We start from the raw sequence: 144,179 nt of genomic DNA, 5'->3' as shown, positions 1-144,179 counted from the left end.
ATATATTTCTTTCTGATAGACCTAGAGTAGTTCTTTGATCTAGGATGTTTTTGCTTATAGATGTACGAAAAGAATCACATGCAAAATTGCAGCTTAACACCGAGATTTAATGTGCACACAGGAAAAGAAGAAGGAAACACATAAAAGGCACAAAAAGAAGACACCAAGGCTTGATAACGGAGTTCATCCAATTCGGAATACGTCTCCAGGCCCAGCTCAACAATGGGGAGGCCTTTATATTAAATGGCATGAAAGAAGAGAATTATAATCATCAACTGTATACAAGAGGCTTATACCTCCAATCTGAAAGATGGTTGTGAGATGGATGCCTCAGATGGAGAAGTGGGCAGCATCAAAGCATCCATGGCACTGAAAGGGGCTGAAAACATCTGAAACTTGTCCCAAAACAGACAAAATGCACTCTCGGCCTCCTGCCAATCGAAACAGTGTGCTGCCAAATGCCTCCTCCCATGCTCTTTCCATCTATCGTGTTTTTATAATGGGTTTTTGGACAGAATCCCATTTAAATCGGGGTTGTCTGGTTCATAATGGAGGTTGGTGGCATGGAAGGATTGATGGGTGTAACCGCCTTTTAAAATTGCCTCTTATCGTTGAAACGAACAATACCCGAAAATCCCGAAAAACACTAAAACTCGACCAAAATCTTCAAGCCCCGAACTTCAAAAATCATGAAATTGGGCTTATATTCTTGTCGGGTCCGGGCCCGATATCACAATCGGTGTATCGTTGTCTCTAAGGTCTTGTAACCGAGGAAATGCCGATTGTCGATCGCCGATATTGGCATCAGCCAATCGCACGGCATCCCACTCATATATCGCCCTTGTGTCCCGATAACGATCCCGCCGATCGTTTTATCGCCGATTGCTCTGCCTGCGCCGATACCGCCAACATATATGTGTAGATGGCCTTCCTCCGACCTGATTGCCCTCTGATCCACCGATCTGATTTAATCGGAGATCGTTGATTGGGGGTTCCACTGTGCCTTTCTTAAATCTGCCTCCATGAATCCTCCGATTGCGATTTTGCCTTTAAGGCTTAAAACCCATTTTTAAAGGAAAATCCTCATTTTATTAAGGAACACAACATCCTTCTTTTAGTGATAACTTCATCATCCGAACTCGGATTGAAGTGTTGTTCGCACCGTTGGAATCAGGATGACGAGATCTATGCCCTGGTCTTGAGTTGACTTCATTCTGAGCACTTTGATTCTAAGCTTTTCCATGCCATTGTATCTGAAGATCCACCTGGATCAATCCTCCCCATTGAGGAGCTTTTGGACTGCCAAAAGCTTTTCATTAGTCAATTGGAAAGTGATGGAATTGTTCCCTCACTTTCTCTTTCTCCATCCACCTGGCCTTGTTGGGGTGCATTCCCTTGAAACCAACTCGAAGGTATTTTGCATCTCCTCGCTGTGAAGTCCTGGTTCTTTTGTCGAGGATGATGTCTTCGGGCAACTCATTGAGATATTCTGGTGAAAAATCATCAACTGTAGGAATTGTGCCCACCTCATCAGTGTCCATGATCAAAGGTGGTTCATACAGCTTCAGTTTCTCCAAATTCACTACTGAGTACATTTTCATATATACCGATAAGTCAAGACGAAAGGCATTGTTCCCAATCTTCTTCAAAATGGTGAATGGTTCATACCGGATTGGTCACAACTTCTTTCCTTCTCCCTTCATCTTGTCTTTGCTAATGTGGAACCACACTTTGTCACCTACTTGGAATTAATGATTGACTCGGTGTTTATCATGTCGAGCCTTGTAACGGGCTTGACTTTTCTCCAACTGCTCTTGCACTGCTTGGTGAATCAATTGGATTTGTTGAATGAACTGCTAAGCTTTGTCCCTATCATTACATCCACTGGAGCCATCTTCCCTTCCAAAGACCATATCAAAAGGGTCCTTTGGTAGGTAACCAAAACATGTCTCGAATGGTGAACGTTGCGTAGATGAATGCACTGCTCGGTTGTAGGAATGTTGTACATAGGGGAGATGTTCATCCCACAACTTGGGATGTTTCCCACAATAGCCTCGTAACAAGTGTACCATGGTACAATTAACAACCTCTGTCTGTCCGTTATTCTACGGGTGAAATGTCGTGCTTCTTTTCAATTTGATGTCCATCATCCTCCAAAAGCTAGTCCAAAACTCTCCAATAAAGAGAAAGTCCCAATCTGACACAATTGATGTGGGTAATCCAAAGTGGACCCAAACATGCTGAAAGAAAAGAGAAGCAGTCTGCTCTGCAGTAATCTGCTTTTTACAAGGCATAAGAATACACATCTTGCTAAAACGGTCAACGACGACATACAAATAGTCATGACCCTTCCTAGACAAAGGTAAACCTCCTACAAAGTCCATTGACACACTTTCCCAAGGACGACTCAGAATAGGGAGTGGTGTGTAGAGCCCAAGTTTTCTATTAGAGGGCTTTGAAACAGAACACATCACACAACCCTTTACATAGCGAGTCATAATGTTTTTCATATGAGGCCAAAAAAAAAATCTTTGTACATGACATAAAGTCTTTTCGACACCAAAGTGTCCAGACACAAGAGAGGTGTGGGCCTCTCAAATTACATGTACTCTTTCCCCTGCGGGAATACACAATTTACCAAGGTGATACAACAATTTCCCCTGCAAGTGATAATTGTCAACCTGTGAACCATGGGTTAGTTTTGCATAAACCTCCTTAAAGTCATCATCGTTAGCATATTGTTCAGCATAACTCTCAAAAGATAATGAAGCATTATGCAAAATAACAGAAGCAGAAATAGGAGGGTGAGATAGCATATCGGCCACTTTATTGCTAGTGCCCTTCTTATACTTTATTACTAGATGAAACTGTTGAAGAAAGCCCATCCACCTGAAATGACGAGATTGCTGCAACTTGGTTTGTGACTGAAGGTACTGCAAGGGCTGATGATCTATATGAATGATGGTTTCCTTGCCGATCAGGTAGTGTTTCCACTTTTTCACACTCTGCACCAAGGCATAAAGTTCCTTGTCATAGGTGGGATAGTTTATCACAGCTTGAGAAAACTTCTCAGAATGGTAACAAATTGGCTTCTTTTGTTGCATCAATACAACTCCCATGGCATAACTGTTGGCATCGGTTTCGATCTCAAATGGTTGTTGGAGATCAGGTAAGGATAAGACTGGTGCGGTGCTGATCTTTTCCTTCAATGTCTCGAAGGACTTATATTGTCTTCCTCCCCATTGGAAGACCTGTTTCACACTTGTCAATGTGTGCAAAGGTGCTGCAATAATAGAGAAATTAGCAATAAATCTCCTCCAATACTCGATTGCACTTAGAAAGCTACAGACCTCAGTTACACTAGTAGGCTTAGGCCAATTTACAATTGCTTCAACTTTATAGGGATTGATTTTTAACTAACCATGACCAACAAAATGACCTAGGTAACCCAAAGAGGTTTTCCCGAACTCACACTTTAACAATTTTACAAATAGTTTTTCCTTTTTCAGCACATCAAGCACTTTCTTTACATGACACACATGTTCATACCAACTCTTACTAAAGACAAGTATATCATCTAAATATACAAGAACAAAATCATCAATGAAAGGCTGAAATATATCATTCATAACCCGAATAAAGGTGGTTGGAGCGTTACAAATCCCGAATGGCATCACCATCCATTCGAATAGCCCTTGCTTGGTCTTGAAGGCGGTTTTCCACACGTCTTGCTCCGCAATTCTGACCTGGTGATAGCCACTATGCAAATCCAACTTTGTGAAATAAACAACACTTTTTAATTGGTCTAACAAATCATCTATGCATGGGAGGGGATAGCAATTTTTCACCGTTATCTTGTTGAGTGCGCGGTAATCCATGCACATCCTCTAGCTACCGTCTTTCTTTGGCACTAAAACAATCGGCGAACCACACAGAGAGGTGCTCGGCTTGATGACGCCTTGATCCAGCAATTCCTGCACTTGTCTTTTGATTTCTTCCATCTCAATCGTTGACATCCTGTACATGCCAATATTTGGTAAAGGGGAATCATGTTGTAGATGGATTTCATGTTGGGTTTCCCTCTTTGAAGGTAAACCCTTCGGTTCATGAAACAACTCGTCATAATTAAAAATCAATTCAACCAATTCCTGTTTATGCTCTCGATCGCAACCCTGGAACGCATCAGCGAATTCTGCCTCTTTTTCCCTTACAACCATAAGCATGCATCCTTTACTGGAATTCACCAGCCTTTTCATTTGCCCAGCGCTTACAAGGCTGGCGTTAATTTTATTTTGATGAGCCCTCACTATATATTCTATCCCATCCTTAGTGATTTGATATTTGTTCTCATGACGGAAAAAGACTGCCTTTCTATCATACTGGTTTGGGCTCCCCAACACCATGCCACAAATATCCAATGGTATTACATCCAACTCTACTTCATCTACTAGCTTAGACGCAATCACAAATTTGACCTTGCACTATTGGGTTACATTCAATTTCTCTTTATCATGCATCTATCCCAGCAGGTAAGGTTTCGGGTGTGGTTTTGTCTCTAAGCCAAGCTTCTTTACCAGGGATTCTGCAATTAAGTTTGCTTGGGACCTAGTATCAAATAGAGTTTCAACTTTGGTATGATTTATTACAACTCTGATATGAAATAATTCAATTCTTTTTCGGTCATTCGAAAGGGAATCATCTACAGAACTGGTGCCTTCATGCGATTTAGAATTAACAGGAGGTGTAAAAGTACCTTTTGTTCCTGTTGTTGTGACTAGCGCTTCATCTCCTGAATCCGATCCAAGGTCTTGTTGTGCCGCTGCCACTGTTTTCTGCTTCCCTTTTCCTCCATACTTCTTTGGATGCTTTTCTAGGTGTTGATTCCAACAATGATCGTCATCTTGGCCTTCCCTCTTGCAGTGATTGCAATAAGACCGCTCTCCTTCTTTGGTTGCTGCTGTTTTCTTCTCCTTCCCTTTCTATTTCGCTTTGGATTTGCCATTGGGAGGTTTGAACGGTGGCTTTCTGGACTGATCATCTCTTTCGTTCTTGCCCCTATTCTCAATATGAATTGCTTTTACACTAGCTGTGTCAATAGTTGTTGGTTCAAACAACAATAATGAATGTCTAATATAACTATGCAGTGAGCTAATATACTTAGTCACAACTTCAGGTGTGTCAAGTGCTATACTCAGATTCAGTGCTTGCTTCCTAAATTATTCTGTAAAACTCTGAACATCCTGCCCTTTGCCTTGCCTTAAATACTGCCAATTCATCAAGGCTTTTTGCTTGTAACCTAGGGGATAAAATTGTTCCTTTAACGCAGAAGTGAAATCAGGCCATGAGTAAAAGAGCTTACCCGCATTCTTACTGCTCTGCAATTTGCTCTCCCACCAAACGAGAGTGGTACCGCTCAACCGTAGAGAGGCCAGCTGGATCTTTGCCTCGTCCTCCACGATCTGTTGAATCCTGCAGTAGACCTCAATTTGCCTGATACAATTATTAAGCTTTTCTGCGTTACTTTCACCATTAAACATAGGCAGATCAAATTTAACATCTAATTTAAAGAAAGGTTTCTTAGATGCATCCTTTGAATTTCTACGATTATGGTGGTGAGAGGAAGAAGAACCTTTACTCCCAGAAGGAGAAAGAGGGGGCTCTTCTCCACCATTCCCATGTGTTGAACCTTGTCCTTCTGGGTTTCTCTCTTCTGCTTTCTCCAGCCTTAAAACCAACTGACTGATATTCTTTGCCATTGAATAGAAAGTCTTTCTGAAATTACTCTCCTCTTCAATATGAGCTTCATCCTCAGCCATGTTTCTTCTCTTAGGTGCATGCCCTGCCTCTGGATCGAAATGTTCTAGTTTCCCTTCGCCTCTTTGAAGCCTATTTCTTGTTAGCATGCAAACATGCAATTCACATCTAAAAAGCCTTACTCTGATACCACTTGATCCAGGATGTTTTCGCTTATAGACGTATGAAAAGAATCACATGCAAAATTGCAGCTTAACACCAAGATTTAATGTGCACATAGGAAAAGAAGAAGGAAACACATAAAAGGCACAAAAAGAAGACACCAAGGCTTGATAACGGAGTTCGTCCAATTCAAACTACGTCTCCATGCCCAACTCAACAATGGGGAGGCCTTTATATTAAATGGCATGAAAGAAGAGAATTACAATCATCAACTGTATACAAGAGGCTTATACCTCCAATCTGAAAGATGGCTGTGAGATGGATGCCTCAGATGGAGAAGTGGGCAGCATCAAAGCGTCTGTGGCGCTGAAAGGGGCTGACAACATCTGAAACTTGTCCCAAAACAGACAAAATGCACTCTCGACTCTTGCCAATTGAAACAGTGTGCTGCCAAATGCCTCCTCCCGTGCTCTTTCCATTATCGTGTTTTTATAATGGGTTTTTGGACAGAATCCCATTTAAATCAGGGTTGTCTGGTTCACAATGGAGGTCGATGGCATGGAAGGATCGGTGGGTGTAACCGCCTCTTAAAATGGCCTCTTATCGTTGAAACGAACAATACCCAAAAATCCCGAAAAACACTAAAATTCGACCAAAATCTTCAAGCCCCGGACTCCAAAAATCATTAAAATGGGCTTATATTCTTATCGGGTTCGGGCCCGATATCGCAATCGGCGTATCGCTGTCTCTAAGGTCCTGTAACCACGGAAATGTTGACCGTTGATATTCGATCACCGATATCGGCGTCGCCCGATCGCATCGACATCCCGCTCATATATCGCCCCTGTGTCCCGATAACGATCCCGTCGATCGCTCCGCCTGTGCCGATACCACCGACATATATGTGCAAATGGCCTTCCTCTGACCCGATTGCCCTCTGATTCGCCGATCTGATTTAATCGGAGATCGGCGGTCGGGGGTTCCACTACGCCTTTCTTAAATCCGCCTCCATGAATCCTTCGATTGCGATTTTGCCTTTAAGGCTTAAAACCCATTTTTAAAGGAAAATCCTCATTTTCTTAAGGAACATAGCATCCTTCTTTTAGCGATAACTTCATCATCCAGACTCGGATTGAAGTGACGTGCGCGCCGTTGGAATCAAGATGGCGAGATCTATGCCTTGGTCTTGAGTTGACTTCATTCTAAGCACTTTGATTCTAAGCTTTTCCATGCCATTGTATCTGAAGATCCACTTGGATCATTCTTGATTTCTTTCTTGATGCCCTCATACTCCATTTATAATGCCTAAACCACTTCTAAAATGCACATATTTGGTTTTTAATTGTTGTATATTTTGAGAAGCATATGTATGAGTTTTTATCATTGTATGTGGGTCTGTGGCCTAATTGTGTAGATTTAGAAGCACATGTTTGAAAAAGACGTTGTTTAAATATTGGGATATGTATTTAATTCATCACCTTAGCATAGAAAAGAACCTTTATAACTCTACAATTTCATAAAGATATATAACTTTAAATATAATAAGTATAAGAACATTATTGTTGAATAAAAAATAATGTATACATGAGTCAATGGAATAGTAAGTATAAGTACATGGTTAGATCTTGCACTTTAGTTCATTGGTATTTAATGGGAACTTTGGTCCTCTTCTCTATGTTTTAGTCCTATCAATGAATCTATGATTTAATTGAGACTTGAAATAAAGGATGATGCCACTTGTAATTAGCTAGTTTAATTGAACATGACCATATTTACTTAGATAATATTTAACTACTAAATTTTTATAGTAAAAAATATATAAAATATAATTTAACTCAATTAAAATAAAATTTAGTATAATATGCTTTTTTCAATGAGAAATAACTTTATATTCCATATGAGGAATATAAATTACAAGGATCCAAGTCATTACAATAACTTTTAATGTTTCTTCTTGTTTTCTCTCAATCTACATCGTATCCATCTATATAGACAGTGAATATAAAAATGTTAATTATCTTCTAACAAGGTCCTCATGTTGATCTTTGTTGAAGTTACATACTTATTTGAATGTCAAACTTTGTTGCAGTTGTAGAATTGTTTGATTATGAAACAACTCTCTTGGGACTCATACCTTTCTTTTAGATGGAGGTGGAGTAGTTATTGAACATTTGCTTGATACCTTCATACTCCATTTATATACTTAAATCATTTCTAAGAGGCATATATTTGATTTTTTATTGTTGTATGTTTTGAGAAACATACTTACAAAATTTTATTGTTGCATGTGGGTTTGCCGACCAATTTTGTAAATTTGAAAACAGGTGTTTGGAAAAAAGGTCTTCTTAACCCTTAGGTCATCGATTTAGTTAATAACCTTGGTATAGAAAAACAACCTTTCTCTCTACAATTCCATAAAAGATATATATCATTTAAAACTTTAAATATAACGAGTATAAGAATCTTATTGTTGAATCAAATTTATGGTATACATGAGCCAACGAGATAGTGTGTATAGATAGTGTGTATAATAATATTAATATATCTTGTGCTTTAGTTCATTTATGTTTAGTAGAAACTTTTGTTCTTTAGTCTTCCCTCCAATAAAAGATGATACACACCTTGATTTACTCATGCCATTTGTGAAATACAATGTTGTTTACTCATTTTTAGGTTCGTCGCTTAACAAGAAAACTCAAAACCGTTACAAGAATGCTCATTGTATCTCGTTGAAAAAATAACAATCATTTATCTTAACTACTCAAAATAAACTTCATCAACAATTTAATTTATTATAAACATATTTATAAATATAATATTAATAAAAATTCTTATAAATATAATATAAATAAAAAATTCCATAATTTTCAAATTCTGCTTAAATTTTTTTTTACATTCTACTTAAAATTCCATACAAATCAATGTGATCCCCGATATAATTGGACTATAATCCCATTTTCTTTTCTAACAACTTTAAGTGGAGACGAGTGTCACATGACAACATATATGGTTGGTGGCGATTTAAATGCTGGACTTTTCAAAAATGTTTCCACGGAGATTTAATTTTGAAAAAAATGAAAAAATAAAAACTTATTACGTGATATTTAGGCCGATAGGCCTTCCTTTGGAACAGACTCTTTCGTCGTTCCTTTGTCTCCCGTGCTGACACGTGGCCTTATGCTCCACCATAAATGATGTACCGCCAGGTGATTGTGCTTGATATCCGGGTTGTAGACTGATCAATTACCCTTGCATTTTTCACCCAGCAGCCGCCCTTTCTTTGCGAGAATGTAGGTAACCGTCTTCGCTGAAAGATAGCTTGCCTTGAAGTTCTTCGGCCGTGAAATGCTCTTCGTGGAAAGATCGGCTTCGGATCCCTTTTCTGTGGACGCGGCTTACAAATTTTCCCGGGAAAGGTAGAATTTCGTTGAAATCTGGGTTCTCTGGCTTGTATCTTTAGAACTGGTGGAATCGGCGTTAATTTATGCTATGGAAATTGATTGTAATGGGAATTACTGGTGTTTGCAGCATTGAGTTCGTGGTTAATCCTTTTATCGGAGTTTCGAGGTTTCGTGTAAACGATCGGGTTTGAGTATCTTCGTTTGTTGTGTTCCGGGTACTGCTGAAAGCCTGTGGGGTTTCTTGCCGGGTAAGTTATTTTGGTCAGAGATCGTGCTATATATTTCCTTGAACCCGCTTTGGACAGTTCGAAGCTGAGGAAATTCACCAAGATGCACAATCGGAAAAATGAAATGGCCTGTTTAAAGAAAGAGGATGCAGAATCCAGGCAGTCGGAGGGTTCGTCCTCTGAGTCGCAAGGTTCAGAGGCAAGCCGAAGGGGAAATAGCGTGGAAATTACAAACGAACAGACAATTTTCAAGATCGGCCAGATTTCAGAAAGTTCTTGCAGCGGCCTGCCGCAAATTCATCCCCACGCTGTCAATGTTTCTGTTTCCTGCACCACAAGTGTTTTGGACGAACGGAATTGCTCTGTCGTGGATTGCATTCCTTCCAGGAGTGTTACACATTTGACGTCTCTCATTGATTTGTCTGGTTCGTCAGCTTGCAGTGCTAATTATGTGCGGGGAGGCCGCTTATTGGGTAAAGCCACGGCCGTTGCTCTGCAAGTCCCGGCTTCCCCGCTGCACGAACCATCGGCAGTTGGAGCCTCAGTGGTTCATGTCGCTACGACGTCTCGTTCCTTCTTTCCGCCTCTAGGAAATGCAGAATCAAGGTTACCAGATGGAGGATTCAGTAGCTGCACTGTTACTTCCTCTGTTGTAGAATGCAGAATGCCCGCGGAGCCCAGATTAGAACTTGGCAGCGGGCATGATGGTGGGAATGGTGGCGCCGAGGTGCAGCCTAGTAATGAAAGAGGGCATCATATTAGTATTGCACGAAGGCTCACTGAAGTGTTGCAGGGCACAGGAGATGGGGATTTGTTGCTTCAACAAACTGAAAGGGAAAATGGAATGTTGCAGTGGCTTCAAGCTTTAGATTTACAAGTAATGGGGGCATGCCGTGCAGATGAGAGGCTGAGGCCAATGTTACAACTTAATGTTTCCTGCTCCGGTGCTGATGATCGTCTTCTAGCTCAGCTTAGTCAGGCAAGAGCCATTTCCCCCCTATTCAGTTACGATTAGGTTCAGAAGAAGTCCTATTAGAATTTTATTAGTTCTAAAAAAATACTCAAATTGTATGTAGTTTAATGTACTTTAACATGATGTTGCAGCATTTCAAGGCACGAGAGCTTGGGATGCTTGCTCGTTGCCTGTGCGTTCCACTTGTTTCAATCCGTGTGGGAAAAGTAATTAAACAAGGCAGCCTATTGTGCCCAACTTCGACGAGGTATGTTTCTTTTGTTCAGTTCAGTTTTACTTCTATTCGAAAGTAGTAAATATTCGAGGATTATAGAAATGTGTTGGTACCTTTTTTTTTCTTAACCTTTTTTCCCTTTTATTTTACATGAAATTCTTTGGGAAAAGTCTTAGGCTGATCAGATTCTTGTATTAAGTATACTTTTAGAAAGTGACAGAACACCTTGAAAGAGGCAGATATGGTTTTTAATGTGTTGATTATGCCCACTAAAAGTACTCAAGTGCTCCACTGGAATTCTCTCGGTGGCAAATTGGTCTCCCAGCTGGTGTGACTGCAGATTGGCCGTTTCTGCTTCCTGCCTGGATTCGGCTGTTGTGTTTTTGACACAGACTATTTGAAGAACATTGTGCGTAAGAAAATGCCTTCTATATTCACATGATTCTGGTGTCATTTCTATTTTCTGAAATGGTGCAGTCTTCTTCTTCAGATCACCACTTTAGTAATATGTATACATTTTCATTAAACTGTTGCTAACCAGGATCCTTTTTTTCCATATCGAGGGATGTTTAGCCAAAAGTGAGCTATACCCACAAAAGTATCTATTCTGGTTGGCATTTCAAGAAATCTATAGCTTAGCAATGCTTGTAGGTGGAAGCTAAAAGTTGGATGTAATGTTTGATTAGTAGAACTTAACTGCATAAATTAAATGTCCAGGTTCTTCTCATCAGGTAATTAGTAATGGTGTAACTATCTTGTAGTGTAGGAAAAAAGTGGCATTATAAAGAGTTTGTTAATGTAGAATTTCATCTAGCTATGGAAGGCTGGTGTATTTCCAGAGGAGTAAAATCTTAGAAGTTTCTGTAGGTTTACAGTGCAGCAAACCTGAGGGAAGACTTGCAAAGTAGAGACCAAACATGCAAGTATGTTAAGCCATATTGCATGCCAGTTTTCAATAGGTAAAAATTATATTTCACCGTAAGATGGATAAAATTAATGTCCTGAGAAAGTAATTGATAATCTGGATAATATTAAACATTGAGGCTGTGACATCTCCTTGCTAATATTCCTTATCACAAATAAATTGTAATTAATAGAAGGGTTGAGAGAAAGGGACACAGATTCTAGTGCTTGAGGGAGATTGCTTGAGGAAGGGGTTGTTTTAAATAACAGTCCTGGTTGGCTTGAGTGGTTTTAAATGGGTAGACTCTGCAATAAATTCAACTGAAAAGAAGAGGATACGCCCAAGTGTTCTTTAAACTTCAACTATAAGAAACAAAGGGACAAAAATATTGAACACAACATGGGCTGTGTTGTCCAAGGCGTTTGACCTGCATGGGCCTAGGAAAAAGGAAGATGGTTGATTTGTTGGGGAAGGAACGAAACAAGTTGAAGAGGGTAGAGAAGATAGGAGGGCATATGCTAAGCAGGGAAGAAAACACACTTGAACTCTCATCGGCATGCACAGTGGAAAGAAACAATGGTGAGCATTGGAGAAATTCCTCCAAGGGTTGGAGGTATTAAGAGAGGATTCACTTTCACACATATGCAGAGTAAGAGAGTTACATAGGGTTAAGTTGAAACGATTTTAAGTAGTTTCAATATCAACACATGAACTTCGAGTTTCACTGATTTCAATTCTCTTGCCTACTACATGAGTTCTTGAATGGTGTCTTCTTGCGTAAACATTGGATGCATGAATGCTAAGCCTACAAGCATGAGTAAGATATATATTCATAATCCTTTCTGATACATTTTTTATATTCACAGCTTCAACTGCTATCCTAGAGGATAACATCCCCAGAATGTTCTTCAGCCATCCTTCCGAGTCTATACTTAACTCAATAGCTTCAACATTACCAAAACATCCTGCACGGAGAAGCTGAAACCTTCATATATTGTTCTTGGCAAAAATTAATTTCACATAACAAAGTTTCACATATACTTGCTTGCTATTACATTTAGTTTCATATGATTTTATAAACGTTTGGAATCGTTAATTTATTTCGAATATTCAAACAAAATCGTCAAACATATTCATTGTCACTTACAATGTTTCTTTTTGGACGACAACAGGCATGAATACATGCTACCTACGAAGGTTGTACGAGTGTTGCGAAGAAATTCAAACAACAAAACTTACGCTTCAAGATATGCAGACAAGGATCCTGCCACAACAATCAATGCCACTTTACCGTTTGCGCCCAGCCATCAAGTTGTTAAAAAAAATAAGGCAAATATGGCACCACAATAAACACTCACTGGTGTTGCCGATGCTATGGCCCATCATGCATATATGATTAGCTGCACATGCTCAAACACATCTCTACATAATAGAATGCTTTTATTGTACATATGTTTAGAAGCCAACAAATACTTTCATTGTATATATGTTTAGTTATATCTTTCCAAACACATCTCCATGTCTAGAGTGACTTGTCCCTGTCGACTTCAAGATCTTCAGATTATTACGGAAGTTGAGCATTTTAGCTCTGGACCAAACTCTTTTGTTTTGTTCTCGTTCTGTCAAGATCTATTTATGCAAATCATGGAATTACAGAGTTTTGTATGACTGTGAATGTAATCAGTAAATTGGTTGGGCATTCTCTTTTCCTTGTAGTATACATATATGAACTTTGGTATTTTATGGCTAAACATTTGGCTTGAAATAGTTCTGCAACCATCTCTTGCATGTTCGGCATGTAAATAATTCCATTTCTGAAATCACAAATGAATCTTGTCCGTGCAACAAATATGCATACAGTTTTTAGACAACAATGCCATTTCTTCCTCATCATGTTGACAATCCATTTTTCTCATAGATTTAATAGAGTCTTCTTATGTGTTCTATATGTTTTTAGGAAGATATTCTGCAGACATGAAATATCTGTATAATCAATTTCTAAATGAATTAATGAAATTTAATTCAGAAAACTGTTATATGATGTTTTCTCAGCTTCTCTAGCCCGAGTCTGTGAATGTCGAAGAGCATCCAATAAGTCTGACTTCCTGGTATAATCAGCTTCCAGATATTCTGTTTCTCCATCGGAGCTGGTTAACCTGCGATTGTATCTGCCAAACAACAATGACTAGCTTGACCCACCAAGAAAATAAGAATAAATTACCAATACCCAGATTTATTAGCAAGAAGCCTTTGTCAATGACACCTTCATGTTATGGTTATCACTATATCTTTAATGCAGGGTTCTCCATGTATTGCATGTTTATAAACTCTCTAAGACTCAAAAGGAACTGAAAATTGTATGGCAACCCAGAATATTTAAAAAAGTGGACATTGAATGGATGTGCCAATATAGTTTGCCAATTTATCATGGACTGTTGTTCACGTTCTGTGAAAGAGATTTTTTGTAAATATACATATTAGCTTTTGCAAAGAACAAGAATTACAAAGACAAAAATGCCCCTGCTTATCAAGTATATTTTACGGATGATTTATGGGCAACTTCTGATTCGGTGGCTTCTGAAGTTGAGGGTGAATGGCCATAAAGTAACAAGGAGTTCAAGCCCTTCTCTTCTTGATATGGAGATTTGAACCTGCCAACAGAAGTTGAAAAAACTGCATCTTTGGATTTAGACATGTCCATCTCTTTAAATTTGTCACTGCTTTTAAAAGGTGCACTCCCGTGCCAGATCACAATTTTGCAAGCTCCCTTTGATCAGCTCTACACCACCTAATTCCACCCTTCTCATAAGATTTTGCATTTGTACAGTTCAGATAGTGGTTTATGGAACCTTCAAGCCCAGTACCATCCATCAACTTATCCATTGTCCATGCCTGATCTTGACAACCATCAACAGCTGAAGCTGTATGATCTTTACTTCCATTCACTTTCTTGACTTTGTTAAAGGCAGAGTTTTCCTCATTTACCCGTGGGCAGCATGTATCATTTTTGCTTTGTCCACATGTTTGTCCATTGGAACAATTACTCAAATCTGAGTCTGTACATGCAGGTAATTGAGCTTCAGTGATGCTCAATTTCCTATTGTACAAAGAGTCACAACCAAAATTGATCTTCCCTTGAAAGTCAGGCTGAAATTGTAACCACCATTTCTCATCCAGTGACAGGCTTGGATTCATCTTGATCCAACTAGCTCTGTAATCAAATATTGCACCAACGGGAAATTATATTTGAAAGCAAATGGGTTCTGAACCACCAACTATAATCTATCTGCAATAGTGCAAAGCATATCAAAGAAAAGAATTCCATTGAAGGTCACTCTCCCTCTCTCTCTCTATATATAGTTCAATGGGTTGGTGCCAGTATTGCCAGGACATTATTAGTACTCCAACAGACTGTTGAAGTCCCAAGTTTGATTCCCACAAAGTCAGGCATGCTTAGAATGGGGAAAAGTGTCTGGGAGTATCGTAGCGATTTATTTCCGATGATGTGTGTACGTGTGCAAATAATAGAAATAAAACAAAGAATTATAACACATAAAATGTGCAAGAATACACCATAGATCATACATAGTGCATTAAGATCCAACTATTGATAGTTTGAAAATAATTGACAAATGACAACATATGGGGACATTAACCATTGGCCACATCAGTTGGACACACAGGGCATGTACCCTACTCATGATATGTGCCCCAGGATTGACTATTACTCAGGGCTCAAGTGTTTAAGTGCTTAACATATATTCATGGATTGACTATTACTCAGGGCTCAAGTGTTTAAGTGCTTAACATATATTCATGGACTGAAAAGTAAAATATATTTCTCATTTTATCATCTGAGATATCGATCACCTTAGGAATCCAGATTAGGCAATTGTGTTTTTCATTGACAAAGGATGAGACAAAATTTTTAATCATAGATGACGCATGCATTTGTTTCTCACATGAAAAAAAACAAAATGTCATATTGCCCATCAAAGACAAAGAAGGTAGCATACCTTCTTCACAAAATGATATTAAGGGGAAGCGATCCACTATTTTAGTAGTTTATGTAAGGCCAGAGAAGGACTTTGTTTTTATTGCCAGAAAGAGTTTATAGATTTATTTTTTTCCATGGTAAATGCAGAGGAGAATGCACACTTGGAGAGGACAATAACTGAATAGGAGGTGTTGGGCACTCTGAAATCGATGACAAAGGAGAAGAGTCCATGACCAAGTGGTTGCTTGACGGAGCTCTTCTTACATTTTCAAGACATTATGTTAAGGGAGCTCATAGAATTGGTAGAGGAATCTAGGTCAAAATGCAAAATATCAGGGGTGACCAATGTTATGTTCGTAGCACTCATCCCAAATACTGAGAAGCCCTCTACCTTTTTTGACTTTCGACTCATATCATTATGTAACACAATCTACAAAATGATTTCTAAAATCATTGCCAGCAGGCTCAAAGCAACTCTATCAAGGCATGTGACTCTAGAACAATTTGGCTTTTTTGGACAACTGACGGATACATGATGTGGCTACAATCACTCGAGTGTATCCACATTTCATATCTTTTCAATTGGAGGCAAGCATCATGAAGATGCTACAGGGCTCAAACATGGATGCAGAACAGAAACAAGAACATATAATAGGAGGAATGCGGTTCCTTAGTATATACCTTTGTGGAAATGTGCATGTCCCAGTACCTGTCATCACAAAATCCATCAAGGAAGATTTGCATGAGTGCAATGCATTCTCCAGTCTCACACAATTTCAAGCCTCAATTTGTATATCATGTTAACCCATGAAGGGAAGATTTTCGAAAATGTATAATGTCAAGCATATTAATCACAGTCAAATATCTTGAATCTACCAGAACCAAAACGTCTTTTATATTCATATAAACTGGAACAGTAAAATTTGCAGAAGACAGAGTGGCTATAAAGGAAACTTAGTATGCATACCCTTAGCTATGCAAATAATTTTTTCTATAACTGTTTGTAATGCAATTTATCCGAGATCTATATGCATCCTCTGCCCTGAAATCCCTCACAATTCATTTTGTCACCATTTCATATGGCTATCTTGCACTGGAACTATTCGCAGGGTATTTTGCGTATGCTCTATATGCATATATTTCAATGAAACTGATCTTATGCAGTTTGTCTGTGCCTCTGGTTCTGTTGTATACTTTTCCCCTATGACGTGTCTCATAGATTTGCTCTAAGTTTTAATTATGTCTTTACTCCGGATGCTGTGTGGTCAGTTTTTCGTCAAAGATTGGCTCATTTTATATTTTTATTTGGTTGGTAAATATTAACTCTTCACCTTTGCTCATCAAGTCCCTTGGGATGGACAATACGTTTTCAAGTTTGTCACTTTGAGGTGTATTTGGATAGTATTGATATGCCTTGTGTGGAATTTTAGCTGTCTGGTTGCTTTGACCGCTTAACCATGAACTGCTGTCCCTTTATTTTGACCATTTTCTATACCAACCAGAGGCACTGAATTTTTGGTGACAAATGAGTAACTGGATATTGTTTGGCCTGATGGTATGTCTAATTTCAGGCAAGTAAACTTGTTTGCCTTAATGAGTCTACTGCTTTATGTTTGCAGAAGTTGAAATGATGAAAGAAAGATTTTCAAAGTTGTTGCTGGGTGAAGACATGTCAGGTGGTGGTAAAGGAGTATGTACAGCCCTGGCAATATCTAATGCTATTACAAACCTCTCAGGTATAACATTTTTAATTCTGTTCTGGAATCACACAGGATTTTATGCAAGTCTTAAGACACAATTTTTTACTTAATCTTAAGACATAAATTTTCACTTAATTTCAAGATACTAACTCCTAACATGGGGATCTCTTGTGGCAGCTACTGTTTTTGGACAGCTTTGGAGATTGGAACCTCTGGTGCAGGAGAAATTTCAAACAATCTATATAAATAGAAAGATGCAGAAAATGACAGTCAAATTTTGTACTCACAATTATGACAAGAAAGCCCCTGCTGGGTTTCAGTTCCGTCTCCAACCTCCAAGATGATCAATACGCTACTAACATGTTTTAAGACAGACAACAGGCAGGAAATGGGTCTATAATCATGTCACTTACTTATCATGGTGGAACCTACAATGGGAAAATGTATATCAGCGGAGGATGTAATTCCTGTCTTTAGTGAAATCTTTTGACTTTACTATGCTGTAGTCTAAATCCAGCAAGAATCGTTTTGGTTTTGATGGAATTGCACATATCAGATGTTAATTTTTACAAAAGTGGTTTTGATTTGAGTGGGAATATTAAAACGAACAATTTTACTGATTCAAACTTGCAGTTTTGACAAAGATTCACTCGCTCGATTTGGCTGATGGAAAACTGGAAAAGGATAAAAACGTAGTGTTTAGCCTTCTTTCATTGATATTCCCCTCAAATCCACTTTTGTACAGAACAACAATACAGAATGACAAATGTTACCTTTGTTTTGTTTATGTAAGCATTGGAAGATTCTCAGTTTAGGTGAAAACTTAAAAGTCAGAGCCAATAATGGTATATGGAATAGTTACCTTTGTACAGGATGATATTTTTTCTTAATTCAGGAGACTAATTGTATGTCATGATGTTGATCTAAGTTATCTCTATATGAATATCTGTCATATCTATTTTCCCTGATGAGAGTTCACAAGAAATGTTGGAAAAGTTTCAAAATTCTACAGATTATACTAAAAAAGATATACGATATCTGTTAGCACTGTTTCAAGAAATGTTTGCAGTGGTAATATGATTCCCACAACATGTCAGTCATGCAACTACCTTGATGTTCTATTGAATGTGAAAGAACGAGCATTTTCAAAAGGGAAATGATCATCATCGTTTCTGGTTTTCGAGCTTCATTATGTCACGGGCATTCATCAGTGCCTTATTACATGAGATATACGTACAAACCCAAACATATCTAATATGCAAATACCCATTCTTTAAACTGAAAACAATGTGTTTCAATACAAGAAATGAGGAAATAGGAGGACCATTTCTGCATATACAGGTCATCATGAAGGTCAGATTTTGCTGCTTGATAACAATATTTTATGCTACTTTTCAATGGATTTGTTCTATTTGGGATGATGAGAGTGCATTGATGCTCCCGTGAACTAGCCAATTGCTCTTTGTTCCATGGAAAACAAGGTTCAGGTGCCAAAGAAACAGAGCAGAGGAAGCAATGGTTAAATGACAATCCATATCTGACAAAGTTAAATTCTGGAACATGCAAAGGAAGCAATTTTTAGGCATGGAGGAGGAGAGGTAATTCTGTTATTTGTATCTTGCCTCGACTATTTAATGAAGCTACTAGGGTTCTTGCAATGTCAAGAAGGATGAGATGCTTTTTTCCCGGATTGGCTTTTTGTCCATTATTTCGCATCTTATGAAAAGCATCTTACAATTCCTTAATGTTTTAGTTATAATGTGAACCACCAATGTAAGTGATTTGTTTTAATTAATGTTTTAGTTATAATGTGAACCACCAATGTAAGTGATTTGTTTTAGTTTTAATTAATGTTTTAGTTATAATGTGAACCACCAATGTAAGTGATTTGTTTTAATATTTGCAAATATAATTCGCCGCTTTTCAATTACCATGTTCAATAGTTTCGTTGCCTATCTATAGAGGTTTCCTCCTTTTAATAATCCTATCGGCCTCTCATTGTACCTTTTGGGACAATTGCTAGTCTATAAGATTTAGAAAAATAGCGTTAGTCGTATTTCTTACTTTTTATTTTTATAAAAATATATTTTTGATAAGTTATATTATTTTTAATTTTTAGTAAAAAAATAAATTTTTAATTAATTTTAAAATTTAAATATTTTTTATTTAAAAAAATTGATAAGTTATATTAGTGTTTGTCATTCTAAAATTCTTCATCACTATTTATCATTTCTTTGTTGCTCTTTTGTCATCATCATTCTCATATGCTGATGATGGCCCATATTTGGATTTGAAACGTTGGTACAAAAATGTTAAAACTGTGGATTCTCCGGTCATTAATTCAAAAGTTATATTAGGTTTAATTTTTAGTAAAAAATAATATTTTTAATTAATTTAAAAAAAGTTAAATAGATTTTATGTCATTTATTAAAGTTTTGAAAAAAATAAATATTAAATTGAATATTTTCAAATAATTTTTTAATTTTCTTAAATATAAATTATTTTTTTAATCACTATTTTCATGTGGTTTTAATTGAAGTATGAGATATTAAAATTATATAAAAAATAAATTTAAAAAAATTGTATTTCGGAATGTCATAACTTCAATGTAGATTATGTTGTAAAGGAATTCTTAATTACATTATTTTCACTTGAAATCTTTTAGTTACAAAAGAATTTCAAAATATGTCAAACTCTTACATAGTAAAATAATAATAACTATAACTTTTAATTTTAATAAATATATTTAGTCATTACTTGAAAAGAAAATCAATTTTTTATCTCAATTAAATTTATATATCTTCATTATTATTATTATTTTTTTAAATAAAATTTTAATAATTATTATTATATAGTGAAATTCTCATTGTCTTTTTTATCCATAATAAATAATATTGTTTTTTTAACTTCCATCTTAAGATAATCATTAAAAAAAAAATTTAGATTTGTATTTTGTTGATTTTATGCACTTTGATATTCTTTATTATCTAATTTCATCTTCCATTTAAATTATCTAATTTCATCTTCCATTTAAAGCTTTTCTTTTTAAATATAAAATTATTTAGTGAATCCTTACTAAATTCAATCTCCACACAAATATAGACCTATGTAAATATACCAAACTTAGTCGATCTATATTATCTTTAAATATTTGCCCAAATTATACTAAATGTTTTAAAAATGGTTAACTCCCAAAATTGAATTGACAAATCAGGGAGATGTACCCATACAAGCATATTGGTTATAAACCTATTGAAAAGGTTAAAGTCTGGAAATAACAAAGAGGTCCCCCTCTTCCCTAAACCAATAACCTTTCTCCAAAGCTTTCAAATAATAAGCAAAAGTGTATACACTATCGTTGCTAGTCCATAGAGATCCCGTGCATGCATTCAAGATAGTGCTTTATATAAGTCACATAATTTATGGAATGCTACTTTACTATAATCTAAAGGCATGCTTTGAGATAAGAACCCTCTTCGAGCATTGCCTCATTGTCATTTGTCATTGCCATTGATGGCATGCTTTGCATGTGTCACCTCGTTGCCATTGGCACGCTTTTCAAATATTTGTGGCCTTTCGTTTTATTGAACGTTGTACTTGGAAGCTTTGCTGCCATGGGTATTCTGGGTAAGTCGACAAAAAAGTATTTGGGATTTTTTTTAAGACTTTTGTGGTAACTTAAAAGTTTCGGGAATTGTTTTTAGGGTGATTTTTTAAATTTTTTGATATTAAAATTTGATAGAAAATTTGAGGTGAAATTTTGATTTGTGTTATTTAAACTAGTTTTTTGACTGTATATATGGATTCAGCACCCTAAAAAATCTATAGGATGCTTGGATTGCACAGGATTATCCATGAGGGTTGTGATTTCAATAAATTCTTGCCAGAGAAATTTAACCAGAAAAACTCACCGTAAAAGCTTCCAAAAAATAGCACTAAAGACAACCCAAAAATTTGCACTTTACAAATTAAAATAATTAAATTTTAAAACTTACAAAATTCTATTTTTAAATTTGAAATTTTTCATCATTAAATTGTTAATTGTAATTAAAAAAATAATACTATATACATAAATTACACTTAATTGACTTTTCACATATTGAAGTCTCCAAATTGATTTTACTTAGTATTTTTATTAAAAATAAAAAATAATAAAATGTAAAATTTAATAAATTAATATAGCCAAGATTAGACGAACTCTCATGAGTTCCATAGTGAAACCGATCGTTGGGCAATCCCTAAAACCCCATGAATAGAAAGGACCTGCCATCTCTGTGAGAATACAATCGAGGCTCTGCCATCTCTATGAGAATACAATCTTAGAGTGCCCCGCGTACAATCACATTAGATCTGAGTGTCAAAATCTTTGTTGCAATATTGACCTTCATAGCGTTTTACATTGTCAACAATACAGTGAGCTCGGGAGGCTTCTCTCCAAGCTTTTTGAGCATAGGAATAAAATCTTAAATCAAACTAAATAATTCGTTTCTTTAGGTCCGATAGACCAAAGTTTGGTCTCAGTGGACATTAACCATCATCATCAATAAAAATAATAAATTTAATCAATTTAATTTATTCTAATATAATTTTGTTTTTATTAATAAATTATTATGACGAAAGAGATTTGTGAGGAGAGAAAATGCCTTTCGCTAGGGGTTGGAGTATGTCTTAAAACTGTTTTTGCTTGGCTAAACTAGTCTTCCTTAAAAAAATATGTTAAGGGCCCAGGACCCAGAGGTATTTTGCCCTTTTACGGACCACCATAAGAGTTATCGCAGATGATGTGATTTTCTTGAATAAGAGTGATGAATCAACCGGTCAGCCTTCATTCACCAATTTTATTCTCTTGACACTAAATACAATTCTGCACTTGACATACATAAATGAAATTTACTATGTTGCGATCTACACATATGGTGACTGAAATGGGGTTCTTTCTCTGTATGAAGCCCAGTACACGCACAAAGGGTTTGGGTTGAGGATTTGAATTCCTTTCTCTCGGAGCTAGAGGAATATTGTTGGAACCGTGAAAATTCCAAAAGGATTTCCCTTTTGCAAATTTGGCTCTCTGTTTTTATGAATGGTGCCTTTCAGATCGCGGGCGGGCGGGCCTTTTATTACCAGTGTGCTAGATCGCGCCCTTGCGAGCATGGACCTATGGTTAACACTGTATTTTCTTGTAGGATCTGGCTGATTAGTGGCGATTGCAGGCATGAAGGTTTCATGCTGGTCAGATCAACTCATTTCCTCGTTATTTCTTGCCGACCTAGGAGCAGGGGTTTCGTAGCAACAATCTTGTAATCAAAGGATTTTCTGGGTCGTCGACGTTGTGTGTCAAGTTCCTTCTGATGGTCATGGAGGGTGCTTCTTCTGCTGCAATCTTTGCTTGGAGCGCACTGGTAGGCCGAATCTATAGATAGAGAGCGCATGCGAATCTGTGTCTTTGTTTTGGTTTCAGCTGGGGCCAGGATGGAGGCGCAGGAACATGGCCGCGGTGGATCTATGGAGGCATATCCTGAATCAATCTCCCAGCAACAAGGATGCGCTAATTTTTTCGCAAGTCCTGGGAAAGTTTATACGTGTCCCTTCTCAATCTTCGAAGTCGCAGGCAATATCAAAAAATAGGAAGGAACCCGAAAACTTTAACCCAGATTGGCCACCAGAGCACATTTACAATTTTTGTTTTTTTGTTGTTGTTGTTTTAAACCATGGTTGGGAAATAATCATGAGGGTTTGGGTTGGGGTGCAATATCTTAAGTAGAAGATTTAAGGAAAGCTAGATCTTCCAACAAATTTCAAAACTTGATTTATACACGGAAATCAATGTGAGATGACATTAAATTGTATGACTATGGTATTTCACGTGATTCATTTATCATCCTAAATTATAGGAGATTACAAGGAAGATGTCATGGATTTAGTAACACTATAGGTCCAACTTCTTTCAAGGAGGTGGTAAAAAGAAAGGTTAATTGTATAATAATTTTGATCAACTCCTCATTATCCCTGGTCCTTATATTGGGGAAAAAATGAATCAGGTGTAGCTTTTGACAATAAAACTTCCAAAAGTCAATGACCTTTCTCTAAATTTCATTCTAATTTAGTGGCTTTTGGCCCAAGACACAGGACAGGACCTTCATTACTGATCTTCTCCACTTCGAGTGAATATTGTGATATTCATTTATGTTCTAAGGGTTTTTTTGTTGTGAAATTTGGTACATCAAAAGATTTATATTATTCTTTAAAAGAGCGACCATGGTTTTAGGGTAGTGCGGGGTTTTTTATGACTCCATGGTTTCTGAATTTTGATGCTAATACCATGGTGGTTTCCAAAATGCCAATGTGGGTCAGGTGACATAATCTCCCTCTGCATTTTTGGCATCATAAAGTTTTAGAAGGAATCAATAATTCTTTGGGGAAGTTCCTAAAGGTGTATGCAGATAGAGTCACAAAAGGAATTTTTACTTTTGTTAGGATATGTGTAGAGGTAGACCTTAGTAAAAGTTAACCCAATCATATTGTCTTGATTCACAATAATATCCAGTAGCCCTCACCTTTAGATTTTGAAAATACAACATTTATATGTCATATTTGCCTTCAAATTGAATATTTACGAAATTTGTGTCCGAAGGCAAAGAAAGAAACCAAGAGAAAAAAGAGACAAGCCCAAAAGCCAAAGGGTTGGCAATTCTTAGATCCACATGTTGTCGAAGCAGAGGAGGAAGAAAATCCAGAGAACGCTACAAATATTGTTGAACATAATTCCCAAGAAGTCACAGAGAATAGGGGAATCAAGTAAATGTTGTTGAACATAATTCCCAATAAGTCACAGAGAAGAGGGGAGTCAAGCAGGTAGGACCGATGGTTCCAATTTCAACCAAAGTAACAACGACTACAACTCACCAATAGCAGAATGAGAAGACTATCTATGAAAGAGAGGCGAGTAGCACAAAAAGAACTCATGCATCATAAAGTTCAAACTCTGATAAAGAATTCTTGTAAATGTGAAAGAAAGTCAAATGGCTATTGTAAATACCACTCCCAACTATGGTGGTTGTTTATTAGGTACCTCGCAATGGTTGGTTTGATCAAATTCTTTTTAACATCTACAAAATGTATTTTTGTTCTTTTGAATAAAATAACGATTTTCCTTGGGGGAAAATAGGTTCATGGCTCCTAGAGATTGACCGCTACTTCCACAAAAATTTGTATCATGGAAATCCACCATTATACCAGGGCAGATCCATCTAAAGGGATCACTTCCTTTGTATCATGGAAATCCACCATTATACCATGCAAATCCATCTGAAGGGATCACTCTTCCTGTTGACATAATAAATGGGCTAACAAATCCACCCGAAGGGATGTAATATATTTATCGACAAATCTACCTGAATGGAGGAAGGGATCACTTCCTGCCGACGAAATATTTGTAACAAGGAGATCCACCCAAAGAGATCACTTCCTGTTGACAACATATTTGTACTAGCCAGATCCACCTAAAGGGATCACTTCCTACATGAATGGAGGAAGGGATCACTTCCTGCCGACGAAATATTTGTAACAAGGCGATCCACCCAAAGAGATCACTTCCTGCTGACAACATATTTGTACTAGGCAGATCCACTTGAAGTGATCACTTCCTACATGAATGGAGGAAGGGTTCACTTCCTGTCGACGAAAAATTGTAACAAGGAGATCCACTCAAAGAGAAAACTTCCTACTGACAACATATTTGTACTAGGCAGATCCACCTGAAAAGATCACTTCCTATAGATGAAATATGGTCCACTCGAAGGGATCACTTCCTACCAATTGTTAAGAGAATTTAACTCATGACCTCCCAATAACAAAATGCTTTTACGATAGAAACTCAACCAACCAATTGAACTAAACCTCAAAGCTATATATCCTATTAAAATATTATAAAACATATTAAAAAATGCCTAACTAATATGTATTATCAAAATTTTAATAAAATAAAAAACTAAAAATATTTTTAGAAATTTAAATTTTATTTAATATTTAATCAACATATATCTATTTTCACTTTAAATCTATCAAATTTATCTTAATGAAACTTTATCAAAATTAAATTAGATTTAGATTTATCCGTTTATAAGGCAGATCTCAATCTTCATTTAATATATAAAGAACCATTTTCACTTTAGATCTATCAAATTTATATCGTGATGAAACTTTATCAAAATTAAGTTAGATTTAGATTTATCGGTTATAAGACAAATCTCAATCTTCATTTAATATATAATTTTCTTTATTATAATTATGGTAAATTATGGTAATATGAATTAAATTTTTACATTAACATTTCAATGTTATTTTTCGTTTGATCTATGAGTATTCTTAAAGTTATTTAATTTTCAAATAATTTATAATTATTAATTTAAATATTAAAAATATAATTTAATATTTTTTTAATAAAAAAATATATTTATTTGAATAATTTTAATAATTGTTAAAGATTTTTTATTTCAACTTAAGGTGGATGAGGATCTTTTGATTTTTTTGTAATTGACAACTTAGATTGATTTTCACGGGAATATGTTCATTATATGCTTAATCTTAATGCATTGGCTTTTAATAAAATTAAAAAATTAGATTCCTTGCCCACCAATTTCCTAGGGATTTGAGATTATTCCAATTTGAATAAGTTCATATTCTAATTAGATGGGGAAATTAATATGTAAACAATTTCTATTTAGCAAAATGGTCCATTTTACAATAAGATGTGTAATTTTTCTTTTCTCAAATTAAATTAGATTCATGCCACATGGCTCCCTGCCCACCAATTTCCAAGGGATTCGAGATCATTCCAATTCTAATAAGTTCATATTCTAATTAAATGGGGAAATTTATATATGCAAATTTTATTTAGTAAAATGGTCCATTTTACATGTCTAATTTTTATTTTTTTTGTCCCTCAAGTTAAAGTTGACCCGTGACCTTTTTATACATGGTTAATCACGTAAATGTGTACATTACAACCATATTAATATTTTTATAATGGTTGTACTAGTTTAAATTTTATTATTTTTGTGTAGAGAGGTGTTCTCCATGTTAGATGGAGATGTTGCAGTGGTTTGTAAAATAAAGTCTTAATTAAAAAACTATAATTATAAAACATAAAAAAAAAATAATAAATGGATTTAATTTAATTGGTTATATTGTAAGTTTTTTTTTAAGCAAGAGAGAGTATTTCATTTGTATAATTATGTGCTTGGTTAGTAATAAATACATGAGGTATTATAAAGTTAATTCATCAATATTTTCGATTTGTTTTCTTCTTTCCAATAGAAATACATGATTTTCTAGATGATAATATATGTTAGCAACAAAAAGAGGGATTTTGTAGGTGAATATCCAATGAAATTACCCCAACAAAACACACAATTTACTACACATAATGCTACTAAATTGATTATGAAATCTTTCACAACTTGCATGCATGTGTTTCTTTAGGGTTTCCAAGAAGTCACTTGGTCCTCCCAATTTTCCATTTTTATATTTCTTTTGTATCAATCAATTTAAGTAATTTTTTTTAATAGATTTCATCTACCATTAGGAAATTATACTAGGCTTGATTTGACCATTAATATTTAATTCACCTATCTTTCATTTATACTCCTAGTTAATATACTTGTCTACTTCGTAGTTAAAGTCTCTTAGGATATGGAAATATGCTTTGGATGAGATATCTTTAATAATTTTCCCAATTCTTTTCATGATGTTTTTCATAGATTTGTCCCTTGGAAGGGAGTCTATGACCAAATGATGTAGGATTAGGAGAGAATCTCCCATAATCATAAGTGTGTCCACCTAATATTCTTTGGCTAACAAAAGTCCTTGCTTGATGACCAATACCCATGAGTACTTGAACACATTATCTTCCACATGGTCACAAAGTACCCATCTCCCTCCTACCGAAATTTGTATTGCAATTTTGTTTTTATAAATAAATTTACAAACAATTTTTTTCTTATAAAAAATCATAATATAAATATCACATTAAAATAAGTTTAGATAATGGTTTATATTCCTAACCATAATATTTGAACATATAATTAATATACATATATGAATTTAATTAATAAAAACATATATTTGAGAGTAAAAATTCAATAAATTTAATAAACACACATAAAATTTAAATTCTAGTTATAAATTTACATTCACTTTATTATATAAACTAAAATAATGATTTATATTTGTAATTATTTATTTTATAATTTTATATCTAAATCTAATTCATTTCTTTTTATGAACTAGCACTTTTGTTTTCTATACATATAACTAGCACAACCACATTAATAAATGTGTTTGATAAACATGGATAGGCCGATATCAAGCACATAGATTAGTTATCAATAGTATTAAGAATTAATGTTATTATCAATAATATTAATATAAATATAAGAACCATATTAATAATAATTACTATTATATTAATAATAATATTAATAAAGAAAGAAAGACAATAACAATAATTATATTAATAATCATTTAATAAAAATAATGAAGTAATTATGAAATAAGCATTTAATAAAAATCAAACAACAACTTAAATGTGGTTGATACGAAATTCAACTTTAAACACTCCACTGGAACACAGTTATTAAACGCTAGCCTCAAACAAAACAAATTGAGACTGATGACAAAAGTTGCACCAATTCAAATCAACAAGATAATGATCATGACCATTCACGCTTTCCAACCAATCCCTTCTTGCTCTATCTTGCATTTTTGTATAATGTTGAAAAGAAAAAGACGGTGAAATTCACAAACCATCAACTGATTTCACTGTTGATATAACTATAAATGTCAAACCCTACCTCTCTCTGCCTCCAATATCTACAGTGACTTGTTGCAAGGGAATAATATTAAACCCAAGGGACAAATATTATAAAACCAAGGTATAAAAACCCTGAGCTAAGTATTATGAAGCCTAAAATAAACATGGTTCACCATGATTTACCATCATTGATTTTCATACTGAGATGAAGTTTGTCACAATGTGATGTTGGACCATGGTTGATCATAGTTGATTTTCATATTGAGACAATCTGTGGCACATTGTGACATTGGACCATCGTTGACCATGGATGACCATGATTGTAAATCCAAGCTATTTATATTAAAACTTAGGATTAATATTAAAAACCCTATGAATAATATTATAACCTAGGAATATGAACCAAATAAACACAAGGGATTAATATTATAAACCGAGGGGAATAATATTAAATCAAAAGGATTAATATTACAAATGCTAGGTATATAAACCCTAAAGTGATTAATATAAATATTATAATACTAAAATAAATCTATATTGATATAATTTAAAAATAAAACAAATTATATATGACAAAAATATTATTATCATTTTATATTTTAAATTTGCATTTTTTAATTTTATTTTTTATAATATTTTTTCTAATTTCGAATGTTCTAAACTTTTTTAATATAAAACTTAATATTTTAAAATATTCAAATAAATTTAAAATCATTTAAAAAGGATTAAAAAAATGGAATATAATTAAAATATCAAAACTAAATAATGCATATAAAAAAAGAGTACTTAATACTTTTCAAAATTAAATAATACATAAAATTAAAAAGAATATGATAAAATATATATATAATATATTTTTGATATAAACTTGTAAATCATGCTTCCCTTAACTTATTTAGAAATAATTATATATTAAAACACGATATGACGATGATGATGATGGTTAACGTCCCTGAGACCAAATATTGGTCTATCGAACCTAAAGAAACAAATTATTTATTTTGATTTAAGATTTTATTTCTATGCTCAAAAAGCTTGGAGAGAAGCCTCCCAAGCTCACTATAATTTTGACATTGTAAAAGGCTAGGAAGGTCAGTGTTGTAACAAAGATTGTGAAACTGAGATCTAATGTGGTTGTACGCGGGGCACTCTAAGAGGAAGTGGTTTTCATCCTCGATGTTCCTATTCTCACATATATGGCAGATCCTTTCCATCCATGGCGTTTTAGGAACTGCCCAACGACCTGTTTCACTATGGAGCTCATGAGAATTCATTCTAATCTTTGCTATATTAATTTCTTCTTTGAGCTAGTTAAAATAGAGAGATACTTTTGATCTTCTAGGGTGGGGTTGATGACCTTCTTATAATAACTTAATTTTCTTTTAGCCGCTAAATCTTTCTCACACCACATTTTTTATTTGAACTTAGAAGTAACAATATGTTTAATGTTATTTATGTCTTGCAATGCATTATTCTCGTTGATCTCCCAATAGTTTAACCAGGCCTTGTGTCTTTATGCCACCCCCGATTGAGCCTTAGGTGGTTTTGGCTGGAATTTAAAGCTAGCTTAGGAAGTCTATGATCGTCTATGTTATTGAGTTTGTGCTTGTACAACAGAAACCTAATCATAGTTGGGCTCTCAATAGGGGAAAGACCTGCTTCTATAAGGAGAATAGGATAGGGTGTATTAATTTTAATTTTCAGGTTATAAGTTATAAAACGCTTTTGGATTTGCTCAATCTTTCTCCATGATTCTTTGGAGATGCTGCAACCCCAAACCTCACAGCCATATAAGGTAACAGGAGTGACTAAAGTTTTAAAGAGGAACTTTTTTTTATCCCACATTACGAGGTTTGCTGTTTTACAATTATTTTCAAGACCAAAATAAGCTTTCCACCCCCATTAATCCTTTTCGCAATGCTATGGGTTCGGTTGAGCTTGTGATGAATATCAATTTCTAGGTACTTGTAAGAATACACTTCCTCCAAGTTATTATTCTCATACATAAAATTAGCGTAAGTGTCCTTCTTAGATTTGATAATCATAACTTTTGTTTTGTCAGTGTTAACAGTCATACCCATGGTAGAGCAGAAATCCTTAAGAAGCCTAAGTTGCTTATCAAGATCAGATGGGCACCTTGCCAAAAGAACAATATCGTCAGCATAGAGAAGAAGGATGACGACTATCCCAGCTAAGATCGTGCCATCACATCTTGCTTCCTCTAAATAGCTTTCAAGCTTATCGATGTAAATGCAAAATAGGGGAGGGGAGAGGGGGCAACCTTGTTTAACTTCGATGTTACACTTAATATCTTTCGACCACCCCTCATTGCTCTTTAGCTTGGCAATTACATTCTCATATAGCCTTATAGCGGCAACTCTTAACTTGAGAAGAACCTTTAGCTCTTCTAATCTATTCCAAAGGTTGTATCTAGGAACCTATTGAACACCTTTCTAAAGTCCACAAAGCAACAAAATAAATTGGATTTATCATTACGACATTCCTCCACAATGATCCTAAGCATAACAAGGTGGTCTGTTGTTGAGTGATGCCTTTTGAAACCTGCTTGGCCTTTAGCCCTCTTACCTTCACTTTCAAGCCATATGCTTAACTTCTTTTCCAAAATACTACCATATAACTTGGCTAAGAGAGAGTTGATCACAATTGTCCGATAATTAGAGGGGTTATTTGTATCCCCACTTTTAAAAATAGGGATAATGAGGCTCTTAGTCCAAGGTTTAGGGAACCCTTGCTTGACTGCTTGATTGAAAAGCTTGTGAATGTGGGGGATGAGGACAAGACCTCCAATTTTTAAGATTTCCACCTGGTAACCTTCAATGTCCTTAGCTTTCCCATTAGCGAGGCGATTAACCCCAAACTTAATGTCTTCTAAAGAGAAAACTTCTTTCGTTGTAAGCAGGGTTTCCAAATTATCCATGACATTTGGAGATTCATAAAGCTTTTTAAGATAGGAATTCCAATTGTGAAGAGCAATTTTATTATTATCTTTAGTCTTCCTAGTCAGAATTTGCCTCCAAAATTTCTTAGGAGCCACCTTAGTATATATATATTATATATATATTCAAATTAAAGAAATAATTATATATTAAAAATAATTATATATTCAAATTTAATTGTGAATATTTTTTAGTGAGTTTTTTTTTGTTTGTTTGTTAAAATTAGACTTTTTTGCCGTATGAAAGTCTACGGGGCTTAGAATAGATGGTGATGGGAGTACTGTTAAGTTATTCCATGAAAGGTTACCCGTTAAAAATTCTATGGGCAAAAAATCTAGCTATGTTAAGGGCTAGTGTGGTCCAGATCAGGGGGTGATTTTGACACATTAGATGCCCTGGATAATGCAGGTCAAGCCTGATGTCATCTTGAACCCAGACATCTTGACAAACAAAAAAATTAGACTCCTTATATATGAAAATTCTTTAAATTTCTTTATTTCTAAATTTGGAGATCTATAAAATTTTGATCAGAATTTTAATTAATTCAAATTCAATAAAACTTTAGTAAATTTTTAAAATTTATTTATTTCTAAGTTTGGAGATCTATAAAATTTTGATAACAATTTTAGTTAATTCAAATTGAATAAAATTTTAGTAAGGAAAATTCAAATTCAATAAAACTTTAGTAAAAAAAATTCAAATTCAATTTTAAAATAAACTGTTCGGTTTGAGCCATACACTTGAGAAGAACCATATTGCAATTTTTGGATCTAATAGGTATTATCTATTCCAAAATTGAAAACTAAGCTCCATCGTTCTATTCCAAAGTTGAATACTAACCTCCATCGTTATGTGGTTTTAAGCAACAATGGTATGTTTTTTATCCTAACTAGTGCTTTTTTATTCCAAAATAAATCAATTCATTTGAGTGAATAATGTATCATAATCAAGATGTTGGAGAGTTCACTTGACAATAAATTTTCAAGTACATCTGTAGTAATCATAATCAAGATGTTGGAGAGAGGAACTTTTTATATATATAGTATCTTTCCCTATTAAATTATAAATTATTTCAATATATAAATTATAATATTAATTTTTTATTTTTAAAAAATGATTAATGCAATCACATTATAATTCCAAAATTCTTGCAAAATTATAACAAAAATGCATTAAAAAATTATAACAAAATGCATTAAAACACACTATCTTTGCTACAAAAAATATCAATATTACAATTCCTACATTTTGAACGTTGAAATTTGAAAATCTTACAAAATTTCTAATAAAAATGCATTAAGAAAAACAATTGACTCGCGACAAAAATAGCCAATTTCCTTCGATCCAACTGTCACAATCGCCATGGTAATAAAGGCGCCAGACAGGGAGCTCGCTGTCAATTTTTTTTTATAAATGTTTTGTCACAACCCCCATGGCAACACGGCGCAAGAAAGCGACGCCAGTCTGAAAAAGGTATAAAATATTCGGTGACAATGCCCGATAGCAACACGGCGCAAGATGGCTACCCCAGTCTCAACAAAAATAAAAGAGGCTCTGTTAGAAAATATTTTTTTGTCTTGTTTATATTGTTTTTGCTCCCAAATTCATGGAACGTTCAGTAAAAGTTTTACCCAAAACACCTTTTCATGCAGAAAGACATATATATATCCAATGTGCCCCCAAATAATAGAAGGTTCAGTAAAACTTAACACCCCCAACGCAGAAAGTCATCTATATATGAAATGAACGGGGATTCATTGATTCATTGGTTAATTGTGAAGGTGCACTTCCAAATGCTATCGTTAGTATTGTGTCGGACAGTAGGATATTGAGAACGAGACACCATTGATAAGGTTCTTCTTCAATATGTGTGTTTTCCTGCAAGTAGACTTTGAACATTGTATGTTGAACTTATGGATCTATCATGATGCATGAGATTAGTAGACTTGGCCCAGGAAATAGGCAACCACGGGGAATATCAAAGTTTGGCTCCCTAAGGCATTGAGATTTACAGAAGCCAATAATGAGCTAAGGATTGTCAAAGGCAAGGAAGGAACTTGGAAGCAATGGCAGTAGACAGGCCAGGGGAGCCGAGGTCACTGGCCTTGACACCAACATGGTCAGTGGCCACTGTTTTGACAGTGTTTGTGGTTGTTTCACTCATAGTGGAACGTTCTATACACCATTTGAGTCGGGTAAGCTCATTCTCACTTTAACTCATCTTATGCTAAGCTGCATTCCCACAAGTTGGTTATCTCAATAGAAAAAACTTATGAACGCCCAAAACCGTTTATGGATGATATTCATGTGTTTGTGTGCAATCAATTGCGGAGGACTAAATTTCGGTGGCACTGCTGAAATATAGTTCAGCAGAGTGTAGGAAAATACCCTTATGGAGATCTGATCTCTGTTGATGGGCTTATGGGTTTCACCGTGTGAATATTACTATTGTTTCAGTGTTTTCTGCGCATTTCCATTCACATCTTGCAGGAGACTTCCTCTGCTGTTTTGTGTTAAACCTACATTGTTATTTACTGCGCTGTAACCTGTCAATGTGAAATCCTCTGTCGACCTCGCCAGTGAACCCAGGCTCCTTGGCACAGCACCAGTCATTTAGCCTTAGGTGCCAGGTCCAAGGGGTAATTATTCCTTGAACATCCCCAGGATGTTTTCCTAGCCTCGTCTTCCTTTGAGATGTACCATTTGGGTGGAGTAGACCACAACCAGTCCAGCGAAATCCTCTGTCGATCTTACCAGTGAACCGAGTCTCCTTTGTCACAGTACTAATCATTTTGATGGAAAGGGCTTCCCAATATGCACCTTTTTTATGACAAAACAGGGCCACATTTTCCTTTTTGGACCAAAATAGTATGAACCAAACTGACATACTCAACGATTTCCAGTTTTCATTGAATGTGAAAAACATGGCCTTCTTGCTTTTCATTTGAAACAAAACTATGCCTCCTATGCAAAATTTTATTTGCACCTTATTTTGAGGACAACATTTAAGAGCTTCTCTATTCTGCCACGTTGTTTGTGAATTTTTGCACATGTAAGAAGTTTTTGGAAGGTCGATAAATTTAATAAAACACGAATGCATAATATTCAATTTAGTTTCCTCTAATTTCTTAGATGCAAAAGCTGTGTCCAACAAAACATTCAGAAGAACTGTAAAATGTAGCTCAATGAAGTGTACGAGTTTTATCCCTGGCTCTGAGAATTGCAATTGAATAAGCCAGCTGCCAGACCATCGAATAAAGATTGGTGTAGTAGCCTTGGAAGTTTATCTTTAGAGAAAATGACATCAATTTGCAATACGTAAATGCCAGTGAACAAGATACTTTTCTATATATAAACTAACAACGACAATCTCTGTTGCTGGTGGATTTTCTGTCTGTAGTAAACTTTTTAAATCAATGGTTTGATCCTGTCTATGCTATTATATTCAATGTTTTTCCCGGAAACAGGTTGCTTATTCCAAACAGCTTCAAAAGGTTTTGTTGTTAGGTATAGCTGAAACTATCTTTTGGATAGACACTACACTGTGGAGTCAAAGAAGTGTTCCTACATCTTTTCTCTTCTGCATTTTATGCGAAATCTCTTAGATCATATATTTTCAATATTCAAATCAAGTGATTTCAAACTAACAGTTCCTCTGCTACTAGCTCTTTTAAGAGGTTTTCTACCAATTTCTAAGATTGAATTTGACCTCAATGGAATTTTATTCAACTATTCCTTTAATGATTCAACTATTTCTTTTTTTATTTCCATGTAAGTTGTGTAAGAGCTTCTTGTCTTCATGCTTCACGTCAATGAGGTTTTTGTTTGTGGTACATTTTACCTCTTACGAAATATTTTGTTCTTGCAGTGGCTGCATAAAACCAAACGGAATCCTCTGTTTGAAGCAGTGGAGAAGATGAAAGCAGGTTGGTTTCTTTTCAAAATTTTCAATTTGTGGCCAAAAGCAGTATTCCCAACGAGTTTGTTATTCCCCATAAGTTAGATGTGTCTTGCTTATCACTAACAAGATTCATCTTAACCTGGGATCTATTAAGAGTTGAGAGGGATCAAATTCTTTTAGGTGCAAAATTTTTTAATTGTGTAAAAATCTGAGAAAAAATTTAAAATTTACACCTCTAGAAAGTTCATCCCTTACTAGGTTGGATAGATCCAAGATTAAGATGGATCTAGGCTGGTGTTATATAACATTATATGGAATAACATTAAATGACCTATTATTAGTAATTTTATTATTTTAAAGTATATTGTTTGAAAAGCTTATGTCAACCTTACAGTCACACACTTAAATAGCAACACATCTCCCCCCTACCACGCTATGGAATGCCTCTCAGCTCAATCAAATGTCAACTGTTGAGTGTTCTTATCAGCAAAAGCAATTTATAAATTCTTTCTATTTCCATTCTGTTGTGATGATAAGTGTTTCAATATCATAACAAGCATGCCGGTTATTAGTTTTGACAACGATCTTGTGAAAGTTCATAATATTTGGGCAATTTTCATCTCTAGATTATGTGTTCTTATCTATATTTTCCTTTAATTGGCAACTTTTTGTGGAACAGAGCTGATGCTACTTGGCTTTATTTCCTTAATGCTGTCTGCCACATCAAGTTCAATATCTAATATTTGTATTGAATCAAAGTACTATAACACCAAGTTCTCCCCATGTAAGAGATCCGATGCTGAAGAAAGTGATTCAGATGTATCTCATGACAGTAGATCCCATGGTCGTAAACTGCTAACGTTCTCTCTTCATGTTTTATCGAGGCGGCTTCTCAGTGGCGCAGTTGGCAATGCCTGCAAAAAGGTAAAGCTGCAATTTCGTTAGTTAACATTGTTACGCATTTGATTGATGCTTAGACTTTGAAACGTCAATGGATGCAAAAATGCACATTTCAGCATTGTGAGCGTATTACTGTGCTTGTAGGATGCCATTTTGAGTTTTCTCTTTTTCTTCACTTATATTAATCAATATAGAGAGCCAAAATGGCGGAAGAGAAGTTATTTGGTATACCGGCACCCCTTTGCCGCTCACAGCTTGTTTTCTTTGTGTGGATCTGTATAACCATTTCCCCAAAGGCGAGAGCTTGTCTTGAAAAACATACCACATCAAACATACTTAATATGCTGTTTGCCTTTTTTTCCGAATACCGCAGGGTTATGAGCCTTTTGTCTCAGTTGAAGGTCTGGAGCAACTTCAGCGATTCATTTTTATCATGGCGATCATGCATGTTTTTTATAGCTGCTTAAACATGCTTCTGGCAATCGTTAAGGTTTGTATATGAGCCTGTTTCTCAAACACACAAAGTACATAAAAGATAATTACTCTTGATTTCGTCTAATGGTTTGGGAAACTAGACAAACTTCGACAAGAAAAAATAAAGGTTTTAAGTTTTACCACAAGATGCCTGATCAGTCATTAAGTGTTTTTCGCTTTGATTTCATTAATATCAGATTCTGCTTTCTAAATTGTTTGGTCCTGGAATCAAAAGTTTGTTGTACTGTATCTTGAAATGGCGTCCTGCATTCTGGGCTTTCCCATTTTAGAATCCGTACTTGTCAGGCTTGAAGTGTTTAATACGTATCTTACTGCAAGAATCAGGATCCGTGATCAACATTTTGCATGCAGCTTTTCCTTTTCCTGGTTTGATGCTCCTGAAAAATGGGAATTAATGTGCGAAGGGTGAAAGATTATGTTTTCTCTCATTCATCAATGGAGTTGCCTATATTCTCCGAAGATAATGTGAAAATGATTGATTTGTTTAAAAACATGTATTTTCAGATTTACACATGGAGGCCATGGGAAAATGAAGCACATTCTAATGGTCATGATAGCTTGGCAGGTAAGTTTTTAAAATTTATAGTTTGGATGGGCTTTATATTTGTACTTTGCTTAGGATTGGAGATAGTTGTATTATACGGTTCTGAACCTTTTTATTTGTAAAGAAGTATCAAGGTAGATAATACAGGAGACTTTTTGTAGTTTAAACCAAAATCCTTTTTTCTCAAAGACAATCAGATGGTAGCCACTGTGTATCAGTTGTATATATGGTACATGACCTGTCATATTCAAGCAATGGCACCTGTTACTTAATTTGACTGCTACTTCATTTTAGTAAGGATTGATCTTGGAATATCCAGTTCTGTACTTATGGTAGTGATGCCCAGATGCCTATCTACTGCACCTAAAACATATCTAGTCATCCTATTTGCTTTTGCATGTAGATTGGTACCTGTAAAGGTCAAATGATCAAAAGTGGGACTTTGTCGAAAGCATCTGCCGAGCCAGATAGCCCCGCATATGGCAGGTAGTACATCAATAAGAAATGCCTAGCTCATCTCCCTCTTAGATTTGCTTAACTTCACGAAAAGAAAGCGTTATAAACTAAGTCACCTGACATGGGGATTCGGATTCGTGGTGTCGGATTCGGACACGTTGAGCCCCCGAACAGGACACGTAGGATTCGTTATATATTATTTTATTAAAAAAATATATATATATATATATATATTGTATATTTTAAAATATATATATATATATATATATATTAAAAATTAGATATTTCTTACACAAATTTTTAATTAATGATACAAATTTAATTGATTTCAAATATAGATGTTCATCTATAGCTATTAGCATGCATAGTACATACAAAATTCAAATACATGTCAATCTATTATCTATTTCTTATGCTTGGCCCTCTTGCCACCACGAGAAATGTCTAATTTTTTTGTCTTGTTGGAAAATTAGGAGCTTTGTCATTAATATCACCCTCTAAGCATTAATATCCAGAGGTATCTTTGTCATTACCTCTGTATCTGTATAGGGATCTTTGTCATTAATATCACTCTTTAAGCATTAACATAAGATAGAACAAGCATAACATGTCAAGTCAAGATTTTGTTTGAGTGATGCGTACATTTTTAGGAGGGTCATGATACAGGAGTTCGACAACCAATGTCACTAACATCAATGTACATAGAGGGATTGGTGCTCTTGATTAAATACGAGTTCCATACCATAATACATGACAAAATTCAATGGAAACATTGCAATTCCCCAATCCTAAAATCCTGAAAAACTGATAAGTCTGCTGGATTTTGATTGAAATCTAAAATTCTACTTTCTCCATATGAAATCCAATGAGGCCGGAACCACTCTCAAACATCCTGAGTCATTTCATGGTAATGTTAAAAATTTAAGTAAAAGTGACATTCATCACTTTTACTTTAAGAATTTAACATTACCATGAATAGCATATCAATACTAGGGCCTAGACTTGATCATTAAGCTGCCAAAACGCTTGCCAAATGAAAATATGTGTGGCTGTAATGACCAAATGTGGCCTTTTCATACCCGTGTAGGTCACTTTTGCCGCCTAACGAGTCCTAGAAAACAGGACACACTGCCAAAATCGTGACACGTAGTCGGATTCGACGTGTCAAAATAGGACACGACGTGTCATGGTTTTTGGACACGAATCTCGAGAGGATCGTGTCGGACACGATGGATTCGGATTCGTGGAGCCTATAGGACGAATCCGGTTATCTAGGTTATAATGTTGGCATTATGATTCTGGTTTGGCTCTATGGCAACTCACTCAAGTGGCAAAATTCTGTTCAGGCTCTCAAAATGATGGAAAATAAGAGGTTCGCAGGTGCATCGTTCAAAAGGTGCGGACCCGCAGGTTTGCCGTCTAGGAAGTGCGGACATACCCGCAGGTTATCCGTTCATAAGGTGCGGTCCCCCAGTTCACTCACTCCAATGTAGAGAAGCGCGCTCACGTGGGGTTTCTTATGTTTGGCCCTTGGTATTTAGCCCGTCGTTCATGATCCTATGGTTTTGGCCCGTGGTTTAGGATCTAAATTATTTGAACCCCTGTTTGGATCCCTTGTATTGGTTTTCGATGGTTTTGTCCCATGGTTTGAATAAGGGCTTGCCTATAAAAAGGAAAAGAAATCACTTGGCTAGACACTTGTGAAATTTAAATATCTTAAGATCTGAAAGTTTGGGTGATTGGTTTTAAAAGCGAGATCTAAATCAAGGAGAAAATTTAAGGTGAATCTATTGATAAGTCGTAATCTCTCGGGCGCATGATCCGATCTGTGGATCTGACTGACTGTGGCACATTGGAGGACTGTTAATTTGGCCTTAACCAAAGGTTCGCAGGCGATTCACGGCGTGAGTGCGAGGGTACGCAGCGCAGGAGAAGGCGCAGTGCGAGGGTACGTAGCACAGCAGAAGGCGCAGTGCGAGGTACGTAGCGCAGGAGAAGGCGTAGTGCGGAGGTACGCAGAGAAACAGAAGAACAAGTCGCGGAGGTACGCTGTCAGGCGGGCAGTGCAGATGCGGATCTAAGCAGAGGTACGCAGGGCAGCTGAATGAGTGGTGCGGAGATACGCAGAGCAGTAGTCAGACCAGGTGCGGATCTGCGCAGTTTAGATACAGAAGAGCTGCGGGTATTCGCAGGTCACTATTGGTGAAGTTGCGAACCTATCTTGAAACATTTGTTGGCTGTCTTTTATCTATTGCTGCAGAGTTCTGGGTTTAGATTTCTGGTATTACTTTTCTGTTTACAGCATTCTGAGAAGTTGGGTCATTCATTGGTTGATTGTATAAGGAGATTGGGTGATTTGCATGTACTTGATGATTATTTGATCTTCTTGGATCAAGTTTGAAAATTAATGAAACGTGGTCCCTAAAGAAGTAAAAGAGCAAAGGGGGTTGTAGCTCCCTTCCAGAAGAGACTAGAAAACGAGAGAGAGTTGTAGCTCTCTGCAGGTTGCAGCCTGCGTACTGGTAAATGACTGCACCAGTACAAAATCCTTGTAAAAGAAGTTTCTAATTGAAAGAAGATAGCGACATATTGCAGCAGGTGGTTTTCACCCACATTGGGTTTCCACCTTATATTTGGTGTTCTTTGGTGTGCTTATCTATTTTTCTTGTTCTTGTTCATCATTATATGGCACTGACATACAAATTAATGATCAATATCTGAAGAATAAATTAAAGTATAAATCTGGAAGGCATATTGAAAAGAATTTGATATTACTGATTCACCCCCCCTCTCAGTATTATTTCCAACATATAAAGTAAAGAGAGGCAGCCAAAGTGATATGAACAAATACGAAAAACAAAGATAAGCAGGATGACGAAAGAGGTGTCTGATTCTTGACATAGTTTTCTTATTAGAAATACAAGCACAAAATGCTCGACTTACAAAGGAGAATTATACAACTTTTAATAGGGGAAAGTCCAGACTCCATTGAGCTTCCACCTACCATATGTAAAACTGGTAGGAAATAAAATTTTGATGTCTAAAATTATTATATTGTATGTTCACACTGTTACAACAAAATATAGCATCCTATATGCTGTAAAGTCCCAAGCATCAAGGAACTAGTCTTGTGCAACTCAGGAAGGCTACCTACTATCACCACGGTAACTCTTCCTCTCTCTTTTTGGTTGACTTTTCTCCAACTCAAGGGGGTTCCCTAAGTAGTAGGATTGCCAATGCACAGAGTGATTGTTTTGAAGAGTAAGCCTTAACTAAACAAGGTTGTTGTAGTATATGGAAGGAAAGGAAATAGGAATGGGATAAAGACAAGATAGGAAAATGAAAAGAAAAACAAGGAATGAAAAGACAAGGAAGAAAACCAATGCCTGTCAATCATGGGCTAATGAAGTCATGAGAAGTTTCTAAATAGAGGGACTAAGTTTGCACATCACAACTACTTCAATGAAGGTGTTAAGTGGATGAAAGGATTGTTTTTCCACTTCCAACCAACAATGGATAAAAGGCTGTTTACTGTATTCTCCATTCTAATTTTGCGTACTCGTGGAAAATGGACTAGTATGTGACATTTATACTTAAAGTACTTGCAGGAAATTTACATGGAAATAATCATGGAGGACCCTAGAAGGTACTACTTATCAACAAAATATAAAAGCGTTGCATTATTTCTGAATTATTAATCCAAATCTGCAATTAATTCATTAGTAGAATGACAATAAACAGAAATAAAACAAGAAGTAAATCAAGAGGGAGAAACCTCCTCACATTGATTTACGCCTTAATAAAATGCTTAGGCTTTTATATTAAATTAAAAGAAAAAAATCTATATAATTTTGGAACCATGAAAACATTAAACCTTACACCAAAATAAAAAGCTACACCTCTGCCTTCATTAGTCATCAATCTTGGTAGTAAAAGGGAGCTCCATCAAGCTCTAATTCCTAAGCTCCAATACTTGATCACTTCTCTAACTCCAAAATATCAACTCACCATTCCACTTTACAAATGGATAGAATGCTCTTTATATAGAGGGAGCTTCTTCTCTCTTACAATAAAATGCAATAGATCTTCAACTAACTCCATGACAAGTCAAACAAATGGTAAAATTGTTGAGTAGTCAGATCCATGGTTGACAATATCAAGATACATTGATAGCCTCTCTCAGAGAGGCCGCCCCTATTCAAAAATAGGAAGTAATATGCAATAAAAATCTCTGAGAGGGTGCGCCATCTAGAAATAGGCATTATCATGTCAAAATGCTAAATGGGTCCATATAGAATGTGCCCTCCAAGGTACATGAGTGAGAAAATAATATAATAATCATCCAGGGAGAATGCTCCACAACCACCTTCATGGGAGAGATCAAACAAATAATATATATAAAGGAGTCTCCAACTAGACAAATCCAAGGAGATAAAGGCGCATTAGGGTTGTTGACCACTACGTGTCAACGACCCATAGCAGTACACCCCCTTTTCGCAAAAAGGGATAGTGCTTGATCGATGTGTCCGTGCCGTCCAACTATCATCATCAACCTGACTTTCAAGATGTTATGTAAACCCATTCTGCATGTGTATAATGTGAATAATCTCAGCAGATCCATTTTAGGAGGTTTTTTGTCTCACTGATTCATTTTCGAATAATTGACAGAGTTTTTCCCTCTAGTCTTACCCCAAAGCTGGAATGGATTTTGTCGCTAGGAGCTTAGGCAAGTTCTAGTGTTCTACATCGAGTCTATGTAAAAGTAAATTGAGAATAATCCTAACTTTTTGGTTAGATTATTTTATTACAAATTACTTGGTATGTTGGATTATACTTGTGTCGCAGAAATGTGTAATCTGTGAGGGTCTATTACAAATGGGTTTCCCCTTTATGATGTAGAAAATATGAAATCATGATGTAAAGTGTCTTGATGGTTGGGAAAATAATTTATCTCCTCATAGGTTAATTAATTAAATTTTCTGGCCCAAAATTAATTAAAATCTTAAGCGAGAAATTTAATTAATTCTAGGTCCTAGGTAAATTTAAATTCTTTAAGGGCAAAATTCGTCGGTCCTAAAAAGTTAAATTTTAAGAGGTCCAGGGACTAAGGTAAATTAATTATTTTGATAAATTTTAAACCTTTGATCCCTGAGGTTAAGTCATTTTTTTGATGGTTAAATGAAAATTTTGAATTTCCTCAAAAATTAAATATTTCGACGGATGAGATTAAAAGAAATTTTGATCTTCATCAACGGTCGAGATTACTTTGATGAGGATCGCTTGAACTAGCCATTGGATGATTTATCTTTAAATAGGAGGTCATTTGTCAATCGATCCATCCAATCTTTGAGTCGTGTGCTTAGCAAAAAGCTCTTGTGAATCTTTTTTTGGATAACAAAGAAAGACTTTGGGGTTAATTTCTGCTGGTGTTACTCTTCATGGGAATACTGTAAGATGATTTATTTCATGCATAATTTTTTCTAAAGCCATTGATGTTAGCTTCTGAAGAGTGATTTGAGTACATGTATCTTGCTCAGTCGCTGGGGTTTGAATAATAACGTAATAGCAGGTATCTCTATTTGTCTAAGTTTTATTATTATTTTCTCGCTCTATTTTTAATGGCTGGATCGAGTTTTACAGGGAAATCTTGATTTAGATCATTGGGCGTTAGGGGAAGTTTTTAGTTGGACCAGCTGACTCCTGATCTGTGTTTCCTGAAGAGCCCAGCTAAATTAGCTCCGGCTTTATCATAAGATTTTTGTTTGTGATGCACGAAGGGTTTCGAGTTAGCACCTCCTTTAATTTTTTTTTTTTTTTAAATTTCTGTGTGACATAATGATAGATTTGGCTACTTAGAGCCTTCAACTTATAATTATTGTAATTATTTAACTGGGTTTTTGGGGTTTTTAATTTCATCATTATATATATCGTTTTTGGGTGTTTTGTTTTTCTTTTCGCAACTGTAGATCTGAAGGAGAATTTTTGTTTAAAGTCAGATCTAGGCCTTGGAGGGTAAGATCTAGCCTCAATATCACTCTGCAGGGATATTATTCAATTTTTTTTACAGTCCGAGGGCTTTAAGATTTAAATCTAGAGATTTTATAAGTGTTTTAAAGACAAATTTGAAGCAGAAGAATATCATTTTAATAAAAAAATTTTGGGATTTTTTTTTTTAGTTTTCTGGGCTACCATTTCTGCTGTTGCGTTTTCTCCTTTCTGCAAATTTTTGATTCTTTTTGCCTGCGTTTTGGGGTTCCTCCCTCCTTTGCGTTTTACTAGTTTGCAGAACCCTCTCCCTCGAGCTTTTTCTCCATTCTTCCTGCAAAAAATCGTTGTCCCCGTGGCCTCCTTTGCTGCACCTGCAAAAAACCTCACTGCTCCCTCATCCTCTCCTCAAAAGTTGCCTCATTTCCCCTGCCCGAGTTTCCCTTCCTTCATCTCGAAATTCGAACTACCATTCCTCCATCGCTGTGGCTCGATCTGCTCCCTTCCTCGCTGCCCGAATTCTACTCGAACGTATCCCTCCTCGAGCTTGTCCTCCTCGCTGTCCCTAGCAACAACGCTAAAAAATGTTGTCACACAAAGTGTCTAGGCTTCGCGACAACGCTCAGAGTAAGCGTTGTCACTCTAATCCTTACTCACTCCGTTTAGACTCTCTCCTAGACAAGTCAAGGGGGGTAGTCCCTTAGGTGAATGAATGAGGGTAGCTTGTGGAACACAGGCTCTAAGAGACTTAAGAATGAACAACTTGATGAATGTGAAACAAGTCTTGGTTAACCAAGATGGATAGATCTAACAATTAAAACCAATAAGACACAACCACAAGATATAAATGATTTTCAGACCAATGCCTTAAAATTCAATTAACCATAAACTAAATGAAAACAAGTTATCCAGAGCAATTTATAAATGTGATGAAAGTGACGATTATGTTTGATTAAATGTAAATGCCCAAAACTTTGTCATGCAAGATATTCTAGGAATTAAATACCATGAAGAGCTATGAAATTTAACTGCTAAGCAATATATGATTCTAGAATTAAAATGATTTTCTTCAATAACCCAGATCTAGAAATTATCTTTTTCCTATAGTCAACCTTTAGATATGATTCTAAAACATTAATTGCGCTTGACAATAGAGAAATCGATACCACAAAATTTTACACTTGACACAAAAAGATACCAAGGAACTTTAGATTAGAATTTAATTATCCCTTAGGCAATTTTTTAATGTGCCAAGCTTATGAAGCAAATTTAATGTGGCAACTGTTTTTTTTTATTATTTTTTTAATGTGACCAAAGATTAAAAAAAAATTAATAAATTAAAATTTTTAATAGGCCATAGATCACATAAAAATTTATTTTTTTAAAATGTGAAAGCGTACGTCCTTTGATTTAATTCACTCCAAATTTCAAAATCATGTAAAATTTGTTTTATTTATTTATTTATTTTGTGGGGCTAATCGTGCACAGAATATAACACATATACACCAATTTTGAGGCATCAAATGACATTTTTTTGGGTCGAATTTTTTTGAGTGTAGCTCCTAGCCCCTTGATGCTACTCTACACTCTGAGACCTTTCCAATGAGGCAAAAATCACTTCAATTGGAGTGCATATGTGAAAGTTGTCTCCCACAAGTTGACTTGTCCTTGTCGACCACCATGTTATGAGTGGATGTCACATCAACCCTCATTACTTACATGTGGGGCTAGTCACCTTCGGACTTTCAAGAAGATTCTAGAAGCTGCAAAACCTTATCCTTTGGACTTTCAAGAAGATTCTAGAAGGTTCAAAACCTTATCACTAATTGAGGGTTGAGGGTGCAAAAACCCTAACCCTAGATGACTATCAGGCTATGTTAAATACTAGACTACTAGGAGGAGAAGGGGTTCCATTATTTAGTATTGTACTTGTTCTGTAGTTGAGGAGAGCATCTAGGAGTGGGTTTTGAGAGCATAATGGAGGAGGAAGAAGATTATGCAGCAACTGTTCAGGGCATAGTGTCAAAGGAAACTACATAGTGAGTGACCTTTTCTTTGTATTTTCATGTTCTTAACTAAAGAAAAATGAGTAGAGCATACACTTCACCTTCTAGTTGGGTTTTCTTCCATTTTGGTTTTCCAAGGATACATCTTATGTTCATTTGTGTGGATGGTGTGTTCATTTGCTGCTTGTTTCAATTTCATATTTTGGTTATTTTTATAAATTTGAGAATGAAGCTAGTAATAATTAATCTCAAATCTAAGGAAGTAAATTAGATAATCTGAGATTTTAGAATATTATAATATTTCTTGTGAGGAATTGTTCTAGTAGAATATCTACGATAGTTTATAGATCATATTGGTATCAGAGTAGTTTTTTTGGAGTATTTGTGGAAAGATGCAGATCCCAGGAATTTGCTCGAGTTGCAAAACCCTAGCCATGGTAGATGAGTCCATTAATGATGACCCTTGGGATGCGGCAAAAGAGATTAGTGAGGCTGGAGGAGCAAGTCATTGATATGTCTCGCAACATGGTCCTCCTCATGGCAACTCCAGTGAACAAGTTTGGACCTTTCGAGGAGGTCGGTGGCTCTAACGGAAAAGCTAGATTACATGAGAAATTGATACAGATGGATAATGAAGACCTAGAAAAGGAGTTAGAAAAAAGACTTGAGAAAGAGCAACCAAGTTCTTCATAACCTTTGCTTAAAATGGAAGTGAAAGTAGACATCAAACTTTATCAAGGTGATATTGATGCTTTTAAGTTCAATCATTCGTTGCAATAGTTAGAAGTGTATTTTAGTGTCCATAATATAGATGGAGAGCATAAATTTTCATTTTCTTGATGCAAATAATAGGGCCATGCACTGAGTTGGTGGGAAGGCCACACAAAGACACTTAGGTTGGAGGGTGATCCACTAGTAATTAAGTGGGATGATTTAAAACCCTCATCAAGACCTAGTTCTACCCTATGAGGTATGTAGAGGAACATTGAATTTGTTGGCATCAGTTTAGGCAGAGGGCAGAGTGTGCAAGAGCACACCATCAAGTTTAGGAAGATGGCGATCATGTTGGGTATCTCTCTCAATTACCCATACATACTCTTGAAGTATGTGGGTGGTCTACACAGTCATTTGCAAAAACAAGTGATGCTATTCAAACCTAGGAATGTTGGTGAGGCTTATGTGCAAGCACAATACCTAGATAACATAGGCCATAAGAAAAGACAACCAAGTGCTTCTAAATAGAAAGATCACCAAGATGCTTCCAAGGAGGGTAAGAAGTGGAAAAGAAAAGACAGGAAGACGACAACCATTGCACATCAATGCAAGGATCCAAATAACCATGACAACTATTGCAATATTGATGGTCACATTGAAGATAAGTGTTGGAAGTGTTAGTTTATGGTAGCGACAGACGTGTTCTAGTCTCTATGATGTCTAAGAGGCTAAGGAACACGAGATCTCCAAAACCCAGAAAAGGTTTCGTGAGAAAAGACTTGGAGACACCTTAATTAAATTAATTAGCCATAATTAAAAAGTTCCTAACTTAGGAAAATTGGTTAATTAAAGTGAATTAATTAAGGAAGTTCAATTTTGCTCTAGAGGCTTCTATTGATGAAGTCAAATTGATCTTAGCCATCGGTTGAGATGTAATCGTGGCCGTTGAGACTCCAACAAGAGATTATAAGAGCAGGTCAAAGGGTTTGGAGAAGGCATCGAGTGAATTCAAGCAGGGCGATTACCCAGTTGCATGTATTCAACAAGGGCGCAGTTGAAGCTAGGGAAGCATCAGAGAGCAGGGGATCAACAAAGATTTGAGTGTAGATGTTCGAAGGAATTTTTCTCAGTATTTTCCAGTGTCCGAGAGATAGGAAGAGGAGGCCGCTACAACTAATGTGAGTAACCATAATTCTTAGTGCGAGTTGCCGGAGAAGCCATGCTTCAGTTGCCAGTTTTCGGATCAATGTCCCAGAGGCAAAGCAAGTGGGTTTCAGAGGCAGAGGGATGCAAGACGACTTGATAGGAGGTAATTTTGGGGTTGTACGTATTATCCTCAGCCAGATCTGTGCACTACAGGAAGGCAATGCGAATGCTAGGAGGAGGTGGGAGTGGCTAGAAGAGGCCAATTTGATTGCAGAGGGAGACAAGGGCGTCTCCAGTATATTTTGCCAGTAGGGATTGTCATAGGCTATAGCTTTGCCAGAAAGGCAAGTAGACCATTATATTCTTGAATTTGATGAAGATAATAATAAAACCCTCATCTGTTGCATTTGTTTTCCCTTCGGGGTTTTTCTAGGGACATTTGTCCAAAAATAACTATGTCAATTTTATTGTGTATGCATCTATTTCTCAGTTCGAGCTTTTTTATATTATGTAGCGTTTTTATTGTGAATAATGCAATAGTGAATTTATCGTTATTTGCCAAATTAATAATTCAAAAGACAAACAAACTGTAAACAATTAGAAGATAAATATCCAGTTTATTGCATTCGTGGAAATTTCACATGGTATTAGAGCCAAGTTCGATCGGATCATAGGCTTTAGAAGCGAAGGAAGCAAGGGTTGTGCAGTTCAGAGGGAGATCTGAAGCACACAGAACCAAATCTGCACAAGCCAGCCAGGCAGTGCGAATTGCAGAGAGACAACAAATTGATTTCCAGTACAGTTTGGAGGAAAAGTTTGACTTGTCTCAGAGCAGTAGCAGCAGGCAGTGAGGATTACCAAATCTATTTTCCGGTGAGTAGATCAGAGATTCGCAAAGTAGATCTAGTGTAGAGATTTGCAGCACACGATTTTGCAAAAGCAGATATGCGCAGGGAAGGAAGAGAAAAGCACACAGAGGGAATTTCCAAGAAATTCTTAGTGGGATTCCAGTATTCTAGTAGCAAGAGAGGAGGTCGTGATTTCCAACAAGAAAAGACTGTAGTAGGCAGTGCGAACTACCAGGCGAACTGCTAGTGCGAGCTTGCCAGTCAAGCTAGTGTGTTTTTCAGGGTTAGCAGTGCATGTGCCAGTATCGGAAAGAGTTCCAGAGAGACTGAGTTCCCCAGGTGTGAAGCATCAGGTAGTGCGAATTTTAGGAAAGGGTTCCGAAGGCTAGTGCAAATTTCCCAGTATGAGTTGTAGAGGAGAAGACCGAGTTAATTTGCCCGAAGGAGAAGGATATTTCCCAATTTATTAATTCTCCAGTTTTTGAGTTTCACAGAGATGGCCACAACATGACTTAAAGATCAGGAAAAGTTGGATGAAGCCTCCAACTTTGGCATCTGGAAGGCCAAGATGCTATTCCTTTTGGATGAGCATGGTCTGAAGGAGTTTGTGGCAACAATTGTACTAGCAGATCCTATCTTGTTACATGATTACAGGAAGGACATGGCCAAGGCCAAGAGGATGCTCCTAGACAGAGTATGAGACCATATCATACCACACATTGCAAAGAAGGGAATTGCAAAGGAGATGTGGGACGCCATCAAAAAGCTATACTAGGATCCTTTTGAGAGTTGGAAGATGATACTCAAGGAGAAACTGAGGATGGTCAAAATGCAGAAGGATGAAAACGTAACATCCTACCTCACCAGGATTCAGGGTGTCAAATATGAACTTGTAGCAATTAGAGAGAAGCTAACAGAGGATGAATTAGTGCGTACAACTGTAAACGGGGTTTACCAAGGAATGGTGAACTTTTTTTCAAGTGATTATTAAACGGGATAAGCTACTAGATTGGAATTCCTGTGGAGTGACTTCACTCAGGAGGAACTGAGGCTCAATCTCATCAATGGTACTACTAACAACAATGGCAAGGAACCAAAGGTAGAAAATGAGGAAGAGAATGTCACTCTTGCAAGGAGGGGAAAAGCGAAGAAGGGTCCTAGCTAGGGACAAGACTCTAAAGGAGAAAAGAAGAAGAAGGACCTGTTGAAAGTTAAGTGCTTCGAATGTGGTGAACTTGGTCACTACGTCAGCCAGTGTCCGAAGAGGAAGAAGAACAAGAAGGAGAAGCAAACAACAACTTTGGCAGAGATTGATGATTTGTCCACTAGGATAGAGGATGAATTCTCTATGTTTGCAACATTATCCTTAGATGGAGGAGGAGTATGATACTCCAGTATGCTAGATTGGGTAGGGTCCTAGGGAGGAGAAACAATGTGGTCTACATCTAGCTAGGAGTGCTTGATAAGTAGATCAAATGTAGTTGTTGTGTATGTTCCCAGTGGGATCATTACCTTTGTTACAAGAGACCACAAGATATAGTAGTAGGAGGATCGAAGTGTTAGTAAGGCGTAGTCAGATGCTCGAGAGATAGTCTAGAGTCAGTTAGGCGCATTCAGATACTCGGGAGACATGTGCAGAGCCAGTTGCAGTGACTCAGTAGATCAGGAGAGATCGAGTTTCTAGTTGCAAGTGCGAATTGTAGGAAATTCGTGTGAATGGGGTGGCAGTGTGAATTGGCTAGTTGCAGAGTGCAGATGCAGTTCCAGGTAGAGAGAGACCCAGGAGAGGGTTTCTAGCCAAAGTAGGTTTCTAGTATTCTAGTCAGGAAGGGAGGCCGAGATTTCTAGCAAAAAGTGGCCGAAAGCTATATGAGTTGCTAGTGCAAGTTAGACAATTAGCCAGATCATGTTGCAGAAACTATAGATTGTGTGCCAATACCAAGAGGTGATTTAGAGGTAGAGCGAGTAGCTTCAGTGAGCAGCAGGAGGCAGAGTGACTGCCAGAAAGGGTTTCTAGAGGCATAGCGAGTTTCCCGGTAGCAGTACTGCGCAATCCAATTAGCCAGTGTAGTTGCAGGAAAGAGTGCGAGTAGCAAGGAGCAGGTCGAGTTGATTTGCTGGAAGGAATTTTTTTTCCTAGTTCTTATTTAGAGGGAGATCAAGACTCACTATTGTAGCGATAGCAACAACACAAAGGCATCAACAATGTGAGATCAGAGTAGTGCAGTGGAAACACAAATTGGTTTAGCTATAGAGTTAGCAGTAGAATCAGAGTATGCGTAATAGCATGGTGGACAATGACTGTCAGAGTATTTTCTTCACAATGATTTCTAGTGACAGGAAGTCAGATAAGCTAGAATATGTGAAGAAAGGAGGTATCACAGATGTCAGACACCACCAACAACGTGGATTAGTTCGTCTATAGCATGTTCCTACAGACCAACAAGTAGCTGATATACTCACAAAGGCCTTGGGTAGGGCAAAGTTTGTCTACCTCAGGGAACGGATGGGTATAGTGGAGAACACCTTTCTCGCTAAGAGGGAGTGTTAGTTTATGGTAGTAGCAGATAGGTGTTCTAGTCTCTACGATGTCTAAGAGGCTATGAAACACGAGATCTCGAAAATCCAGAAAAGGTTTCGTGAGAAAAGACTTGGAGACACCTTAATTATATTAATTAGCCATATTAAAAGTTCCTAAGTCTAACGTAGGAAAATTGATTAATTATAGGGAATTAATTAAGTAAGTTTGATTTTGCTCTAGAGGCTTCTATTGATGAAGTCAAATTGATCATAACCATTGGTTGAGATGTTAGGATATTTTGACACATAGGAAATAGTTAAGTATAACTTGGTCTAGTGTAGAGTTAGGTAAAGTGTGTTTCTTTACTATGTACTTTTGTAACTTACAATCCGACGGTCACGATATGTTCTAGACATGAAGTGATCCGACGGTTCATTCTTTCCTCGGTATTACTGACACTTGATCCGTGGCTTAACACTTGATTGGTCCATGATCTCTATTTAAAGAGCATGGAGGGTTATTTGTAGGTTAACCGTTCATGATAGAAGCTTATTTAAATTTTCATTATTTTATTAATAAATTGCCTGAAGTGGCCGCATTGGCTCACGTTGTGGACTGTTTCCCTCTTTGAGGGTTTAACCACGTCAAGAATATTGGTGTGTTGATCTGTGATCTGTTTGTGAGCGGTGTCCTTTGGTGTTCTGTCTGAGGAACTTACCTTGTAAATTCCTACATGGTATCAGAGCTATTTGAGGGTTGCATCTGTTGGTGATCCAAATCTGAAGCCAATAGAACTGCATCCGACTGTTGTTTCCTAGATCTACTGTTTCTGACTGCTTTTGGGTCGAGAGGACTGCTCTATTGTGTTAGGAGCATTTGTTCCAGTGAGGAACCCCTTTTGTTTCACACGAAAAGGTTTCCGGTAGCCCTAGCTATGTCATTTTTAAGATTTGGAGGTATACAATGTTTATTTGCAGTTTTTAGTTATTTTCTCTCTGTTTATTTCGGTTTATTTATCTCTTTGTTTTTTTATTACCGGATCTATACCTTTCATTTCTGCGTATGCTCTTTGCCCTGCGACTCTATGCGATCTGGGAAAACCAGAAACAAAAAGGAAGGATTTATCTCATGCGTATGCTCTTTTCCGCTGCGCCTTAGTGTGATCTCGGAAAATCATAAACATTGAGGAAAATATATAGTTTCCGGCTAAAGCTAACTTCTATCCGTAAGCAAGAAAAGAGCTTTTGTATGTCCGTGTTGGGTTTTGTGTTTTTTGTTTTGTAGGCAAGAAAAGAGCTTTCTCAAGTAAGCACGCACCCCAAAGCTTCAGTGACTAAAAAAAAAAGCCCCTTCCTCTTTTCCAAAAATTACTAACCTTTTAAACTAGCTCACTTGGTCCAAAGTTACTTTATGAGAATAGAGGTCTTGGGTTCAAGTCTTTCTTTTTGTTGAGTTACTTTTTCAAAAAGCACATGTAGCTTATGTTTTAAAGTTACTTTATGTAAAAGTGTTCTCACCCATTATAAAAAGTGAGTCACTTATAATTCTAAAGTCTCTTTATCTTTTATTTAAGTTACAATTTAGTGGGTAGCTCATAAAGTACCATTGTAAAAGTGACTTTCACTTATTTATAAAAGTGAGTCACATAATTTTTTTTAAAAGTGAGCTAATTAGATTTATGTTTGGAAAGGGGGGAGATTTTTTTTAAATATAACATTATCATTCATTTCCGCACATTCACGCACTTCGTCGGCATCTTCAACAACTTTTCTTCAAAAAACCATAACTTCTTCATCCGGAAGCCGTTTTCAGAGTCGGTTTTTTTGAATCAGCCTAATTTTTCGAGATCTTTCCATTGGAACACTTAGTTTTAGCATCTACAACTTCAGTTTCTGTTAAAATGGAAAGTCAATGCCAAGTTATTCTTGACAGCACCAACTACTTCCAATGGTGGTCCTACATTGTGGATTTACTTAGAAGTAAAGGTCTTTACAGAATAGCCTCAGGCCAAGAAACCAAACCTCAAGATGAAGATAAGGCAGCCAAATGGGAAAATAGGCAAGATCAAGCACGTGGGTTGATAGGGATGTCTATTTCTCCAGACCTTAGATTCCATATCGCAGAACTTAATACTTCTAATGAAGCAATGAAACAACTCACTAAAGTTTTTGGAATTAAAAATGAAATTAGAGCCCATCAACTCGAAAATGAGTTGCTTACATTGGACCCCAATAATTTTTCTTCCATTGAAGATTTTTTGTCCAAGTTCAAGACCCTTAGACTTCTCTTGGAAGGTGTTAAGGTTAAGAAAGAAGATGGTAGCCTTATCTATTCCATTCTTACTAAGTTGGGACCAGCCTACTCTGTGTTTGTTTCCACCTTCCATTCTACAAGAGAAGCCTTCATTTCTCAAGGACAAGACTACAAGTCCCTTTCTTTGATGCATTTTGTGATTCTTTAATAAGAGAACAAGAAAAACTCTTACATCTTGGTCTTCTTAATCTTGGAAACTCTTCTAAGAAAGCCTTATTTGCTCTGCAGCAACCAAATTCAAAGAATCCTAAGAAGCCGTATCCTAAAAAGAATGGTCCTAAACCAAACAAGGGTCCTAAGCAATTTCAGTCTCAAAATGAAAAATCATTTCAACAAAATGATAAGGCAAATAAAAACAAAGGGAAAAAGACTGATAGACATTGCCACTTTTGTAATCGAGATGGCCACTTAGAATCCAAATGCTTTAAGAAGATGGAAGCCTTAGAAGCAGCAATGAAGCAGCATAACATCCATTTGGAGCACTCTTCAACTTCAACTTCATCTTCAGGAATATCACTTTTTGCATGTGGTTGTCAAGCATCTCGGTTTGGTTATGCACTAAATGTATCTTCTTCTTCTCATTCTCATGAGTGGCTCATTGATTTTGGAGCTTCTTATCACATGGCTAAAAACAAAGCCATGTTTTCTTCTTTAAATGATTGTAACACCAAAAATATATATGTTGGTGATGATAGATCTCTTAATGTTGTAGGGACTGGAACTGTTCATCTAGACAATGGTCAATTTAATGATGTATTATGTGTTCCAAGCTTATTCTGCAACCTTCTATCTGTATATCAGATAACTTATTCAAGTCAGAGTAAAATCGTTGAATTTTCACCTCATGATGTTGTAATTAAGGACCTAAGAGATCCTAGACAGATTTTAGCTACTGGCATTATTGATGATTCTACAAGGTTGTATAAGTTTAACAACTTTGGGTCATCAAATCTTCCCTTGGTATTTGTTGCTCATAATGATGAAGTGAGCAAACTCTGGCATGAGCGATTTGGTCACTTAAACTATCGCTCCCTTCAGAATCTATTAAAGAAAATATGGTGACAGGTCTTCCAATGGTATTGTGCAGAGATGGTGTTTGTTCTGGATGTGCACTCGGAAAACATCATCGGGATAGTTTTGAAAATCGTGCCTCTTGGCACGCCTCAGCCCCTTTACAGCTTGTGCATAGTGATTTATGTGGTCCACTTCCAGTTGTTTCATTCTCTGGCTACAAGTATTTCTTAACTTTCATTGATGATTTCTCCTGACGCACTTGGGTATACTTCTTAAAACTCATGAGTGAAGTATTTAACATGTTCTTGGCCTTTAAGGTCTTTTGTTGAAAAACAATCTGGACATCAAATTCTTAAGCTAAGATCTGATAATGGCGAAGAATATGTTAACAACAAATTCATCAACTTTTGCACTGAGAATGGAATTCAAATGCAACATACTGTTCCATATACTCCACAACAAAATGGTGTAGCTGAAAGGAAGAATCACACTTTAAAGGAAATGGCTAATTGTATGCTTCAATCTAAAGGACTTAGTCTTAGTTTTTGGGCAGAAGCAATTAACTGTGCAAATTACATAGTAAATCGCACTCCTACTAAGGTTTTAAAGAATATCACTCCAAAAGAAGCATGGAGCTCAATTAAACCAGATAGATGTAAGTCACTTTCGTGTTTTTGGAAGTGAAGCATGGGCCCATATTTCAGATGAGAAACATAAAGCTTTAGAACCTAAGAGTGAAAAATGTATTTTTGTTGGATATTCTGAAGATGTCAAAGGATATAGACTTATTCCACAGAAGTCCAAAAATGTTATCATTAGAAGAGATGTAAAGTTTGCTGAAAATATATCGGCCTATGAGCCTAGTTCGGCGGATGTGCCACCTCTCTCTATCCCTTCTACTTCTGAAAATATTTCTTCTTCAGATGATGACAGCGAGGATGACAATCCTGCCCCACCTTCTCAGATTCTCCTTTAGCTCCTCATCGTCCAAAATGGGTCTGTGCTACTCGGGATGCAATAGGTGCTCTTGCCGGTGATCCTGCAGATCAGCGTCGTACATGTTCTCAGTTCGATAGAGCCTCTTCTTTACTGGCTCAAGCTTCATCGAATTGTGATCCTAACACCTTTGCAAAAGCTTCAGGCCATCCAGATTGGGACGCAACTATGAATGAAGAATATCGTTCATTATTGGCAAATGATACAGGGGATCTTGTTCCTCTTCCAAAGGGACAAAAACTTGTTAAATGCAAATGGGTTTACAGAACCAAGTATGGCCCAGATGGAAAAGTTGATAAACATAAAGCTCGTCTTGTTGCTAAGGGTTTTTCACAAGTTGAAGGCATTGACTATACTGAAACCTTCTCCCCTATTGCCAAAATGAACTCTATCTACCTTGTTCTTTCCCTTGCTGCCTCTTTCAAATGGGAAGTCCATCAGATGGATGTTAAATCTTCCTTCTTGCTGGAGACTTGCATGAAGAAATCTATATGGAACAACCTACTGGTTTTATACAAACAGACTCTAGCCTTGTATGTTGGCTTAAGAAATCCCTTTATGGTCTCAAGCAAGCCCCTCGAGCTTGATATGCCAAAATGGATAGCTTTCTTTTAGAAGATAGCTTTTCTAGGTGTCATTCTGACAATACTGTCTACATCAAGAAAGTGGGCAAGTCTCTTATCATTCTTGTTCTTTATGTTGATGATCTTATCCTTACTGGTAGTGATCCCAACCTTATAAACCACGTGAAGTCCAGCCTTAAAAAGAAGTTTGAAATGACATACTTAGGACACTTGCATTATTTTCTTAGTCTTCAAGTCTTGCAATCCAAGGAAGGTATTTCCATTTCCCAGTCCAAGTATGCTTGTGATCTTCTACGCCATTTTCACATGGAAGACTGTAAGCCAACCCCTTCTCCCTTTTAGTCTGGAGCCAAACTTTCAGTCACTTGTACTTCCCCTGAAGTTGATGCTACCTTATACCGTCAACTTGTAGGAAAACTTTTGTATTTGACCCATACTCGTCCTGACCTTTCCTTTGCTGTTGGCCTTATTGCTCGGTTTATGCAAAATCCACATGAAAGCATTGGAAAGCAGCTAAAAGAATACTTTGTTATGTTCGAGGTACAATTCAGTTTGGCATTCATTACAGTGCAGAAGCATCTCCTCTATTGGTTGGTTTCACTGATTCCTATTGGGCTGGTGTCCCTGATGATCGGAAGTCTACTGCAGGTTATGTGTTCACTCTTGGTTTAGGACCTATTACATGGGCTTGCAAGAAACAAAGTGCCATTTCTCTTTCTTCAGCAGAAGCAGAGTATCGTGGTGCCGTAGAAGCTAGTAAGGAGGCCCTGTGGCTTCATCAGATCCTGTCAAAGTTTGGCTTTCAGCAGCAGCATCCGACTACACTTTGGTGTGATAATCAAAGTGCCATTCAACTATGCAAAGATCCAGTCCAACATCAGCGCAACAAACACATTGAACTGCACATGCACTTCATTAGAAAGCTCATTCATGACCATGTTCTTGAAGTGCAATATTGTTCAACAAATGATCAAGTTGAAAACGTCTTTACAAAGGCTCTCACAGAGGCGAAGTTTACTAAACTTCGATTTATGGTTGGAGTTCAGGAAGTTGTCACTAAGGGGGGATAGGCTCCAGTGCATCCTTCCTTCTCCTATTGTGTCATATTTGTACATCCTTCAATCCTATCCCAAGTTGTTCTTAAGGGGGATGTTAGGATATTCCGACACATAGGAAATAGTTAAGTATAACTTGGTTTAGTGTAGAGTTAGGTAAAGTGTGTTTCTTTACTATGTACTTTTGTAACTTACAATCCGACGGTCACGATATGTTCTAGACATGATGTGATCCGACGATTCATTCTCTTCTTGGTATTACCGACACTTGATCCGTGGCTTAACACCCGATTGGTCCATCATCTCTATTTAAAGAGCATGGAGGGTCATTTGTAGGTTAACCGTTCATGAGAGAAGCTTATGTAAATTTTCGTTCTTTTATTAATAAATTGCCTGAAGTGGCCGCTTTGGCTCAGGCCGTGCACTGTTTCCCACTTTGAGGGTTTTAACCATGTCAAGAATATTGGTGTATTGATCTGTGATCTGTTTGTGAGTGGTATCCTTTGGTGTTCTGTTTGAGGAACTTACCCTGTAAATTCCTACATGAGATGTAAGCGTGGCCATTGAGACTCCAACAAGAAATTATAAGAGCAAGTCAAATGGTTTGGAGAAGGCATTGAGTGATTTCAAGCAGTACAACTACCTAGTTGCAGGTATTCAACAAGGGCACAATTGAAGCTAGGGAAGCATCAGAGAGCAGGGGATCAACAAAGATTTGAGAGCAGGTGTTTGGAGGAATTTTCCTCAGTGTTTTCCAGTGTCAAGGAGATAGGAAGAGGAGGCCGCTACAGATAGTGCGAGTAACCAGAATTCTCAGTGCGAGTTGCCAGAGGAGACATGTTTCAGTTGCCAGTTACCAAGTCAATGTCTTAGAGGCAGAGCAAGTGGGTTATAGAGGCAGAGGGAGGTAGGATGACTTGGTAGCAGGTGATTCTGGGGTTGTGCGAGTTATCCTCAGCCAAATTTGTGCACTTTAGGTGGGCATTGCGAATTCCAGGAGGAGGTGCGAGTGGCTAAGAGAGGCTAATTCGATTGTAGAGGGAGACAAGGGTGTCTCTTGTATATTTTGCTAATAGAGATTGTCGGAGCTTTTCAAGAAAGGCAAGCAGATCATTGTACTCTTGAATTTGTTGAAGATAATAATAAAACCTTAATCTGTTGCACTGGTTTTTCCTTTGAGGTTTTTCCAGGGAATTTGTCCAAAAATAACTGTCAATTTTATTGTGTGTCTGCATCTTTTTCTTAGTTCTAGTTTATATTCCACAACGTTTTTTACTGTGAAGAATGCAATAGTGAATTTATCGTTATTTGCCGAATTAATAATTCAGAAGACAAATAAACTGCAAACAATTAGAAGATAAATATCCAGTTTATTGTATTTGTGGAAATTTCACAGGAAACTACGTCCAAAGTTGAATCCAAGGAACCTTAAGAAGGATGCCAAGAAGAAGAATATGACAGACGTGGATTCAGGTAACCACCTAGAGAGTAGCTCGGATGTGGATGAGAAGATTGTCTACACTTTAGTGCAAAAGGAGATGAATTTGAGTAGCCTTCATCACAAGGAAGAGAAGGAGACGACAAAACTCTTCCATATTAGGATCTAGGTCTAAAATACCAAGGTAGATGCTCTATTTGATTTTTCTTCACAAGCCAACCTCATAGTAGATGATCTAGTCAACAAGCTTGGGTTGGAGGTTCATGATCATTCAAGTCCATATCCATTGGGATGGGTGAATAAGGATTTAAAGATCATAGTCACTAAATAGTGTAATATCAAGTTTGCTGTAAGTGTATATTTTATTGATGAAGTGGAGTTAGATGTAGTACCCCTTTATGTGTGTGGTGTAGTGTTTGGAAACCTATACATGTATATGAGGGATGTGATCTTCATGCAAAGAGAAAACTAGCATTGCCCAATCAAGGATGGGAAGTCTTATATCATCAATGCACACAAAGGTAAATCGAAAATCTCTTTGGTAAGTGCCCATTGCCAACCAAGCCAAAAAATTGCTAAGTTCTAGTAAAAAGTATGCATTACTTTTCTTAAGATAGAATCAACTAGGGGAGGAGTTGGTAAGAGTAAATTCATTCCTAGAGGGATGTACAAAATAATAGAAACAATGGTTGGAGGAGTTTTTGTGGGCATACAAAGGAGTGTTCTAGGAGCTTAAAGGGTTGCCACCTAAGAGGGAAGTGGAGCATGAGATACAGTTGTTGCTAGATTCCCCATTACCAACTATTGGCTTGTATAGACAGTGTGTTCTCTTAGTAGATGAAGTGAAGAAACCATTATAGTAATTGCTAGAATAGTGAGTAATTCGACCAAGTACCTCACCTTCTAGGTCACCTATCATGATAGTACCCAAGAAGGATGGGGCTTGGCAAATATATATCGACTACAAAGCCTTGAATAAAATCATAATCAAGAATCAACACCCTTTGCCCATGAACAATGATTTTTTAGATCAATTGCAATATGCTAAGTACTTGAAGGTGGCAAGGCTTGTATGAATGGTTGGTCATGCCTTTTGGTTTGTGTAATGCACCAACTACATTTATGTGATTGATGAATGATGCATTACATCCCCATTTAGATTCAATTTTAATAGTTTATTTGAATGACATATTCGTTTATAGCTCTACTTGGGAGGAGCTCATCTTACATCACATGTAGGTGTTAGAAACTTTGAAAACACATTATTTGCTAGATAACCAAAAGAGATGTGAATTTGACAACAACCATTGATGTATTTTGGGTACATGATTGGTGGAGGGGAACTCAAGATAGACCTCACGAAGATGGAAGCCATTCTCAAGTGGCCAATTCCTACTAATGTCACTAAAGTTAGGAGCTTTTTTGGTGTAACGTAGTACCTAAGAAATTTCAAAGCATCTTTTTCAATAGTCATTGTGCCACTCCACACCATAATAGCTAGTGGTAAGAGTTTCTAGTCGGGAAACAATCAACATAAAGCTTTTCATGAACTGAAATGGATATCAAGCATTAGTCCTCGCATTGCCTAACTTGCTCAAGCCTTTTGAAGTGGAGACAAATACAAGTGGATATGCTATGGGATTGGTCTTGATGCAAATAGGTGAGCTGATATGCTATCATTATGAAATGTTTCATGGGGAGTCTTGAACTACCCTACCTCAGATAAGGAACTCTATGCTTTGGTTCAAGTTGTTAAGAAGGGGAAGCATTACCTAATGGGCAAGGAAACCATCATCCACATTGATCACCAACGACTGCAGGTTTTGCAAGCCTAGAATAAGCTTCAACAAACAAGACATTATAGGTGGATCAATGCTTTGCAACAGTTTCATCTAGTCATTAATTATAAGAAGGGAAACACTAATAAGTTGGTAGATATGCTTTCACGGCTACCCACATTTGAGATTATAGCTCTAGGAACTTTTATGCACATGGAGCCTTTTACCCATGATGCATACAAAGAGGAATTCATAGAAGATGATGAATTTATAAAGGTATTTCAATAGCTACAGGGCCAAATTCTTGTAGAAAAAAATGGTGGCAAGGGTGACTATAATCTCCAAAATGGGTTTCTCTACAAGCTAGACAATCTCTATGCCCCTAAAAGTGAAAGATTGCAACTTATTAGAGAGGCTCACACCTCTAAGGTTGTAAGACATTTTAGTGTGGGGAAGATAGTTGGTAACTTATAAAGGTATGTGTATCGGCTTGGAATATAAGAAGACGCAGCTCAAGGTATTATAGGATGAATACTTTGTTGTACCAACAAGCCTAGTAATAGAAAGCAAAGTTTGTACCGTTTATTACTTGTACCCATGTGATCTTGAGAAAGTATTTCCATGGATTTTGTGGGTGGTTTACTAATGACCTTGAAGGGACATGACTATTTTATTGTGGTAGTTAACAGGTTCAGAAAGACGTGCAATTCCTATGCCCTGTAAAAATACCATTATAGGACAAGAAGCAATGAACATGTTCTTTGAACAGGTGTGCGTGCACTTTGGGCTACCAAGAGGCATAATCTTAAATAGGGATATTGTATTTCTCAATGCATTTTGGTCTACACTTTGGGAAAAGATGGACACCAAGTTGAAGAGATCTACAACATTCTATCCATAGACAAATGGGCATGTAGAAGTGGTCAATAGGACTTTGGTTCAACATTTGAGGGGATACAATCAGAAGCATTTGAAGACCTAGAATGAAAATATGATCTATATTCAACACTCTTATAATAGAGCATTCCATACTTCTTTTGGTAACTCTCCTTTGGAAACTTGCTTTAAGAGAGGGAAGAAAACATAGGAGAAGCATTAGAAGTGGAGAAATTTGTTGAAAAGATTTGGTTGATCCATTTGCAAGTACAAGACACTATAGAAATCAAAGGAAACGTACAAGGTGTATCATGATCAGGACAAAACCGAGAAATCATGAATGTGGGAGACAAAGTTTGGTTACAGTTGAACAAGGAAAGACAATAGGGTCCTGTTGTAGCGGCTACAACAACCCCCCAATTTTTCGACATTCTAAAAATTTGGAGCCCCCCTATCTTGAAATCCTCAAAGGACACATTGCAATGGTTATCCTAAGCGTTCCTATCCAGAAGGTCCTTCTAAGTCTTCTTTCACTTTAATTTTGCCCAAAAGAGCCTTGTCACAAAATTTTGCGAATAGGCGCTGTTACCACACAATATAGCAGGCCCTAAGGAAGGGAAACCTAAAGGACAACTACTAGACTAAGTGACAACAATGGGACAATGACCCACTGTTACCTCAGTCAAGGTCTCCTGCTCTTTACAGACTTTCACTGATGGGAGGAGTCCTGGTAGGAAGGGAATCACTAGGAATGACAAGGTCAATGATTTAGGTGTGAAGTGATTCCACTAAGCCCATTCAAGGAGAGAAACAATAATGGTTCAATGCCTCAAGGAAGCTAAAGGCTCTCCAAGAAAGACCTAGGAGGAGATCAAGACTTGGGGCTTGAGATTTGCAATGATAATGGGTATGCCTAAGGTCAAGACTCCAAAAGATGAGGTGGGACCTCTCAAGGAGCTTTATGTGATGATTTGACTCTTTGAAAATGCTCTTCACTCCTCTTGAGAGACCTAGGAAAGACTTGTGCTAGACCTAGGGTTTATGAATAATCACAGGAAGAAATACTTCCAAGGTACTCACTAGGTCAAGGCAAGGGAGGAGAAAGGGTTTCTTATGGTTTATTCCACTGAATACAATGCTCATACAACCCTCATGAAAGCCCCCTATCCAAGGAAATACAAGCTATGTTTCCCTTCTAGGGCACACCGAGGGCACAATATTTTATGGATGAATCACTGTGAGGAATTAACCAAAATTGGAGATCCTCAAGACAAGACCTCAAGGAAGAGTCATGTCTGAATGAAATTCAAAAATTCTTCCTCTAAAAGATTTCGCTTGATGCCCTAGCTAGCTGTCCTAGGAAAGAGGGGCTGAAAATTTGAGGAGAAAAGGAGAAGAGAAGGGTTGATCACCAAACAACTTAGGCCAGTTCCTTCTCCCTTGGGTAGATGGAGTCCTAGATGTGTTAGATAAACCAAATTTGTCTCCAAGGAGGTTAAAAGATGATGCCCTAGCTATTGCCTTTCGACAGTTGCCTACTATTAGAATATGGAGTTTCATGAAGAAAAAAATGACATTTCATCACTAGGAACATTCATTGCATGCTATACCATGAATAACATATGCAAGAGCCAACCAAATAGCTTTGAAAATTATCTTCAACAAAATTAGGGCACAATTACATTTACTCTAGTTGCAATAATTACATACATTAGACAATTTTGAAAGAAAGATTTCATCAATAATAAAACTTGCAAAATAGCCATGCAATATATCCATGCAATATATCCATCCATATTCAAGAAGTAGCTCCAAGACAAGATCAAAAATCAACTCCAAATATCGTAGTGCATCCAAGATAATCCAAAAATTCTAAGAGAAAAAGTGCGAATTGCCTAAGAGGGTTGAAAATCCCGAAGTGATCATGATGAGATCTCACAAATGAGACTCTTTTCTATTTATACGAGTCTCTCTAAATCGAATTAGCCTAATGAGCCCCAAATTATAAAATAATGTGCTAAAAACAAGTCTTGGTCACAAGCCGACCAAGTAGCTATCGCAAATTATGAATTAGCCATCCATAAGCAAGCCAAATTGATGACGCCATGATGATGAAGGGCCTTTGGAGGGTTGAGTCCTCTAAGTGCCATGATGAGAGAGAGGGCACCAATAAATATGAATTAGGGGATGACCCCTAATTTTCCATGTAAGTCATCATGTGGGGCCCCAAAGTGGGTTTGGGTCACATCTATTGGTCTCATGGGTCTTCAAATGAAAGAAAAGCCTGTACAATGCTCCAAATGAGGGCTTTGATGATGGTGCATGCCCTCCCATGCCTCAAGGGTGAGACAAACCTCCTCTGGGCCTTGGATCAACTGCCCTGATCATGCTAAGCTGACTGGGTCATGCTAGTCCAAGTGCATCATCTCGCGAATAATGTGGGGCAATGAACAAGCTGTTGAAGGTCCTGAGGGTGCCAATGGCATGAAATGATGCTCTAACACATGATGGAGTCCCATGGCTCTCAACACGTCTCCCAAGGGTGTTAATATGATCCTTTGGTGGGGTTGGGCCCTAGTTAAGTTGCCCAACCCATGATGAAACCACTTGCCAATTACATATAAGATCCAATGCGTTTCTTCACCATCAGGTACTACAATTCATTAGTGCATCTAAGTGAACCAAGCTTGTTAATCAAGGGCACAAATGAGACTTCTTAATGGGCTTCCATTCCAAATCTGGGGTTTTAAGCATGTAATAGTGTTACCTCCCTAGGTAGGAGTGGTTAATAAACAACCAATGTTGCGAAAATCGTTATTGGGATTAAATCGACGAGGGGAAAAAATCGGAAAAAAATCATAAAAATCGGGAAAAAATCGTAAAATACAAAAATTTTCATTTTTTTTTTTACAATTTTTTTAATATCTAAAGCATTTACAACATAAAATAAATACATTGACACATAAATATGATAAAAGAACTAATATATAAGATGTGTAATATCATTTCTAGTGCTACATCACACATAACAATGAATCTTGTCCTGAATAGTAAGTCCTAACTCCTGAGTCCCAACTTAGCCTCAAAATATCAACAAAAAATATAATAATGTATCTCATATCATGAGTCATAATGTCATATACAATGAAATAAACCAAATAACTAATACTACCGATTTCCTCTGCCCCTCTTGCGAGAAAATGCAATAGCTTTCCCTTTCCCTCTAGATGTAGATGCCGATGGAGTTGGTAGTGGACTCTATTGTGCTCTAGAAGCTGAAGAAGTAGGAGCTAGAGGAGGTAGACCACGTCCTCTACTGGTGGTAGGGGTAGCCTGGGTAGTTGGTGTCACCTCCTCCTCCTGATGCTCCTCCTCCTCCTCTACACCTTCCACTACTTCCTGCTCTAACCAATCATCGGTAGACTCCATGAGAGGCCTCTCGGCCTCAAATCTCCATGCAGCAGTGGTGTCAATCCCATCCAATGAGATGACATCCATATTAGGTACTCCAACTCGTACAAAGATCATAAAATATTAATTATATAAAAATATTATTTAATGAATTGAATTCAAAAAATTAATTGGAAATTTGGAATATTTTAAGTTTTAAGTTTAACCTGTTGCGCTTCTTGTTGTGTATTTTTTCAAATACGCTCCAGTTGCACTTGCATCTTGAGGAGCTACATGTTTGGCTGAGGATTCGAATGACAAGCTTTTGCAGATGGGGTACTCTGGCACCATAGCGAGTCCACCATGTATCTACAACAAAATTACAAATAAGATAAACATAAGAAAAAAATAAAATTTGAAAGTTGAAGCAAAGTATGAAGTTATGAACTTGAAGAGAATGAAATTTGAAACAAACTAAAAAATACCTGGCATTTGAGTCTTCCTATCAACCACAACCATCTCAAAGCCAAATGTGCCACCTGCCATCCTATATATCTCCATTTCTTTGGAGATTTCTGCACGTTCTGCTGGAGATCGCACCATCCTTTGAACACAGGTTAAGAATCTATCCATGATTTCAACATCAAATAAGAACTCACATGGGTAAGAAAATGTGGGGTTTAGGTAGATCCCTACAACATGAATGGGACGATGGAGTGTTTTGTTCCATTGTTCATCAATCATTTCCCATAGGAGTTGTTTTTAAAACCCCTCATCTCCCTTATCATCTTAGTAGGCCCGAATGGATTCTTTGGCCCTGTCCATGGCCTCATACAAATAGCCCATTGTGGGCTTCTCATCATCAACTAATCGAAGAACCTTTACCAAAGGTTTAGTAACGGTGCACACCTCTTGCACTCCTGCCCATAATTTTTCCTGCTATGAAACTAATCTGCATATGGCCTCTCCTTCTGGTTTGCGGCTAAATGTTAAAGCATACCACTCCTCTGAAAGAAACATTCTCTTCACATCCCACATAGAATTCAAGAGGGATTGAAAAGATATGAAACTGGTGGCAAACCGTGTAATGGTGGGGCGCACCAACTCCTTGTTGTTGGTGAATTTTCTCATCAAGCTAAGCAAAGATGCATGATTATATATAAATTTTGTAATGTTTTTTTATGAGTCAACGACATCTTTGAGAAAGAAAATTTTTCCTATGCCCTCCAACATCAAATCAATACAATGTGCAGCACAAGGTGTCCAAAATAAAGTAGGATGCTTCTCCATAAGCATCTTGCCAGCAGCAACATAATTTGCAGCATTGTCCGTTATGACTTGGACAACATGTCTTGCACCCACCTCCAAAATAAACACATCCAGCAAATCACATAATAATTTTGCATCTTTGATATGTGAAGATGCATCAACAGATTTCATAAACATTGTTCCCTTGGGACAACTAACCAAAAGTTTATAAGGGTTCTCCCCTTTTGGTCGATTCAACCATCTGACATCACAATGCATCCTATTCGTGCCCATGATGCCTTAAAATCCTCCAATTTTTTGGTGCAGTCAACATTTTCATTTTGAAGAATGCGGCCTCTAAAGTCATCATAAAAAAGGATTTTGTACCCTGGGCCAACAACTGCAATAGCATAAACAATAGGCTAGAAAAATGGATTATTCCTTACAACGTTGAAAGGAATATCACTCCAAAGGAGAAACTTGCCCAACAGCTTGTTAGCTTGTTTTTCTCAATTTTTTTAAGCATTGAAGTGATATATGGTTGTGAACCAGGCGTGGTTCTAGGAACAATAAACGATAAGGCAACTACATGGTTGGTTGTAGACATTGGATGCTAAAGTAGAACCAGTGCCACTTCCATATTCACCTCTTAACACTCTCCTTGCTAGTTGCTTCTTCAGATCTGCTTTGGTCACTTTCTCTTGCTCTAATTCTTCCAATGATCTCATGGCTCTTTGGATGATTTCCGCATTTGTATTGGTGCAAGGCCCTACATCATGTCCAGGGATTTGTGCAAGGTGATACTTCAATCTATAAACCCCCCCTGACATATGCTGCCCACACAACTTGCAAGACAAGTTTATTCTATCAAACCCTCCATCAGGTTCACCAAATTCCTACAGAGGGTCCAATTTCCTTGGCATGTTTGTAACTTGGTTGAATTCTTAAGTTTTAATGTAAGATGAAGTTTGAAGTTGAACCTATGGCACAATAAGAATTGCAAGTTACAAAAATTAGAAAAAAATTACACACATGAAAAAACACATTGAATTTTTGACAAACAAACAAAAAAACCTCAACTCAATCCAAAATGAACTCTCTCCACTCTATTCAACAAAAATGAAAAAAACACCATCAAATCCACTCAAAAATCATTGATAATCAATGGGTTATAGAAACCCAAGCAAAAACAAGAAAAAAACCAAAACAAAATGGCCAAATTTGGTGCCCATACCTGGAAACCACAGTTTGCCGAAGAAATTTGATCCAAAGACGAAGTTCTCTTGCTTGGGATGCTAAAAGCTCTCGTTTTTCTCCTCCTCTGCCTTAGCAGACACCTTCCTCTCCTCCCCAGCTCTCAAACGATGCTGCTGTTTGCTAAAAATGACCAAAAACTCATTTTTTCCTTATAAATTGCGTTGTCTGGGATCCTGATGATTTTTACCCATCGAATTGTGATTATTTCGAAAAAAATGCGATTTTTTCAGCGATTTTTTTGAAAAAAAATGTTCGTAATAATCGGGCGATATTATCGGGAAAATGAAAAAATCGTGATTTTCGCAACACTCTAAACAACCCTATTAGGTGTTCCCAAACCTAAAGGGAATGTCAGGTCCAGGGTACATCCTTCAATTGGTAGGGGTCATGTGAATATTGATGAGGTGGATAGGGGCATAACGGTCTCAAAGCCAGATGCCATGGGTTCAAGGGTGGTAATGATGAGGGATGTCCACATATTCAGGTGTATAGATGTAGGAGGGAGCAATCGTGGATACATAAGTTACCTAGGCCTTTGTTCTTCCATCCTTCTTCATTTTCCTTTTGCCTCTTATTGATTTTTCTTTGCATTACTGCTCAGGGCTCGAGGAGATGAGAACATGTTGTGTATGATATACGTAGTTATTACCCCCTTATGGTGGGACAATTCATCGGCCACCAGGGGTTGGGACGTGCATGGGTTCCTTAATGATGTGGGGACACTCATGGGGCCCTAGGAACCCCAGGGTGATGGCCATAAAGAAGGGGTATAGCTCATGTTTGGCTTTTGTCCACATGTTAATATAATGTCTTGGCCATCTTTTGCATTTTATAATATTCTTTTATTTGTTTCTTGCTTGTGGCTATGATATGCTTTTAACTCTTTTTTAACTAAATCAACCTCCAAGGCAACATTTCCAGGCCCTACCCAAACACGTGGACAAGGGTAGGGGGTGTACTAGTGCCTTGTGGATCTAGTGGTCATGTGGACCTAGAGAGGAAAGATGATGAAATAGGGCTTGTAATGTGTGGAGGGGAGTGAAAAATGTGATGGGAAAATGGGATTGCACTACCAAAATCGAGGTTTCCCAAGTGGTGCCCTTCCTAAAGCTATAAGCCAATAGGGGAGATCCCGCGGGACTAGGATTGAGGATTAACCCCCCATTTAAGGTGAGGGAACAAAATTACAGTCGAAGTCCGTCCTTATTCTAGTTCACCCAATATTCCATGCCTAATCTGCCCAAGGAAAAATAAACATAAGCACCTAATTGCATAATGAAAAACATACCTTTAGGGTTGGACTGCTCACCTTCAAACATATGCTCTCGATAGGTGGGCGAGGGGACAAAGAGCAAAGATTAAATGGCACAATATATCGGCTACACTGGTGGCTATCAAGGGCTGTTGGCCGCTGGCTAAAGGCAAATCTAGGAGAAAAATTCTCCTATGCGGTCACCCACTTTTGGTAGGTAACAGGAGCATCGCAAACTTGCATTGCAAATATGCGATAAGGTCAAAATTGAAATATCCTTTATTACAATTTGTCATCACAGAGCACAACTATCCCTAATCGCACATCACATTTACAGTTCACAACGGGGTCTATCACATTTTGATATGTGATAGTGTGATGAAGGGAGCCCTCTTGTAATCGAAACTTGCACTATCGCGTCCTAGGTTGCGACTTTGTGACCATGCGGACTACATCGTGTCACCTTGCTTCATCCTGCATATTTTTCTGCGATAGCCCCGACTTACCCGCACATGTGGTCAATATTATACAAATGGGTTCCTCCCCCCAACTCATTATTCAACGCCCATTTGTTCTGATTGGCGAATACTCATCATAAGAAAACCTTGTTCGCTGTGATCTACCTTTGCAAGCTGCGAATGCGACTTGGATCCAGGTGTGTGTCACATCCTTCCTCTCCATATTTGCGATTTTGGTGTTACATATCTCGTCGTTTTGCCTACTCGGTGTTTCGTATGCCCCATCGCCTAAACCTATATAATTCCTTAAAGCGCTCCTTTATTCATTCTTCACTCCAACGACTTGATTTTTCCCCCTTTCCTATGCTTAGCTAATTTCATAAACCATCCAAGCCTCCATACTTAGTGCTATAAACTATCCCCTCACCTTGTAAACCTTTCTTTACCATTCTCCTGCAAGCACGAGACTTAGAGCCATGCCCATCATACCCCATTGCATTGGTAGAATTCTCCTCACCCCCCATTCCTAATTTTCCTGCTGCCAATAGATCATTACCCCTACCATATCGCATTTTGTATTTGTGAGTTGCAATTGCGCGACTACCCCTTACTGCAAATCGCTATCGCAGACCACAATAGAACCCATTTGCCTCCTGTCATTGTGATATGCGACCAAGCCCCATCACTATCTACTTTCTCGATCTGCGGCTAAGCCATTTGTACTATAATCTTACAACCTATGACTTAGCTTTAAACAATAATTTATATTTTAGTTTGCCTAACATTTTCAATTTCCATGAACATATTTGAAATGTCAGGTACCATTGATCTAGGCTGTTTCAGTATTTCATCATCTATGGGCGACATGGCTCCAACAACAAGAAAGAGCCCCAAAAAGGAGATACGAAAAAGCAGTGTTGAGGGAGTTGTGGAAAGTCCCCTCAACAAAGTGTTTGTATATACGGATGTCGCCTGTTACATAGACAAAACAATGAAGATAACATAGGCATGCATATATCAATCATTTCCTTGAAAGGAGGTGCTAGAGGAAGAAGAAGACCATCAAGTTTACATCAATGTCAAGAAGTCATGGTTCCATAAGGTAGTAATGCATTCGACCATTTTCCCATGTGCAGAGACAATTGAGTGGATCATCCAACATATAGATGAAAATGACACAATAGTCAGGAATGATTGTGGTGAACTAGTAGAATCATACACAACATCCGATATAACTGAGTATTACAGGATGCCCAAACATCACACAATCCTTAATACAAAACGGTTTGCTAGCTTTACTAAACCAACCAAGGATATCATGAAATCTTGGTGGCAAGAGTCACATAAGTCTAGGCAGAAAACTGACCGAAGTTACAAGACCAAGTCACTTAGAAAGGTATAGCAAGTGCTAGCAGCCATGTGTTGCAGAATGTATGGAAAATCAGATGCAGAGTATCTTGAGGAAAGTTGGTTTCCCATGATCTACACGTGCTACAAATGGAACCATTTTCAATTGGGCAGATACCTTGGTTTCATCCATTCAATCAAATATTAAAATGGCAAAGAATACCTTTGAGAGAGAGCCATTGAAATTTTACTTGTCATCGTACTTGCTGGATGCCTTATGTTCCAGATGCGAGTTCAAGAAGCTCGGATGGAAGTATAATTTTTATCAGGACATCCCACCTGTACATATCTATTGCAGAAACTTATGGGACATAGGATATAGAGGGATGTATGATCAAATTACTGAACACTTCATTTCAACTATATATCATAAATTTTTCAACACATAGCCTCCTTGCATGTCAGATAGGGCTAGGAAATCCTTACAGTATGATGTAGATTGGTTTACTCTTGGAGACGCTACATACATTAGGGTATTTGGTGCTTACAAGCCCCCTCATCAATTACCTACGTTTGTCATTGAAAAAGTGGTACTATAAGAAGTGGCATATCAACTTACTACAGGGTTGACAAGCTCATTGGTAAAATACAAGAAATCCCCATGGCCTATGTTTCCTTCGTACATTGGAGCCTATTGTATTAAAGTTTCAAGGATACAGAGGTAGAAGCCCAAGATTTACAGTGCTTCAAGTTTGCTGAGTTGTCAGTTATCACAGGTATGGTCCGAAAGGTATTGCCACCAAACATTGCAAAGCAATCAAGTATGGTTGGGCATATACTCCAAATGTTGATGAAGATGAGGAGAAAGTAAAGAACTTTTTCCACGCTATTAAAGCCTTGGAAGCATCTTAAGGGATTGGTACCTCCCAACCTTTAGATAACCTTGAACACTCAGATGGAGAGTCACAGGAGAGCATGGATTCAGATGAGAAGATAACTGCAATAAAGAGAAAACAAAAGCAGGAGGCCAAGAAGGAAAGATTGAAGAAACAAAGAGCCGATTGGGAAGCTAAGAAACAAGTTGAAGAGGACATATTGATTGACACTACGGTCAATCCAATTGCCATAGCTTCTATAAGATCTGCGTTCTCTGTCGCCACTGCATAGAATGTAGAACGTTTGGTAGATGAAGTAAGGGTGTTAAAAGAAAATTTGGCAAGGCCCCAACATGAAAATGACAGGTTGCATGTTGAGAACCACACTCTATCAAATGCAAGTTCCTGCAAAGAATATTTTAGTGCAGCAATCTTGGAGGAAATCAAAGTAGTAGAATAAGTTATCAAGCGGGTTTATGAAGGAATGATCATCCTTCATAAAACAATATCTCCAAATCATCCTGTGGACCCTAGTTTTGGGTTTGGGGCACAAAAGTTGGTCTCGTGGGTCTCCTGGTGGTGAAATAGCTTGGTTCTGCTCCAACGTTGAGGGCTCTGAGGATGGTGCTAGACCTAACATGTCTCAAGTGGTGATACAAACCTCATTCGAGCCTCAGATTAGTTACCAAACCATGTCATCACTACTAAGCCGACTGGGGTATGCTGGTCCAAGTGCATTTTCTCTTGAATAATATGGGGCAAATCGCAAGCCTGCTAAGGTGTTGATGATACGAATGATGCTCTGCAAGTGACAAGAGTCCCATGGCTCTCAACGCTTCACTTGTAGGGTGTCATATGCTCCTCTAGTGGGCTTGGGTCCTAGTTAAGTTGCCCAACCCATGATGAAAATCACTTGCCAATCACACGCAATATCCAATGCTGCATCTTCACCATTAGGTACAATAATCGTTAGTGCATCTAAGTGGACCAAGCTTATTAATCAAGGGAAAAATGACACTTCATACAAGGCTTCCCTTCCAAATTTGGGGCTTTGATCACATAATAGTGTTACCTCCCTAGGTAGGAGTGGTTAATGGATGATCCTATTAGGTGTTCCCAACCCCTAAGGGGAAAGACAGGTCCCTGGTACATCCTTCAATCAATAGGTGTCATGTGAATAATGATGGAATGAAGGAGAAAAGGGGTCTCAGGGCCAAATGCAATGGTCAAAAGGGTAGCAATGATGAGAAATTCCACATTCTGGGCGTACAAATGTGAGGAGGGAGCAATCATAGATGCATGAGTTACCTTGGCCTTTGTTTTTCCACCCCTCTTATTGCCTTTTTCTTTTTCTTGATTTTTCTTTGTATTATTGCCCAAAGCTCTAGGAAATGAGAGCATGCTTTGAATGATGTGTAGCAGTGGTTACCCCCTTAGTAGTGGGGTAGTTCATCACCCACTAGGGGTTGGGACATGCAAGGGTTCCTTTCCATGATGTGGTAGGGCAACATTGGCCCTAGGAATCAGGTGATGGCCATAATGATAAGGGGTAGAGCTCATGCTTGGATTTTGCCCACGTGCTAATGTTAATGTCCCAACCATCTTTTGTATTTTATAATTTTATTTCTTTTGTTTCTTGCTTATGGCCATGATATGCTTTTTCCTTTTCTTTTAACTGCATCAACCTCCCAGGGAAAAATTTCTAGGCCCGACCTGAATATGTGGAAAAGGGTAGGGGGTGTGCTAAATCCCAGTGGACCCATAGTCAAGTGGACCCAAAGATGGGAGGTGGAGTATAGGGCTCATAATGTACAAAGGGATGTGATAAGTATGTAATGGGGAAAATGAGACCACGTTATCTCAATTAGGGTTTCCCAAGTAGTGCCCTTCCTAAATCCATGGGCCATTAGGGGGGGTCCCACTGGACTAGAATTGAAGATTAACCCCCATTTAAGTCGATGAAACAAAACCACGGTCAAAACCCTTCCTTCTTCCAAGTATCCTCGTAATCCATGCCAAATGCCCATATGAAAAGCAAGCATAAGCACCCAATTGCATAAGGAATAAAGTACCTTTTGGGTTGGATTGCCCACCTTCCAATATGTGCTCTTCTCTTGACAAATGGGCGAGGGAACATACAACTGATCAAGGTGGCGGAGATAAGAATGGCCTATCACATCGGCTATTCGGTGGTTGTCAGGGGCTGTTGGCTACCAACTGGAAGAGATGTCCATGAGAAAAATTCTCTTATAGGGCCACCCACTTTTGGTGGGTAACAGGAAACAAGAGATGGAGATATACAATAATGACTCCATACATTCACCCGATATGCCATCGTCATGATACATCGAAATATGACAATATTTGGAGCAAGGGTCTTTGTCGTCACACCTAACAACAAAACAAAAGAGGACCATTAGATTGAAGTTTGCATCTTATCAATTGGTCCACAAAGTTATTTTTCGGAAACATCACAATGGAGTTTTGCTATGGTATCTAGAATCTTCAGATTCTGAATAGGTATTAAAGGAGCTTCATGATGGGCTGTGTGGCCCACCAAAAGTGGGGTACCACTTTGGGGAGCTTTCCTTTCAGATGTATCCTCCTTCAGCCAGCAGTAGCAACCCCTGACAACCACTTGATAGATTTGATGTGCTACTTTATCTCTGCCACTTGAGCCAGCCATCATGTCTCCTCGCTCATTTGTCTTGATTACATGTTAGAAGGCGGGCATTTGATTCAAAAGGTATGTTATTCATTATGCAATCGGGTGCTTATGCTTGTTATTCATTTAGGACACTTGACATGGATTATGAGTTGACTTAGAAAAGGGATGGGCTTTGGCTATACTTTTGTTGCTTCACCTTACATGGGGGGTTAATCCTGAATCTGAGTCCCGTGGGATCTCCCTTATTGGCTATGAGCTTTAGGAAGGGGACTACATGGGAAACCTTGATTTTGGTTGCATGGTCCCTCTTCTTGACCCATCTACCTCACTTCCCTTCGCTCATTTGAAGCCCCATTCACATATTCCCCATTTGGGTCCACAAGGAGTTAGCATCCCTCCCCCTTGTCCACACTTTGGGTCGGCTTGGAAACGATGCCCCGGCAGGTTGATGCAAGAAAAAAAAAGGGATTAAAAGCAAAAATGGCCACAAGCAAGAACCAATAAGGAAAGAAAATCATAAAATGCAAAAGATGGCTGGGACACACAAAAGTCATGTGGGAAAAAGCCAAGCATGAGCTCTACCCCTTCATCTACGATCATCACCTGATTCTCGTGGAAAACTGTGTCCTAGCACCTTACGGAAAGGAATCCTTGCATGTCACAATCCCTGGTGGGCGATGAACTACCCCACCTTAAGGGGGTAATAAATGCTGTCACATCATACAAAGCATGCTCTTATCCTGAGAGCTTTGAGTAGTAATACAAAACAAAGATCAATAAAAGGAAAAAGGCATAAGAGGGGTGGAAAATCAAAGGTCGGGGTGACTCATGCATCCACGTATGCTCCCTCCTTACATCTATATAACCAAGGTGTGGGCTTCCCTCATCATAACTACCCTTGTACCATGGCATGTGGCTTGGAGCCTTCCCTTTGTCCCTAATCCATTCCATCATTATTTCACATGACACCTACCATTTGAAGGATGTATCTTAGCCACTTAGAGACCCATGAGATCCATTTTGAAGCCCCAAGCCCAAAATAGGGACCTTGAAGACATTTTGCAACAGAATGAGGAGATGACCCTTTTCATCATGATTTTAGGCCCTCTACCAAAATTCTAGCACAAGAGGCCTCAATGCTAGCCTTGGAGAGCATTTCGCATGCATGATGTTAGCCATACATGGGCTAGAGAGAGATAAAATAATGATTATTTGTTAAGCTATCTTGGTTGGCTTGTAGCCAAGGGTCTTTCACATCATTTGTTATGTTTAAGGACTTTGTCATTAAGAATTCAAATTGATAACGCTTGTATAAATAGATGAGACCCACCCTCGTCTCAAACCACCACTTCTTGGATTTTCGACCTCTTTGGCAAATTTAGACCCTCAATTTTGGAGAGGGTTTTTGGTTAATGGATGCATTTTGATGTGTGGATAATTCTTGTCTCATTTTTGGAGCTTCTAAATGACATTGTTATGGAAGGATATACTCTTTGCTATCTTGTATGTGCTGTTTCATGAAGAATTTCCGATTTTTGCTAATGTCTAATGCATGGAATAATGTCTCATGGTTATTAATGTGCCCTAATTGTTGAAGTATTGTTTCAAATTGTAACTATTGGGAATTTTGCATGTGTTACTCATTTGATAGTGAATGAATGAATGTTCCTAGGGGATTATTGCATTTTATCCTTGAAACTCCATTAACAAGTGTCTTGGAAGTATAAATATCTAAAGTGGAAAGCTAAGGCTAGTTCCTTTAGGTTTCCTTGAAGAGTGAATTGTCCATATCAAGATCATTCATGACTCCAAACCTCCCAATGCCTAGGCTCTGATCTTAAATCCTTGGCGATCATCATAACCCATTTCATTTCTCTCCTTTCATCTTTCTTTTCATCCTCTCAAGGATAAGGAGGCCCTAACTAGGGCTTGGTGCGAATTTCAAGGAGGGCACTCTTTCATCAATCTAGGAGCCTACACATCAAGTTAAAGTGTAGGACTAACTCCTCATTAAATTTGGTGGGAATCCACCTTTTCATCTGTAAATTCAAAGGCCCTAGTTTTCACACCAAGAGGGAACCCTAGTAGGCTAATCCTTCAACTTGGGGACTCTTTGAGGCAAAATTTTGGTACTTGGTGAAGTAAATCTATCATTTCCTCTTCTCTCACCTACCTTGACCATGGATGCACCTATATCTCGTGTTAAGTCTCAACCCTAGGTCTTATGTAGCATTTCTGTAAGGGGTTTTTTGTGGAAAGTGTTACTAGCCTCTCCCAAGGCTTGCACTTTTGTTGAATCTTTCAACTAAATGAGCTGCCTTTCTCTCACTTCACACCTATCACAAGGACAATATCACATGTGAATAATATTGGGACTCCTCCTGTCGGTGAAAATCTGAGAAGAGCAGGGGACTTAGTCTGTGGTGACAATGGGCCTCTCTTCTAGGTGTTGTTGTGCCCTCTAGCTTTAGCCTTGCAAGGCACCCCCTTTCACAAGGCCTGCTAGTTTGTGCAGCAACAGGCCGACTGGAGGGAATTTTGCCAGCGAAACCACAACGCACAAGATCATGCGAGCAAGGTATTATTGGCTGACATTGTTTAAGGATGCTCATGCATATGCATGTAAATGCCCAATTTGTTTGAAGTGTGCTAGGAGAGAATGAAGATCAACAACCCCATTACAACCAGTTGCAGTAGAAGAACCATTTCAACAATGGGCACTGGACACTATTGGCAAGATTTCTCCTCACTCGCCAAAGCAACACAAAAACATCCTCACAACAACAAATTATAATTTTTACAAGATGGGTTGAAGCAATTCTAGTAAAACAAGTGAATGATCAAGCAATGATACAATTCCTCGAACAAAATATTATCACCATGTTCAACATTCCAACTTCACTTGTTTTTGATAATGCTACATATTTTTCATTTCTGAGATTATATGAGTTTGACTTGGAAAATGGAATTGCGCTAAAATATTCTGGTAATTATTATCCCCAAGGTAATGGAATGGCTGGATCTAGTAACAAAAATCTGATTCGTATCATAAAGAAAACTGTGCTGACCCAACAGAGAAATTGGCACAATGCCTTACTTAACGCTCTCTGGGCTGATCGAGTCATGCCTAAGCCTTCCCTTGGCACTTCACCGTACTTCCTCATTTACAGGAAGGAAGCAATCCTGTCTCCAAACCTTTATCTACCCGCGTTTCAACTTTCCAAGAATGCCAAGGTAAGTGTTGCCCCATCATGTAAAGTAGGATTGACACCCTGTTGAATCTATAAGAGGAAAGACAAAAAGCCAGTGTAAGTTTTCCACTCACTAGAAATAGATTAAGCAATGGTTTGATAAGAAATCCGTAGGCGACAAGGAATTCAGTATGGTTGACCTTGTTTTGAAATGGGACAACGCCCATGAAGACAAGGGCAAACATACCAAGTTCCAGTCTCTGTGGCTCGATCCATTTCAAGTTTACGAGAAACTTGACCTTCATACTTATAGATTGCAAACCCTAAACAAGAAGATTGAGTCCCTTCTTGTGAATGACCAAGATTTGAAGCTTTACTTTCATTAGCAGCTCTTTGGGTTGCTATTTTCAAATGTACATATTGCTTTCTTGCTCCCTTCTTGTGAATGACCAAGATTTGAAGCTTTACTTTCATTAGCAGCTCTTTGGGCTGCTATTTTCAAATGTACATATTGCTTTCTTGCTGTCTTTTGTTTTTCCTTTATCACATTTCATTTTTTGATGCATTTACTTTTCAATTTTGTTAAAAGACCCTTGTACATAAATAAAAGGCCTTGTATATAAATAAATCGCCTTTACCCAATACTGACATGTTGAATGTTTTAAAAGAGACTATGGTAGTTGCCTGACCATTGGCTGACATTAGATCTCCTTCTACTAGCTTAGTCCAGTTAAGTTGCCCAAGCCTTGGATGGAACTACCTGACAATTACACACAATATCCAGTGCTAGTATCTACATCATCAGGTACATTTAATCATTTTTGCATCTAAGTGAACCAAACTCACAAGTAATGGCCAATTTGACACTTCAAACAAGGCTTCCCTTCCAAAATTAAGGCTTTGAATTCGTTATAATGTTACCTCCCTAGGTAGGAGTGGCTAATAGACCACCCTATTAGGTGTTTCTTGTCCCTAAGGGGAGATGTCATGTCCTTGGTCCACCCTTCAATCGATAGGTGTCATGTGAATAATGATGGAATAGAGGGGAGAAGACTTCATAGCCAAGTGACATGGTCAAAGGGACCAACTATGATGGTCTCCTCATCTTGAGCATAAATATGTAGGGAGGGAGCAATCGTGGATACACGAGTTACCAACTTGGCCTTTATTTTTCCACCTTGTTGACCACTCCGTGTCAACTGCCCTATAGCAGTACACTTCTTTGCAAAGGCATTCCATCATGTTCGAACACTCAAATCATCATGGATTCATCATCATGAGTCATTAGTCTATCAGAGTTGTAAACCCATTCTGCAGTTTGTAATGTAAATGATCCTAGTAAGACTATAATGTATGTAGCAACCTAGTTAAGCCTATTATTTTGGTGACGATTTCCAATTTAAGAGGTTTTTCCTTTCACTGATTCATCCGTGTTTCTAAACACAGGTGATCGATAGAGTTTTTCCCTCCAGCCTCACCCCAAAATAGGGTGGATTTTTTTGTCAAGATCTTATGTAAGTCTTAGTGTTCTAATCGAGTCTTCTGTAAAAGTGATTTGGGAATAATTTTAGCTAATTCGCTAAATTATTTTATTAGAAATCACTTGGCCTACTAGATCATATTGAGTCGCAGAATTGGGTAAAATAATTGAGGGTCTATAATGAATGGGTTTTCCCCCTTTGACAGTTGAAATGTAATTATCTTATGTAAATAATATTTTAGCCATGGTGCTAAAATATTAGAGGGTTGAAAAAAATTATTAATCCCCTCATTTGTCAATTAGTTAATTTTTTTGGAATAAATAAATAAATAAATCTTAAGCCACTAATTTAATTAATTAAAGTCAAAATTAAAAGTCTTAGGGAAAATAAATTCTCCAAATACAAAAATCATGGGTCCTAGAGAAATACTATTTTGGAGGTCCCCCATCAAGGGAATATTGAAAATTTCAAAGAAGTTTGGACTTTTGGGCATTGGTGGTTAAGTTAAAGATAATTTTTTGAGGAAATTAGCTCAAAATAATTAGTTTTGAGCTAATTAAAAATGAATTAAAAGAGAAATTCGAAAATTCCTCAAAAAATAAATATTTCGACTGTGGAGATTAAAAGATAATCAAATCTTTATCAATAGTCGATATTATTTTGACGGGGTTCAAGCTAACTAGCCGTTTGGAGAATTTATCTATAAATCAAAGGTCACTTGTTTTACAAAGGATTCGATTTTTGAATTGTGTACTAGCTCTTGAAGATCTCTTGTAATTTTTTTTGGAATAATAATAACGCAAAAGTCTTTGAGGTTTTCATTGATGGTGGTGTTTCTCTCCTACTTCTTATGGTAACACTGTTCCTAATGCTTTGCTGAAGTATATTTTAGAAGTTGTTGATTATTAGCGTTTGTGGAATAACTTATTGCACAGGTATCTTGCTTAAGTTATTGGATCTAAGATAACATTTTAATTCAATTAAATTAGCAGATATCTCTAATTTTTTGAGGACTATAGTGTTATTTTATATCTTTATCGATTTGACAACTTGATTTGAGCAGGTATCTCTTTAGTCGAAAACTTGGGCGTGAGGGGAAGTCCTCGGTTGGACCAACCAACTCCAAGGGCATAAGATCTGAAGAGCCTTCTTGATTGAAATTCCAAGATTTATCTAACGAAGTTTGTTTTGCCGGGTTTCTTGGCTAGTGTCTCACTTAAAATTATTATTTCTTTTTTTATATATTGTGTTTAATTGCTAGATCTAGCCAGGAAGAGTTTAATTCTACTGATCTGGGAGCGGAGTTGGACTCATACTCCTCAGATCCAGTAGATATGTGTTTTAGTTGTATGGATCTGAATTTTTTTTTAACTTTTGGGGTTTATGGATTTTATTTTCAAATTTTATATATATATTGAGTCTTGGGTATTTTATTTTTCACTTGTGCAGGTGTAGATCTGAGATTATTTAAGGAGATTTTTTGGAATTTGAGACATATCTGGCTAGGAAGAGTTTAATTCTACTGATCTAGGAGTGGAGTTGGACTCATACTCCTCAGATCCAGTAGATCTGTGTTTTAGTTGTATAGATCTCAAATATATATATATATATATATATTTTTTTTTTTTTTTTTTTTCAACTTTTGGGGTTTATGGATTTTATTTTCGAATTTTGTATATATATTGGGTTTTGGGTATTTTATTTTTCACTTGTGCAGGTGTAGATCTGAGATTATTCAAGGAGATTTTTTGCAATTTGAGACAGATCTAGGCCCTGGAGAGCAAGATCTAGTCTCAAATCTTTGTTTGTAGGGATAAATAACGAGATTGTTCAGTTAATGAACTGGGCGCTCAAATTTGGGGTTTAATAAATTTTCATGATTGATTGAACTTTGAAGACAAAAATACATAAATCTGGAGTGAAATTTAACCGTTGGGCGAAGATTTTGTGGTTATTTTTTTTTTAGGGCCAAAGACAACCCTCAAACCCTCATGACAACCTCCAAATCTGCCTTTTCTCCCTATGGCCCTCTCCATTTCTCTTCCGCAGCCCTCACGCTGCTCTCCAAGCCTTCCTCGACACCTGCTCCTTTGTCCCTTCTCCTCTCGGCTCTGACGCTATCCTTCCGTGGCCTCATCTGTCCTAAACCCTCATCCGCTCAAGTCTTCAACTCCTCTTTTCTGCGACATTCTTCCTCTCTTCCACTGCCTGTAGCAGCCTCCCTTAAACCCTCCACTCTGTTCCTTCCTGCTCTCGGCACCCCTACCTTTCTTCCGCACCCTCCTTCCTCTTCGCTACCCTAACCGAGCCATCCTTATCCCTGCCGCTGCTCCCTTAAGCCTCGCGCTGCAGTCCTCATTTCCTTCCTCCCTTGCTGCTGCAACCTTGTTTCCTCCTCGGCAGGCCCTAAACCCTTAACGCCGCCTCTTGCTTCCGTAGCAGCCTCTATCTCCTTAACACACTCCTTTCAGCCTCAAATTTGCCTCTTAATCGTTAACACAAGCCTATTTTGGCTGCTATTCCTCGCTTTTCAAGCTTCATTGGTCTTGGTTTCATTACTGTAGGAGAGAATTTAATTTTCTGAGTTGATACATTTTCAGATTTTGCAGAGAAGTTTGGGTAAGGACTCGTGTTTGAGGTGACACATCATTGGAAACTTTGGAAAAGTAACTTCAAGGCCTAGGGCCTTAGGTTTCGTTTTCTATACGGCTATCTCTATCACTGTTTAATACATCAAGCTAATCACATCTAAAACAATGACATTAAACAAACACAATGCATAGACATAACTTGGCTTAAATCTATAATCTATAGGGGTTGACTTACGATTTTTTAAGTCTGATAATAATACTGAGTTGCATCTTTTTTTTTGGTGTACGTTTAAGAAAATAGTAAATTTATAACTGTTTAAAATATTTTGGCATTAGTTTGGCATCTGAAACTTACTGCTGTCATAAGAGAATTCACTGCTATCATGAACACAATCTCCGAAATTTCAAGTAAACTTTAGCTCATTGGTAAACTGCTTGCATCATTAGAATAATTATTGGCATTGGTATTTGAGAAGTCTAATGTTTCTTGTCTTTCTCTAAGTTATATGATCTGAATTTGTGCTCACTTAAGCTCACTGCTTAAAGAACATTTATTTCACATGTTTGGTTAAGCAAATAGATCTAAAACGTTATTGGCATTTGATGTTTTAATTTGCTCAAAAGCATTCTTGTTCCATTGATTTGTGAAAGATTATTATGCTTAGATCTATTTCTCATTGAAGGAGATTTACTCCAATTGCGTAACATTGAGTAATTTGAAATCTTAAATAATTTGTTCATTGAGATCTAATTGCATATTGGTCATCTTTAATATATTTCGTTTTGAAGTTTCAAGTAATTGTCATTGGGTTTTATACTAAGATTGGATAAGTACTCTATTGAGGATTTGTGGTGAATTTTGCATCTTTCAATTACTAAGTCGAGTGAATTTCATTTTTTGGCACTTTCAAAGTTGGCTTTGTCACTGAGATTGTCCTTTGAATCTTTATAAGTACTTAGCGTATAACTCAGATTAAATCATAATCTAAGTGCTCCAAAGCATTAGCATCTCGCTTCAATAATCATCTTCTAATTTCACATTGCATTTGCATCCTAAGATAGTCGTGCATATTAAAATTTACCTCCAAGCATAAGCTTGGTTGATAGAGAGATAGGAACACCTTTGCATCTTCTCTTGAAAAGTCTACCCTTTTTAGTATCTAAAACAGTGATCTTGTAGTCGTCAGAGCCACAGTCTTTGTGGTGCTGGAGGCAATAGGTACGTTAGATTTCAAGGAGAGGGATCGTTAATCACACCCTTGTGTGCTTCACCTTGACTTCTCTCTACCATTTACTATAGAGTTTAGGCTCAATATAGATAAAGATCAAAGGTCATACTTAGACTAGGCATTTAAGTAAAATCAACCAAGATTCCTGCATTTCACATAAGTCCTAGGAATTGCATTTCATATAGGATAGTTACTCATCAAAGCAACAGTTGTCCATCTAGTACTTGGTCTTAAATTTGTAAAGCAAGAGTGTTGACTCCATAAGGCACTAGTTTCAAATCTATATATCTAATCGAATCCTTAATATCTTGCTAAATCTAAACAAGTGCTAGGCCACTCAACTGTGTCTCCCAGACTAGTTGGTTCCCAACTTGTCCTTCGTCATTTCATTTCCATAGGGTCTACCCCCATAGCCTGCTGTTGGGAGACAACTTAAACGGAGAGGTTGGGGATTAGGGTGACAACCCCCGACCTTAGTTTTTGTCGCAGTGCCTATATATTTTGAGCGACAACACACCCCCCTTGTGCACTTCTTACTTTTTCTTGATTTTTCTTTGTATTACTTCACGTAGCTCAAGGGTTAGAGCTTGCTTTGTATGGTGTATAACAGTCAATACCCCCTTAAGGGTGACACAACTCATTGCCCACCAAGGGTTAGGACATGCAAGAGTTCCTTCTCATAATATGAAGAGCAACAACATGTGCTTAGGAATCGGGTGATGGCCATAATGACTGAGGTAGAGCTCATGCTAGGCTTTTGCCAACGTGCTAATGTGTATGTCCCATTCATCTTTTGCATTTTGATGTTCTTTCTTTATTTCGCTTGTGGCCATTATATATTCTTTTATTTTCTTTTAGTTGCATCAACCTCCTAGTGAAATTTTTTTGGGGATGTGGATGTATGGATGCTAAATCCTAAAGAACCAATGTTCAATTGAACCCAAAGATTGGAGGTGGAATATGGGCTTGTAATGTAAGATGGAAAGTGGTAAGTATGGAACAGGGATAGATGGAACACACTATCCCAATCAAGGTTTTCCAGGTAGTGCCCCTCTTATACCCATTGGGCCATTAGGGGAGGTCCCACTGGACTAGGATCGAAGATTAACCCCCATTTAAGGTGAGGGAACAAGATCACGGTCAAAACCCCTCCTTTTTCTAGGTCACCCCATAATCCATATCAAAAGCCCAAATACAAACAAGCATAGACACCTGATAGAAAAATGAATAAAGTACCTTTTGATCGGAATCCCACCTTTGTCATCTAGTCTTAGCGGATGGGTGAGAAGGTATATGGTTGATGCATGTGGCAGAGATAAAATGGCATGCCATAAGCTAGTGGTGGTTGTCAGGGGCTGCATGGCTAGTCGATGTTGATTTTTAAGTAGCTTGGGAGGTACTCCAAGCCCTAGGGTTCAGGGTTTTGGAACCCAAGGTTGGGGTTTTGCACCCATCATGATTTGGGCCAAAACCATGGACACATTTTGACATGTGATGGATGAGGATGATAGCTCTCGTTGAGACAAATCCGACGCAACAGAAATTATACGATTCTGGGTTGTAGAAATGGAGTTATGAATTTTTGAAGTTATGGAGTGGGTCTGCACCATAAGAGTTAAGGTCGGCTCGAGTTAAATAAGCCTCTTGACAGCTGGACAAGCCCATAGAAGACGTTTTGAGGAGCCCTTTTATTGTGTATATGTAGAAGGTGACGGAGGACATTTAGAGCATCCATTTGTGCAACACAAGGAGCTCATTGAGAGGAGAGACACCTCTGATTTAGCCGCAGCAAGAAGGCAAGGACAACTTGGGAGTTAAGGGCTGTTTCAAGGCCATTTGAAGGTGACCAAGTTGCTGTTAGGAGGGCCAAGGCTTTGGGCTTGAAGGCCGAGTGTGAAGAGGGGTCAACGCAAGTCTGTTGGGGCAGCAAAAAGGTAAGGGAGACCGTTTTGGGTGGGCTGTAGATTCCAACAAGGGACTGTGGTAGGCCGTAGGCCTTACCACCACAAAACAAAGGGAGCGTGGGGTTGTTTTGAGGCTGAAAAGTGCCCAGAACAACAACTAAGTATTGGAGGACCCTTTCTGGATGATGCCGCAGTGATTGAGGACTGTTTTGGTGCTTGGTTAAGGGATGATGCAGTAGGCTATGATTCCGTAACCAGTCACAGTCATGACAACAACAGTATAACAGACTTGGAGCAACATTTTTGTCTTGTGTTGGGTCATAGCTTTGACTAGTTTTGGATCGATTTGACTTGTAGCCTGTGGGAGCCAATTGTTGGGGTTGTCTTGGGTGTGAAGAAACCCCAACTAGGAGCAGATCTTGCAGTGATTGGATTGGGTGCCATTGGTCTGGTGGAGGGTAGTATGTTGGCTACCCAAAGTAGCCCTAGACAAACAATCTTGAAGTGACGAAGAGAGTTGAAGGTTGGGTGAATTTTGGTGCCTGACGTGCAACACTTTGATGGACAAAAGTGCCTGCTAGATTGGCGGATTGGAGCTCAAGGATTGGCTAGCCTAGAGAGCATATTGAATCAGCCCGTGTACATGCAACAGAAGTGACTTGCAACAGTGTTAGGTGACAACCCTCTTGGAGAGTCTATGTGTTTTCCTTTGAAGGACTAAGGGGCAGCGAGAGAGCAGTATGGAAGCGAAGGACTGACAAGACAAGATACAGCATAGAGTCTGATTGTCATTGTATCTTGTATACCATAGACTACTGTATTATTCAGATTGGTTTAATATAACGAAGATTGGGTTGTACATTGTTGTATAATATTTTGTTAAAAATTTTGTATACTTGTGCATATGTGATTTATTGCTTTATATTTTCCACTGTACAAAGTAGTTCTTGTTGAGATTCTTGGTTTGGTAGCGTCAGAGATTTTAAGATTCTAACCTAGACCCAAGATCGTGGAAATTCAACGGTTGACTGGATGTGCAGAATGGAAGAAAATGTTTCTCCTATGGAGTCACCCACGTTGGTGGGTAACATTTGGCTCCAACTAGGACATGATCTCACTGTAGAGCACATGATCCATATGCTCGAACGAGGAGTTCATGAGAACTCTAGCAATCCCTGAGATCGTAGACTTGCAACCCGCACATTGCAGTCAACTTGTTTGGGAGCATGTGCACTAGGCGTAGGGTGTCCATGTTTTATATGAAAGTCCGAATGGGCACTTTGATTCATGAGAATTTTCTTTTGACTTGACAAATCCTAGAAGCATGAAATGCATGCTTGACTAATAAATAATAACAATAAAAAATATTTTTCTTCTTTTACATAAAATATTCAATGATATAAGTACAAAGATCATTATGAAGACCAAACCTAGTTACATTTTCTAACAAGGGCCATAGGCTTGAATATTACGCTGCCCCACTCAAAAATTCTTGTTTCCAATCTTCAATAGCTCCCTCTATCGCTCCTGAATTTACAGAGAGAGCAAATGTTTTTAGGGAGCATGCTCTCGAAATTCGCTCTTGCTGGGGGCAAATTTCGAGAGCATGCTCCTGGGGTTGCTCTCAATGTGCTCTCGCTCAGAGCGTGCTTCGAGAGCAGATTTGGGGGGGCTGCTCCCCCGCAACACTGGTTCGAAAGGTATTTCCGGTTGGAAAAGCCCTTGGGGCTTTTTGGTTTGTTTGTTGAGGTTTTGCACCTAACGAAAAACATTTAATATTTAAATTTCATTATTGTTGGCTTAAGGTGTCAAGTTAGCTTAGGTTAGCCAACAAGGCCAAGAGACACACTTCTTGCGGTCTTACACCCCTTGGAAAGGTATAAATAAAGTGAGTCATCATTTGAGTTGTGTGGCAAGATGTGCAACTAAGGAGGCCGCAAGCATGTGTGAAGGGCCACATAAGAGACAAGGAGGTTGCAATCGAGGAAGGACAACCGAGTAATGTCCGTAGCTGGTACATGAAGGCCGAGGAATGCTACAGAGTTGGCTGTAGGCCTAGGATAGGTTGTAGGGATGAAACAGAGAGGCCACGACTTGAAAGAGAGGCCGCATATTTGGTTAAGCAAGCCATAGTCTTGTGTAAGGTCAATCAAGGAGGCCAAGACTTGTTGAAGCAGCTAAGAAAATATATTCTGAGGTCAGATGGAGGTGACTGCAGGCCTGTAGTAGCTGAAGGAACAAGCTAAGGGCTACAAGGAGGTCTGATCAGTGTTGGCAGAGGGACGAAGGTGTGTAGGGCATGCTAGGAGGGCTGGCAAGTCACCAGGGAGCTGTCTAGAGGAAAATAAGGGATGCTACTTGAGCTGAAAGGAAACAACAGGGTTGCTCTGGCCTAAATGGAGTTGGCTGGACAGTTTGAGGAGGGAAAGAAGTGCCCTGTGCGCTACAATAGGTGGCTATAGGTTTTGGTGGCAAAAGACAACCACTGATGAATGTGTTTGAAGGCAAATGAGAGTTGAAGGGACTCATCCACAACCCATGTATTTATACAAGTATTTCGTATTGTATTTTGGCATTTTACAAGGATGTAAAGGGCCATTATCCCTGGTACGAGAGCCCTATGGATTTTCCTATTAATGGAATTGTAAGAAATCAATTTGGGCATAATTATTGTGTACTGTACATTAATCTGATTGTTGGTGTAATTCCGGTTGTGCAAACGTTTAAAAGTTAGCCATTTTCAGTGTGTTTATGTTTTCTAGCTAGTGCATAGACTAAACCTAGGGTGCATGAAATTCTAACACTCTAATGATGTTAAACAATACATTATCAACAAGACATAGCTGAATCGTATAGAGGGCTTTGACATCCAGTTCCTCCCACCCTTCATTGGTCACTGTTGCAGGGTTGTTCCTCCCACCCTTCATTGGTCACTGTTGCAGGGTTGTTCCTCCCACCCTTCATTGGTCACTGTTGCAGGGTTGTTCCTCCTACCCCCTAATGCCTTCTGCAAACCCTTGCTGTACCAACAAATCCCTCATTTTAAGTTTCCACAATTCAAAGTTGTTTTTTCCATTAATTTTTTCAACTTCAGATTTAGTATTTTCCACCTTCGCCCATTACCTTTACATAATACATACAAACTCTCCCTCCAAATCAAAAGTTTCCTTCCAAATGGATTTTTTTTTTTAAATTTCAATTTGGACTCTAAAATAAATAAATATGTGTACTTTAACCAATTCAACAATAGGTTCCGAGGCATGGACTCGACTTTAAAATTTAAATGTTCATTGAATAAAAAATATAATATATATTTCAATTTTTAATGGACTCCACAATTTTTTCTTTTCTTTTTTAAAACTTTACTGACTCCTTCAACTGGCATTGTCTACTGAGGTGTCAAATTTGCTCGGATGGCCAAAAATCATCGGAATCCGGGTTTTTTTTCTTCAAACAATCTGATAGTAGGAGTGTTTGAATCCTATTTTTGATGGTGGAAATGGATTCAACACCATCAAAAACCCATGGGGCACCCAAAATCTTGAAGTTTGATCGCTGTAAATTGGATTTCCCAAAATTTCCTCTAGATTTTAACAAAATTGTGTCGAAATTTCCATTATTTTTCGAGAAAATTTGAAGCCTTGTTAGACTTATGCGCCTTTGACCTCCTTGGCTTGGTTTGTCTTTTCTCGCAGCTAGTCCTCAAGATGCCCCACTTAATATCCACTATGGTGTACGTGTCGTGGTCTGCCTCTATTGTAGTTTGCTGAATGTTTGTTTTGACCTTGTAGCCCCACTCAACGCCTTCTGCTCGTTCTCAGTCTGGCCCGACTACCTCAACCCTTACCATTACACAGGATTCAGATTCAGACAGAAGTAGACCAGGGTTGCAGGGGAGCGCCTCCCCCCCCGAACTTGCTCCCGAATCGCGCTCCGCTCGGTAGCGGATAGGGAGCGACCTTGGCAGTGCGCTCCCAAATTCGCTCTTGTTGATGGTGCTGGACTCGCCAACATTTCAGGGGATCTCCCCAGTAAGAAGTCCCAACTAGACCTCAGACTGTTTGGTTTAGGAGTCCCAGCAGTTGGTTGTATGGTATCGCCTTGACTGCGGTTGCGCACAGAGGTAAGTAGGATGTCATTGTTGGTAGCAAGGGTGTGACATGCGCAACAAGCTAAGGAAGGTGCATGAAAGGTTCTAACACACAGAAAGTGGGGTGAGTGCGCCCCTTGGAAACCTATGGAAACACACGGCTTGGAAAGGAACACATGAGCAAAGATGCATCACAAACTGGAAGGCAGGTGAACCAACAATCGAAAGTGATGGTTAAACCAACAACACATCTCAGTGAGATTCATACATACATATACAGAAAAGTCTATACATACATGCGCAAGAAAACAACTACATATATCATTAGAGTAACCAAGATAACTAAAATACAATAATAACATATGCGTGAAACGTGCCGGCTCTGTTATATTAAGAAGTGAAAGTTCCAATGATACAGTACAACCATGACCAACCACTAGTCTCGATAACGAAACGTTACAGTCACTGTCGCCTGCTCCTCCAAAGAGATGTACTAGCTCTGCATTGTGGAGAAGTCAAGGCTTGTTACAATACACTCCAAGCTTTCTCTAAGATACTCCTATCAGAAGCTTGGCTGCCCAAAAGCCTCTACAATGAGTTATGAGGTTCTATAAATAGCAAAGGGTGGGGTGACCCTTGACATTCCCCTTTGTGACTGTTCACCTACCCTCATGACTCTTCAACTACTCTATGATTGTTACATTCAACTATCGACACTTGGACTTTCACTTTACAAGATGTTACATACAATCTGCACATGTACCCATGTGAGACAAAATAGGCTTGAGCAAGCCATGCAAGACATCACTAAGACTCGGACAACTGTGGGAAGATCAACTCTTCGACATCCTCGCCATGGTTGACGGTGGCGAACTGATGCCAAGCTTGGTAGTCTGTGATGGTGTCCGTGTACTCTGTGGTGACATCTTTCTGGAAATGAACTCTTGCCTTTGTTGCATTTGGGTACACTGATTTGGCTCCTCTGTCCAACTCGTCTGATAACATGCGCATCATTGTCTTGAGTGCGGTCGGACCAACGACATATTGATGCATAGTGTTTGAGCTGGTGGCTAGGCGCATCAACTCGTCAAAGTACGTGTCCAGCTCCAGTTGGACTTGATTCTTTGTCTTTGCCTTGGTGAATGTCCCAATAGATGGGATCGCATGTGCGCGCACAACAACATCCATGCTTTTGAACACCTGTGCATGTGAAGCCTGCAAACTGGTGATGAGTTCTGGATTTGACTTTGGATGCGTGCCTTCAACTTTACCGCCTTGGGCTTCATCAACTTGGGCAAGTGTCACGTGGCTCCCTTGTATCTCATTGTCCATGTTTGCATGCGGTCGACAAGAGTATGCAGATTTGACAAGATGCATGCTCTCCTAACACAGTGTTGCTACCAACCGTTGAGATGGATAACTGCCTTATGCATGGTGCCGAATCTGGAATACAACATTCGCATGACTGTCTCAAGGGACGATACTTCATCCAGTATCGCTTTCTTCAACTCTGCTCTGGTGGATGCTGTAACCTGTTCTCCTCCTTGCTTGGCTGTCTGTAACTCCTTAGCCATTCGCTCGTTCTCCGCTATCAAGAAGCGAACACTCGAGCTGGTGGCTTCGACATATGCTCTGGTAGCATCGACCAATGGTGGTGGATGCTTGCGAACATCGAATACGATCACTTGTTCTTAAAACTGTGTGGGAGATGCGTGGACATCTAGAGTAGTCACTCCGCGTGATTGCACCACTCTATGCTATGACTCGTCAATTGATATGTTGTGTATCTTTGCTTCCGGATTGTCTTCAAGGATCTCAGTATCTCCTTGATCGCTCAGGACTTGCTCTGCTTCCGGATCTGGTGAAGCCGGTGGGTCAACCTCTTGGTTGTAAGGCATGAGGTCGATATCCTGTTCTGACTCTGGTTGCTCCATCTCCGTATCCATCTGCTCAAGTATCTGTTCAATCTCTTGAGCGAAGTCCTGCTCTTGTGACTGCTCACCCTGTCTGCTTTGTGCCAGCTGCTCGGATGAGTCTACAACCTGTATGGGCGCAGTTTCATCAATTTGTGCATGCTGCGCCTCTTGTTGTGTCTATCCCTGCTGCGCTTCCTTCTCCTGTTTGCACAACTCTTGTTCTTCTCGGAGTTTCTGCTTCAACTCTTGCAACTCCTTCACTGTTTCCTCCATCCTCTGTTTATCTCTCTGCCTTTGCGTGTTCCTCCTGTCGTGTTGTCGCCTCTTCGCCTCTATCTCCAAAGTTGCTTTCTCCACAAGTGGGTCTGCTTTGAACTTGTAGCTTTGTTCTGCCTCTGCGCTGTCAACAATCTTTCTCTTGCCTTTGTCACGCACAGGTATGTTACCCCCTGCTGCTGTTGATGATGGTGCTCTCCTAGATGCTGCTTCGCGCTGCTAAACTAAACATTCCACAGCTATGTCGATCGATTCATTGAGCCTGCAGAAGCTGTGGCAATATCTCCATGGGTCTTTCCTCAGCCCAATGACATGCCCCGTGGATCCAAGGAAATTGCACTTTCACACAATGGTCCTTTACTAAGAAATGCGGGTCATATGAGTTGAAACTTTGGTGCCGAAAGTAAATCTTTTGAACTCTTCTGTCTCGACATCGACATGCTTGAGATTCCGTATCTCGTCCAACTCGATCCGCAACGGAAGAGTGGGCCAGGGTGCCTTCTTCTTCCGATGCAATCTAGCTGACAATCCTGTAGAGATTTGGTACGACCCTTCTTGCATGACGAGCTTGTCCATGGAAAACTTGAGTAAAACATGCGGAGGCTTCTCCGTGCTGTACATTCGTACGAAGGTGGCAAGAGGTGAGGCATACCAATTCGCTATGTCAATCAATGCCAACATTGCTGCTTGTGACATGCAAGGTGGATCCTGCTCAAATATCATCTTGTACACCTGGGTGATAAAATGGCCTGACAACTATGTGATGACTCCGTGGAAGCTGCATTCGGAAAATAGTTTATACAGTGTGTACAGAGGTTTCCGTTGATGTCCATGTCCAACTCAAGCCTGTTGACTATTGACGAGAACATATTGCATCCAGAATGTATGCGGACATGTATATTTTTGCTTGCTGACCTTTGGGCGGCTGCCGGGCTCCTGTCACCTGTTCCTTCAGCCTGTGAGCCAACATGTCAGACCAGTTGCATGGTTTGCCTTCACTGGCCAGTTGGTCCAACGCGATCACCCAACTCTGCGGGAAGGTCTCTGTGCTCTCTTGGCCGTACAAGCGGCATGCAAAGATGACCAAGTACTGATATGCCTTCCGCAATATCTTCGTCTTGTAAACCTGGTTGGGTGTCATCCTGAACTTGGCTGGCTCTTTCACCTAACTCTTCAAGATATCCCTGGCGTTTGCATTGCTGTTGCGTCTGCTAAAGGGTGTTTCTATTATATGATCACCTCATGTGGCAAGTGGTACATCTGCTGATAGTCCTGTGCCTTGAAGGTAGCAATCTTGTCCCGTTGACACTGCTTAACACCATCGTCTCGGGATCAGTGTGCGAGACAATCCAATGTATCATGTCCGCACATGGAAATGTGGGATACCTGCATGCAATCCGGTACAAGCCAGACTTGTGAATATTCACATAGACCCTGCGGTCTTCCAGATCTTCCCCAAATGTGCCTGAGAATGTATCATTGATGTCCTGCCATTTCAACTTGATGTCTTTGTCTACGAGCAACTTGGTGTCTTCGTAAATTAGCAAACTCATAGACACTTGCTCAACTGCATCTCCAGTTGCGCTTCCGTCGGTGTCCTTTGACCTTGCTCTCTTGGAGGCCATTGAACCTGAACTGCTGAGAGACGGACAAACACCTGCTATACCTGGAGACATGGCGACATTCATGGCAAGAAATATGTCAGTTGAAAACCAAAGCAAACTTGAGGACTGACATGCAACATACCCGGGAGACTGATGGCAAGGATTGCACAATTTTCACCGGGAGGTTGGGAGACTGACTGCTGGAACTGCGCAAAAGAAAGTCCAGGTTGTCGAGAGGCTGGTTGAATGCTGGAATTGTGCAATGCAGTGTTGCGAAAATCGCGATTTTTTCGCTAAAACGATTAAATTGGCCGATTAAATCAGTGATTTTTTCATTTTGAAAAAATCACGATTTTTGTATTTTTTTAATTATTTTTATTTTTTAAATTTTGCGATTTTTTTGCCAATTTTATTCCGATTTTTACAGTTTTTTCCAATTTCAGAGCCTCGCCGATTTAATCCCAATCGCGATTTTCGCAACATTGGTGCAATGCGCAATCTACGCTGACCTGCTGGGGGCTGAGATTGCGCAATGCACAATTTCAGTTAGCAAGGCATGCAAGCCCAGGGATTGCATTGCACAATTTTCTGGGCCAGCAGAGCACTGCCTCTTAGAATTGCGTAGAGCAAACTTGGAGGACAGTGTTTGGCTAGTTTTGCGCATTTTCTAGGAGGAAGGCAGAGACCTCTCAGAAATGCGCAATGCTGTCCGGGCAAGGCAAGGCCCGGGCCAAGGTTGCCCAAACTTGCCAACGGGCGACTGAAAACATATGAAGCTTTGAATGCATGGCGAAACTGAGTGTAAGCAAGAGTGAATGATCATGCATGCAAACAACAAATGCAAGATTCAGAAAACGGGAAAACATGCATGTGTGAAATGGGTCGCCGCAACGGCAACTGTCGGTGCAAAAACAGTGTCATGCATGCGACAACAGTGAGATGCAAATGAAAATGAAATGGTTCTCGTACAGGCTAACATGCATGCATACGATAACAAGCGTTCATAGAAATCAAGTAGACAACACTCACACAAGCCAAAACACAAAAAGCGACAAAAATGCTGCAAAATACATATAAAGCGAACTTACCCGGAAAACGCTGAGCTGAACGTGTTGACGACTCTTAGATGTGATGTGGGATGTGAGAGCTCCAAGATCGATGTGAAGAATGAGATCTGCAATGTCGAATAAATAAGTTTGAGGCTCATGACGCACATGCCACAAATCTAGGAAAAAGCGACACTTGGAGGGCAATTTCTAAAACAATCTTTGCATGTAACCTCCAGCTGCTAAAAATAGATCCCTAAAATCTTGGGATGCTTTTTGCTATTTCGGGAAAAGAAGACCATGCATGCAAATCAGGTTTGCTGGGTCCCGGAGGGAACCGATCAATCTGAAGGCACATGCATCAGTCTACGAGCCTGGGATGAAAATTTGCACAGTTTCTGGGCTGAGCTAGGATGGTTGTCCCTAAGGGGTTACGCAATTCCTGTGCTGAGGCCCAGTGCTAGGCTAGATTGCGTAGTTTTTTGTGGGAAGCTTGTTTGATTGTTTTGCGCAATTTTGGAGCCCTGTAGGCTGCCCAACAGATTTGTGCAATTTCTGGAGGGAAGGTTGGTTCCCCTCCAGAATTGCGCAATTTTCTGGGGGAGCTGCTCAGCTAGCAAATAGCTTAAGTCTGGAAAGGCAGCCTGTGAAGGGAGTGAAGCAAACTGACATGCACAGGCTGGCAAGCCACTGAAAATCAGTTGAAGCCTATGTACTTGACAGTGCAAGACATCCTACTAAGGATGGTTGGTAGGGAGGCTCCAAAACAAAGCTAAGACAAAATTTTGGAGGGTGGTTGTAGCCGCTACAACACTTGGTGACACACTGGTAGAACTACAGCTCTCTGAATGGACCTTGTTCGTGGAAAGCAAGTCTAACACCTCCAGAATTATTGTTCAGTTCTCTATTCGTCTTAGTTTCCACACTTGCGTTATTGTAAGATGTAGCATCTGCCAAGCTCTTGGTCGGTTGGCACACATTCCAAGCCAAGCCAACACAGTTGTTTCGATTGGGATGAGGGGTATATTGGTGCATAAGCCATATGATAGTCAGAGTTTAAGTTTTCATCTCTGGTGTTGCTCTGCTGCTAGCAGGCCTAGACAGTACTCCGACATAGTCACGCAGGAACACAAGCATCGCTCCGCTGCCAGCGAGCCTGGTCACTAGCCTGACGAAGTTACTTGCATCACCTCTCTGCGCAGGAAGCCTTTCTCTTCTTTCACCTTATTCATTTTCATTTTTTCGAAATTTTTTCTCATTTTCATTTTTTGTAACTGTGCATAACACATTCATTTTAGAGGCGGAAGAGGGATCCCGACTTATTGATAGTAGAAGAGGTTGCTCCTTCAGCGAAGTAGTTTGTATGTACCTTGACGTGCTTGTTAAGGTTTTCCCCTTCACCTTACTCTACTTCACTGAGTGGTGAGCGCCAGTATCGCAGCAAGAATGCTGCAACTCCTGGGCTACCAACTTTACTTTTATCAACCCGGTAGTTCGTAACAAACTTGGAAGCGTCAGTGCTATATGCACAAGTACTAGTTCTCACTGCAGGTTGTCACTTGGTCAGCTGGCACAAGATCACTAGGAGCTCAAGCCAACTTCTATAGAACTCAGAAGAAGCTCTATGTGTGATGAAAAAAAGAAATATTACTCTACAGAAGCTATTCTAATTGCCGAAAGGAAAAACACTGTAATGTAAAGCAAGACCTAGTAAACCCTAATTAACAAGCTAATTCTACTTTTGCCAAAAACACTATGAAAACCATGAAAGAAATTGCCATTACCTACTCAAGAAAGTAAACAACATCTAACCATGTTATTTCTGGAAGTAAATAAGCAAAAAACATATTTTTGGATTTTTATGTGTTTTTATGTGAATTTGACATGCATCTAATTTATTGTGTGTGAGTGTGGCAGCGAACAGGTGGCATTGGAGGGTGGTTTTGGAGCTTGGGAGGATGGAAGATGGTGTGGATGGGTCCTAGGAGGTCTTAGGTGGCCTTTTGGAGGCTTTTCCCACACTCGGCCTTCAAAAGAAAGCCTACAGGAAAAACTACAGGAGGACACAGGGAAGCCACAGAAGGAAAATAGGGAAACTACAGGAGGCCTACATGAGGAGGCCGAGAGCAATTTCCGCTATTTTGAGGGTGTGAGAGTGGGTGGAAAAGGTGGATGAAGGTTGAAATGAGGTGTTAGGGCGCCTAAGGTCTACCATGAATCACCAGGAGAGAGAAAGATGATTGGGTTTGCTCAAGGAGAGAGGAAGAAGTTCTATGAAAAAAATGAAGGAAACTAGGGCAGAATTGAGGTGAGGTTTAGGAGACCTGTAGGGCATGGATCAGATGGAGGATGTGATTGCTGATAAGCTGGCCTACTGCTGGAAGAGATCTGCTGCAAAGGAACTGACAGTCAACCAAGAGAATCAAGCAACAAATTTCTAGATCTGCTGCAAAGGAACTGACAGTCAACCAAGAAAATCAAGCAACAAATGAAATGAGTGCATTTAGGAAAAACAAAGTTTTGCATTAAAATGGTCTAAACTATGATCTATGAAAGGAAATGCTGAGAAATGTTGTAGGAAAGGAAAGCATGAAAGAGGACTATTGCAAATCAGGAAATGAACATGATGAAGGAGATCTAAAGCAAAGCAAAACTGGACTATTAACCTACTAAAGAGCTGCAAACACTAGAAGTCCTATGAATGAGGAAAATCTGTGTTTTTGGGGCAGCAAGAGAGTCTTTGCCTCAAATCATGGTCCCAGAGGGAGGAAGAGAGGCCAAGGCACTATTGCTAGCCTTTTGAATATTTTCTGATCGCTGCTTAACCTGCTACAGAAAGCACAAATGGAAGCAAACTACTAAATCATCAAAAGCAACCTATTCTTAACCATAAAAGAAATACATCTAACAACAAATTAATCTACAAACTGAAGTAAAGCATACAAATACAAGTAAAGAGAAGCTTGGCTGCTTGGATTGGGCCCTAACCCAAGAGCTTCAGCCCTTTGAGGTAACTCAGTGCTAGCTCAAAAAGGATTCCATCTTCATTATCAAAACAATAGCAAGATTACATGAAACTGTCACAAAATAATAAGCTCGAAATTTGAGCAGAGTTTACATAAGCAAAAAATCTGACCCTAGTGAGGCCCTAGGCCTCTCTACTTATACATCTGAAGCTACCAACAACTTCCTTAAAATCAGGGAGGCTTGGCTCCCAAAACTCGAGATCTCAATCATCTTCTACTTGCTCGACTGCCTTCTAGTGCATGATTCGACTGCTTGTACTTTGAGCTGAATGAAGGGGAGTTCGAAGTGAGGAGTAATAAATGAGGGGGATTCCCTCCTATAAGTCCTTTCCTCTGTCTAGTTCGAGTTATTGTTACCATTTGACCACTGGATCCTTGACTTTGACCTCAAAATCCATCGATAATTTGCATTAAATACATGTTATACCACATGGCATCATAACTAACTCAATTCACTCTGTAAGCATAAATATAATAAGAAAATCATACAATAAGCTAAGAGAATGGTTGATTTGACTAGGTTAGGAGGTCAAATGAGCCCATATAATTACCCATTTATGAGGCTCATCACTGAGCTGACAAGGATTAACCCAAAAATGACCGACTAGAGTAGGTGATACTAGTTAGTGCGCAAGTGTTGTGTTTTCACCAAGGTTCACTTCGAACAACACGTATTTTTCATTGATGTATCATGGACTGAAGACAACAAGTTCTTCATGCAGATGTAGGACGATATATAACCAAGTATTGATAACTGCACAAGTCCTCTTGTACTTTACCCAATTTGTTTCAAGAGTCGCACACGGTTTCATGCGAAACTATCCTACGAACGTAAACAAGCAAACAAACCTGAACACAAAGCAAAAGTAGAAGTAAATGCATAAGCAAAGCGAGTAAGCAAACAAACAAGCAAGCAAGCAAATAGACAAAGTAAGAAGAAAACATGCATGCAAGCAAACAAACCAAAAGAAAACACTACTCCTACTCCTAAGCTAATGGTGCATGGGTCTGCTCACATGAAGTGATACTTCCAATGCAGCCACCGGCGCATTGGTCGACCCATGTTGGTGAAGGCATGGTTCGCAAACAACACAGCTATGCGAACCAAAAAACATGAAAGATATAACAATGAAGACAAACACACTCTGAGTTTAAATGCGTCCACAGAACATAAGTGAGTGCAAGTGCATGACATGCAATCCATGGACTTACCATGGTGCTGTGCGACACTGCGTGCAGATGTTAAGCATACACATACTCTTGACTGTGACATGCAAGAAAACGAAAGAAACAAAGACAACTTGCGTCGCACACATGTGCTTGTTGTGTAAGATTCCTCCAATGCATGAGCGATGGGATCATGTAGTTCGAGTGGAGGAAACATAATTTGTGTGTGAGATTGATTTTCAATGCATACAAATGAGTGACAAGAAGCCTTGGGTTTTTCAACAATTTCCTGATCGGAAGTGAAACCAACCTCAGGACAACGAGGACCATCTGCTTGGGCTGAAGTGCCTCGACAGTCTGCGGGGTTTCGACTTTGTTGACAGATAAATCATCATAAACAGGTGGCTTTGAAAAATCAACTGCGATAGAATCATCATCGTGATCGAATACGGGGGTAAATAGATCACGATAGCTACGATCAACAAAATCAATGATTTCATCGGCATCCTCATGATCTGCTGAATCAAATAGAGGGGTAGATGAGAAGCGAAAAAAATCACCCTCTGCGTGTCCAGAAAAGGTAGATGAAAGATCAAGTGGATTTTCAAAGAATGATTTGTCCTCTCCGTTGTTGGATGATGGACTGACATCCGGTGTGTTTTGCGAATGATCAACACTGGGTGCATCCGTAGACGGGGATACACACGCGAAATCAGGAATGGCAAAATCACCAAAGATGTCAAGGAAAAACGGACGAGGCGCGGACAAAAGGGAAACATCCTTCGCCGCGGGTTGATGTTCAAACTCCTAGTAGTACTCTTCATGAATGACATTGCAGGTTGGTTGTGTGACACAACTTTGTGGATAGCTTGATCCTCGTTCACAACAGGTGTAGAGTCTGGAATGGAAGAACACAAGACAGTGCAATCCGAGGATCAGTAGAACACGAAGACGAAGGTTGAGGTAAGACATGCATGTGACAACCCATGGGCTTCGCAACCAAATCTGCACGAAAATTGAGAGAAGTGATGTTGGGAGGGTGTGATAGTTGCACGGACGTCTGTGCATGTTCTCCCACATCACTCTGCGGTGGCGGAGTCATTTGATGAGGACGACGGACAGTCGCTCGTGACAACGACCGTGTCTGTCTGTGATTGCGCAGCTCCATCACCGAAGTATGCTGAGCAGGGTTTGAACTTAAACTTCTTCTTGGGATTGACAGATTTGGTAAGGAAATATTCAAATCCGTCCATGAGATACTGGAATTTCATCCGACTTTTCGGAGCTTCAAACTGTAATACACGAAAGCGGTCCCAAAAATCCGTAGTCGATTCTTGTGGGGTCTTTCATTGTTTTAACAGTCTTTTGTCAAGAGGTCCTGGATCAAAATGATGGAAAGTAGATTCAACGAGATAATATAACTGCTCAAGTGAGTGCACGTTGCTGGGTGGCAGACTGTAGCACCATCGTTGTGGGGATTCGCAAAGTGTGTGTGCAAGCAGCAGGCTGGCCTCTTCATTAGAGAAGTCATTTGCATCATTAAGAAATGCATAGAAGTCTTGTAAGTACGCAGGCTAGGCCACTTCGCCTTCACCATCATACATGAATTCCGACAAGAGATCAAAAAACTCCCTCGTGATGTCGAGAGGTTCAACATGCGAAAAACATCGCGGAGGGACGAGTTTGACAGTATCCATGACGGATGTGCAAAGATTCAAAATAGGATGAGAGGACACAACTTGTCATCTGGCCCTCCTTCTTGCACCAGAAATGCTGACGGTGTTGGACCCGCCAACATGTCAGGGGATCTCCTCGGTAAGAAGTCCCAACTAGACCTTAGATTGTTTGGTGTAGAAGTCCCAGCAGTGGGTCGTACGGTATCGCCTTGACTACAGTTGCGCGCAAAGGTAAGTAGGATGTCCTTGTTGGTAGAAAGGGTGTGACATGCGCATCAAGTCAAGGAAGGTACATGAATGGTTTTAACACACAGACATCCTACTTACCTTTGCGCCCCTTGGAAACCTGTGGAAACACGTGGCTTGGAAGGGAACACACGAGCAAAGATGCATCACAAACTGGAAGGTAGGTGAACCAACAATCCAAAGTGATGGTTAAACCAATAACACATCTCGGTAAGATTCATACATACATATACAGAAAAGTCTATACATACATGCATAAGCAAATAACTACATATATCATTAGAGTAACCAAGATAATTGAAACACAATAACAACATATGCGTGAAACACGCCGGCTTTGTTATATTAAGAAGTGAAAGCTCCAATCATACAATACAACCATGACCAACCACTAGTCCCGATAATGGAACGTTACAGTCACTGTCACCTGCTCCTCCAAAGAGATGTACTAGCTCTGCACTGTGGAGAAGTCAAGGCTCGTTACAATACACTCCAAGCTTTCTCTAAGATACTCCTATTGGAAGCTTGGTTGCCCAAAAGCCTCTACAATGAGTTATGAGGTTCTATAAATAGAAAAGGGTGGGGTGACCCTTGACATTCCCCTTTGTGACTGTTCACCTACCCTCATGACTCTTCAACTACTCTATGGCTGTTACATTCAACTATCGACACTTGGACTTTCACTTTACAAGATGTTACATACAATCTGCACATGTACCCATGTGAGACAAAATAGGCTTGAGCAAGCCATGCAAGACATCACTAAGACTCATACCATTGTGGGAAGATCAACTCTTCGACGTCCTCGCCATGGTTGACGGTGGCAAGCTGATGCCAAGCTTGGTAGTACGTGATGATGTTTGTGTACTCTGTGGTGACATTTTTTTAGAAAATGAACTCTTACCTCTGTTGCATCTGGGTACACTGATTTGGCTCCTTTGTCCAACTCGTCTGATAACATGTGCATCATTGTCTTGAGCGCGACCGAACCGGCGATATACTAATGCATAGTGTCTACGCTAATTGCCAAGTCTGCGCTGTGGCTATGCACATCAACTCGTCAAAGTACGTATCTAGCTCCAGTTGGACTTGATTCTTTGTCTTTGCCTCGGTGAGTGTCCCAGTAGATGGGATCACATCCATGTGCAAACAACATCCATGCTTCTAAACACCCGTGCATGTGAATCTTACAAACTGGTGATGAGCTGTGGCAGTTCCTCATAGTTCCGGATCTGACTCCGAATGTGTGCCTTCAACATGGGCAAGTGTAATGGGGCTCCCTTGTATCTCATTGTCCATGTTTGCATGTGGTCGACAATAGTATGCAGATTTGACAAGATGCGTGCTCTCCTAGCACAACATTGCTGCGAATTGTTGAGATGGACAATTGCCTTATGCACGGTACCAAATCTGGAATACAACATTCGCATGACTATCTCAAGGGACGATACTTCATCCAGTATCGCTTTCTTCAACTCTACTCTGGCGGATGCTGTAACTTGTTCTCCTCCCTGCTTGGCCGTCTATAACTCCTTAGCCCTTCACTCTTTCTCTGCTATGAAGAAGCGAACACTCGATCTGGTGGCTTCAACATATGCTCTGGTAGCATCGGCCAATGGTGCTGGATGCTTGCGCATGTCGGATATGATCACTCGTTCTTCAAATTGTGCGGGAGATGCATGGACATCCAGAGTAGTCATTTTGCGTGATTGCACAACTCTATGCTATGACTCATCGAATGATATGTTGTGCATCTCTGCCTTCGTATTGTCTTCAAGGATCTCAGTATCTCCTTGATCGCTTAGGACTTGCTTTGCTTTGGATCTGGTGAAGTCAGTGGGTCGACCTCTTGGTTGTAAGGCATGAGGTCGATGTACTATTCTGACTCTGGCTGCTCCATCTCCATATCCATCTGCTCAAGTATCTGTTCAATCTCTTGAGTGAAGTCCTGCTCCTGTGATTGCTCACCCTGTCTGCTTTGTGCCAGCTGCTCAGATGAGTCTACAACCTGTATGGGCGCAATTTCATCAATCTGTGTATGTTGCACCTTCTGTTGTGTCTGTCTCTGTTGCGCTTCCTTCTCTTGTTTGCACAACTCTTGTTCTTCCCGGAGTTGCTGCTTCAACTCTTGCAACTCCTTCACTGTTTCCTCCATCCTCTGTTTATCTCTTTGCCTTTGCGCGTTCCTCCTGTTGCGTTGTCGCCTCTTCGCCTCTATCTCCAAAGCTACTTTCTCCACAAGTGGGTCTGCTTTGAACTTGTAGCTTTGTTCTGCCTCTGCGCTGTCAACAATCTTTCTCTTGCCTTTGTCACGCGCAGGTATGTTACCCCCTGCTGCTGTTGATGATGGTGCTCTCCTAGATGCTGCTTCGCTAACCATTCCACAGCTATGCCGACCAGTTCATTGAGCCTGGAGAAGCTGTGGCAATATCTCCATGGGTCTTCCTCAGCCCAATGACACGCCCCGTGGATCCAAGGAAATTGCACTCTCGCACAGTGGTCCTTTACAAAGCAATGTGGTTGTATGGGTTGAAACTTTTGGTGCTGAAAGTAAATCTTTTGAACTCTTCCGTCTCGACATCAGTATGCTTGAGATGCTGTATCTCGTACAACTCGATCCGCAATAGAAGAGTGGGTCAGGCTGCCTTCTTCTTCTAATGCAATCTAGCTAACAGTCCTGTCGAGATGTGGTACGACACTTCTTGCATTACAAGCTTGTCCATGGAAAACTTCGGTAAAACATGCGGAGTCTTCTTCGTGCTATACATCCGTATGAAGGTGCCAAGAGGTGAGGCATACCAATTCTCTATTGTAATATATCTGACCTGCAAATATATGAAATTAGAAATATGCCTAGAAATAACAAGATGTGAATATAGAAATGCTTTTCTTTATTAATCAAAACCCATACGGTAGGGTAACACCATACAATCACCTCTTAAGGAAGGAGAACACTCCACAAGCCATATGCTTGCTAATACAATAATCCTTGATATGCCTCAATGGGGAGTCTTTAGCCTTATATAGGCTTCATACATACAATACCATGGGTCTCTCAATACCATATATCTAATACAGTGGGCTTATTAGATTATTCCTAACTACTTCTGGTCCCTTACATGATGCAGATTAACCACTTTATTTATCAACTATGGCCCATCACATTATTACATTATTACCTTGGGTATCTCCCTTTGTACCCCATAATACATTTCACCCCGCTTAAACATGTTTCGTCCCCAAAACATAAGAACACAAATAATATGATCTACTCAAAAGAGTAGTCCACTGGTACCATGCACGTGCATCTAGCCATCCCAGAGATAGGTGATTACTCGATTTAGCGGGTGCCTCGCTTGCTTGAGATGGGAGTTGATCTTGGTTGTTCCTCTGTGTTGATGTGATGTGGGTGGATTGTCTCACCTCTTTACCTGTGATGCATGGGTTGTTGTCCTTGTTGCTAATTCGTTGCCATCTTGTTGGTTGTTTTCTTGCTGGGTGATGTGGGTGGTGATACGCTGAAGTTTTAACCAATGATGTATCTTTCCTTAATTCACCACCTAATGGACCCTGATTGGTATCTGGTATATGTTGTGGCACCTACAGTTGTTGCTTATCTTCCAGTATTACTTCAACCATGGACTCCTCACTGGATGTATGAATACCTACAACATTTTCTGCTTCAGCCTCCTTGGACTCTCCCTGTTTATAGATGGAAATATCCTGTAATGTAATTTTCTTCTTTTTATATCAGAGCTTCAAGAATTTCTTCTGCACATTAATATTGATAATACCAACAGATTCCATCCAAGGGTATCTCAAAACAACATCCACATTAGCTATATCTGAAGCATAAAAATCAGAATGCAATACATACTTATCCATAGAGATTTTCAAATTTTAATAAAGTTGCACCTGCTCATTATTAACTCGTGTGCTCCATTTGTTTGGCTGAGACTTGCAAACTTTTAGCCAAATGAACATTAATAAAATTATTCTTGCTATTAAGATTTTTTTTTTTCTAGGCTAAGACTAAACTAAGTACCCACGGGGAATTGAACCAGTGACCTATCGCAAGGAGTGCCTTAACAACGCACCCATTCACTGTCAATCCAAAGCCCCGTGGGCATTCTTGCTATTAAGATTGATAGACATAATTATCTTCTTTTTCTGAATACATACATGAACTTGTAAGAATGAGATACCAGCAGAAAATAACCCCTTATGTTTCTCATCATCCTTTTTTTCTAGCATGAAACCATTTTTCCAAAACGATTTTTTCAATTTCTTTACTAGGAAGGCGTCTCACTGACTTATCAAGTGAGAACCACCATTCAGTAGCTTCATGGCGCAACTCTGTCACTAAGGCCATTGCCATTGTCCAATATTTGAATCGAGACTTGTTATATTGTATAAATTCTTCAATAGTGGGACCATCATCACGTCCTGTAAAAATCATCTCAGTAGAAGCCATGAAGTAGAATGAGGGTTTTGTAAAATTACCTATTTTATGTGGCAAATTTAAAATGGCCATAGTTCGGTAACTATGGTTCAAATCCTTATTATGCCTGTTTTTGGAAATGAAATGACCATTTTGCATCTTCCCATGTGATAGAAACCTCTATCTAGGCACTCTGGAAATTCAGATTTTCTCTGCAACTTTACCTTCGTAAAAAATTTCTGAAAAAGGAGCTGATTTTAAATCAGCGATATCTCCGTCATCCGGACTCCGATTTGCTAGATTTTTTTTTTTTCAAATTGGATAATTTTTCAAGGGGATCTCAGATCTGCAATTAGTTTCTCAAAATTCTCGACAAAACTGCAAAAATTGACTAGAGATCCGCTGTCCATGAATTTTCGTCAGAATTTTTTTTGCGACACAACTGATTTTTAAATTAGCGATAACTCCTTCATTCAGACTTCGATTTGGCCAATTTTTTTTGAATTTGGGTATTTTTCCGCAAAGAATCCAGATCTGCAATTTTTTCTGCAAATCTTGCACCAAAAGTTGCAGATCTGATCTGCAAATTCGCCACCCCAAAACTTTCCTGTAAAAATAAAAAAAAAATGTTTGCCCTCTTCGCCCAAGAAAGTGCTTTGATACCAGTTGTAATATATTTGACTTGCAAATATATGAAAATAGAAATATGCTCAGAAATAACAAGATTTGAATATAGAAATGCTTCTCTTTATTAATCAAAAACCCTTAAGGTAGGGTAACACCATACAATCACTCCTTAAGGAAGGAGAACACTCCACAAACCATATGCTTGCCAATACAATAACCCTTGACATGCCGCAATGAGGAGTCTCTAGCCTCTATATAGGCTTCATACATACAATAGCATGGGTCTTTCAATACCATATATCTAATACAATTGGATTATTACATTATTCCTAACTACTTTTGGTCCCTTACATAATGCAGGTTAACCACTTTATTTATTAACTATGGACCATCACATTATTATATTATTCCCTTGGGTATCTCCCTCTGTACCCCATAATATCCCCCCTAGGTATACTACAACTATGTCGACCAATGCCTCCATTACTGCCTGCGACATGCAAGGTGGATCATGTTCAAATATCATCTTGTACACCGGTGTGACAAAATGATCTGACAACTGTGTGATGACTCCGTGGAAGCTGCATTTGGAAAACAATTTGCAGTAAATGTGTACAGAAGTTTCCGCTGATGTCCATGTCCAACTCAAGCTTGGGAACGCTGACGGGCACAGATTGCATCCAAAATGTATGCAGAAATGTATATTTCTGCTTGCTGACCTTTGGGTGGCTGCCAGGCTCCTGTGACTTGTTCCTTCAGCCTGTGAGCCAACATGTCGGACCAATTGCATGGTTTGATTTCACTGGCCAGTTGGTCCAACGTGATCACCCATCTCCGCGGGAAGGTCGTCGTAATCTCTTGGCCATACAAGCGGCATGCAAAGATGACCAAGTATTGATATGCCTTCTGCAGTACCTTTGTCTTGTAAATCTGGTTGGGTGTCATCTTGAAATTGGCTGGCTCTTTCACCCAACTCTTTAAGATATCCCTAGAGTTTGCATTGCTGCTGGGTCTAATGAAGGGTGTTTCCATTATGATCATCGACTGCGGCAAGTGGTACATCTGCTGATAGTCCTGTGCCCTGAAGGTAGCAATCTTTATCCTATTGACATTGCTTAACACCATCGTCTCGGGATTAGTGTGCGAGATGATCCTATATATCATATCCGCACATGGAAATGCAGGATACCTGCATGCAATCCAGTACAAGCCAGACTTGTGAATATTCACATAGACCCTGTGGTCTTCCAGATCCTCCCCAAATGTGTCTGAGAACGTATCATTGATGTCTTGCCATTTCAACTTGATGTCTTTGTCTACAAGCAGCTTGGTGTCTTCGTAAATCGACAAACTCATAGACACTTGCTCAACTGCATCTCCAGTTGCGCTTCTGTTGGTGTCCTTTGACCTTGCTCTCTTGGAGGCCATTGAACCTGAACCGTTGAGAGATGGATGAACACTTGCTATACTTGGAGACATGGCGACATTCATGGCAAGTAATCTATTAGTTAAAAACCAAAGCAAACTTGAGGATTGACATGCAACATACCTGGGAGACTGACGACAAGGATTGCGCAATTTTAACGGGAGGCCAGGAGACTGACTGCCAGAACTGCACAAAAAACAGTTCGGGCTATCAGGAGGCTGGTTCACTGCTGGAATTGCCCAATGCGCAATCTAGGCTGACTTGTTGGGGGCTGAGATTGCGCAATGCGCAATTTCAGTCAGCAAGGCATGCAAACCCAGGGATTGCATTGCACAATTTTTTGGGCTAGCAGAGCACTGCCTCTCAAAATTGCTTAGAGCAAGCCTGGAAGACAGTGTCTAGCCAATTTTGCGCATTTTCTGGGTGAAGGTAGAGCTTTCCATCTCAGAAATGTGCAACACTGTCCGGGCAAGGAAAGGCCCAGGCCAAGGTTGCCCAGACCCGTCGACGGGCCACTAAAAACATACGAAGCTTTGAATGCATGGTGAAACTGAGTGTAAGCAAGAGTGAATGATCATGCATGCAAACAACGAATGCAAGATTCAGAAAACCGGAAAACATGCATGTTTGTGAAATGGGTCACTGCAACGATGACCGTTGGTGCAAAAACAATGTCATGCATGCGACAACAGTGAGATGCAAATGAAAACTGAAACAGTGCTCATACAGGCTAACATGCATGTAGACAATAGTAAACATTCATAAAAATCAAGCAGACAACACTCACACAAGCCAAAACACAAAAAGCATAGAAATGCTGCAAAAGACATGTAAAGCGAACTTACCCGGAAAACGCTGAGCTGAACGTGTCGACGAATCTTAGATGTGATGTGAGATGTCAGAGCTTCAAGATCGATGTGAAGAATGAGCTCTGCAGCGTCAAATAAATAAGTTTGAGGCTCATGACACACATGCCACAAATCTAGGAAAAAGCGACACTTGGAGCGCAGTTTCTAGAACGATCTTTTCATGTAACCTCCAACTGCTAAAAATAGATCCCTAAAATCTAGGGATGCTTTTTGCATGTTGCTTTTTTCTATTTCAGGAAAAGCAGCCCATGCATACAAATCAGGTTTGTTGGGTCTCGAGGGAACCGGTCAATCTGAAGGCACATGCATCGGTCCGTGAGCCTGGGATGAAAATTTGCGCAGTTTCTGAGTTGAGCCGGGCTGGTTGTCTTTGAGGGATTGCGCAATTTCTAGGGTCAGCGGGTGACTGTCTCCCAGAATTGTGCAATTTCTGGGCTGAGGCCCAGTGCCAGGCCAAATTGTGCAGTTTTCTTTGGGAAGCTTGTCTCACTGTTCTATGCAATTTTGGAGCCTAACAGGCTACCCAACAGATTTGCGCAATTTCTGCAGGGAAGGTTGGTTCCCCTCTAGAGTTGCACAATTTTCTGGGGGAGCTGCTCAGCCAACAAATAGCCTAAGTCCGGAAAGGCAACCTGTGAAGGGAGTAAAATAAACTGACATGCACAGGTGGCAAGCCACTGAAAATTAACTGAAGCCTATGTACTTGATAGTGCACGACATGCTACTAAGGATGGTTGGTAGGGAGGCTCCAAAACAAAGTTAAGGCAAAATTTTTGAGGGTGGTTGTAGCCACTACAACGATTCTCTTAAAAAAATTTTTGCTCATTGTTTTTAAGGGAGCGATCAGGAGTAGTTGCTCCTTGACCGCTCCCTTTCGCTCTGGGAGCGAAAATTTAAAGGAGGGAGTTGTTGGGTAGTGATCGCTCCTGAATGGTCCTTTTTTTTCTCTCTTGTCGGCGAAAAACCCGTGCGGTGGATGGGCAACAACGAGGAGGGAAGGGGAGGGTCAAAAATGTTAAAAGACCCTCCTCCCCTCCCATTATTCATCATTTTCCTTTGTGAGAGAGCAAGAGAGAGCTTGGAGCTTGAGTTGAGGAGGGAGATTAAGGAGGGAGCTTGAGGAGCTTGCAAGGGAGATTGGAGCTTGGGATTGAAGGCCAAAGAGGTAGGATCTACACTCTAATCTAGCATTTTTGTTTTTTATATGTTCATTGCTAAATGAAAATGTTCTCTTCTCTCTTTCCCATTCCTATTCCTCCATTTTTTTGCAGACTCAAAACTTCAAACATCATTGCTATATGGCTTGGCATTCTCTTGTTGTTAGTTCATTTTTTTGTTATTATGGTGTTGGAGAGTAGAAGGAGGGTTGGTTATGATGAACATAATGAAGAAGTGGGTTATAGTGGATTTGATGAAAACCCTAGAGAGGAGGAGTACCTTGGTGAAGTGGAAGAGGAGAGTGGAGATGATGAAGGCACAAAAACTAAACAAGACCAAACCCCATTGTGGAAATATGTTTCTAGGCCTGAAGCGGGGAAAGGGGGTGGAAGCACTAAATTTACATGCCTCCATTGCAAACTAGAAGGCACCTCTGTGGTAAAAGGCCATGGGATGGAGATAAATAAATAAGAACCAAAGCTTGTGTAAGTGCGTTAGCAACACAGAGCCAAATATATAAGGGAAGAGGAGGAAGCCCAATACAGATCTAAAAGATCAAAGGGTTTCTTTGAACATAGCTCACAATTACATGCACAAAGAACTCCATCAACATCCTCCCATGGCAGTGGATATGGAGGCACAGGAACAAACATCTCCTTAAGGCGTAGAACCGTATCAGATTTCCTTGACGAAGGGAGTAGGAATGATGTGGATTAAAAAATTTACCGGTTTTTCTATGCATGTGGGATACCATTCAATGTTCTTTGCTCACCTTATTGACATGAAATGGTTTATGCCATAAATGATGCCCCTAAAGGGTACAAGAACCCTGGGTATGACAAGGCTAGAACCGTGGGACTTGATCGTGAAAAAGCAAAAATAGCACATTCTTTGAGTAAAATCACAAATTCTTGGAATGAGCATGGGGTGTCCATTGTATCTGATGGATGGGCAAATGTAAAAGGCAAGCCATTGATAAGTGTTCTTGTTGTGTCTGTTAATGGTGCAATCTTCCTTTCAGCATATGATTACTCAGAAAAGTTCAAGACCGCCATCAACATTGTAGAGCCATTACTTGAAACAATTGAACGTATTGGGCCATACAATGTCATCCAAGTCATCATTCATAATGTTGCTAATTTAAGGCAACGAGAGCAATTATTGAGCATAGATACCCCAACATATTTTGGTCTGGGTGTTTGGTTCACACATTGAACCTTTTGATACATGTTATGATTAAGAACAAAAACCATCAATACAAATGGATTGGTGATTTGTAAAAGAGAGGCGAAAAAATGATCAAATTTATTACAAATCATAACAATACCCATGGGCTTTATCGCGGTCACCCAAGAGTGGAGCTATTGAAGATTGCAAAGACTAGATTTGCTAGTTATTACCTCACCTTCAGGTGCCTTTTGAAGGTGGCTAGCATGATATCAAGTCAACACTGGCAGGTATTAAAGGACAGGGCTCTTAATGCAGTTGACAAACAAGGTTTTGAACAGGTGGAGGAGACCGCTCTTGATGGTCTGTTTTGGTCACGTGTGAGGGGAGTTTCGCAATTCACCAAGCCCATTTATAGCATGATTCGTTTTGCAGATACATATAAACCATTGATTGGGGAGGTGTATGAGCAGATGGATAGCATGTTGGGGCAAACAAAAGATATTGTTCAGGAAAATGATCCCAACTTGTATACAATGATTCACAATTGTGTGTGTGCATGGTGGAATAAACTTAATGTTCCATTACATGCCTTGGCGTATATCCTTATGCCAAAATACTACTCTCCATCTTGCTTGGACCAACTTGCACCTAGGGGTGGGGTTAGGATCAAACCCCATACAGATCCAGATGTATCTAAAGGATATATGGAAGCATTAGACGAGTTGGTCCCTGACAAGGAGTGTGCTAATCTACGTCTTGAATTAGACAGATATTTCAGTTGCACTGGTTTGTTTGGTTCTTTGCATGCAATGGAAGATAGAGACAGATTTGATGTTCTCACATGGTGGGAAGCATATGGCGATTTTGCCAAAATTGGCAATAAAGTTCTCTCACAGGTTGTAAATATTCTGAAAATTCTACAACCGGAATCCTATTGCAGCAACTGGAAATTATTCTCCTAATTGTTAATTTAATTTAACAATTTATTCACTGTTTGCTACAACAAATATTGAATAAATCACACTGCAAACTACACAAATAAAATTGCGGAAGAATAAACTTTGGAAGAAATGCTAACACACACACATAAATAACACAATTATTTTTGGACAAATGTCCCCGGAAAAACCCAACTTGGGAAAACCGATGCAGCAACTGAGGCATTTAATATTAAGCAACAGTGAAATAATTTGACTACAATTGGATTCCGAAACTGGCAATCCTACAAAGAAATATTGGCAAGAAAAATCTAGTGAAGAAATTTTCTCACTCCACAGGCAAATCTAGGCTCTGACCTCAACTCCAAGTGAGCCGTCCAAACTGGCTTTGCACAGCTATTGCGTCACACTAGCGCAGTCCCTTCTGCACTTAGTGTGAACCGGCTTCTCCTCAAGTCATTTGGTTTGCTGCTATCTGGGAAAATGTCTCTCCTGGCCTCCAGAACCTCTGTGCAACTTTTGACACTGAAACTTGTCTTTCCCCAATAGAATCAAAATTGCCTCTAGAGGCTACTGCGTTGCCCCAGTGTTAGCCTCTCTATGGCTCTTCTGCTTCTCTGTCAACGCACTCACTGGATTTGGAAATCTTCCTTCGACTTCACTATCTCCGTTCCTCTCTCACTGCTTCAATCTCACTAACTCTCTCTCTGGCAACTGACTGTTGCTACTCTGGAAATTGATCTGCTCATGAAATCGAACCTCTTAAGTGTCTTCTCCAAGTGCCCATCGACTTCTTCTTATAATCCCCTGTTGGGACTCCAACGACCAAGATTAAATCTTAATCAATGGCTAGGATCATCTTGAAGTTGATCCATTTGAATTTCTAGATCATTCACTCTTTGACTTAATTAATTTTGATTAATTAACCATATTCCCTAAGTTTAGACTCAGGAAATATTTAAAAACTGGTTAATAATCTAATTAAGTCATTTCGAGGCAGAATTTCTAGAAATGATTTCTAGGTTTTGGAGATCTCATGTATTCTAGCCTCTCCACAAAATTTCAAGGCTAGAACACAATTGACGCTACAAAAACTAACACTCCCTCTTAGCGAGGAATGTATTCTAGTGCTACTGCACACCCTGTCTCTGCATCATCCTGTCACTTTGTTGATGTCTGGCCATATTCCCCACCAACCAATGTGCAACTCTGATATCTGTTGCATCTGTGCTACTGCTGACTCTGCTAAACTGCTGCCAACACTGCATCTGCACTGCAACTCCCTCTCATTTGTTGTTGCTATAACCGCAACATCTGCAACTTAAAAGCATCCAAAATACTGAATCAACTGTGATCAGTATAATGCATCCATCACTCGAGTCTCTGATTGTTGCTAGTATCTGCACTGTCAGTGAAGAATTTGTGTCGCTGCTGACTCTGAACTTTGCCAACTACACTGCTGCTAACTCTGCACTGTGGTCCCCAATATCTGGTTACTACTAGTGTCTGCAACTGTCACTCTGGCATCTGACTGCATCAACTGTCACTGATCCATCCTGCTACTAAATACTATGGGCCCCTGTAGCAAGGTATTGATCCATGAGGTGGACTCCTCAAGGATCTTGCCCAATTGTAGCACTTTGGGGCTACAAAACCAAGTTGACAAACATGGTGAAGTCTTCTTCCAGCTTGGAGGAAAGCCTATCGATCTCTGTTAAAGTTGCCTGTTGGTCTTGCTTCTCCTCCTTGTCCTTCTCCCTGATAGGACACTGGGTACTTTAGTGATCGAGCTCACCACACATGAAGCACTTGACATTTGATAGGTCCTTCTTTCTTCTCTGCTCCCCCTGTCCTTTACTGTGACCCTTCGATGTGAGGGCCACATTCTCCTCCTCCTTCACCTGCTTCGATCCACTGTTGCTTCCACTGATGGCGCTCTTCAATAGAGCTCGTCTCAACTCCTCCTGCTGCAAATCGACCCACATCTTGTCCCACCTTGGCAAGGTATCTCTGCCCAAGATACTTTGGACGAATACCTTCCACTCCTCGGAGACACTATTTAGTACCAATGGCACTAGCTCTGTGGGTTGAGGCGCTGCCCCAACTGACAACTGGTCCCAGACCTCCTGAATCCTGGTGAGGGAGGGGTCTATGCCTTCCCCCTTTTGCATTCAGATGAGCCTCAACTTCTCCTCAAGGTACATCTTCCGCTGCTCAGAAGTACCTTGGTATAGCGTGGAGAGTATCCCACATCTCTTTGGCAGTATCTTTGCCAGCTATGTGAGAAACAACATGATCCTGGACACCATCTAGGATCGACCTCTTCGTCTGTGCCATCTCATTTCTATAGTCCTTCAGTTGATCTGCATCCTGGGGAGCTGCTACCACTGCATCAGTATACATCTTCAGGCCAAACTCATCCAGAAAGAAGGACATCCTTGCCTTCCAGATGACATAGTTGGAAGCTCCATCCAACCTGTCCTGATCATGAAGCCCAACAATGGCCATCTCAACATATGTAAAAAATCTCCTCTTTTCCTTCTGCTCAACTGCTGCTCAGCTATTCACACTCCCTTCTGGAGTGAGAAAATCTGCTCACCACGACTGTTGATCTGCAAGGAAAAATTGAACTTCTTGAGACTAGAAGTTCCCTGAGGAGAATTTTCCCTCAGTGTCTGCTCTTTTTCCTTCCACCCGATGCTAGCTCTGCTCTAGCAAATTGCTGCAAAACTACTACGTCTAGCTAGAGGTATGCTCTACGAGAATACTGAGCTGCTCTCTCTGCCTCTGGAATCACTCGATCTAGAGAGATCGAACTTTTCTGTCCCTCACTCAAGTAACTTGGCCTCTTGGCAAAGTGATTGCGTTGCCCACACTGAATAACGAAACTCCTTCTCTCTCCACCTCTAAGCTCTACGAATGGTCAACTGCACTTTGATACCATGTGAAAATTCCACAACCGGAATCCTATTGCAGTGACTGGAAATTATTCTCTTAATTGTTAATTTAATTTAACAATTTATTTATTGCTTGCTAAAACAAATACTGAATAAATCACATTGCAACCTACACAAATAAAACTGCGGAAGAATAAACGATGGAAGAAATGCTAGCACACACACATAAATAACACAGTTATTTTTGGACAAATGTCCCCAGAAAAACCCAATTTGGGAAAACCGGTGCAACAACTGAGGGTTTTAATATTAAGCAACAATGAAATAATCTGAGTACAACTGGACGCTGAAACTGATAGTCTTACAGAGAAATATTGGCAAGAAAAATCTAGTGAGGAAATTTCCTCACTCCACAGGGAAATCCGGGCTCTGACCTCAACTCCAAGTGAGCCATCCAAACTGGCTGTGTGCAGCTACTACATCACACTAGCGCAGTCCCTTTGCACTCAGTTCGAACCAACTTCTCCTCAAGCCGTCTGGTCTGTTGTTGTTTGGGAAAATGTCTCTCCTAGCCTCCAGAATCTTTGTCCAGCTTCTGGCACTGAAACTCGTCTTTCCCCAACATAATCGAAACTACCTCTAGAGGCTACTGCTCTGCCCCAATGTTAGCCTCTCTGTGGCTCTTTTGCCTCTCTGTCAATGCACTCACTAGAACTGGAAATCTTCCTCTGACTTCACTATCTTTGTCCCTCTTTCACTGCTTTGATCTCACTAGCTCTCTCTCTAGCAACTGACTGCTGCTACTCTGGAAATCAATTTGCTCATGAATCGAACCTCTCAAGTGTCTTCTCCAAGTGCCCATCGACTTCTTCTTATAATCCTCTGTTGGGACTCCAACAGGGAAGATTAAATCTTAATCAATGACTAGGATCAACTTGAAGTTGATTTGTGTGAATTTTTAGATCATTCACGCCTTGGCTTAATTAATTTTGATTAATTAACCATATTCCCTAAGTTTAGACTTAGGAAATATTTAAACATTGGGTAATAATCGAATTAAGACATTTCTAGGCGGAATTTCCAGAAATGATTTCTGGGTTTTGGAGATCTCATGTAGTCTAGCCTCTCCACAAAATTTCAGGGCCTAGAACACCTCTTGATGCTACAAAAACTAACAAATACTTCTTTTGCAGAGAGGTGTTGCAACTAGTGTTTTAAAAACTGGTCGGCTTGAACCGAAAACTGGTCAAATCGGTCGGTTCATTAGCCGACCGGGTTAAACAGGCACAAAAACCGGGTTTAACCCACCTCTTCGCCCAAAAAACACATGAACCGATGCTAACTAACCGGTTTAGGACGGAACTGATCGGTTTATGGTCAAACCAACCGATTCTGTCCTAAACTAGCCGGTTTCGTCCTAAACCGGCCGATTCAATGCCAAAGTCGCGGAGGACCCACACAATGCACTTTCAGAATGTTCTAGGGTGTTTTGGAGGGAAAATAAGGGTTGATTCCTTCCCAAAAAAACCCTCTCCAAGCCTTTAAAAGGAGCTTACCCCTCTCATTTGTCTCACACATCTCATTTGGAGCTTTTGTGAGTTCGATTGGGAGCTTGGAGAATGTTGAGTTTTTGCTGGAGTAGTGGAACAACAAAGAGTTTGAGCTAAGTAGTAGTCATCATGCCTCCAAAAGCCAAGCATATTGCATGGGCTCATTGCGATATGATTGATGGAAAAATGATCTGCAAATATTGCAAAAATCTATTGCGGGAGGGGGTATTAACAAGTTCAAACAACACTGTTGGGATAGGAGGCCATGTAAAGCCATGTCGAGCACCAAATGAAGTAATAGGGCATATTAGGGTAAAATACTTTCAGAAGTTTGAGACTCAAGCCACTGAACCAATAAAGAAGTTTGTGACTCAAGCAGTTGCAAAATTTGGTAGTCGAGACTCAACCAACTGAGTTTGATCATGATGAGAAGTTTCAAGTGATAATGTTGATCAATAATATCATAATGTAGATTTGCAGTAGGCCAGTGGCCCCATAGTTTGTAGGCTTTGTTTTGAACTCTAGAGGACAATTAGAGCCTCATTAATTATATATTTTACTGTTGATATGTATTGCACTTGGTGCCATTTTGATATATTCACCTTTACATGGTATATATATGAGCAAAATTTGCATATTTTGTGTCTATTGGTTTGAAATCTTAAAAATAGTTTTTTTTTTCAATAAAAAATAATTATTTCATGTGTTTTTTTAAAAACGGTTCGTTGAGATATAACCAGTCCTGGTTTGACTGGTTCCAGCTTGAAACCCGTTTATTAGGTGGACTGGTCCGGTCACTAGTTCCGGTTTTTCAAACTATGGTTGGAGCACCTACAACTTCATCCATAATGTGAGAAGAAACAGACTCAATGAAAACCAGACATAAAGCTTGGTTTATGTGCACTGCAACTTGAGGTCGTTGAGTCATTATTGTGATCGGCTTATGAGGATCCCACATATAAAATTTGGGACAACAACCCAGAGGACGATAATTTGGAGGATGACACTATACATCTAGAAGAATTAGAAGCATAACTTTTGAGAGATGATGATGAAGTAACAACAACAATGCTACCTCCACCATCCAATAGCAGTGCCAGTGCTCGAGTTCCAACTATTGTTCCTTTGCTGCTGTCGCTTCCATCTACATCCTCACGTGGAGGGCATGTGCCTTCTGGTTCTGGTCATGCAACTATGCAGGAGGAGACTCCTAGAAGACCACCACGACCTGCTCAGAAATTAGACATTTCTCGTGGCAAGAAGCCCAAGCATTAGCAATAGATAATAGATTTACTTGTCTTTTCTAGTTTCTAGTAGTTTTTATCACTGTTGACTCTTTCATATTTATTATGATATTTGTTGTAAATAATATATGACAATTTAAGTTTGAAGTTGGCAATTAGAACTCTCATTGGTAATGAATTATGAATATGATGCTTCATGAAAGTTGTTTCAGTGCATTTCATTTTATAACATTTCATTTCATGTTAGATAGTCTTTGTTGTAATGGTTACACTTAGCTTACAAGTACAACTTTGGTGATCAATCATGATAAATGTAATATATTGAATTTTGAAAGCTTGAAACTTTAAGATTGATAAATCATGAGACTCTATATGTTGTATGTTACTAACTTGTGGACGTGGTTGATGAAGATTATAACTTCTAGATGATTGATGTTTTATGGTTCAATCTATGTTTTTATGTTTTTTATATCTAATTCATCATTCTACATGCTTTTGTTTACATATATGCATCAAAATATAAAAAAAATATATATTATATAAAAATTTGCTCCCGATTTGCTCTTGAACCGGGAGCTTCTGAACATGTCGCTCCCTCTCCTGCTCCCTGTTTTTGCTCCCACTCCCAAGTAACCTTGAAGTAGACTAACTTGGCTCGGATACCACTTGTTGGTATTCAGACTCTGTTCAAGCATTCGATGATAGAGAAATAATGACAAAGATTAACAATATAGAGAGATTTTACGTGGTAAAACCCTGACGATTTGTCAAGGAAACATCCATGCGCAAAGCAAGGTTTTTAATCATCATGTTTACAGTCTCTTCAACCTTACGGGCTTCATAAAAATGAAGTAGACTGTGTTATGATAACTATAATTTGGTTCCATAAACCAATACCATTAGAGTAGTCGTGACATGATTTATTTGGGTAAATTCGGATTTTACTTTTTCTTTTTAATCAAATTGATGTCATACTCTAATGGTTCCCTTCAGTATGTTTACCATCTTTTCCATGGGTGGAACCAAAGATTTACCGTTTGGATAGAACTGCAAAACAAATGGTTCTTGATGCTTGGAGGCAGAGTCACTGTTCCAAATGTGCTTTGCTGATTCCTCTCACCTCAAAACAACTGGTTGCAGCTTCTCACAAACATTTTTCCATGTAAATTCTATCCATTACACTATCCATTACACTCATTATTTCCAGCATCGCCATAGTACGAGTGATCGACATGTACAATTCCATGCTTCCTCCAACAAGTTCATAGGATTGGGAAAAAGTTGTATTCTTAAAATCAAATTCCACGGTCTCTTCCTTGTCCATCAATCTTAGCCATGGCAGCCATCTCCGTTTCTTCTTAAGCAAGTCAGCACTTTCATTGCATTTTCAACCTATCATGGCTCCTCACATCAATGCCCTCTCTATCACTCTAGACTAGCTTCTATACGTTGCTTGAAATCAGTAAGCAATTACTGCAACACAGAGAGAGTGCAGGAGAATGTAGATGATGAATAAGCTTTTGCAGCACACTGTTTTAACTTTTTATTACCCACAATACAAAAACACACACACACATATATATATTTTGAAGAGATTGCCAAAACGTTCAACTTCCCAGGAATACGAACGGCTGCTATATTTATTTTAAAAAATAAATTAAAATCCCTTCACTGGTTGGATGCCAACTGTAATATTTTAAACAAAAGCAATTTTTCTCCTTTACTAATGAATGGTTAGCTGCATAAGGTTACTCTCAGCTTGTTTCATGCTGCCCACCCACTAAGCTACGGCTGTTCCTTCTAGTGAAGTTGAACATGTTATCTACTTCTAAAGGGTGAAAGACAGCTCGAATGCTAGCTTTGAAAGCCTATAACGCTCCCCATAAAATCCTGAATCAATTGACTTGAGATGCTTCGAATTCTTTTGACATTTTTCTTTTTATTAATACTCAATAGAAAAAGCTCCCTTACTCTGTCTAAAATATCGGTGTGTCTGTTCCTGTTCTTGTTTTCTAGGTCCTTCAGCTGGTGCTATTACTGATGCCATTATTGTCATTATCACCATTCCGGTCAGGATTGTGTCCACTGGGCAAGTACTATGCAACATGCAGTGCCGCCTTTCATGAGTATATATGTCGGGACTTAGGATATATACTGTCTGATGTGCAGCGTCTCATCCGACTGGGTATATCCTGATGTATATTCTATTAAGAGCTGCACTGTAGGGTGTGTATTGCTCGTCGATTCCGTTGTGGACTGTGATGATGCAATTATGCAGACTAACTTTGACCCACAAGCCTCGGATGTAACATCAGGATTTTCTCTTGTTTATCATTTTCTGCGCCGATTATCATTATATTCCTTACATTTCTGCTCATGGTGGTCTTCCAGAATTAACAAAGCTGTGGACCTTATCTCTCACTGTTTCGCAATATTAAAGCCAGTGACGTTTTTTGTCCTCTTTTCACTTAGAATGATTTGTTTTGTCAATTCTAAGTCTTATATTGTATAGCTAAAATGTATTTCAGATATTACGAAGGAATTAACAATTAGGCGACAATCAACACTGGTACAAGTTGGCACGTCAAATTTCTTGAGCAGAAACAGAATCTTGGTCTGGGTGGTGAGATTATGCTTGAATTAAATAAGTTACTCCATGACTTTGGAATTTGATAAACAATTTTTATATCAGTTGGAAAAGGAACTTATTTTAACCATGTGCATTCTGCACCTCATAATTGATGATTCTGATTCTGACATATTTCAGCTATAAGTGTGCAGACATGTTTCTTTCGGCAGTTTGGTGAATCTGTGACACGGGACGATTACCTAACACTTAGAATGGGCTTCATAACAGTAAGCCCCGACTAGACTCTCCAGTGAATATGCTTGTACAGTTTTTTAAGGATATGTATTTTTTATGCACAAAGGAAAACCTATCATAACTCAGTTGTCAAAGCAGCAGTGGTTACAGCAATTACTGGCTGCTATCCACAAATACAGGCTGACTCATGACTGTTATTCAAGGAAAAACCACGTCACTTAGAAGTACCCGCTGGTGGTCCATAAGGGGGCAGGAGCAGGATTGAAAACCTGCCAGATCCCTCTGGGTCTTGGGCCATTAACCTGTGTCGTTATATATATATATGTATATATATATATATATATATATATATATATATATAATGGGCTTGTGTATGCCTTAAAACTGCTTTTGCTTGGCTAAGAGCTCATCTTCCTCATATATATATATATATTTTTTTTTTTTGGCATTCATGATGTTTATTCCTGGGCATATTTGAAGAAATACTATCATGGAAGCCTGAGTCCTTTTACGTGCCCCGACATTTCTTTTTTGTGAAAAGATGTAAGCATAGGATGTTGGAAGCGAGTTCTTATCTTTTTTCTTCTTCTTCTAGCTGCATCCACCTGTTCTCACATGTAGCTTTCTTTTATGGATTGAATGCTGGCTAATTCCTGGTTTATTTCCTCTCACCTGTGCCATAGATGAGCAGAGCATTCTTCTCATCAATTCACCTGTCTATCCAAAGAGATAGCATTTTTTGGGTTTATAGATGCTAGTTAATTCCCTGTTCCTTTCATATCCTAATTTCCACTAGAGCAATAAATTTGTTACTACGAATACATCTAGAGCAGTCAGTATTCATTTAGAGAAAGAATACCATATGATGATTTGTTAGATCATTGATTCAAGGACCCTTAAAACTGAAATTCATTGAATTTATATATGACCAGTGTACATTCATCTTAAACTTGGATCTATCAAGCACCAAGAGGGATCAAATTTCTTAAGGTGTAATTTTTTTTATCATTTAATTCCATGTCATGTATTAATTCTTTCATATTGAATGATAAAAAGTTTACACCTTAAGAAATTTGTCCCTCTCGATGTTTGATATAAATTGGGGTTAAGATGAATCTAGGCTAATTTAATTTTTGTAAATGTTGTCACGTGTATGCAGTTTTTTATTGTAATTTTTGTATTTTAGGATAACGTTACGTGACAACATGTCCCCTTACTAGGTGTCAACATCTTCCCCATAGTGGGCTGTAGAGCACCTCACTTCTCATACCTCACTTCTCTTGGTGCAGACTTAAGAAATTTGATTAGTTTAGGTGCCTGATAGATCTGTGTTTATTATGGATCTACACTGGTTTAATTTTTTTAGATGTTGTCATATGTAAGTAGTTATTTATGTTTTATTTATTTTATTTTTTGTTGTCAAATAATGTAACACAATGTTACTTGACAACATCTCCCCTATCTCTGCACTGGGCTACTCTCAGTGCAATGAAATTTTTTGGATTTATTTTTATTTCAAGAAAAATGAGTTGGTATATATAAAGCTATCATATTCATGGAGTATAATTTTATTTTTTTGTGTGACAGAATCATAACTTGACATCAAGATATGATTTCCATAGTTATATGATCAGTTCTATGGAGGAAGAGTTTAAAGAAATAGTTGGAATCAGGTATGCTGCCTTGTGGTTGAGAAAGTCTTAGCTTTGAAAATATAATTCTTTGAACACATAAATAGTTGAATACAAGAACTGGTAATGAATGTCTCGCCTATAGACTGCTCTGTATTTCATTCAACTAATCATCTTTCATGTCTTCACTATCATTATCTTTGAGACAATATATGATTTATATATACTGTTTGAAGTCTTGCTGAACTGTATGGGCAGTGCACAACTGTGGGGCTTTGTTATCGCGTTTATGCTATTGAATATAAATGGTGAGTATAATGATAATCCTCCTAAACATGTTTATAAAATCTTATTCATTATGCATGAATGCTAATCCTATCATTATAAACGTTTGTCCATATTCTCCCAAACTAGTCCTTTCATTGGAGCAAACTAGAGGCTTTGATACCTGTGTTTCCTACATAGATGGAAATGCTTCGGCTTAGATACATGCATTACAGAGTTATTTTGACAATATATGGTTGGAAAAAGATGAATGATTCAATTTACATTATTTGGAGGTTAGTTTTCACAGTTGTTTTTATGATAATGCAGGATCAAACTTGTACTTCTGGATTTCCCTTATTCCTTTCATCGTAAGTGGACTTATCGACAACAATTCTTGCTGTTAGTATAGGGTTTTGAGGCTGGATACGCTGAAATTATTTTTAAAATTAATAATTATTAGTTATAACTTATAAGCAACTATAACGAAAAACTTTGAAACCAAATAAGCTGGTTGCTTAAACTTTATTTCTATTGTCAATAGTCATTAAATATTATCAAAGCATTATTTCTTTTTATATTTTCCTTTGGTTTGTTCCGTGGTGGAAGTGAATTTAATTGGATTTTGGTGGCACATAGCTTGTACTTGTTGTTGGAGCAAAGCTGCAGCATGTGATTGCAACACTCGTCTTAGAGAACGCAGGAATGTCCGGATCTTTTGCAGGGCCAAAACTGAGGCCCCGAGATGAACTCTTTTGGTTCAACAGACCGGAGTTACTTTTATCATTGATACATTTCATTCTTTTTCAGGTTGAGAACTTGGATTTTTTTATCTTTAATTTTTTTTATCATGCTTCACTTGAGGGAAATAACACACTTTTTCTCAAACTATTTGTAGAATGCATTCGAATTGGCTTCCTTCTTTTGGTTTTGGGTATGTATCTCTGATCACCATGCAGAGGCTATTTCCTGACACGGAAAATTCCATTCTAAATGGATTAAGATTATTCTACCGTGTCAATCTAATTACCATTTGCACATGGTCTTTGAACAATATAAATTATCTTTTTATTTTGTTGTTTGGTTTAAATGCTTTAGGTGGAAGTATTTTGAATTTAGCTGTGATATTTTATTTCGCGATTGCAGTGGCAGTTTGGTTATGACTCTTGTTTTCTCCGTCAACATCTGCTTGTCTACATACGTCTGATATTAGGGTATGGATCCTTCACCATATTCTTACTATCATGTCTTTCCATGAAAGACTACGGTAATTGGTCTTTTCTAGAATGGATTCCTAACAATTATCTTGTGCATTCTTTTATGTCCATTTGCTGATTCTTATCAACAACTGTACCTGTTTATTCCTCAACAGATTCGCTGGACAGTTCCTTTGTAGCTATAGTACCTTACCACTTTATGCACTTGTCACTCAGGTAACCCCTGCTTAGTCCGTGTATATGAGAGGGATATAAGATAATTTATTAATGTTCAACAAATGGTCAAAAGATAGGTCAATGGGACTAGAAAGTACAATCACTGATACAGGCTGTACGGTTGACCCCGGCTACTCTTAAACATAAAGCAAAACAATATATGACATTGAATGAAATAAATTGAGGGAGACTGTGAAGCAAATGCTTGTCTCAATCTGCTTTCCATTACAGAAAATTCACACTTTATTCTCAAAGCCTCCATTTAGCTATTAGATGTTGATTATATGTGTCTAAAGCTTGTTTGATCTAAGTAGTAAGTATAGATTCTTGCATTCCTGGTCTCTTATTGTTTTGGCCTCCCCACAACCATGCAAAATTAGCCAAATGTATCTACCATAAGATTTGAACTTTTTCATCCTCACACAGTCGAAGTGACTAATCATTTTTGGAATACACTTGGTTAAGATTCCACTGTTCTTCTTTGTTGTAAATACCATTTTTCTGTTACGAGTTACATTGCATTGCTTTTAAGTTGAGGTCCATCAATGATGATGTATGAGTCAATCAAAATTAATTTTGAGGTTAGTTTTTTGCAACTGCTTATGCATTGTGTATTTTTTATCTATACCACTATTACATGTAATGATGTATACATATGCTCGACCATGAACTGGTAAAACCAACTTTTAATTTGCTCCACTTGCAGCTGTACCCTACATCAACTTGAAATTGTGAACTTTGGTGGCTATATTATGCACCAAATAGCTTTGCAAACTTGTCATGCTTCAACTGTTTGATCATATCAGAGTTCATGTTGTCAGATTTATGGTACATAGAATTATAAAATCCTGAACATGAGTCCTGCCATCTTCATCCTATATCAATTGGTGGCCACACAATCTTCAGCCTCTTAAGTATAGTTGAAATTTATATAGCTATCAGAAGGTTGAGTTTAGGACATATCTTTAAATGTTTTTACTGAGGGTTTATCATTTTTTTCACAGATGGGAACATATTACAAGGCAGCATTGATACCACCCAGAATCAGAAAAACAATTGAAGGGTGGGGGAAAGAAACGAAGAGGAAAAGAAGGCTTGGTATGGTGACTGATGAATCAACTGTAAGAAGTTGTGATCGGAGCACCGTATGCTCAAGTGAAGATAATCATCAGGCCATTTGTCAAGGCAGCTACACTGGCAGATCCACTAATGAGATAAATCACAATGGAGTAACCAATTGTAATGGGAATGGTCAGAGTGAGATTGAGATGCAGACTGACAGTGCAGGACCCATGGTTGTAGGTGCAAATTTGAATCGTGACAGTGTTCCTTGACAAAACTCAGCTTCAGTTCCTCAAGGACATCATGTAGAGGGCATTGACAAATTTCTTGGGATACTCTGCCCAGCTAGGATCAAGATTCAAGATGATCAAATGATTGAAGTGAAGGTGCAGTCAATGAGCATCTAGTTTTTAGTTTGAAACTACTGCCCCTATATACATGTCATTTTGTACTTGTAGCGATGACCTTGTCATTTGGAAGCAAATTTGTGCAAATAAAAGGTTTCATATGGTGGACCTGTATATATACATCGCCTACACTACAAAAGATGGTTCTACCAAATATTTCATCTGGAAGAGTGTTAAACAAATCACTGTAATTTCAAATTTGTTTGTTCTGATATCTATCTATCGATATATATACCTGAGTGTGTAAATATTTCCAATGTAACTGTCATATAAAATATGTCCTTAGAATTCTCTCTTTGTATCTCACCATCACTGATTCCACACAAGTTTTTTTCCTCTATATGCATGCTATAGTAGCTATACTAATCTAAATGTTTATATATCAAGAGTTGGATAAGGAGGGGACAGCCTGTGGATATAACCCCAACCCCAAACATTGCCAAGAATTGCAATCATATAAACCTTGACCCCAAGCTCAATAATATTGACGTCTTTATTGAATAATTCAGTATAGCAATGATCAGGTCTGCCAACTCAGCATTGAAAGCTGGATGTTCCACTAGATGTAGAGGGGGACATCAATTGAAGATGGCCTGACACCATATTTTCCAAAGGCAAGAGATGGTTGTGAGGTGGATAGCTTCTTAATGTTCTTCCAAGTTCCATGCTGTTTCATCATCCAATTGCCACTAAACTACACCCTTCCATCAGAGCAGGCTAAGCTTTGTGTACATGTCATAAGTAGAATGCAGGTTGTTTGTTCTGCTGCTGGTCGAAGTCAAACATAAGTTATATTTGGAAATCACTGCCCACATAACTGAAATGCTTCCCATGTGTGCGTGCAAAAAATAAAATGGAATGCAGTAGATGGGAAAAAAGTAGGGAACACCCACAAAGAGGACATCAGACTGGAAAAAAGGAGAATTCAGTGACCCATAAAAGAAGTTGCAGTCTATGAAGGAGATGTAGCAGAATGGCTGTGTCAATTTGTGCAAAGAACTTAAGTCATACTATGTTGCAGGTTTTTAAATCCCCGTGGCATCTTTTTATGGCAGTGAAGAAAGAAGAAAAAAATACTATGTTGTCCGTTCATAAAGTGTATTTCAGACGAAAAATAACCTTTTGGATGAGATTAATCACAAGCTCAAGCCAAAAAAACAAGAAAAAGACGGGCAAAATTTGTGGAAGAGACCACAATATTCATGGACAAAAAAAGATGAATGATAGAAAGTCGGGAAGGAGAGGCGTTCTCACATTCCTCCCTCCCTGAAGATACCTGTCTCAAACCCTAGTAGGGTTCACCTTCAAGACATAGGAGAACACGTGAAGGTGGCTGATCATAGCGAGGAGGTCTGTGGATGGTGGCAATGTGATGTTGAGTCATCTCTAGGGGATCACATTGCTCTTTTTGCTATGGGTTGGGCAACAGTTTTGTGGGTGGATATGTATGATGAAGGTAGCTCTTCATGGTCCATGGTGGTGGTGGGGCTATTGGTATTTATGCATAGAAGCTTGTCTTTTCTAGCTTGCTTCCTACGATGTCTGAAAACAATGGTGTGGCCATTGGGTAGCCCCTGCTAGAGGTTAGATCCATATGTGGCTCAGAATTGTGGCATTGTTTTGCCTCCCGTGACATCTGTGGTTAGGGTTTCTCTCTCCATGTGCCTGTTGCTTCTTGGCACGGTGCTAGTGTTTGGTAGAGGGATTGCTCATGGAACAAGCTCATTCGAGTAGGCATAGTGGAGATAAATTTGCTCTTGGGGTTTTGGGGCTACTTGTGATGGTTGTTACCTCTCATATTGCACTTAAATATATTCAAGTCTTTGAACGAAGTCTAACCCTAAAGGCACTTAGGAAAGTTGTCCATTGTCACGACAACAACACTTCCTCTTACTTTGGGCTGGTTATTTTCTAGCACAAGGTGGAAAACCTAAAATAAATTGTTTACGATTATCTTTAGAAATAAAGGGATGTTGGATTACCAAGACTAACACCTATCCACTTGGGTAAGGGAGTCAGGGTCCACAATTAGGAAGGTTTGAACAATATGGAAGGAGGTGTAGTTAGGATGTTGTAAACATGCTCTAACCAGGCACATGGATTTCTTTAATATGCATAAATTAAAGGGAAGGCCCTTTAAAAAATGTGCCTCTTCAACAATTACAATTTGGCGGTAATAATGGATTTCTTTAATATGCATAAATTAAAGGGAAGGCCCTTTAAAAAATGTGCCTCTTCAACAATTACAATTTGGCGGTAATAATGTGTAAGCTTAAACAATAAAAGATAACACAACCTCTCAAGATACTAAAACAGTAGTAGCAAACCAAGTATTGAAAAATGAAAACGACAAGTCATAAGGAGTGTTTCACCTCAAACTTAGTCCTTGTTAATGGGAGAAATCACCCTTCTCTTAAAGATTATTATAGCATATTTGCAAAAATAATTTCAACTATCAAATTCATCCAATAAAATATGAAAAGAACATTGTGAACCTCACATTGAAATGCCCTTTTATTTTCCTCCCAAAGATATTCAACTAGTATTGGAGTGAAACTCCCACACTTCCAACCATGCCTCTAGAAAATAAAGTTCTCCTCTATTTATATGCTTACAACTTTTGTACATCCCAAATTAGGGGTTCATCCTTTTAGGGTTTAGAGTGGAGAAAATGATATTTAATCCATGAAATTTTTCCTCCTTCCTAGGGTACACCGTCTAGGCCTTCTTTTAGGTGTTTTAGGGCCCCTTTTATCCTAGTGCACGTCTTGGAGAGTCTCCCAACCCTTGCACACTTCCTCTTAAGTGAATGCTATGTTCTATTTGATCTTCCTTTAACTTATAGGTCCAAATTTGACTTGGTACCTTTTTCTCCTAACCCTTGCACATTTCCTCTTGAGTGAATGCTATGTTCCATTTGATCTTCCTTTAGCTTATAGGTCCAAATTTGACTTGGTACCTTTTTCATTTTTGCATAGGTCCACTTACCACTTGTCGTCTTTCTATTTCTTTAGAGTATACATTTGTTCTTTGTTTAGGAGCTTCAACTATGTCAATAATGCTACATGGTGTTTCCTCATGCAAAGGGCTCTCCTCCAAATATGTAGAACATGCCTCGAACAAAGTGCCCTTCTCCCAGATACCTCAAGGATGAATATGTCACAACATATGTGGAACATGCCTCACATTATGTAATTCCTCAAAAATGTGTTTTAAATTCCCTACTGAACAAGATGACTCTCTTAAAGGATGTGGATTCATGATCAAGTGACCAAAATGTTTATCTTTTCACCCTTTAAGTGGAAAAATCTTCACCAAGTGACCTCCTTTGACCACACAAGTGCTCCTATTGCTGCATGGCATCGTCCAAACTAGGGTGCTCCTCCTCTAGCCTCTTTTCTTGCCACATGTCTTGTTATGTGCTTCCTCCAATATAAGGTGTTTTCTCCTTTAGGCTTGTCTTTCTGTATGTCATGCTCTACACCTCGTGCATTAGAGCATTCGTTAGCCACCTCTTGAAGTATGGCATTCATCTTCTAGTGTTTTCTTCTTTCTTCCATGGGGTTTCAAGCATTGGCTAAGATACAAGGCTTTCCATCAATGATGCAATGTCAAGTGTGCTCAAGTGAAATCTCATTGTGAACTATGTCGTTTTTGAAAGCCTTCATCAAACAAGACATACTCCTTCACACCTTTATTCTTGCTTCTAGATGATGAATGGTACAAGTGTAAGATAAAACAAGCCATATGGCCTCCGAATTCTCCTGCAAGTTGTATCCACCACTGACCATTGAACTACAAAGATCTTTTGTGGTGCTTGGTGAGAGAGGAAAGCTCATGAAAATATGAAATGACCCTTGCACTTTTAGAGGGTAACAATAGTGATATGGTGTTTTGTGGTGGTTGGCTCTGTGATCTGCAATTTAGCTTGGCCTTTGGTTTCCTTCCTAAGCAAGTATTCATCTCCCAACGTGGCATGGTGGCTAGGCCTCAAGTTGGTTAGATGCCAATCGATTTTTTTGTTTGACATAGCCCTAGGAGTGTGTCCTCCTTGCAGACTTTGTTGACAATCTACAGAACATTGTTTTGATTAGGTTATTTGCTTGAGTTTGAGCTCATGTTTGTGTACTTTTATGACATGCCCTTTTTTATAAAATGTTTTTTTTGATAGAATTTAAAAGGAAACATTTTATCATAGTATTTTTTGGGAGAGACATCGGTTGAATTTCGTGGTTGATAACTGATTCATTGAATAATATAAAAAAGCGGGGTGGCTGAGTAATATCATCAAAATCAAATGAAGCAAAATGAAAAAGCGGTGTTTGTTCGCTGATAATTTAGTAGTATAAAATAGGGTGTGGGATGATCACTGTATGAAAAGGAAAAATGGGAAATCTGTGTAAAATTTACGAAAGAACTTGTCGAGTTTGGTGGCTGATAATTTAACAGTATAAAATGTGGGATGGTAGCTGCATGAAAAGGAAAAGAGGAAATAAATTTATGGAAAAATTATGTGACACGCAGTTGAATTAGAAAACTAATGGGAAGAAAACCTTTGGTGGTGTGGCATAGTAGCTGAGTAGATTGCAAGTGTCGGGTTGCGAGGAATAATTGCACGTGTTACCATGAAACCTTTGGTGGGTAGGGAGAGTTTAAGTTTTGGGTTATTATAATTATCATGATGGTGTGGTTTTCAAATGGGCCTACAACTGAATTAACGTTGCGTTGCATGTGCCTAGGTTGAAACACGCTTCTATGAACATAATTATAGATTCAGAACAAAAAATTGAAATTAGTGCCAAAATATTTATTAAAAATGCTTAGTAATAGAAGTTGCATGGGAAACATCAGAGAGTAACTTGTAGAGATTTCTATGTAGTTTCAGTCTCATAAAAGGCCATGTTAATGCTGACAAACAATTTTGTGGTATCAAACACAAGTAGATTTGTCGTATCAAATACTGCATCATCTTAGTATGCAAACACTTAAGATGCATGAGGAAATGAGAGTTGGTTGTGGGGTTGGAGTAGATGTATCTACAAAGTTATCACTGTGCAAAAGTTGCATTTATGGGAAGCATCACTCGGAGGAATTGCCCAAGGATAAAGAAACCTGTGATAAAGGGCTTCTCAATCTGGTTTGCTTAGACATAGACCAATGCAAACCACATCCTATGGTGATACACGATACTTTATAACATCTTATTAGTGATGCATAAAAGAGAATGTTAGTTGGCAAAAACAAAAACTTGGAAGTCTCTTAAAAAGGTGAGGTGTCACTGCTACCCACCAAAATGGGTAACTCCATAAGAGAAATGATCCAGGTGGATATTGATGGCCACCCACCTATTCCACTTGGACCCCCATCATTGTTTCTTTTCAGTTTCCTTAATTGTAGCACACCTTACTATTTTTGGTAGTTTTTCGGTTCCTAAACTTCTGGAGTCATTTTGAGGGACTAAAACACATTTTTAGGGTAAATGGAGATACCAAAAAAATCTAAATTGGTTTACGAGTTTATTTTCGACCTCCACTTTGAGATCTTCAAAACGAGGTATTATGATAGCTAAACGGAGATCATATGCCAAAGTTACGACCCAGGGAAGTTGATGTACCAATTTATCCAAATGGGGCCCACAATTTTGGCACTTCATCTCCTAGGGTTAGGTTTTTGGATGTTTAGGGTTTTCCATTGTTTCTCAATAATAAATAGGCTTTTGAGCCTCATTGTAACACAGTTTAGAGGCATGCAACCGCCACATCTCTTCTTAGAGATAAACTACCATCGCCCGAGCTAGTTTATTTTTATTTTTGTATGCTCTCAGAGATAAAATACCATCGCCCGAGCTAGTTTATTTTTATTTTTGTATGTAAACATATTTCAGTTCTTTGATATTAATGAAATAAAGTTTTACTTCTGCTGCATCTCTATGTATATGTGTATTTCTGTATTTTGTTGCATTCCTGCATAAGTCTGGATTGGTGGTATCAAAGTGATCTGCTCTTTCTCTGTTTTTCTTTGCATGTCCCCAATGAGGTTAGGGTATAAGGAGTTAGGGCTCGATCTAGTTGAACTTTTACAAGGCCAGCCTCGCAAAATCCGATGGCCTCCCATGGAGGAATAAAAAAAGATGAGGGGGTAGGAAATCTGTTCAAAATACTACTCGAGGAAGCCTTCGAGCGACAAAGGAACGTGATGATAGATAACTTTGCCTAGATCATTCAAGGACTACCCACAGGTGGCACATCTTCATCCAGCAACCACTCTGGAGGCGCCACTCCTTTTAAGGTACAAGTTAACTTTGATATTCCCATATTTGAGGGTTAGATAGATGTAGATGCTATAGATAAATGGTTAAACCTATTGGAAGGATATTTTCAGCTCATGAATTTTCCAATTGGGAAAATATTACTTTTGCACTTCTCAAAGCTGCCCCACACAACAAGGACTAGTGGGAAACCTACTATGAACAAAAGGACAAGAGGGAATCCTCACTATTTTCAGCTGCACCCACTTGGAATTATTTTCGAGATGCCATCAAGGAACAATATTACGCTATCGGGAGCTATGAAGATAAATACATAAAGCAGACCACATTACGACAGGGAAGGGACCAAGATCTGCCGGAGTTTACAAATGTTTTCCATACCTTTCACACGAAGCTGGGTATCAAGGATTTTGAGCGGCATTTGATACTCAAGTATCGCGACTGTCTACACAAGTATATCCACGATGGGATGGAGTTCATGGACATCTCCTCACTCGACACGACGTACCGATACACTGTCAAGATTGAGCAGAAGTGCAATCAAAAGAAGCAAGACTTTAGATCTGCGAATCTGAAGTAAGGAAAAAGCATACCCAAACCACAGAGAAAATAACAAATCCAAGGCGGGGCGACCTAGGACAACTCGCGGAAGCTGCAAGAAAAGAACAACACAACAAAGACAAAGAAGGACAGGAAAATGGTGTGAGTTCTATAAGACCTCCACTCACAACACAAGTGAATGCCAGACCAAGCAGTTATTGGTGGCCGAGGTGAAGGCTTCCGAATCAGATGCATGTTCCGACTTTGAGTCGGAACTCGACAAGGGGAATGACAAAGGGAAGCAGATAATTGACACAAAGCCCAGTGCCACCGTGGCCACCACTAAGATCCAGAAGAATAAACCTGAAGATCTAGAGGAGGGGGAACACTTCTTCCACTCACAAATGTGGGTGAAGGGTTCTCCGTTGCAGTTCATTGTCGATAACGGGAGCCAAAAGAACCTCATTTCAGCAGAGGTCGTGAAGCGGCTGGGCTTACTGACTACAACACATCTGCAACTGTACACCATCGGGTGGCTTCACCAAGGACGAGATCTCCACGTCGCCCAATAGTGCCACCTTCCCTACAACATCTAGCCCTTCACAGATGAGGTACTGTGTGATGTTGCTCCTCTTGAATTTTGTGATGAATTATTAGGACAACCATACTTGTGGAAGCAACATGCTGTATATGAGTCTAGACCTCACTCCGTGATTATTACTTTGGGCGATAAGTTGTACAGGATACCAGAGGTAGCCCTGCCTACCGCCATCTCTTTGATCACTGCAAAGTAATGTAGTAAGATCATTTCCTAGACCAGGAAATTTGTTTTCCTTATGATTCGCCCCTAGGACAAGAAGAAGGTTGTGGCCACGACTTCCAGACAAGGCTTCTCCGCATAGCAGCAATAGATGGACAAGGTCGTGGAGGAGTACAGAGACATTTTCACCTCACCTACAGGGGTACCTCTACACTGTCAGGTCAAGCACTCCATCGATCTGACCCCGGGCACGCCGCTACCTAATGGATCGATCTATTGACGCTCTGTTTTGGAGAACGATAAGATCAAGAGGAAGATTCGGGAGCTGTTGCAAAAATGGCATATTAGGCCAAACTCATCACCCTGTGGGAGCCCGATTGTATTTACACAAAAGAAGGACGGGACCTGGAGACTCTGTATTGACTATCGGACGCTGAACAAGATCACTGTCCGGAATTGGTACCCAATTCCACGGATTGATGACCTTCTGGAGTAGCTCAAAGGTGCAAAATATTTCAGCAAGATTGACTTGAAGTTTGGTTATCAGTAGGTGCCTATCGAACCCTCCGATGTGTGGACGGCTGCTGTCAAATTTGAGGAGGGCCTTTTCGAATGGTTGGTCATGTATTTCGGGTTGACGAATGCCCCCACAACCTTCATGAGATTGATAGATGTCATCTTGCGACCCTTCACCAATGCATTCATGGTTGTGTATTTAGAAGACATTTTGATCTTTAGCCAGAGTTGGGAAGAGCACCTCCACCATATTCGACAGGTCCTTCAAACCCTGCAAAAACACAACCTGTGTGCCAATTTGGAGAAATGCACTTTTGGCATGACCTAGGTTCAATATTTGGGGTACGTCATTGATGAGCAGGGTGTGCATGTGGACCCAACCAAGATACAAGTCATTCGGGATTGGCCAACCCCAACCACTCTAACAGAGCTTCACAACTTTTTGGGTCTTGATAATTTCTATCGAAATTTCGTGTTGGGGTTCTCTCATATCACTTGGCCTTTAAGTCAAGTCACCAAGGTCGGAGCAAAAGCAAAGTTCTTTTGGTCCGAATCCCAACAAAAGGCATTCGCTGAGTTGAAGCATCGACTCTGCTCTGCATAAGTGATCACATTACCAGACCCGCAACAACCATTTGAGATCGAGAAAGATGCCTCCGACTATGCTATTGGTGCAATTCTTACTCAGCAGGGGTATCCAGTGGCATATCACAATGAGACACTTTCAGACATAGTCCGAAAGTCTCCCACCTGTGACAAAGCAATGTATTCAATGTGCAGGTTTTCCAATAATGGAAGCATTACATTCTTGAGAAGGAAACAGTCATCCACACAGACCACCGACTCTTGCAGTTCATATAGACACAAGGGAAGTTGCAAAATTATCGCCATCAGAAATGGTCCACATACATGCAACAATTCCATTTGAACATTAAGTACAAGAAGAGCAACACCAACAATGTTGCAAACTGCCTTAGCCAACCACTGGTCATGGCACTGACCATTGTGCTCGACTCTTGTGGCACGAGACTACGGGGTGGCCGCATCTTTACAAGAGCATTCCAGAATTTGGAAGCACATACCAGACACTCCTGGAAGGTAAGAAAGTTCAAAATTTTCACCTCCAAGATGCACTGTTATGCCACCTCGGACACATCTGTGTTCCTTCAAGTGAGTGTGCCAAGATGATTTGGGAGGCACACTACAGTTGGGTCACTGGACATTTCGAGGTAAAGCAAACAGTGGCAGTGCTGCAGAAGTATTTTTATTGGCCGAACCTTCGACGAGATGTTTGAAAGTACATCAGATCTTGCACTGCCTGCACCATTGTCAAACCCACCATCAAGAAGAAAGGCCTATACTCTGCTCTGCCTACTCGTAGTCAACCTTGGGAATCCATCTCCATGGCTTACATGTCGGGCCTTCCTTCTATTAAGCATGGCAACGACTATGTTTTTGTGGTCGTCAACAGATTCTTTAAGATGGCCATTTTGGCGGCATGCAAGAAGAGTATCACAACAAAAGCCACTGCTAAGCTCTTCTTTAAACAAGTGTGGGTACATTTTGAGATCACACAGTGCATTATCTTAGATCGGGACAACAGGGTCCTAAGTACATTTTGGTCATGTCTCTGGTTGATGTTGGATACCAAGCTCACTAATTCCATGGCTTTCCACTCCCAAACTGATGGCCAAACAAAGATCGCCAATAAGGTGATCGTACACATTCTTCATATATACAACTCGAATCATCCACACACATGGGATGAAAGTCTCCTCTATGTCCAACACAACTACAACAGAGCTCTCCATATCTCAACTAGCCACAACCCCTTTTAGGTGGGGTTGGGATTCCAGCCACTATGTCCCATTGATGTGGCCATACCATTTGCAACTACTTAGGCAGATTCGGCTCATGTCTAGTCCGAAGCTGACAGGGCTAACAACTTCATTGAGTGCATTCAGCACATCCAGCAATAGGTCCATGACATATTGGACAGAGCCAATGCTAAGTACAAGCAATGTCATGATCAACATCGGGTGCCACACAAGTTCCAGGTGGGCGACAAAGTTTGGTTACATTTACAGAAGGAACGCCTTGCTGGGCCCCACCGCAAGCTTCGCTTGCTCCGATATGGGCCTTACACCATCACTAAGGTTGTAGGGGACAATTCTTTTGAGTTCAGTATTCCACCATTCCTTGGCCTGCACCCAGTGTTCAATGTGGACCACCTTCGACCATACTTTCCACCATTACTGGACACATCAAACATTGCAGAACAACTCACACCAACAGAGTTAAACCTAGACTATATGGAACAAGCCACAAATGATCGGAGCATGGATATGCAGATCAAGAACAATCGACAACAGAAGATCCAACTGTATTGGGTTGTCAACGCTGGCCAACTCTTGCACCAAGGCAAGTCACTCACAAGGGACCAAGTTCGTCAGAAGTTTTCCCATCTCATGGAGGCACTCAACGGAATGGGGACCATTGCTTCCTAAGGGGGGATGACTGATCCATGTGGATATTGGTGGCCACCTACCTATTCCACTTGAACCCCTACTATTTTTTTTTCCCTTTATTGTAGCACAACTTACTATTTTTGGCAGTTTTTAAGGTCCTAAATTTCCGGAACCATTTTGAGGGACTAAAAGATGTTTTTAGGGAAAACAAAGAGATTGTAAATGTCCAAACAAATCTATGCATTTGTATTTAGTTTCCTCTTTGTCTTCGAGATCTTCGAAACGAGGTATTATGATAGCCAGACGAAGATCGTATGCCAAAGTTATGACCCCGGGAAGTTGATGTATCAATTTACCCAAACAGAGCCCATAATTTTGGCGCTTCATCTCCTAGGGTTAAAATTTTGGATGTTTAGGGTTTTCCATTGTTTCTCAATAATAAATAGGCCTTTGAGCTTCATAGTAACACAGTTCAGAGGCATGTGGCTGCCACATCTCTTCTTAGAGATAAGCTACCATCGCCCGAGCTAGTTTATTTTTATTTTTGTATGTATGCATATTTCAGTTCTTTGATATTAATGAACAAAGTTTTATTTCCGCTGCATCTCTGCGTATATGGGTATTTTTGTATTTTGTTGCGTTACAACATAAGTTTGGATCAAGAAAATTTTTTCTCCTATTTTGGACAGCCAACCAATCAACAATCCTACACATTTTCTTATTAATGATGATATGCCAGTTCCTCCACCTTCTGCACCAATTATACGCCTCTTAGCATCTGATATTCCTCTTGAATGAAGGTGGGCTAGCACTCAATAAATACTTTTATCATTTTGCAATCAAGTGTTTTTTCTTAATGTTTTGGGCATTTAGTATGGATAATGGGGTGATCTGGATGACTGACCAATCTTGACTTTAAGCTTGTTTTCTCACCTTACCAGGGGCATTAATCTTTGGGTCTAGTCTGGTGGGACCTACCCTAAATCCTTAGGGATATGGGAGGGGCAATAATAGGAAGACTTGGATTGAGATAGCATGTCCATTCTCCCCTTATCATACTTAACACTTTCCATATCACATTATTGATTTTTTGATATCATCTTACATTCTTTGGGTTAATTGTCATTGGTTCATTGGGATTTGGCACTCTCTTATCCACATCCTTGAGTAGGGTTGGGAAACATTGCCTCGGGGGTTGATGCAACTAAAAGAATGGGAAAGCATAAGATGGCCACAAATTAAAAAAAATAAAAGTTAAAAGGCAAAAGGTGACTGAGACATAAGTTAGTGTGTGGGAAAAAGCCTAGCATGAGCTCTACCCTCCTCATTAGCCATCACTCGTCCCTGAGCACTTGATGGTGCATCTCATCAAAAGGAACCCTTGCATGGACAAACCCTAATGAGCAATAAATTGCCTAATCTTAAGAGGAAAATTAGATGTTATATCATAAAGAGTAAGCTTTTATCCTTGAGCTATGCACCAAATAAAAACATTATAAAAAATAAGTAAAAGACGCATCAAAGGGGTGGAAAAAGCAGGCCGAGTAGGGTAACTCATGCGTCCACGATTGCTCCCTCCTTTACATATATATACTCAAGATGTGTACTCCCATAAGTTAGTCCCATGACCATGGAACTTGGTCATGAAGTATTTCCCCTCCATTGCCACTTCCATCAATACCTATTGATTGAAGGGTTAACCTTGGAAATGCACCTCCCCTTAGGGGTTGGAAGCACCTAACAGGGTTGACTACTTAGCCACCCATACAAATGTAGGGAACACCTTTACAAGACTTGGTCTAGTTAGATATTTGAAGGTGATCCTAGTTTGTATTGGAAATATGGTAGCCATGGTCTTCATTGTAAAAAAATTAGAAAATTTGAATTTTGATTTTTGCCTTCTAAAATGTTCAAGTCTTCTTCAAGTCGGCTAGGCCCCTAAGAGGCACCCATTTAAACCCCCTTGAAAGGCTATATAAAGGAGACCACCTATTCTCATTTGGACACATCGACTTCTCTCATGATGATCTCTGTTTCAGCGCAGAAGGAAGGAAGAAGGGGGCTAAAATCAAAAGGAGGGATTGACACTTGACCTTGGTTACTGGTTTGGTTATTTTCTCAATGTTGTTACTTCTGATGTATTGATGAACATTGAATTCTCTTTCTCACATAAGGAATTATTTATGGGTTTTCCCCTTGTGGGTTTTGCCGTGGCCTCAGGCCAAAATCTCCATGTCTTTTGTTTTATTGTCTCATGTTATTTTAATGTTGTTTCATGCTTAAATGGTTTAAATTTTCTTCTGTATAATTTCTTAATGATATTGAATAAATTATATGTGGACTTAATGCTAACTAATCATCATAAGTAGTTATTCATTGAAGAAAATTGGTTCTAGCTTGTTTTCCCTAGAAATATCAACATGGAATCAGAGCTATGGTTCGATGAGCAGTTGAGAAAAATGACTTCATTTCTGGATCATCTCAAAGGCCTCTGTTCTCCTTCCATGGCTTGATCGAAGTCCTTTGGAAAGTTTAATTCTATTCAAGTTCTAAGTCTCTATGGAAAAGACAATGTCATTCTTGCACTGTGATACAAATCAAAAGGACTGTGGAAAAGGTCTATACTTCTGAGCATCAAAGGTCTATGGAGAAGTATTGTGTTATGGAGAGGAGATCCAAAATTCTAATCCGAGCCTCTAAAGTTGTAAATCCTACTGTGGCATCTTGTTATCTCTAGTATACGAGCTTTTGTGGCATCAAGTTTCTTTGTGAAAATTATGCAAGTTTTGTGGCATCAAGACAAGCGAATTTCTGTGACCAAAATTCTATGTAAGAAGGTCAAAAATTCTTGGTTAAGGTCATGCCGAGTTTCCTGAGGCACTATGTCTCTGTGGTAGTACGAGCCTTTGTGACAATGCGAGTTGTCTTTATGACTAGGTGCAAAATTATCTCTGTGGTAAGGTTCTCTGTATGCAAGGTTTTGTGGGCTATTGTCTCCAATCATGCGAGCTATTATGGAACCAATTCTCTATAAAAATTATGGACCTAAGGTGCCTTCCCTCTGTGAATAAATCTAGAATTGTGGCACTTACCTTCTATGTATATTGCAGACCTCAGGCACCTATATTTTGCAAGATCTTTGTGGCACTTATGCGAGTTTCCTATGGAGATCTCTGGCATTATTCTTGCGAGCTACCTGTGTGATCCAAAAATGGATCATGGATAAGACTCTAAGTCTAAAAGACTTCATATAAGATGTGAAAGGTGCCAAATGGCACACATCCTTTGTAAATCAAAGGAAAATGAAAGTCGCAAGCTGCTCTCAGAAATAGTCTCATTGCAGAGACCCCTTCATTCTGAATCCAACGCAACTTGAATGGGCGAAAATAGACTTCAGATGGAGAAGTTATCACAAAAAGAAGTTCCCCTTTGTTCTTTGGGAAAGAGGCAAAAATCCTTTAAAAATGGGCAAAAGACCCTTATAAGGGAAAATCGCATCGCATGAGGCCAAGACTTAAAGTTGGGCAGAAGGCACCCCCGATCAGCGACCTCCGATGATCGGATCAGCGGGTCGGATCGGAGGCAGGCAGTGTATACCCAAGGCAAAGGTCCCGGGCCGATGCGATGGTGCGATCGCTGAAATCAGCGGATTGCAATCGGCGATACCACAAGGCAAAGGCAGGACCCCGGGCGATGCGCTATCGCGATCGCCAATATCGGCGGATTGCAATCGGAGCTACACAGAGGAGCGGCTATATATATATATATATATATATATATATATATATATATATATATGCACTGAATGCGATGAATTCGGACCCGAAGGGGTTCCGAAATGCAAATGAATATTATTTCAAGTCCGCATTAAGCCAATTTGGTGATATTTTCCATGTTTTAATGTATTTTTGAAATGCAAAGGGAAACCTTGGAATCGGGCCAAAGCAACTTACGATAGTGATTATGGGCGGACCCGATAGGAGTTTAGGGCAGAATCCATAGAGATTGAAATTCGATGAACAATGTTCTCTACGGATTTTCCCGTGTTTTACAGTGTTCTCTATGTAAACAGAGAACGACTATTTCTGAAAAGCACTGATGCACTCTTCCGTTACAGAATAGGTGGCATTCATCCCTGAGGGTGTTTAGCAATGATTTCTAACGCTTAGAGAAGGGATTTGAGCAGACTGTGGCTGGAAAACAGAGAGTCCGAAAGGGAAAACAAACAGACAACACTGATTTGGCTTAAAAGCCATGAATGTAAAAGACAGAGGCAGCCGAGTTGTTGTTGGCTACTGCTGTTGATCCTTGAGGGTTTGTTGTTGAAGGGAAAGCCAAAGCAGGAAGCTAAGAAAAAAGAGGTAGCGTAGAAGCAAAAGAGCAGCCAAGGGAGTCACTTGGAAGCCAAGTGAAAAGCCAAGAGGGATGTAACTTGATAGAGGGCAGAAAGAAGCTAGAGTGAAGAGCCAGAGAGCCAAAGCCAGAGCCAAAGAGCCAGAGTCAAAGCCAAGAGCCAGAACCAAGAGCCAGAACCAAGAGCCAAAGAGCTAGAGTCAAAGCCAAGAGCTAGAACCAAGAGCCAAGAGCCAAAGAGCCAGAGTCAAAGCCAAGAGCTAGAACCAAGAGCCAAGAGCCAGAGCCAAGAGCCAAAGCCGAGAGCCAGAGCTTCAAGAGCTAGGGGATAAAATGGTGTCTGAACCCGCTGTTTCTGTGTAAAAACAACAAGAGTTGAGCCAAGAGCTTGTAAAAAAAGGACTTATACCATAATTCCAGAGAGCCTAGTTGAGTTGACTAGAGCTCATGGAGATGTAGCCCAAGAGTTGTGGGCGAACTCCTAATTAATTTGCTGTGTTATGTGTTTGTCTTTACTGCTGCTTTATTTTCTGTTACATGTATTTATACATCAGTTTCAACACATTAATTTACAACACATGAACAGTTAAAAACAAATACCAACATACACCATTGTTTTCAAGCATTTTTAATTCCGCATTGGTTAATCATGAAAGACTTGGGAAAATTTAAAGCTTTGGATTTTCAGATAAGGTGGTATCAGAGCCTAAGTTTGATTAAACCCACCTTCAAAGAAGGTTATATCAGAATGCTTGATTGACAGAGCAAAGATTGCTTGTCCGAAGGGTGTTTGGCAGTCAAGGATTGATTGTCTGATTGATGTATGCTTGTTGCAGATTGACTATTTTCTGCATTACAGAGTGCGAAGATTGTATTAAGGAGGAATGTAATAGCTTGAAACATCAATTGTAGGATGCAAGTGTTCAGAAGCACACACTTGAACCAGAGAGTTGGGGAGACTCCTACAAGCTTGAAGAGATTGATGGTGTTCCAAAGGAAGCAACTTCTTCATTTGCTTCACCTCCGCATGAAGGCAGTAAAGGTGAAAGAGAAAGGTATAAATCTGGTTCCAAACATTTTCCTTTTGATTGTGCAAAGCATGATAAATTTCCACATATGTATGGGAAAAGAGTTGCATGTTCCTTTTGTGGTTTGGATAACCATAATGCTTCTATATGTTGGAAGAGAATGGCCACATACAGGAAGCAGAAGAACGAAAAGAAGCAAGAAGCCAAAGGTCCATTGGACAAGGCAAATCACGCTGTCAAGAGGATGCCAATGCACTTACTGCCATAAGCAAAGACATCTTGCTGCAAAATGTTGGACTCTGAATTTAGCAATGCTTCCACAAAAGCTGAAGAAAGTGGAAAGAGAAGTGGCATAAATGGAAGTGAAGATTCCATGAATGATGTGTCTTAGAATGATTCACATGATGATGCTGATGTGCGGACAAAGGTAGTACCTTTGAAAGGGATTGGTAAGAAACGGTTAGAGTTCTTATCCGATTGAGATTGCATGTCTATTGATGCATCTACATTGTATTTCATTTCAGCTTTGAAAGTACAGTGTGCTTAAGTGAAAGTTGAAGGATGAAATGCATGCATAAGCTTGCTATGCATGAAAACAGTGATGCTGATGATTTCCTTGTTTTTGAACATGTATGTGTAATTAACTTGCAGGGTTGATTGCTTTGACATGCATGTGATGCCATGTTGACTTGGGAGAAGTTAACTTGGTCTCCAAATGGAGATAATGATGAAGTGTTTCATATTTTGAAAAAGAGTCCTAATGGTCTTTTTCTACATGCTTGACTGAAGGGTCATTTGTTTAAAGGCATGTTTTGTGGGCTTGTTATCTAGTCCATCATTTGTATGCAGATACAAGACATGGAGGTGTTCACAAGATGTGAAATCTGTTTCTTTTGTTGAAGTAGGAGTTTAGTCCATCCAGTTGTTGTCTGTATGCCTGTTGTTGTTAACAGTTGTTGTTGGCAGCCTTTCAAACAGGTACAAATGAAAGTTTTGTGGAGAAGATGAACTTCACATTTGTTTGAGCCACCTTGGATCAATGATCAAGGCAAAGAAGTTCAAACCACCTTCTATGACCAGTACAACAGAAGTTCTGCAGGAAGGCAAGGAGGAAGACAGTTCTTCCCAAGAAGACCAGCCCATCCAAGAAGGGAAGTGGTCAGAAACTTTGGTTCAGAGGCACTATGCAAGGCAAGTGTAGGGAGGCTGAAAGAAGAGGGTGAGTCACTCTCATTTATTGTTCAGATCAGTATATTAGTCTTTTGGAGACCAAAATTTCTTTTAGTGGGAAGGCGTGATCCAAAAATGGATCCTGGATAAACCTCTAAGTCTAAAAGACTTCATATAAGAGGTGAAAGGTGCCAAATGACACACATCCTTTGTAAATCAGAGGAAAATGAAAGTCGCAAGCTGCTCTCAGAAATAGTCTCATTGTAGAGACCCCTTCATTCTGAATCCAATGCAACTTGAATAGGCGAAAACGGACTTCAGATTGAGAAGTTATCACAAAAAGAAGTTCCCCTTTGTTCTTTTTTTTTTTGTAAGCTTAGGTGGGACCTTCTCATTTTCGAGTTTTTACATGTCCGTTATTCACCCCATTTCCAGGGAGGGTAGCACAAGAATCGAACCCAAGATCTCCGGTTGGGTGAGACTTCATTTCCACGGCCATTGCCACTTGAACTACCCCATGCGGACTTTCTTCTGGAGGGTGCAACACTAGGACTTCCCCTTTGTTCTTTGGGAAAGAGGCAAAAATCCTTTAAAAATGGGAAAAAGACCCTTATAAGGGAAAATCGCATCGCATGAGGTCAAGACTTAAAGTCGCACAGAAGGCACCCCTGATCAGCGACCTTCGATGATCGGATCAGCGGGTCGAATTGGAGGCAGGCAGTGTATACCCAAGGCAAAGGTCCCGTGCCAATGCGATGGTGCGATTGCCAAGCTCGGTGGATCGCAAGCGGCGATACCACAAGGCAAAGGCGGGACCTCGGGAAATGTACTATCGTGATCGCCGATATTGGCAGATTTCAATCGAAGCTACACAGAGGAGAGGCTATATATATATATATATATATATATATATTATATATATATATATATATATATATATATATATATATATGCGCCGATGCGATGAATACGAACCCGAAGGGGTTTTGAAATGCAAATGAATATTATTTCAAGTCCGAATTAAGCCAATTTTCTCTACGGATTTTCCCATGTTTTACAGCGTTCTCTGTGTAAACAGAGAACGACTGTTTCTGAAGGATTTCAAGCGCCGATGCACTCTTCCATTACAGAATAGGTGGCATTCATCCCTGAGGGCATTTAGCAATGATTGCTAATGCTCAGAGAAGGGATTTGAGTGGACTGTGGCTGGAAGACAGAGAGCCTGAAAGGGAAAACAAATAGACAACGCCGATTTGGCTTAAAAGCCATGAATGTCAAAGACAGAGGCGGCTAAGTTGTTGTTGGTTGTTGCTGTTGATCCTTGAGGGTTCACTACTGAAGGGAAAGCCAAAGCAGGAAGCTAAGGCAAAAGAGGCAGCGCAAAAGAAAAAGAGCAGCCAAGGGAGTCACTTGGAAGCCAAGTGAAAAGCCAAGAAGGTTGTAACTTGATAGACAACAAAAAGAAGCCAGAGCGAAGAGCCAGAGAGCCAGAGCCAAAGAGCCAGAGTTAGAGCCAAGAGCCAGAACCAAGAGCCAAGAGCCAGAACCCAGCGCCAAGAGCCAGAGCCAAGAGCCAGAGCTGAGAGCCAGAGCTTCAAGAGCCAGAGCCAAGAGCCAGAGCCGAGAGCTAGAGCTTCAAGAGCTAGGGGATAAAATGGTGTATGAACCTGCTGTTTCTATGTAAAAACAACAGAAGTTGAGCCAAAAGCTTGTAAAAAAAAGGACTTATACCATAATTCCAGAGAGTCTAGTTGAGTTGACTAGAGCTCACAGAGATGTAGCCCAAGAGTTGTGGGTGAACTCCTAATTAATTTGTTGTCTTATGTGTTTGTATTTACTGCTGCTTTATTTTCTGTTACATGTATTTATACATCAGTTTCAGCACATTAATTTACAACACATGAACAGTTAAAAACAAATACCAGCATACACCATTGTTTTCGGGCATTTTTAATTCCGCATTGGTTAATCATGAAAGACTTGGGAAAATTTAAATATTTGGAAGTGGGATTGGTTCTTGTAAGAAAGACAAGAAGCCTAAGTGCCCCATTTTCAGATCACTGTGGCATTTCATACGAATTCTGTGGCTCTTTATGTACGAGCCTTGTGCCATATTTAATACAAGACCTAAGGCATCACATCTCTATTATTCAAGAGACAATGATTCTCCATGGAAACCATGCAGACTTGAGGCACCTTATTACTATGAATAATGCATTTGTACTAGTCCGAGCTCGCTCATGGAATGATAAAAAATCGAATGGAAGTATGAAGCTTATTATGATGATTACGATGTGAACTCATTAGGTTCTTAAAGTATTTGGATTGATCCTACAATTTTGAATCCATGGTTACTAATTGATCCGATCTATGAAGTCTATGATGACTATTGAAATCTAGGAAATTTGAAGCCTATCAGAAGTCCGAAAAGAAGAGTTTTTCCAAGGTATGACTTGAAGTCCGCAAAATTAATTTGAGTTATGAAAGCTCAATTCAAGCTAGTTCCGTGTAATCCAAGATCTCTGGCACATGAGGAACCATGCGAAGTATAAGGATACTACTTAGTGGAACCATAGGAGTCTAAGACACCTTTCTCTATACAACACAACGCGAGACCGATATTGAGGACGTGTTTTGTGGTTCAAAGCTTTTCAAACATCCGAACTATGGACATAAATTCTCTTTGAGGCAATGGGCCGAGTCCCAATGTTATCTTTGTGCACCCTCACTAAGGTAATCAGGTCCAAGATTGTTGTACTATCTATGGATTAAGGATAAAGCCAAAATATCCGAGAAAAGAAGCTTAATTTCAAAGATATATCTATGACGTATCCAAGAAGATCAAGTATGATGTGAGAAATATGATTCAAATCTGATCCAGAAATGGTATGTGCCTTCTATATATGTATGAGTACAGTAAAATGAAGTTGACCCGATTTGAAAGCCGACCTGGATGATATCACTATGATTAGAGGTCTTGTTTACGAACTAATATTCAAGTATGTTGCATAAGGTCTATTGTAAATAAGTTTAACAAAGAAGTTTAAAGTCTTGTTGCAAATTCCGAATCATGATGAAGTATTTTGCAAGGCTCTGACATGAATAATCTCTCTCACTTTGAGTTCTACAGTAATGGGTGGTTCAATATCTCAAAGAGTATAACTGTCTCCAAATGAAAATGAGTTAAGTTACTATATACATAAAGTCAAGGTGTGCTGTGCAAGTCCCGAAGTAGTTTTCTCTATAGAAAATTTATCAATCCTATGTAGACATAGAGAATTTTCAAAACATATATTTATAGCAATAACAACTCTTTGTACCCCTTCTGGAAGTCAACTTTAAAGCCTGTTGGAGCATATTTGTAGTTGTTGTTGAGATCTTAAGAAAGACTTGGAACAAGCCTTGTAGACATATTGAAGGAGTTATTGACCACTTGTTGGAAGATTTGAAATTAAAAGGCTGAGTTCAAGTTTTGAATATCAAAGACTGTGCCATTCTGATATGAAGAACTTGCTTATATGGACAAGACCAAAATAGTAAAGTCTACTGCACTATGAAAAGGAAATATCACTACTATCAATAGAGGGTTTCTTGATTTAAAGAGATTAAGGATGAATATTGTTCGATTGATGATGTGCAATATCTAGGATATCTGACCAAATTCATGAAATATTTTGGGCTTGCAAAACCCTAGTAAGGGTTTGAACAAGAAATCCCTAGGGTTTGTGAAGCCCTAGGATTTCCAATGTTTAAAATGATGAAGTTGAAAAAGAATGCACAGATCTTGATATCGAAACGAGAATGAGGAACTTGAAGAATTATTAGGGTTTGAAGTCAAAATCCTAGCTAATCAGATGGAAAACCCTAATAAGACAAAAGGGGATGGCAATGAAATCCTAGGGATTATGGATTTATTATTTCTACTTAAATAAAGGAACCTTAGCTTCTAGAAGATTTGGCATATTGATGATGAGGTTGCTTTGTAGGTCGGATGCAAGAAGGCTAAAGATTAAGAGGGAGCTGTCATGTTGTCAAAAGATAAGTATCTTGTATTTCTTTTATCATCACTAATGATGTGTAACTTGATGATTATGTAGACAAGGTCAACCCCTTGATGTGATGTGAACGAGGTTAACTCCTTGATGATGTGGACTCCTTAATGATGATGTGAACAAGGTTAAGACTTTGATGATGTAGACAAGGTTGATCGAATATGAGAAAGTTAAGATCAAGAGGGAGTTGACACTTTCTCTAGAGATAAGTACTTTCTTGATTGTTCTATTGTTGTTTCATTATGAGTCTCTTGTCTTTGTATATTTTTCTTAGTTGTATTTGTTCTTTCATGGCCTGTTATTGAGGATTGCAGGTATATAACGAAGATTTCCAAGGTGTGGCAATCACTGGAAATGGATGGAAGAACAATGCGATAAGAAGACTTGAGATTCGATGAGCTCTATACTCAGAGGGAGCAAACAAGATCAACTTGATTGAAGCATGTTTTGATCCATGATGTAAAGAATCCAATTGT

General features: G+C 39.0%; 2 protein-coding genes and 1 pseudogene across 8 annotated transcripts; 2 read left to right on the top strand and 1 right to left on the bottom strand.

The window, feature by feature from the left end:
* The first annotated feature begins 9,082 nt into the window (after positions 1 to 9,082).
* On the top strand, positions 9,083 to 13,324 carry LOC149152094 (uncharacterized). 7 transcript variants are annotated; one of them, XM_089438256.1, is made up of 4 exons: positions 9,083 to 9,332; positions 9,445 to 10,523; positions 10,649 to 10,764; positions 12,808 to 13,324. In XM_089438256.1, the coding sequence occupies exons 2-4, from the start codon at positions 9,648 to 9,650 to the stop codon at positions 12,983 to 12,985; spliced, it is 1,170 nt and encodes a 389-aa protein (XP_089294382.1). In that variant the 5' UTR covers positions 9,083 to 9,332; positions 9,445 to 9,647; the 3' UTR covers positions 12,986 to 13,324. The 7 variants fall into 7 exon arrangements, 6 of the variants coding, with proteins under 6 accessions (XP_089294382.1, XP_089294381.1, XP_089294383.1 ...); XM_089438257.1 differs by adding an exon at positions 11,057 to 11,140 and having other exon boundaries at positions 9,086 to 10,523; positions 12,808 to 12,835; XR_016262274.1 differs by adding an exon at positions 11,008 to 11,140 and having other exon boundaries at positions 9,087 to 10,523; positions 12,808 to 12,860.
* Positions 13,325 to 13,736: 412 nt separating this feature from the next.
* On the bottom strand, positions 13,737 to 14,948 carry LOC149152093 (uncharacterized; annotated as a pseudogene).
* Positions 14,949 to 32,607: 17,659 nt separating this feature from the next.
* LOC149152092 (MLO-like protein 11) lies at positions 32,608 to 122,825 on the top strand. The gene is made up of 15 exons (XM_089438358.1): positions 32,608 to 33,294; positions 34,968 to 35,025; positions 35,680 to 35,924; positions 36,274 to 36,390; positions 36,900 to 36,960; positions 117,456 to 117,550; positions 117,709 to 117,783; positions 119,339 to 119,424; positions 119,641 to 119,690; positions 119,977 to 120,017; positions 120,286 to 120,456; positions 120,545 to 120,580; positions 120,793 to 120,860; positions 121,019 to 121,079; positions 122,084 to 122,825. Exons 1-15 carry the CDS (start codon positions 33,166 to 33,168, stop codon positions 122,411 to 122,413), a joined length of 1,623 nt encoding a protein of 540 aa, XP_089294484.1. The 5' UTR covers positions 32,608 to 33,165; the 3' UTR covers positions 122,414 to 122,825.
* The last annotated feature ends 21,354 nt before the right edge of the window (positions 122,826 to 144,179 follow it).

This window comes from Pinus tabuliformis, chromosome 9, assembly GCF_031772625.1.
Source record: "Pinus tabuliformis cultivar Carrire ecotype Pingquan chromosome 9, CPIR1, whole genome shotgun sequence".
Lineage (NCBI taxonomy): Eukaryota > Viridiplantae > Streptophyta > Pinopsida > Pinales > Pinaceae > Pinus > Pinus tabuliformis.
This window is presented reverse-complemented; position numbering and strand designations above follow the sequence as displayed.

Coding starts and splice junctions, on each gene's coding strand:
- LOC149152094 (XM_089438256.1), top strand. CDS start 9,648: ATGCACAATCGGAAAAATGAAATGGCCTGTTTAAAGAAAGAGGATGCA. Junction 10,524..10,648: donor TTCTAGCTCAGCTTAGTCAG/GCAAGAGCCATT, acceptor ATGATGTTGCAG/CATTTCAAGGCACGAGAGCT. Junction 10,765..12,807: donor TTGTGCCCAACTTCGACGAG/GTATGTTTCTTT, acceptor GGACGACAACAG/GCATGAATACATGCTACCTA.
- LOC149152092 (XM_089438358.1), top strand. CDS start 33,166: ATGGCAGTAGACAGGCCAGGGGAGCCGAGGTCACTGGCCTTGACACCA. Junction 36,961..117,455: donor TGGTCATGATAGCTTGGCAG/GTAAGTTTTTAA, acceptor AATGTATTTCAG/ATATTACGAAGGAATTAACA. Junction 120,018..120,285: donor TTTCCCTTATTCCTTTCATC/GTAAGTGGACTT, acceptor GGTGGCACATAG/CTTGTACTTGTTGTTGGAGC.